Below are 144179 nucleotides of genomic sequence, written 5' to 3' on the forward strand. Positions count from 1 at the left end.
CTAGTGTAACCCAGTGAAACTAGCTTTGTAGAAATCTTTACTCTTGCAAGAAAGGAAAAAAAAAAATAGAATGGATAAAACTGTGTGAAGAACTCCAGCAGAGATAAAATAATCAATGTGACTTCTAACCTCCTTATTTTCTTTTAAGAGACTTCAGGTTAGCAAAGACTATTTTATAAAAAAACAGTATCTTTGTAGTTGATTTTATGTAAATTCTGGATTAGTATCACAGCATAGGAGACACTCGCTTTTGCCTCCTCGTATTTTCAAAGGATCTTACCTAGGAGAGGGTAACTGAATTTTAGTAAATCAATGTTTCACATATATCTAGAGGCCACGTTTTGACTGAATATGCATTCTGTTTAGCCATATTAACAAGGCTTGCTTTCACTGGTTTAGAACAGGGTCAGTTATGCTAATCAAACCAGAAATTACTCCCCTGTGAAGACCAAAAAATTGCTAGAAGCAAAGAAATTGATAAGATTTAGCCAGAAACTGAATATGACATGTTTGTTGCATCCTGAAATGATGTGTTTACCTTACCTGTTCTCCTTGAAGTCTAAATATTTAGTTTCTTAATTCACTTAAATGTGATTTTAAATTTTCTTAAATTTAACTTTTTTTTGAGCTAAAGTTAAAAGGGAGATGCTATTTCAAAATAAGATCATTTTTAATTTATTCAAGAAAGTTAATTGCAGTTTTACTATTTTTAATTGTTTCTGTGTATGAAATACATTTATGCTCAATGCATCACAAGGATTTCTAACAAGTTACCTAACGTAACATCATTGTTTAACTTCTGAATCCTTTTACCTTCAGGTAAATTGGAACAACTAGTGCAGATTTCAGTTTGCCTAAAATAATTTTCTTTGCTAGATGAGATTATTAAGGGTAATTTTAAAAAAATATATATAGAAAGTGGGGAAAAGTTGTTTACAGCAAATGTATTTGTTAACCCTGTGATAATTGCCTACAGTGTTTTGAAGATATAAACATAAATATGCCACATGAATTTATGCATTGATTTCATCTAAGAATAACTCAGACTTGTCCTAATAACTAGTAATACATTTTCTAAAGCAAATTGTTATCTGGGAGTAAATTGCATGTTGGCTTCATACTTCTTCCCACAGTCACTAGTGTATCTCTAGCTGTTCTTTCTTCTTTCTTCTTTTTCCTTTTTGAGCAAACACATTTAGCAGCTGTGGAAACAAACAGGGCATGCTTGGCAAAAGTAGGGACCAGATGCCAAACTCCGTAATGCTTGTTCTAGCAGCAGCATGTAGGTCTGTTGCTAACTCCTTGGTGTCACCTCTGCTGGCTCCTTTTTCAGTTTCACTGCTGGCAGGCAACATAGGTACATCTGGAGATGTTGTCAGGGTCATGCAGCTGTGGGGCTGCCTTGGTTACTCTGTCCATATTTCTCTTTTATATTTAAATGTTATTTTTGCATGCAATAACATTAATTACCTAAAGGTAACTAATTTTTCTTTCAATTTTCATGGAGATGGGTGAGAAAATAATTTTCCTGTATCAGTAAGTAGGTGTTTTCTGTGATTAATTACTGTCTTCAGTTTGGGGGAGATTTGATTCCTCTTTAATGGGGTGCAAAAATATCACTTGACACCTGGCTGGCACTGCTGATGCACTCTGAGAAAGTGAGGTGTTTCTGTTAGGCTGTGCCTGTCCATGATAGGGGATCACATCAGTCTGTGGGCAAAGGAGAAGATGGGTGGGGTAGGAGTGTTCTGCTGTGGCCTTGTTCACCATTGATTTTTCTTGAAGTTGCAAGCCACCCTAGAGAGGTATGGGGAGCAACTAATGCTATTAATAGCCTGTAAAATAAATCTAGCATCCCAGAGAGAGCAAGCGAAGAAAAGAGGAAGCTGAAGGGAGGAGAATACATTATCCCAGCTGAAGCGTGCTGGGAAACATATCCTTGGCAATGGCTGGACTCTAAATTCGAATCAAGATGCTGTATGCTTCTTCATTTATTTTCACATATAAATGGAAATTTAGACCTTTATGGCTTCAGTATCCTGCTATAATTTGCTACTATTTGTGGGTAATACTAGGTCTTATTTGGATGTTAATAATCCTTCTCTGGCTAGGGTTTATTTTCTGACTGGAAGTTTCTTCTTGTCCAGAAGTTTCTTTTCATTTTGCTTTGGGTTCAAACTCGTGGAGTATTACTATTTTATTTGCTGATTAGCTTTTTATAGTTAATCCATGTTGTTTTATAGGTATTTATCTTCTTGCCCACACCATCAACCATCAGTGTCAGTCTAGACTTCACCAAGAGTTTAGACTCCCATATTTTTGTATCCACTACTGACACATGAACAGAAACAAAATTATATGTCTCTTTGACTTGGGGTAGTTCCTGGTGGAGCCTGAAAACATACTTTGCTTTCTGGTTTAGGATAAATTTGGAACAAACCATGAGAAGAGACTGAACATAGAGCGTGTGTACTTCATGGGGGTGAGGAGATGATTTTATGTGCTGGGCTTTAAGAAGGGCAGTGGAAGGATCCAGCAGGAAAAAGAACATGTAATGCTAGTTTTGAGGAGTTTGAATATGCAGTGAGAAGATGGGTAGCTGCAATGAAGGCTGCCATTGCAGAGGAAGCTATGGACCACTAGCCTTCGCTTACCCTTCACACAGCAATCAATAACTAGAAATTGGTGTGGTTGCTGGTCCATACCTATCAGAAGGATTTATCAGCAGCCAAAAGATTTAGCATATTTGTTTTTACCATGTCAATTTTCAGTGTTCTAACATTGCTTTTGTTTTTAGTGAGAATGTGATTATTTTTCCAGATGAAATTATTTGAATTGTCAATTTTATTAAAAAGCAGCACCTCCTAAAATAAGAAATGAAAATACTGCTGCTTCTCAGTTAACTTTGATGTATGTTAATGTTCTAACTTTCCCTTATAAGTCAGCCAGAGTTAACATTGTTCCTTTCAGTAGATATTTGTAGTCGTTTCAATGACTTATTATGCCTAACATTTTTTCTTATAGCCAGATAGTATAATATGAATTTACTTAGGCAGCACAATTTTGTAATGCATTGTTGAAGGTTTTAGACCATTCTGCATATTTTTCCTATAAAGGGAAGGCACATGATTCTCATATAGTGTTTATGACATGCATCAGCAAGCTACTAAAAAGTGAAGAAGTGAGATGCTGTACAACTTAATACGTCCATTTGCTATCATTTTTGTAGTATTAAAGCAAGTGTTGATTTACAGTGCATTTGGAACCACGACAGATCTATAACTTGTTTCCTACTTTGTGGTAATGAATAGAGAGACGAAATCATCTGGGAGATACAAACTTATTCAGGACTGGGTGATTAAAAACCAAGCGAAATACCACTTTACTCTTTTTCTAAAGTCCAAAGTTGTGATGGATAATCAAAACAGTATTCAAAGTATATTCATTTATAACTTTTCTTTAATATTATTTCAGTTATAAAGACTAATCTTTCCTAAGGCCTTGCTTCAGAACAGAAAAGGAGATTGACTATAATTAAATGAGAAAAGCCTCCTACCTAAAACAACAGAGCATATAGCTGGTAGACATTCCAAGAGATCCTGTCATCCATTCCTTGCTCCCAGCCCATGTTCAGCTACACCCAGATACTTTAGGATAACAGAAACTGGGGCATTCAGCATCTGCCTTCCCCATGGCCCCACCTCATTCAAACAAGTAAGTCTTGATTTTACGCATGCAACAAATATAATAAAATTTTTGTGAGAGGAGGCAAAGATGTTAAAAAATCTAGCTGTTCCTGCTGCTTACTTACCAACTGAAGAGACATAATTGTTGATAGGCCAAATTTTAGCATGTTTTTTGGGGAACTTTTTTATCAAATGTGGTTATATTTAGGCATGGGGACCAACTAACAAAAGGAATGTTCTTGCACATATAAAGACATTGATAGTATCTGCCCTGGAAATTTTACAATGAAAACAGGTATAGCATATGTAATGTAGGGGAGAAGGATGTACTACACACATAGTGCAGTACACTACACATAGTGTAGCAATTCAGAGAGCAGAAATTGGAAAAGTAGAGAAATCCAAAATTAAAAGGATGAAACGAAAATAAGAAGTGAACAAAATGGAAAGTGAGAGGGTTAAATGAGTCCAAGATGGAGATGCTGTGTGGGCAGTAGAATTTAAACCAAGATTGAAACCAGTTAGCAAAGGACTAAATAAAATCAAAATGGATTTAGAATGCATTCTTTTAAAACTAATCAGTGGGCATGGGACTAAAGAGCATGCTATGTAACTTGGATGAAGGTGCAAATCCTCCATAACTTTCTCTATAAGAAATAGTAAGTTGAATTGTAGAAAAATTTTAAAATAGAGAATTGCATCCCAAAACCACTTTTCAAAGTAGTGTTGTTTCACAGTACTCTGAGTACATTCTGCTTGCCCATATTAGGAATACTTCTGTTGTGATGATACAGTTTGCATTATGATTTCAGATAAATATATTTTTAAATGGAAAGTTTAAAAAGGAAGGTAAAATTACATTTTCAGGAAAAAATATTAAATTACTAGAAAATGGGTAGCTCTCATTCAATTTGATGAACTGTCAGGATGAAGTGTCTGTATATATGTTATGGATTAATTAAAACTCTCTACACTTCAACACAGGTTTCTGTCAAGGAAGTTATACAGCTACCGTTAACCAGTACACAGCTATATAGTTTGTATACCTTGCTTTTATTTGTATGATCTGGAAAATTTTTTAAGTGTCCATATTCATTTCAGTGAATAATATACTGCTAGGTTTCATAAATAATGTATTCTTTATGAAATTTCTTTAAATAGTTTTCTTCATAAGGCACAGAATAGAGAACCATTTCTGTTTGCCAATCTGTTACAAAATGAAGTGTTATCTGACTGGGCTGAAGACTCAGCAAGTAGGATTGGGACTTTAAAGTACTGTGACACATGCACTGGAAAAAGTGGTTGCAGTTCTGAAGTTGTTGTTAGTCCTAAAGGCATAGAGATTTTAATTTAGCTTTCAAAATATCTTCTCATTCTTTGAGAGTTCAAGGCTTGTGTTCAGCTTTTTATAATTGTAGTTGTAACAGTGAATATCAGGATTTGTACATCAGAATTCTTTTTCATAATTCAAAAAGGTACACAATGAATGAATGAATGATAAACACATATTTACAGGAGGAACAGAATCTACAACCATTTTAGAAATTCTGTTTCAAATTTGAAAAGTGCTGAAAATGCAGTCCAGTGGTGTCCTCTGTGCGCAAATGGATCATTTGTATACAAATTTATTAATGCTTGTAATAGCTTGAATTGTGTATGTCAGCAAACATTTTGAAGATAGGGATGAAAATAAAGAGATATTGTTAAGTTCTCAGCATTTGTCATTATCATGACAATAAACCTGTACACCATGGCAAATAGTCATATAGCAGTTTGCAAATAGGAATGATTAAAATTACTGAATGGTTAAGAATTGTACACTAAGGATTGCAAACAGAAAGAGCAGATGGGTTGGATGTGAAGCCAGTCATATTTAAGAACTGAAAGCAATTAAAAAAAAATCTCAGAAACTGTCTAATAACAATACAGAAATGAAGAGCAAAACTCATAACAAAATGATAGGACTGACAACTTCTGTGTCTATGACTGGAAAGAAGCAAAAATGTGCAATGTAATCTTATTAACCATTTTTTTAGTAGGTCAGTGCAATAAAGTTTCTGGTTTTGGAATCAATCGTACCTGTGTGGAATGGAGAGCAGTTAGACAAAGCCTTTAATTTTTCGTGATTGCCATGTGCTTGGTATCTTCTCTACAAAAATTGTCAGCAGCTTAAGATGTAAGATTATACTTAAATCACTGTGAATATTTGCCGTAAGTGGAACTGCATCTGGAGAAGGAATGTGGAATGGCTATTGTGCTGGTTTTGCCTGAGGTAGAGTTAATTTTATTCATAGTGGCTAGCATGGGGCTGTGTTTTGGATTTGTGCCGGAAACAGTGTTGATAATTCAGAGATGTTTAGTTGCTGCTGAGCAGTGCTTTATGGTGGTTTGACCTTGGCTAAATGCCAGGTACCCACCAAGTTGCTCTATCACTTCCCCCCCTTCCCCCTTTTTTTCTCAACAGGGCAAAGAGGGGAAAGAAAATAAGATAGACTAACCTTTGCGGGTAAAACAAAAGCAGTTTTAATATAAACAAAGAGAAGCAAAGGTCTGCATGCGGAAGCAAAAAGAACACAGATTTATTCTCTCCTTCCCATGAAGAGGTGCTGTCAGACCTCCTCAGGCAGCAGGGCTGCGATAGGCGCAGTGGCTGCCTCGGAGGGCCAAGGGTGACCCCACCCCCTTCCTCCTTTCTCCCAGCTTTATACTGAGCAGATGTCATATGGTATGGAATATCCCTTTGGTCAGTTCGGGTCAGCTGTCCTGGTTGTGTCCCCTCCCAAGATCTTGCCCGCCCCGTCCTACTGTGGGGGGAAATGTGGGAAAGAGCCTTGGTGCTGTGTAAGCACTGCTCAGCAGCAGCCACAACTCCAGGGTGCCATCAACACCTGCCAGCTCCCAGCATCAAACAGCACCGTGAGGGCTGCTGTAGGGGAAAAACAATTTCGGCTCAGCCAGACCCAGCAGAGTCTTACACAGCACCAAGGCCTTTTCTGCTTCTCACCTCACCACACCAGTGAGGAGGCTGGGTGTGTACAAGAAGTTGGGAGTGCACACAGCCAGGACAGCTGACCCCAACTGACCAAAGGGGCATCCCATGCCATATGACATCATGCTCAGCATATAAAGCTGGGGGAAGAAGAGGGAAGGGAGGAAGTTCAGAGTGATGGAGTTTGCCTTCCCAAGTCACTGTTACGTGTGACAGAGCCCTGCTTTCCTGGAGACGGTTGAATGGGTACTGATGGGAAGTAGTGAATGAATTCCTTGTTTTGCTTTGCTTCTACGTGTGGCTTTTGTTTTACCTATTAAACTGTCTTTATTTCAGCATCTGAGGGGTTTTTTTACTTTTGCTCTTCTCAATCTCTTCCTCATCCCACCACGGGGGAGTGAGCGAGCAGCTGGGTCGTGTTTAGTTGCTTGCTTGAGTTAACCACAACAGCTATATAGTCAGTCTCATGTACTCTTTAAATAGATTCCTGTAGCATCCTATATCCCAGTCACAGACCTCCTATGGTCTGTCATAGGAACTTTGCCTTATATTACTCCAAGTTAACAATTTGGGACCCGCTCATCACACTTCAGTGACCGTTCTTCCAGCTGGTTGTGTCCTCTTGTCATGTAATTGATGTAATTAACCATGACAATTAATTATCATGTATTTTGTCATTTGAGTAAGAATGTGGCAGGTTATACTTCCTCTCTAACCTGTCTGCTAGTCTTTCTTCCATACAATTACCATAGGAGCAAAATATAATGCAATTAAATATGTATATGCATACAAATACTGTTCTCAAATTTCAGAGCAGAATATTTTTGATGCTTATGTGAAGGCAATCTGTATAGAAAGAGGATGGTTAAAATATACTTTCATTTACATCACTATCTTTTTGGCAATGATCTATTTTTTTCAATGGACATCCTACTTGTGACCTCACAGTCTCATCTGCAGTCAATATATAAAACAAATAATGCTAATGATGTCTGCTTTCCTATGTATTTTGACTCAGGGTTGGATTCTCTTCTGCCTAGAAAAGTAAGATTTCCAAGTAGGATTTTTTTGTGTGTGGGCAAAATCATTCTTAGTGTTCCACTTGGCTCTTGGTTCTTTATACCAAGTCAATAAAACTTGTTTTCTTTAGAAGTCAAGCTAAAAAAATTGTTCATTCAATGGTGTAAGTTACTGTTCATCTCTGTAGAGGTTTTTAAAATGTCATTTTGCTCAATGTGAAGTAAAACATGCCTGGCAGTCCTTCAGTTTTACAAAGAAATTTACAAATGGCAATTAGCCATTAAGGAAATCGATGTGAGTTCTGGTTACCATCACTGGTGAGCTGCTGGCAGTAGATATCTGGGACTGGGGGAGGGATGACTAAACAATACAGTTAATACAAAAATACACTTTGAAAATCAGGCAACCTCTGTTATCCAAGAAACAGCTTCATGATCACAGTAGTCTGTACTGGCTGTTATAGTGAACAGCTGTCTGTAACCCATGTTGCTTATCATTTGGGGTCATTCTTTTTCTTTTAAGGCTATGATCTGACACAGGTAATGTGCTAAATGTCATTTGTCTTTCAGAGACCTTCAGTAAAAGTATATTCTGCCTAATGTGAGAGTGATGTGGTAGAAAATGACCAGGGAAATTTTAGTCATTGTAATAGTGTTCGGTATTAGAATATTAAATTGATGCATCCTGAATATATTCAATGAGAGTTTTTTATTTCCTGTTTCCCATATTCATTTTGTATTCAACATAGTGAGTCAAGTGGGTGGAAAGATACATGGACCACTCTGCACAGCCTCGGAGTAATGTGCTTCATAATCCCATGTCTGCCTTCTGCCTTACATTTATTAAAATTGTTCATATTCATTACCAGTTGGAATTTCAGGTGGATGCAACAGCTACAGCTCCTAGAATACTATACAAGGAAAACAGCTCTGATGTAACCAGCTGGCATTTTGATAACTTTGGGGCAGTGTGAAACAGCATCTGAAAGTGCTTGATAGAAATGCAGAGATTTCTGACAGACTCCATAAAGTAAGAGAGTTAGGGAAGTTTAGGACAATAAATATCACCTTGTGCTTAAATAGGGAGGTGGGTGGGGGTGTGTGTGCAGGGAGGAAGAACGGTCAGTGAAGATTACCATGAGAAGCCAGGACTATATGATTTATATGACTTTAATGTAAGTTTTAAAGGTGATCAAAATTTCAAATTAATGTCTAAAAGTAGGTCTATGAAGTAAGCAGTAGTGAACTAGTTAGTAAGGTACTGAGATAACTAGACAGTAATTGAAACATTTAGGAACAGTTGGTTAATTTCCAACAAATAGAAAAAAGTAGCTGTCAAGTCTTGCTTAAAATACTGATCACAAGAGTAGACATGTTACTTTTGGATACATTTAAAATATTGGCCAAAATTCTGTCATGGTGTTGATGAAGAAAGTAGAAAATTTAGTAATTTGCAAATTAATGTCATATAAAAGATTTATGTACACAGTATTGTCTGGCCCATCGGTTTCTATTATTTGTCAGCGAGTGCAAGCTTATGTTACAGTCATGCTTCTCCAAAGATATAGTAAAGCTGAAAAAAACAAAGGTAAATATGTAACTCACAAAAAATTAACTGTTCTGGAGCAAGCAAAATCAGACATTGATAAAAACATTTATAGAAAAGGATCTTTGTTCAGTCTCATATTTCTAAGCCACCTACTGAATACTGCTAGTGCACTAGAAACTTTTTCAATTAGGAATTTGGACTGAGATTCTTGCTGTTAATATGTTCACACATAGAAAACACTGCTAGAACTAGTGTGATGTTTTAGGTTTGGTGGTGGGTTTTTTTCTGTTTTTTTTTGTTGTTGTTTTTTTTTTTTTGTAATTAAGTGTTTGATGGTTTGCAAAACGAATATTAAACTAGAACTTTTTTTTTTTTTTTTAACACATTACTTCTACAGCATGTTGAAGTTAGTGACTGTATACAGCTTTTTTCCTATGCAGTATGAAAGGCAAATGAGATTAAGAGAAATATGATATGAGCTGAATTTAAGGTAGGAAGTTTGTTTAAAAACAAAACAAAACAAAAACCCACAAAAAGCTACCTTCATATCTTTTTGAATTTTCTGAGAGCCTTTGTCCTTTTTTTTTTGTTTGTTTCAACAGACATGGAAGCACCAAAAGCTTGGAAGTATAGTTTATATTGTTGAAAAAGATGCAGTGGTTTCAGCTTTTGCATCTTCTAATGTCTCTTCTCTTTCAAAGTGTTTCAGAGTATCTGTTTGATCTTCAGACTTTCAAATTGTAAAACCCAGAAAACTGGAGGTGGCGTTGCTGGACCTAGTGACAATGTGGATAACAGTCCCTGACTCTTTTGTGCTCCCTTTTGGAGGAATAATTCAATAACCAGAGCTTTCAGGTGGATCTGCCTACCTTTCTCCTTACGTTGAGAATCCCCAGAAAACCATGAGGGGTTTGAATCTGTGATGCTTTTAGTAGAAAATAAACTGTGATGTGGAAATGTTTTACACAGAGAAAATTTGGAGTGAGACAGACCTGTTTGGAAGCCGTTTTATTTTTATCTGTGCCTACCCACTGTGTCCCTGTAGGACTGCGGCATTTTACTCTCAGACCAGCAGTAATTTTTAGTAGCTCAGAGCTATGGCATCCCTCTCCAGGCCCTTAAGAGAAGGAATTTTTCCTTCCCTCAGCTCTGAGGTCTTGCTCATGGGTCTATTCCCAGCTCCTCTCTGTAGATCCCCTACTCTCCATCTCAGCTCCTAACTGCGTGCTTTGCAAGCTTTCTTGGGTCCTCCAGAAGATTTTCCCAGCCCTGCATGATCAGTTGCTCCTAGGTAAGGGGAGAAAATCTTCCTCCAAGGGCTTTCACTTTCTTTCAAAAATTTACCCTCTTGCTTTCAGCCTCTCATTTTTATCCAAACAACAATGCAGCATAGTAAGCTGGGACCAAAAAAACCTAGGGCTTATTTGTTGTGGGAACAAAGAATGAGCAGCCCCTCAGCTTGGGAGAGAATAACAGCAGTTCCTGGCCTCACTGCTGGCAAACAAAGGTAAAGGGATGTTTCTTCCTGTGTGAAACCATGTAACATTCAGGCAGATCTGAGCTAAAAGGCTTTCCTTTAAATGCTGAGCTTTAAAATAAAGAAAATATCCTTGTAGTGCTAGAAATAATAAAAATACTGACAGGTGATTACTGTAAGAAATCACTTTTGCTTTATGTCTTAAACAATAGCATTCAAGTTTAGTTTATATGTATATAAGGAAAAAAAAAGTTGAGTTCTTGACAACTGATTGGTATAAACTCAATTGTTCTTTCCTTTCTCAAACTTTATTAAATATATCTTTACGTGCAAAAGAATAGGACACAATCAAGGTACTGGCAAGTGATTGTTTCAAACCATTGCTGTCTCAAAACCAGCCTAAAAAGTCACATGAATTTGTATTGTGTTTGCAGGTTTTTTAGACCATGCAAATGAATTAGAACAACTTTATTTTAAAGATACGGCATTGCAGTGTCTTAGGAACTGTGGACTTGAGCTAAAAATTAACTGCACAGATCAAGAAGCTAAGATCCAACCTTCACTCCTTGCCTAGCAAGTTAGGGGCAGCCTAAATCAGTTCAGCAGTATGATTGGTACTATACTAGTATGAAATACCTTGCATATGTTTTTTGGTTTGTTGGGGTTTTCTTTAAGATATGTGTACTAAGTATCACTTGAAGGTGACACCAGAGAAAGAGGGTGAGACTGAAAATATTTGTATCAGAAATGTCAAGTTTGTCTATGTTCCATTTTCAAAAACAACTTACAGGTAGTATTCATGCAACTTTATATATCTTAATTATAGATATCAAGAAAAGCAGTTAATTTTTTTTTTTTTTCATCTTGGTGATCATCCCTATTCAGCTCTGTTCTCCCAGTTTCTTCTTACAATTTCTTGTTACAGTTGACAATTTCTGAATAGATTGACGAAAGTGAAGTCCTTTTGTTTTTATGTATTACTTAGTATCTCAGTTCTGTCTGCTTCACATAATTATATAAAAATGGTTTACAACTTCAGAAATGTCACTAAATCACATTAAATAAACAATATTGTATAAGAAATCAGACTAATGTTAGGAATTTTAAATACCTGTTTTCACAGGGACAAAATGGGAAAAAAAAAGTTGAGACATGATTTGCTACTACAATGGTGAAGAATTGACGTTGAGCATACAAATATTGTAGTATGAACACTTTATTTTTAAGATTCTGGTCTGGAACACCTGGTCTTAAATGTTTAGTAAAACTAGAGTTACATGCCAAGGACTCAGGAAACGTGACTACATCTAGATCAAAATATGGACTATATGTTCAGAATCCTTGGAAATTAAATGTTGCCATCTATTAAGAGTTCTTTGCAACCCTTTAAAAGTCTGTAGTCCTTCAAAGTACTTGTATCCTTGAATACTTTCCACTTCCTTTTCATATGCTATATGCTGTTCTTCTGAACATCTCAACGTACCTTATAAATAATAAATTAATTTTTAAAAAAATTCTTCCTTGTATAGACATTATTGCAACCAATTTACCAGGGAGTGAAGTGAAACATAAAGACAGTGAACAGTGTAGCTACTTTTTGAAGAGGCAGAAAATGAAGAAGAAAACATTAGGAATAGAACCATGACCACGTGACAACAACTAACATTCTTTAGCTGTCTTTCAGCAATTAAATAAGTAACATTAACTACCCCTCCCCCAAAAAAACCCTTAACAATAACATTTGCTATGTGCACATTCACATCCCAAACCATATTTTGATCTGTAAATTTACCTGGAAAAGTAAATTAATACTTGAACATTCATTTAAATTCTTAAATGATGTTCTTGTCTTTCATTTATGAAAGGCAAATAAATAAATAAATAAGTCCCCAATTAATGTAGAAGCACTGTAGGGTCTGATTCAGCACAGTGAGTGGAGTTTGTGCCATTAAGTTTAAAAAGTGCAGGTCTCAGACCTAATAATTTTTTAAGATATTCTAGGTTTTATTTTTTTAATCCCTCTGTTGTTTGGAGACATGTTCTCAATCATGATATGCAAGCCACAGAGAAATAAAGTTTATTACTGATACCCTCCAAAAATCTTTAAATCTGTAAAATGCTGGTTTCATACTGTGTTATGGTACCATTAAAAGCTACTATTTTGAACAGATAAAATTTGGCCTATTTCTATTAGAAAGCTCTTGATCTTCCTTTTCTATACTTTATTTCTATCCTGACAGGTTAAAAGATATCAGTCTTAGAGTTGTCACAGGTGCTGGTTTGCATATTGCCATTTCTGGGCTTCAGGCCAGTGTAAATTTCAAAGTAGAGGGAAAAGTGAATGTTTTCCAGGCAGCCTGGATGTTATGGTTCTTCTTCTGTTTTTTTCTCTAATTTTATTAATTCTTGGCTGTTTGAGTTATTCACATGCCTGTTACTGGTGAAGGAAGTTCTGGAAGACTTAGGGTGAAGCAGGAAAGTGTATGTAATAAAATTCAGTTTATCCCTTGGCAGTTATTTATAAATCATTGATACCAGAAACACATAGTTCATTAATATCTGTACGCACTGAACTGATTAAAAAAAATCAGTTTTGTTGTTCAGTTTCATTTATTTCCTGTATTGTCTGACCTATGCCAATAGCCCTTAAAAATCTTGGGTTTATTTTTTCCTCTCTCTATTACTTAAAGAAGAGAAAGGATGCTAATATTTTCTGTTCTTCTTCTGTCACTTGTATTACTCAAATGCACTCTGTCCCCCATTTTTATTTAGCTTTTTTACTAAGTAATGACATTTTTTGCCAAATTTGACTTCATCAAATAACTTGAATGATTAAATAAAAATTTTCAAAGATATAATTTTTCTGTTTGTGCGTGGGTGTGTGTATGTATGCTTTTGATGTTTTATTAGGTAGATGGGGGATATCCAGGACAGCTTATCACTCTCTTCTTCCAGCTGCACATAATTTTTGAAACCTAACAAGATGAAATTTTATTTCATTTCTTTCTAGATTATTTTTATGAAAATATCTGACTTTCAACCCTAATGTCTTATAATTGAAAAAAAGAAATAATCAGTTTGCACACGTATTTACAGATATTTTGGGGGAGGGGGGCAGGGGAGTTGTGCCAACTAGTAGAACAGTAGATATTTGAGAGCTGGAATTCCATTTCAGTGTATCCCCCATTGCTCTTGCTTTGGAAGAAACTAGTATTGACTAGACAATTAGTATTGTTTAAAAATCTTATCTATATAATGAATTGAATCTGTTTTTCTGTAAAATATTTACTGTTCATTCTGAATATTCTATCTCTAGATTCTATTTGTGTTTAGATAACTGCAATGTATAACAGATTTTCTATCTTTTTCTTGTGTAAGAGATCAATGAGTTACTGGACCAAGTGCAATGTAATTATCTTTGTACTTTGGGTCATGCCCATAGCAAAGTATCTGCAACTAAATTGTTCACAAATGTGTCTAGACAACTTTTGTCATATTCTGGTAAATCACTGTTTTCAGCACCTTACATTGTATTTTTTTTCCCCCTCCAAGATATAAAATAATAATCCCGTGAGGCAGATTCCCTTTGTTATACTTGTGCGTATATTTAAATTATTTTTATGGCTGTGCTCCTAAAACATGTTTTAGAATTTTTTTGCTGTAATTTTTTCCCTTGAAAGAAGCATATATTTTATGCTCACATATATTTTTATCATCAGTTTTTGATCGGTTCAGGCACAAGATACTTATTCCCATTCCATTTCAGGTCAAGGGATATTAGGCACAAAAGGCTATCTAAACTCAAGCAAATTCAAACTGGTTTTGACCTAGCAGAACATACATGCTAAGCAAGTTTTTATTTTCAATATTGTAATGATCTGAAATCCAAAATTATTTTTTCTTCTTCTCATAAGTCAAAACATTCATAACTTTCTCTTAACTTCAGTTGTCAATTGAATCTTCCTGACAAAGCTATAATGTGAAATGATTAAAAAGAATTGTTTGCCACCATCTGTTCATTATATATTTCCTTCTCAAACCCTCTGGATTGTTTGTCTCAGACACATTTCTGCTATGCTTTTGGTAGGTATTTCAACAAGAGAACAATATATCTTATTCACTTATTTAACACACATACTGAATACTCATAGGTTGCATCATGGCAGGGAAGAGTGGTGTGAGGATCCTCCCCTGTAGCTGCCTTTAAATGTGTTATTCTCGTTTCATACATGAGTATAAGGAGACTAATGGCACTTTTTATTTGCTGAGACTGTCATCTCTGATGTTGGATTATGGATGGCATGGGCTGGTGCAGAATGTTCATAGACAAGTATCACACTTCCCTTCTGTTCCCTTGCAAAATGGAAGTAATTCACATTGAAATAACACAGCAGTAGAAGGACAATTTGCATGAGGCCCATAAGTATTTTTTTTTAATATTACTTAAAACAAACAGTTGTATTTGTGTTGTCTCCCTGTATTTTTATTATTCAGCCATGTAGCCTGAATTTAGCTCACTTAATATATTATCACAGTTTACATTTAATTTGGCACACATGTTGCCAAAGTACAAAGGGGATGCCTCTGATTCCCCTGTGAGCTCAAAATTTAGTCAAGCCTTTGATGTGGACATCTTCTGGTTACATTAGAGAATTCCACTTTCTCCCTTGGGGTCATCTAAGGGAAAAATTCAGTCAGTGCAGAAGATGATTAACATTCAACTTGCATTTCTAACTTCTATTTCCCAAAAAAGCCTTTAGCCACTCCTTAATGTTCTGGCTCCTCCTCTTAGAATATTTTATTTTAGAGACTGACCTGCTATTCTTCTGAGCACCTTAGATACTGGGGCATGCTCAGGGTTCGTGCTTGCTTCAAGGGCAGATGAAATACTTATCCTAGCTCTCCAGCTGAGATATCCGCTGGTGTGAGGGAAACCCTTGAGTGACATGAAAATCAGTGAATCTTTTCTAAGCTTATTTAAAATAGTTGAAAAAATTCATGTCAGGAGCACCATGGCTTGCTGGTGGCTTGTAATTAACACGCTTGCACTGAGACTGCACTGCACAGGTTTGGTGAGCGGCCAAAAGCTCGCTGTAGCTTATTTTTTCCTCCTTAGACTCCCAGAACTATGTATTCACTTCTGAGTCCCCCTTTTTTAGCTTGGGTTTATTAATGAGACCTTTTTCAAGTTTTAAAGTCCTACAACCCTGAACCATACTTTCTCTTGATATCATTGGCAGTTAGAGCCTGCCATTGGGCATTTTATCTTGACTACACATCAGGATTTGCTGTCTGGGAAAAAGCACTTCTCAAACTGTAGGATCAATGTTTAATTTGTCTCTTATCCATCTGAAAGCCTTAAAGACATAAGAAATCAGACAGAAATAGTGTGATTTATGTGTAATTTTGAGTTTATATAATTCCATATTCAATTTTTTATGGGTGTACTTGCACACTCATGCGCATAGGTGTCTCCTCATGCAAGAAAACCTACCAGCTTGGGCTCACAAACCCACTAAGCCATTATCCTCAGTTTTAATGGGAGAATCTGATGATCCATTGCACCTTGAGCATGTGCCTGTGCGTATGTCTCTCTTTCTGTAGTGCTAACTAGAGTTAGGCAAGGAGAAGGTGTGCTGCCCACAGCAGTGTTCTGTGCACATTGAGGGGCAACCTCCTGGTTCGTCAGGTAATCCCACCTCCTAGCAGCTATCATTCAGTGGTGTATTTCACTTCCTTGTTGTGAAGAATGCATTGTTTTCTTACCGTTTGTATTTCTTTGGCCAAGATGGTAATCTTGCACAGAATCCATCTCTCAGAGACTGGTCATTTGGTGCTGAGTCATTCTTTACCTCATTTAATAAACTGTTCTTTGCCATTAATATTTTTTCCTTTTTTTTTTTTTTTTTTTTTTCCAATCAGTAAACCATTCTTGAGAGAACACCTAATCTAGAGTCTCCAGCAGCAAATGCTTGTCAAGTGCAGGCCTCCTGGTTGAGTGAAGGATTTATCTCCAAGTCCTTATCTCAGACGGTACATCAAGTTATCTTATTCCTTAAATTACCATAGTTGTGTATCTTGCAGTTACAGTATTTTCATGATAATGCTGTAATTTTCTCCTTTCTGGTTTATTTGTTGAATTGGTTTCGAGGCCTTTGAAGTGTTTCCTGTTAAATAATCTGAGAGGGCTTTTTTTGTTGTCTTGTTTTGATGTTTTTGTTTTCTTCCAGGTGCTAATATCAGGTGACAGCTGAACCACTTCTGCTGATAAATATTTGTTCCAGTGTTACACCCAATGGTTTTTAAATGACCATTAAGTGATAAGAATCTAAAGGAAAGACTTTCCAGTTTATAAAATTTGAGATAAGCCTGTTTCTCCTTAACACCCATGATTAACACAATTGTACTTCCCAGTTTTATTATCTTTTTTGACATCTGAGTAAATTTATTTAGCAGATTTTATTGAAAATGTGTAAGATTTGGCCTCTTGCATGAATACTTGCCTAGTAAAAATTAGGTAAAGTAATGATGTTGAATTAATCTGTATAAAAAAGTAGTAGAAAAATGCTGTGATGTTTTCAAACTTGGCCCAGGTTCAACAGAAATATTTTTGTTTAGTATCCAACTGCTTAGAAAGATTATTTAATTCAAATTCAACAGTGCTAAAATCTCTCATCATAATTCATTACATAATAGGATTACCTTAAAAGAGAGCTAGATGGCACAGTTGGTCAATACAGTAGGATATGTTTTTGGAGGTCTAGGCTTAAATCTGACCCTGGGACACAAATGCATCATGTTTGCTGCTCTAAAAATAAGTCCAAGTAGATATTTGTTTATATTCCATACAATCTGGCATTACTTCCTGCAGCTGGCAGCCTGTCCAGTAAAGACCCAAGACTCAACTAGCAGTATTGGACAGAGAAACACTGGCACAGCTGTTGAGAGAACCTGATTTAGCATGTCTCAACTGTTCTTGGCTTTAGGCAATGGGGGTAGTTTTTCACTTCCCTGACTGCTAAAATTTATCAAATTCACTCAATAAATTAGTAGAAAACAAAGAAGAACAGTGCCACCGGAATTCACCTGAGCTACTATGTCTAGTTGTTATTCTTAGTCATAATTGGGATAGAAAAACTGGCTTAAATAAAATTTAATAATAAAACCCTGTGTTGCAATATTCAAATAGCTTAGTTATCTCTCAAAATAAGGAAATAAGAAGAAAAAAAGTTCCAATAACAAAAATAATTTCTGAGGCTTTAGGACATAATTTATAATTATGGTAATCAGTTGGGAAAATCTGTGTAACTGTGTGCTAGGTATAGTCTAATGCTAGTTTACTTGTCCATTACTGCATTTAGTTATTTCTGAATTAAGTTAGGTGTATATTAAAATAAGTTACGTTATCTAGAATAAAACAATCATTTAAGTAAAAAGAATTGTTGTAAGTAATAATTTTTTTTTTTTTCCTGCTGAAATACTAAATATTTTCCCTTTTCCTTGTTGCCACACAAATGAAAATTTCTGTGTAGTAACAGAATTCATACAACCAAATTTCAATGCTTTATTCTGACGCTGTTCTGCATCTTCTATAGGCTGGTGTGGGAGCACTGTTTTTAGCAGATGCAGTTTTAATGTTAAACTGACGAAAACATGTTGTTTCTTTGTGTTATATAAGTTAAAATTTCTTATCTTTCATTTCTAAAATGAAGGTTGCATTATCATTTCCTACAAGAAGAAATTCTAGTTTGTATGTCCTTCCCAAAAGCAAAGCCAGCATATGGAAACAAAGCAAAGCTACAGAGAGAGCTCAATTTCTTAATACTTTAAGAAATAAATTATTAGAACAGTTTACCTAGTAACACATCAGATCTGTCATCACTTTGCAGTTTTAAAACAAAATGGGTAAAGGGAATGGAGAAGAGAAAAGGACTAAAATAACATATCTGGTTTCTGAGTATCTAAATGCAAAAAATAGAAAATTAGAGCCTCTCTTAGCATGGAATACTAAATATTTATTGTGCTAGAGGAAAAGCAGAAGAGTGAATGTTACCTTATGGTAAGAGCACTTATCTAGAAGCCTGAAAAACACTCCTACATACTCAAAATGGAATGCAGAGCCCTCATTTGGCTTGGCCAGCCTTCAGCCCTGCTCAGACTTTCAAAGGACTCACTCTCTCCATAACCTAGAGAAGGAGCCATGAATCCTAGCTGGTACTTCCCAGACACCTAGAAAGAAAAAGCACCCAAATTCTTTTGACCTGCTTGCAGTACTTTCTACTTTTTAGTTGAGGAGGTTTTCTTTTCATCTGCTGGCTTATGTGGCTCCTCTTCTGAAATGCTTTCTTCATGCATTTTTAAATGTCTGTAGATGCATAACTTATATACTGTAAATAAGTCATTAATCCACAGAGATGTAAACATTAAGTACTTTTAACATTTTCACCATGGACATCTTTCTAAAATATTTGCATGAGTTCAGGCAGAAGGTCTGTGTTTTCATAGAGTTTTCTGAGTAAGATTCTCTGCTCTGTAATATGTGGGTGAGATGACAGATCTTAAAACAAAAAAAATCTATAAATGTTGAAATATATGGTGCATAATGATGGACATGCCACAAATATGGCCTATGTATTGGACAAATCTGAGATTGCTGCTTTGTAAAATTTTAAAATGCAAGTAATAAGCTCTAGAGTATCATTAACTTTCACACATTCCACAACTTCAGCTACTGTAAAATAGAAAACTTAGTGAATTACACTAATAAAATACTATTAGATATAAAAGATGGGGCCAAGTCTCTGTTGTTGAAGAAGCCTCAGGTATTAATATTTCAAATTGTTTTAAGTACAAAATTTAAGCTCCATTTGACAGCTCTTGTAGTCTTATTTCCAACAGTCACTATAAGGCAAGTGAAAAAATATGAGTGTGTATATATATATATGTGTGTATAAATAAAAATTCAGAATGTCATACTTTGTATCTGATCTTACTTTTACTCTATAGCCTAATGTAGTGTATCCTATAATGACCTTAGCTGCTATGAATACACAACTCATTACCTGTGCCTAGGTGTTATTCAAAATTACTGATGCCCCTGGAAATATTGAAATTCACCAATACCAGTGAGAGTAAACTTATAAAGCCGAACGTTGTCTAAAACGGACAAAAGCCAAGTCATTTTAAATTTGTCAACATTAAGAAAGAAAACAATACAAAATTGAGCAGATTGAATCATTTCTTATTACAGGACAGTTCAAAATGAATTGAATTTTCTAATGATTTCTGAACTTGATTTGAATGGAATCAGACATGTTCTTGCCGTTAGGTTTTTAGAAGTAGACCAAAGAAAAGTTTTTTGAACTAGATCAAATATTTCAGGAAAAATATTTTACATAACGGTGCTGCTCCCTTTACAACCTTATAAACGAAAAAGATCCTGTAAATAAATGGGACATTCACTATTTTAACTACAAAAGAGTGCACTTCACAAAATCCCTGTGTAAAAATTAAATTTCCATTACCAGTTGAAAATTTACTGATTAATTTAACAGAAGATATTCTTTGAAAATGCACTAAATCTAGATGACATGAAATACAAATTAAAAAATAAAATGTTCCTGAAACAGTATAAATAAAAGGTATGATGAGACTGAGTTTAGTTCAGGTAATAGAAAAACACTATATCTAGATAATATTTCCTGTGATGTATTACACATCTTTCTTATTAGTGCTTGGTTGTACCATTTAAGAGAAATATGAGAGGACATAATGTCTCATTGAGAGCTATTCTTAGTCAAAACCAGACTGCAAACATGCACCTGTATTGTTTTCTGTTAAAATTATCTGTATATTCAGTGCACACATGCACATTTCTGATTTCATTTTTTACTGACTCTTTGAGAGCCCTTGAGGGGTGGTTAAAAAATCTTTTCTTATCTCTTTACAGAACTACATATGTGTGAATTCCCGGCCTGATGGATGCTCTTGACCACTGCTGAATTTAAAATATAAAATAAAAACCTCTTGACCACTGCTGAATTTAAAATATAAAATAAAAATCTTGGAAAATGCTACATACAAGGTACAAAACTTCAAATCATAAAAGCACTATTGATGTTCTAAATATATATCAATAAAAGTCTCAAAATATGAAATGGTTTGCCAAGCAACTTGCTTGTTACTCTAGATTGTACCACAAAGTAATGAAGCATAACCAGACTGGTATTCTCTTTTCTTTACCTGAATGCCTTATGTTATAGCAAATGGCACAGCTTTTAGTAGCTACAGAAATCCTGTTATTTTCTTTAGCATGGAAGTTCTCCCAGGGTGTCTGGAAAAGTACAAACACATGCAAAAAAGGTCATCCTCAAAACTTCATGCATTTGATTTCAGATGAAAGCTACAGAAATAGAAAAAAAAAAAAAAAAAGCAACTCCCCTCTACCCTGCCTTTGTATTACGGTATGAAAAAATAAGAACATTTGGGCTTTGACTTATACCAATCACACTTTTATGTACTGCTGTTTTTGAGCTTTTGCTGGAATATATATTTATTTATTATTCCCCAAGTGTTTGTGTTTCATGTGTACCAATGAAGCACCTATCACTGTATATGCAACATGGGAACATAGGAAACGTGGCTCTGAATTATATGTTAGAAAGTCAGATTTAATAAACAATTGGTGGTGGTTTGGTTTAGGCTTTTTTTTTTTTTTTTCTATTTTTATTAACTAAAACATATAATGAAACACTATTTAATGTCTTACCTGGTATATGATATCATCTGGGAGATCCAACCGTGAATCAGGTTTTCACTATATTCAGTTGACCCTATACAATTGGTAGTGTAAAATAGCAATGATTAAAAACAGTTCAAATAACAGGCAGCTTACAGTAAGAGCAGTTATGCAGATTTTTGGAAAACGTAGTCCTTAATTATTACTAATTGAGTTTTACTGATTCTGAATTTTGAACCCTTGTTGGTTTTTGTTTTTGTTTTTGTTTTTTTCAAAATAACCCATAAATATTAACTGATCACTGATTTACGTAGAAAGCAGTTCTTTTGGGAACACAGGAAAATGAGGATATGGTGTTGATCAGGTCCTGCATGTCTGTGAGGCCTCTTCGTGTGGCAGAGAGCATGTACTGCATTAGAAAATGCTAATAGAGAGACTATGACATTCCCCTATCCCATTAAGCCTGAAGGAGTGTCAGGATTTGCCATCTGGCTCTCCATGTGCACCACCTTTGTCAAATTCACTCTTTTCCTTCAGTTTTTCATCCTCCTTTTTTTCTTGGTTTTGTTGGTACCACCACCAGCCCTTTCATCCTGCCTCCCTTTGGAACAGAAATCTTCATTTTAGCTAGAGATGCTTTTCTCCCTTCTGCTTCTGCCTGCCCACAGATGCTAATAACAGCTCCTTCTTAGGTTGATGACTAGTCTCTATAGCAATCAGGCAGCAGAAGCACTCAACGCTTAAAAAACAAGCAGATCTTGGTAGCTGCCTCCAATTTTTTCTTTTTCTCTTTCTCTGCAGCAGTTACCACCTGGCTTCACCTCTGCAGAAATGTGTAAATATGCTGATATTCACCTGATAGAACAGACCAAGTAGAGGGAAACATCAGTGTATGAATTAGTTACCTAAAGTACTGAACTGAATTAAGTTAGTTGACTTCACTATATTTTATGAAACTAACGAAGCGTCTGAAATGTAGATAAATATTCTGCTGCTGTTCAGTGTAGCTAAAATGCCTGATGAAAGTGATATACATAAGAAGATTGACTGCTGTCATGTTAAACATAGAATACCAAAATAGTGAATAAAATGCCACCCTATGTATTTTGGGTGAAAACGCAATAAATATTCTAATTCATAGGGGAACACATTCTCAGACTCAGTGAAGATGGAAATATTTAATTTTCTATGCATGAATGTCTATGTAATATTACAGATAAAAGGTGAATAAGTAGTGTTTGTTTTTATTGCAAAGGCAAGATTTGGATACTGTATGCTGTGGAGGAAAATCAAATAAGATGTTCTGTCAGAAAGATAAAAAATAAATAGCATTAGTTCTCTAGGCTGATTCTAAGATATCAAAAATATGTCCAGTCTAACATAGATGGCATTTAGTTATAGCACAGATGAATATTTAGTAATATTCTGCAGAGACTGAAAGGATGGCTTTTGTTTCACTAGACACTTCAAGATATGATATTCAAAATGTTTCCTTTGTTTGGCATCAAAAACTATTATGATCATTTTGCCAAATAGCATGCAAACAAAACTATCAGGGGATATACCATACTGACAGGCTTTAAATTAGGAGATTAGTTTTGAATGAACAAAACTTCAAGTAATTTGCTAGGTCTTTCAGTCAAATGTAGGACAGATGTTTTATAAATAGTGTAATACATAACATAATAAGTGTCTTTAAAGATTTTCAATAAGGTTGGAGCAAAACCTATTTTGGGGGCAATTGGCAGGTGGCAACAAGTAAAGTATAGATTAAATCCCAGAGCTATTTTTCAAGACAAAAACAAGTGTGATTTAGATTTGGTAATGGATGGACAGTCTCAATGAGGCAGTTGAATTTAAAAGCAGCAGCAAATGTGCATTTTCATAAGCAAGAGAGAGTGCAGCTTTGATTGTTCCTTCACAGTGTCTTTGCTGGACCTGTCAAAGGATGCCAGAAAAGGAAATATTGTCCTTTATGAATCAATGCTCATTATACTGGCAAGACCCACTTATGGGAACATGGGGGAATGTCTGTATAAAAGTACCAGAGTAATTTATTCCTCATATTTTATAGGAATAACTTTATCCATATTCTGTTTGTATCTACACTGGGAGAGTAATTTTCTGTGCAGAAGCTATGTTCGGTTCAGTGGTCTTCAGGTACAACAGAGACACTAAGTGAAGCAGACTTCTATCAGACTCTTAGGTATGAGAGATTAACAAATAATGCAGGTTATGCTATATTGCCTTGAACAACTTAAGTAAAGTGAGGTGACTTTCCAGCACAGACCTCAGAGTATGCTGACTGTGCAGTTGATAGTGTAGTAATGTCTCCCTTCTAACTACTTTATCCCACTGTGCATTCTGAGTACTGACTCCAGGTCAGCAAAGAGTCTGAGCATGTGATAAACAGACTATCCATGTTCTTCTGTTTAAAAGCATATGTTTGTAGTCTCTGTTAAATAAGGGCTTACATGATAGAACTGAGACCAGTATGGAAAATTACGTGGCTTTGCAAACACATGCAGAAGAGTAGTGTTATATAAGCAATATTAAAAGCAACATTAACAAAACCATGGAAGAAAGGGTTCTTGGAAAATGCCAGAAGGGCATGAACAGGAGGGAATATGCAGTAGGAAGCAAAAAATTGTTTCTTTAAGTCAGACAAATTGTGCACCAGAATCTCAGCATTCAGTTAATGGGAAAGTAACTTTGGTAGATAAGAACACAAGGAATATCTTGAAAGCACGAAGCGAATGGTGAGTGATGTACTTTGTTAGGCTTCAGCAGTAAAGCCTGAAAAACATAACCTTTGTATATTTTAATAACCCATTCATTTCCATGCTGCATTTATCTAGCTGCCAAGTGATGACACCTAAAAATGTACATTGCTGGTTCTATCTCAGCAACAGCTGGAAGCAAAAAGACGACTGATTACAACACAAAGGGAGTATATCTGCAGGGAGTAACTTCTTTGTTGTCACACAGGAGATGACAGAAGATTTGGCAATTAGAAAAGAAAGACCACTGATTTTCTTCTCTATTTAGGGAGAAACAAGGCCCAAGATTCCCAGTAGGATGTTTGGCATTCTGGTCTCATAAACCCGGGGAAATGCACAAAAAAGGTAACATTGCAGTATATTAAGTCTGTCAGAACATACCAAGGATACTACTTTTAACATACATATATGTAAATTCTACTGATCAAAGCTACAGTTTGGCATTCGAAATCAGCAGAGCTGGAAGAGCATCCTTTTTATTTTTTTTCTTCTGTGCCTCATGATTAATATTCAGTAATATTTCTTATGGAAACTTCTTTCATCTTGTCACCTTTTTTAATACTTGTTGTTTAAAAGCTATTAAAAGAGCTATTAAGAGTTACTCCTGTGTGTCCAGGATCCAAAGCTACGTTTATCTGTGTGTATAGATTGTCTAGCTGTGCACTTGCAGACTCAGTACAAAATATGGAGTGAGATAGGCAGGTGGTTGATTCAGCAATCCATTCTATCTGGGAAAAAAAAAAAAAAAAAAAAAAAAAAAAGAAAAGAAAAAAAAGAAGGAAGCTCAGATTACAAGTTTTAAACCACTGTTCATTTTATCAGTAAGCATTCCTGAATTGTAAATGAGGGAGAACAGAAACTTCTGGTCTTCTTACTTTGTTTTAGTCAGTATTAATGTTTGTTTTTATTATGCATTGATGTCTGTCTTTTCTTGAAAGAGATGCAGCATCTCAGTATATTTTGGGGAGAAGTTGTGCTTTTTCATATTCATCTCACCCCTCTCTGACCAACTTGTGCTTCAAGTTTTCCTCACACCTCCTTGTTAGTACTCTAAAGCTTTTGACTGAGTTGGGCAACTTGATCTATTTTAGGGACCAGCACATGGGTTTGCATTAGGAGTATAATAACTGATCTTTCCTCAGTTCATAAGCCCACCTGAAGACAAATTGATCTGCGCCAGTCAGAAGCCAGTAGTTTTCAGGATTTTTGAAGAGATCTACCAATTTCTTCTGGGCATTTTAATACAAGTGTAAAATGAGATTAATGAGGAGAGGTAAATGACTTTTCAAAGTCCACCAAGTGCTAGGGCTGATTGTTGTTATCCACCATCTAATTACATGGTTGCATACCTGTTCCTTTCAGTTTTTGCTCCAGTACATTTTTAAGCATTTTTTACAAAATGGAATTTCTTCAAGGGAAAGCCTGATATCTTGAATGTTTAGTACAGATTTGGACAAGAAAAAGATTATCTTCTATACCATAATTATAAAGAAGTCCAGAGAAGAACAAGACTAGAATTTATGTATCACAGCCACAGAACTCGCATAAAGTGACGGACAAAAAAGGGAATGGGTTAAAGAAGTTAGAGAAGGCTGTCACCTGAATATTGCCTCAGTACTTGCTATAAAACCTGAATTTTTTGTTGAAGCAAAACTAAATCAACTATTCTAATGCTTCTCAGTGTTTGTTTTCAGATGACAATATTTGGATTTGGCATAATTGCCAATTAATTTTTCAACAAGTTTTTTAACCAAAGTATGTTTTATCAGTCTATTCTTAATGTAAGTTCCTAATTTTTATATATGTGTGAATTCCTATATAAATATACTTTAAAAACAAGCTGGGAATTTGTCAGATATTCAACACAAGTTCCACATTTTATCATTATTTCATGAAAAAATAAATCAAATGTCCAATAGATATATAGAGGAGATAACTGCATATCCTCTTGCTATGTCACACTCGTGTGGCAAATATTGTATGCTATAAAAATTGTTAAGATATGTCTGCAATATTTTCTTTATAACAAGATAACAAATGAATGGTTTCATGTACAGTCAAAAGAACAAGCATGGTGTTGTGTTGCTTTATGATCTGTGCTCTATGTAATACACTCTTGACCTTTCAAGGAACAGCTTTCTTCTTTCAAACGTAGTTTCTTTTTTTATGAGTCTAGATATCTATGGGTCAAGGAGGAGAGCAGTGGAGTATTGTATTAAATTGACCAGCATACAACAATGCCACTGTCCCTGCAATTGAACCAGAGTTGTACAACGCATACCTTATACTAAAATAGCTGGACTGTGTTTTGCTTCAAGTGGTAGGAAAATGGATTTCCACAGGCAGAAGCTAAGTTCTAACTGTTCTTTTTCCAAGTATATGCATGATAACAGTGACTATTAAAGGACGCAAATGACCAATTTTATTATAGAAATTTTTCTGTTGTTTGTAAAGCAGACTCCCATCAAAAACATTTCCTCTATGGATGCTAAAAGATCAAAATACAAGATCATTCTAATAAAGTTTGTTTTCTTCACTTGTGTTTCTAGAAAAGCGAAACAGTTTTGTATATAGTAATGTAAGATGATGGGGATGATGATAAAGACTGTCAATGAAAGAGCTGGCAGTCTTCAGAGAGAAAGAGGAGGGTGTCACTAGTATCTGCTACTGCTGCTTTGGCATCTGTTGGCTCATTGGCATGTGGGTATTAATGTTCAGCTACTGCTTCATTGTTTTACTTGTCTCTGGAGTTTGCTAAGTGGTCATCTGGAAAAAAAAACCTCAAACTAGTTTTTCCTAGGATGGATAAGTTAAGAATTTGATGGATCTTTTGAATAAAAATTGGAGGAAATAGTCATCTGGTTAGGAAAATACCGCTCTTGAAGTTGCAAACTTCCTTTTTTTCCCTTATTTGGCAGGACTGGAAGATAGGTTTTGTTTCTGATGTGGACTTACTCTAATTGATGGAGGCTGGTTTCCTTTAGGTAAACATTAGAAAAGTTCATCAGATAAGCATTTATTATTTGCTTTCAGTACTAAGCATGATTTGTATACAGAAGTTACTCTTTTTAAAAGATGTGATACCTTGTTCCCCTTAAGTGCCCATAAAGTTGCAAATGAGAATATTGATTGTGCTATTGATCAGTTCAGTGATGGTGCTGAGACATCACTATATTAATTAGAAGGTCTTAAACCTAGTTAATAACCCTTCATTCCTCTCTCTCCTTTTACTACTTTCTCATAGCTATGTGATATACATGACTAAGTGTATTGTGTTTAGTGGTGTTCTTGCCCAGGTGTAAGCATAGAACTAAGGACAAGTGAGAGAATGTGAATCCTCAATCAGCAGCCATTTCAGTCATGAGTTGTCTTGGTTTCCTCTCCACCCCCCACGCCCCCCACCGCCCCATCAATTTCAAATGCAATTTGCTTCACAGCCAATGAAAGGCAAGGAAACAGAAAGCAAGAAGAAGTGAAAGTCATGCTACCCTGATTCTCTTTATTTTTTTTCAAATAAATGCTTTTTATTTTTGTATGTATTGCATTAAAATAATTAGGTTTTATGTGTTTGTAATACCTAGGCTGTATCGGGAAAAGAGGCCAGTATTTGTCTGCTAAAGCTAACACTAAGAGGGGAAAAAAAAAAAAAAAAAAAAAAGTTATATCAATATTACTTACGCCAATCCAGAAAACAACTTTTTCTTGTTAATATAGTTTTTACTGGTATGGCATGAGGTGCATTGGAGCCATTGTCAGTATAGAAACATCACCCTAACGGACAGCCATAGTATCCAAAATGTTTTTTGTGGCCCTAGTCTAAGGCTCTCTCTACTCACAAACATTACTACTTTACCCAAAACTGGTATAATTTAAGGGGTCTGCATGTCTGCATGTCTGTATCTTGCCTAGTTGGGATACACATACACAGTCATTTAACAAATTTACACTGCTATATTCCATACAGGAAGATGTATAAGCTATACTGTTACAGGCTACCTTTGCAAAGCTTAACTAAATTCATGTTAGTAGTTATGCTAGCATAGTTATTTTAGAGAATTGTTGTATTCTATGTAGAATTTTCAGTGGCAAAAAATCATACAGGGTTGTGTGGGTCAGTGCAGTCATCGAAATATATAATAATATTCTCCTACTGAGATTATACTAAGCTGAATTCCAGGTCTTCTTTTCTGTCTTCCTGAGAAGTTTTGCCTTATTGGACATGCTTATGCCAACCCATGTTCCCCCTCATGCCATGGGGTTGTTTAATAGCCTGGCATATGGAAGAAAGGGGAACAAATTTTCTGTCTCATGCAAATGGAGTGACAATTAAAAATAGGAACTGTCAGAAGGGAAGGAAGATATCTTCTGAAACATTTTTTAAATCACATGTAGATATACACTATGCTCTGGTCTGGAATGTCACTTTTATTTTAGCTGTTTCGATGGCTCCTATACTTGAAAAAAATCAGAATTCTTATCATGTCGGAGAACTGCATTTTGCTGTTTTCTTTTAGGTTCACTTGTCCCAGTGTGTCCAGCTGAATCATTCAAATTTGTGTTGAAGACTACCAGACAGGCTGCAGGAAGTTTATGAGCCTAGGGGAGACTTGTACTAGCAATTCATTGGCAGCATGAACAACTCACTATACCTTCAGGTCACATTATTTATTGATTTTATTTAAATGTTGTTCCATAGAAATAACCTTACAAGGTGCACAACAGATTTTCTTAGGGCTTGAGTAGACATCAGTATGATACAAGTAAAAATGATACAACAGTAGTATGTCATCACACTGCAAAGTTGTCAGTGTCAACAAACCTTTTTAAAGAAACTTAAGCACTGAAGTCTTTGAAAACCAAACAGTGGATGAATTACTGCTTTGATTCCTGCTTGGGAGAAGGACAGAATACCACTGAACAGACTGAAAAGCAGCTGAGGAGATGGGAAACTAAAATGAGTTTAGTTTGTCACTGTTAGAGCAAGTACTGCACCTTTTATAAACTTTTTCCACTTTAGTTGCTCTGTAAAAATACAGAGATACTGAGCACAGATCGTCGCTTCCAGAGGAACTGAAATTTCTGATGGATAGGTGCTGGTGAATCTTGCTGCAATCTCTTAGAAGATACCATTTCCAAACTTTCATCCTCATCCTTTGTGGCAGTTACCTTCTATGTAGCAGACCTGCAGTAAAGCTGACATGTTTGCCTCTACTTTTGCTGCTTTTTCATGTACCTCAGTAAAAACACTAGACTTTGAACTGGAATGGCTGAGGCACACTTTTATGGTTTAACCCCAGCCAGCAACTAAGCCTCACACAGATGCTCACTCATTTCCCCCTGGGTGTGATGGGGGATAGAACTGAAAGAGTAAAAGTGAGAAAACTCATGGGCTGAGATAAAGACAGTTTAATAGGTAAAGCAGAAGTCGTGTGCACAAGCAAAGAAAAACAAGGGATTAATTCACTGCTTCCCATCTGCAGGCAGGTGTTCAGCCATACCCAGGAAAGCAGGGATCCATCACGTGTAGCAGTGACTTGGGAAGACAAATGCCATCACTCTGAACTTCCCCCCATTTCCTCCTTCTTTCCCTATCTTTATATGCTGAACATGACGTCATACGGTATGGGATATCCCTTTGGTCAGTTGGGGTCAGTTGTCCCAGTTCTGTCCCCACCCAACTTCTTGTTCATCCTCAGCCTCCTCACTGGTGGGGTGGTGTGAGAAGCAGAAAAGGCCTTGGTGCTCAGCAATAGCTAAGATATCCCTGAATTATCAACATTGTTTTCAGCACAAATCCAAAATGTAGCCCATAGTAGCTACTGTGAAGAAAACTATTTCTATCGCAGCCAAAACAAGCACATTCTCCACCCCTTATTCCATACCATTTATGTCATGCTCAGGTCTCACTATCCAATACATTCTCATTTCTCACCACCACCCTTCCCATCTTTTGGTATAACGCACATATATCATTCCCTTAGTTTATGGATCACCCTTGTAAAATGTCCATAAAAAGTCCATAAATGTCCACAAATGTCTGTAAAAGGTCCATTGTGTTAATTTAGTCCACGACTTTGGGCTCCATCTGTTATAGTGGTCACTCAGGACAGGAGAGGTGGTGTGTTGCATGGAGTTACTGGGCACCAAAGAGATCTCAGGTTGTGTCACTGCTACACTTGCCCTGTTTTATGGAAAGTGTGTCCTTTATTGGTTCAGCTAGTTCCTACCGTAGTAATTCCTGTAATGTGTAATTCAAATCATGGGTTACAATAATTTAAAGGTATTTAAATACAATCTCCACCCATGGTCCCTTTGGACCAGACCATAGGGTGTAACATTGCAATTAACTCCTCTCTTAGCCCCTGCTCTGTCTTGGATGTGTCCACAGACTCCACTCTCTTAAGGTTCCAAGTGGAGCTTTATCTATGAGCACCAGTCTCTCCAGGCATGTATCTGCTGTGGCATAGACGTATCCACAGCACAGTCACTTTCAGGTGCACTTGTTCCAGAGTGACCTTATCCTTGGGCCACAATGCCTTCAGAAATATACCTGCTGCAGCACAGATATAGCCATGGCCACAGAAGCTTTGAGATGTACCTGCTCTGGCATGGTTTTATCCATGGCCACAGATGCTTCTGGGTGTCCTGCTCCCATGTGGTCTCATCCACACATGCTTTTGACTCAAGTTCACACTGGAGTTCCAGCCTGTCCAGTACAGGAGCCATGGCCATCTGCCAGACCAGGCGCATCGCCATTGCTGTAATCAAAATGTTTCCAGGCACAGCAGAGCAAGATGATAAGCAGTGCAGCAGTACAGCAAGCAGCAAAAACAAAAAACAGCCACTAATGAGCTCTAGACTCTAATAGACAGTAAGGGAGGCAAGCCCCATATCACAAAGAGAAGCCTGCTGATTAATAGCTAATAACAGCTATACATTCAATCTAGCGTATTCCAATCAAATCTGCCATTGTCTTGAACCTTTCAAGCCCCACATTGGGAACCAAAGAGCACTGTTGTGGTTTAACCACAGCTGGCAGCTAAGCATGACCCAGCTGCTCCTTCACTGCCCCCCAGTGAGATGGAGGAGAGAATTTGAAGAGTAGAAGTAAAAATAAAACTCATGGGTTGATATAATGACAGTTTAATAGGTGAAACAAAAGCCACGCGTGCAAGCAAAGCAAACCAATGGATTAATTCACCCTTCCCATTGTCAGGCAGGTGTTCAGCTATGTCCAGGAAAGCAGGGCTCTATCACCCATAATGGGTACCTGCGAAGACAAATGCCATCACTCCAAACTTCCTCCCCTTCCTTCTTCTTCTCCCAGCTTTGTATGCTGAACATGACATCGTATGGTATGGAATATGCGTTTGGTTGGTTGAGGTCAGCTGTCCCAGCTGTGTCCCCTCCCAACTTCTTGTGCATCCCCCGCCTCCTCGCTGGTGTGGTGGAGTGAGAAGCAGAAAAGGCCTTGGTGCTCAGCAATAGTTAAAACATCCCTGAATTATCAACACTGTTTTCAGCACAAATCCAAAATGTAGCCCATAGTAGCTACTATGAAGAATATTAACTCTATCCCAGACAAATTCAGCACACACAGAAATGGTCCTTTTTACCAACTCTGCCATGGGTAGTAGCTTCAAGCAAAGGGGTAAGAATTAAAAAGCTGGAAAAATACTAATTTTTGAATCCTTATGGTTGTGGGCTCCAGGGATAAGAGTCAATGTCTCTGAGTGTCATTAACTATAAAATGAATAAATTATCTGATTTAGAGTTGACAGCTTCACTGGGTCCTCTTCTGACATGATGTGAGGTAGGCTAGAGGGTGTGGGCATCTCACCCAATCATGGCTTTAGGTTGATGTGAAAAAAATTAGTCCCTGGCAGAAAGCCGGTAACTAAAAATTAGCTTCTTGAGCTGTATTCTTGATGTTCAGCTCAAGGAATGCATATTGCAGAGTTGTACCATATTAGATTTAGAGTGGTGAGGGATTAATATAGAAATTAAATTCCTCCTCACATCAGTCCAGAGAGAAGTAATCTGAATCAGGACTTTTATCTTTCACACACAGATTTTCTGCACCAACCCAGCACTTGTTTGCATATGAATACCATAACAGTAGGCCTAAGTGTTGATATAATACTGGTATAAGTCCTACCATAAATTATTTGTTCTTGTGTGGCTATCTAGTTTTCTCTCATTATGAATTTTGAAATACCTTGGTTTGGGCCTGGTGGGGAATGGGATTTACTTGTTCACTTTTTTTTTTTTTTTTTTTTTTTTTTAGTTTTCTTGTATTGGGAAAGGAAAAAAAGAATACAAAAAAAATATTCCCTGCTTACCAGCTCAAAAAAACATAGAGCGTAGATACAGTATATTGCTGTCCAAGCTGTGATCAGGCATTGATAATTGTAGTGGTAGTCTTAGAACTGGGGAAAATTCTCAGTCAAGTCTATTCTTAGTAAGCTGCATACATTATACATTTAAATATATGTATATACATGAACATACAATTGAGATGGATGTACAGGTGATATACTTCAAGAGTGAGTAGAAAAAGAGATTAAGGTTAAATGTGTATTTAAAAGTGGGGTTTTAGAAATGCTTGCTTTTCTTACATTCATATTCAGATGTTTTGAGAAGTTAAATAGGATTCAGTTGCTTGAGGATTACTTTCTGTGCGACTTGGATTTAAATCACAAGGCATTTCAGCTCAGCTAGTGTGTTCAAAGTGGCTACTGTTAAAGGATTGATACACGATATTGCTTCCAGGGTATTAGTATAGAAGGTATTCTTCTAGCTGACTTTGAAGTGGAATGTAGATTTTATTTTCTATTATTTTATTGTCTATTTCCTTGTCTAATGCATATTTTTTGAGAAATCTTGACCTGCTGTTTAAATGTATTAACTGGTTCTAAATTATTGGCATTGTTTAGAGAAAAATAATAGAGGAACATAGGGTTAAACTATGTGAAACCATGCTTTCCATTTAATTGTAAAAGAGGAAACATATAGTGTCTAGAGTGAAAGAAGTACTTAGAATCATCCAGCCAGTGCTTCAGATCCTAAAGAAACCCCTAGATGATACTTCACTGAGGTTAGTGTCTTGGATTATCATTATGTAGCATTTTTCCAACAGAATGAAAAGAACATTTTGGTAAGCTTTTTAAGGAAAGTCAAAAGAAAACGAAATATGCCTAGATTATTTCACCCACAAACAAATGGCAAAACATAACAAATCAACAGTATGTAAATGACAGTTTTAAGAAGATCTGTTGCAATGCTTGAAAACTGATTGGTTTCTTGGCTGCTGCCTTCATACAAACTAAACCTTCACAGGGAAGAGTAGGATATATGTTGGGGTTTTTTTCACAGACACAGATGTAGTGGCTCAAAGTTGCCATCTTCTTTTACAAGTCCATTTTTCCTTAAATGTCCAGTGCAGAATCAACAGATGCCCTGTGGAACTTGTAAAAGTGGTACCTAAGAATTGTGCAGTGCTAGCAGGTTTGAAAGTCAGCAGAAGGAAATGCTGTTCTGTTTTCATGAGGTCTGTGAGTCCTCAGCACCTAAGTCTGTGACAGAGATGTTCTGCTGGGAACTCTTGAAAATCTGAGCATCACTGTTACAGGAGACAGATTGTGAAATAGTGAACTGCTTGTTCTGCGACACACAATCATTAGAGCATCGGTACAGATGTGTGTCTTGCTATTTAAACCCACAAGAAAAGCATCAGTCCAGATCGTATCTTAGTGTGACACTCCTGGAAGTACAATTTATTCAGTACTTTCAAGACCTACAGTAATTTTTCTGGTGTGTTGCAAATAATGTCTCCAGTATTTTAAGACATATTTTGCCCCTAAAGTACGCTAGGCGTGTTTGCTCATTCAAATTACAATAATGGGGGATTTGGTCATAATTTTTCAAAAGGATTGTGCAAGTGAATTGTCTTGTGACCTCAGGCTATTGATTTTAAATCTCTCTCTGACAGTGGCTTCCCTTCTGTGGAATGTGAATGATGATGTTTTACTTCCTTATTTTAGTGAAGCATTTTGAATTCCTTGGATTAGGAACTTTTGTCTGGCCTTGGTTCTGTACAGCCCTGTACAAAGTAGAAGTCAAACATTAAAAAATATGAAATGGGCATAGCTCTTGATTATTATTCCTGATTTTTATCCAGGATCAGATAAAGAATTCTCAGGTTTGAGATTTCCATAAGGAACTACTTGTTATATGCCCTTTCCCAAAGTGGTGTAAAATAGCCCAATATTTGTGCATCTCGCAAGTTTTTTAGTATATTTTCCTGATATTATACATCTTCAAATCATGAGAAATAATGTGCGGTAATATGCTTTTGGGAGTTTTTTGTTGACTATTGCTATGTCTTTTAAAAAGGCATTTTTCTAGCTTTGCTTGCAGTTGTGTGGTTATGTCATTTATGTCAATAATTTCAGAAATATTGGAACAAACCCAAACCCAGATCCTCCTGAACTTGAACATTCAGAAGACAGATCTCAGATCTGAAAGTGATCTGTTAAGACATTTAAACATTCTTTGTCTTACTCTGTAGTTATATGATGGGGGTTAGGAAAGATGGAAAAGATTTAAAAATCAAAACAAACCAAGAAAAAAAAAAAATGCATTTCCACACCTGTTTTTATTGTACAGATGTTGTCTAAGGAAAGTCAAGGTTTTTTAGGTACTCTAAATTTATTAAGCAGTAACATTATTTAAAGAAGTCACCAGGAAAGAGAACAGGTACTTCTAGACAGATCACAGAAAGAAGGATTATCTCTAAGCATGCCAAAGTGGCTGTTTTCCAAGAAGAATTCTGGTGCCTGAAATTGCAACAAAAGGTTCTTCATGTTCCCCTCCTCCTCCTCTCTGTTAGGAATCAGGTTGTCTTTTAGACGATGTAATGTCTTCTGAAATTACAATTATGTCAGTGTTCCCTCTCTTAATCCTAAAACCATTTTATCTAGTATGGAAGTACCGTGGATGTATTCAGGTCAGTAGCCCTTAAAAGGCATAACTGAGTTTCTGATGTAAACAATGAAGGAGAATATTGTTTCGAAATAGATACTGAAGTACTCTGTCAAATTTGTCAGCATTAGTATTTCAGAGTAAAGCATGAAGCCATAATAAATACATTTATACTCATCTCAGTTTTGATGTCACATAGCTTCGTCGCTAAATTTGATTCAATTTCTTTCATTAGTTCCTTCAGCTCGGTTCTGTCTTGGGTGAGACTTTCCCTTGTCTCCATTCTCTTTTCATACTTTGCCAGCCTTCCTTGTAGAGAGTTGAAAATGTGTTACAGATCATTAATATGACTAATCTCAAATACTCGTATAATAAACACTGCTAGCTCTATCAAGATAGACCATTTCCCCCTGTATGTTCTGAAATGGTAGTAGTAAACTTTGAATTCTGTTGCTATCAAATGCTCTCCTATTGCCTCTCCATTTGACTTTCCTATGTGAAACTTTCATTAACTCCAGCATGACCACAGTCTGGTAGCAGAAATTGTTTTGCCCAGCAGAGTGTAATCATCTGGGTTCATGAAAAGGGTGCTGGATGTTCTCTGAAAAAGTGCAAAGCTGGTGGTAGGAAAATTGGATTAATAACATAAACATCAGTACAACAGTTTTGTAATGAAAAATAACTGATAATATTTACATTTAAAGTGCAAAGTGTAGCAAAAACAATGCCAGTCTAGATACGTTAATTCTGTATGAAGAGAAACAGAGAAATATTATTATAATAATAATTTATTACTTGGACAATTTAATAAAGAACATTTTCTGGTGACAAGTTGGTTAATAAGAGCAGGCAGTCAGAACTGAATATGCTTAGAGAGCAAATGATAGTTTTTATTCCTGTGGATTGAGTTTCAAATTCTCCTGTTTTCCTGGGAAACTGAGAAAACATCCAGTCTCTATTGTGGAACATTTCCCCCTCCTGCCTTTTTAAACCACTTGATCAGTTTCCTATTGCAGGATAAATTTACAACCTGCTCAGGTTTGAATTAGATGAGCAACTATTTAGCTTTTCTTAACAGATTTGGGCTTCTGGATTGTCTTCCTGAGGTGCCAACTTTTTGTATTAATCTTTTTTTTTCCCTTCTTTTTCCTCCTTTTTTTTTAGTTTTGTGAAGGTCAGAATCTATCCTATTGCATTGTCTGTACTGATAATAAAGTTCCTATTGTTGTACTCCTGTCCTACCTCTTCCTTTTTTGGTGGCCCAATGCATGATTCCTCATGAGTATCTTCTATTGTATGAAATACCTACACTAACAGACAGCTGACCTCAGAAATCACGGCTTAACATCAAACACTACATGTTAATGAAAAGGGTTTTATGCTTTTCTGTTACCAATGAACACTGTTATGAAGTGAAAAAATGTCAGGAAAATCTCAGTGCTGAACTTGCTAGAAATTGTGTTAATAGTCTATAAGATGTTTAATTTTTCCAGTGAGTTACTATTTGGACTCTGCTTAGAAGCTGATTTCATGTTTTCCTGGAAGGACTCAATCTTCAGCCATTAGCAGTTTTTATCTAGCTGAATTACAGTAACACTCACAGTGTGAGTGGCACATTCCAAGCATAAAATGATACGTCTTTTGCTCAGAGGGTTTATGATCTATTTTACTGAATCAATGGAGTTATGCCAGGTTATGCCATCTGAAAATTTGGCCCTCAGTAGTACACAATATTCTGTTTTCAAGGACCATTACTCAAATAGAATAACCTAATCACACTAAAGGTCTGCTACACCAAACTTTGGTACTGGAATTTCTTTTCTCTAATTGTTGTGACAGAAAACAAAAGTTCAGGTGGATGAGTAGTATAAAATTTATATGGTATTTCTTTTTCTCACTTCTAGAAGGTATTCTTTAAGGTCTTGTGGAAGTAAGACGTGACTTTCAAAACAGAGAATGATTTTGTTTGTTTGGAATGCCCATGTTAAATTTCCCATTTTAATGATGGCTGTTTGGATGCTGTTTTTAAATACACTGATTTTGATTGGTCAGAACTTAAATTCTGACATGTAAGCAGTCAGGAATCTCTGGCTCCCTACGGCTCCCTACTGCCTGAACCATGATAGCTGCATAGGCCAGATTGTGTAGCAGACTTACTGCTAAGATTGCATCATTTCTGTTACTAATACTACCAGAAAACAATGCATGAGTGGGAGAATGGGGAAGTCCTTCCAGCAAAGTTAAAACAGAGACTTTATGAACTACATTTATCTTTGCTAAGTCAAAACAAAGCAGAAAGATTTCTTCAGTTTCCATTCTTACTCCATTAGCACACACAAGAGCAATAAAAGTGATAACAAAGTACATTTTTGATGAATTAGCACTCACACAGATGCCATTGAGCAAAGATTTTCTGAATAAAAACGATTTTTTGGGGCTTTGCAAAGAATGCTACACTTCATAGTGATGTAGGTTAGCTGAAAATATAATGTGAGTAAATTCTACTCCATTGTATCTATGGGTAAAATAGATTGGATTATAAAGGTTTATAGACATTATTATTACCAAGATACATTTGGAAGGTTAGAGATGACATAAATTCCAGTTTTGAGGATGACCCAAAGACCCTGCTGTTTCTGAAACAGGGTTAGTAATGGCAATTATTTTAAGTCACGGGGAGAATTCAGGTGGCCAGTTGGGCTCAAAGCCTTCCTTTTCCATCTACTCTGAAAATACTAATGCCTTGCTCAAGAAATGCCTTCTTGCAGGTGTTCAGCCTGTGCGCCCAAGTCATTTCATTGCTTCATGCCAGGCCACATTGCTGCAACTTTGAAAGTTAATTAAAGCTAATCCATGGAGTTAAAATCCGCCTTGCTTTGAGTGTTACCAAAACACTAGTGCCAAGATGTACAGAAAGGCAGCCAAATATATTAAGCCCAGGAGAATGGACCTTTCAGACTGTGCATATGAGAGAGAGTACATTTTTTTCCATGAAGTATTGTATTGGGAAAGATGTTCTCTGAAATCATTAGAGTAATAGTAAATTGATCAGATGTTGGCAAATACTATTGCTTTGTGTATTTAAGGCAAATTAATAGATGGTTTCTAAGATTAATTTTATTTTAATGTAGCCTTCATTTTACTCAATAAAGTGTGTACTGGATGTTTGCTGGCTGTGTTACCTGAGTGGTTAAGCATGTACTGAATATTGTAATCTCATTTTAAATTCATCTGACAGTCTGATAACTTAGAAAGCTTAGGATGCCTTAGGATGGTAAGACATGAGAAAATAAAATGGACAATTTTAGGGGAATTTACTAAAGTTGCAATATACTGGGATGGAGTAAGTTGTCCATCTGTATCTCCTATAGTGCTTACTCTGTTGGCGAGCTGTCAGCTGGTTAAAGCACAAAATGAAAATATAGTTCCCTGATACCTCAATGACAGTTTAAGTAGTTTCTGTCCCTGACCGTATCTTCTATTGCCAAGTCCCTGAAAATTGCTTGTGAGAGTGTGAAGTGCCTCAAATCAGATCAGGGAACTGATTCAGATTAAAAATAAAGCCTCCTCACCTTTATTTTTTTATCCTGTTTCATTTCCTGGCCCGGGCCGCCAGCTGTGCCGCCAGCTGTGTTAGCACAGCGTGGTGCAGAGCACGAGCAGGAAGGAGCCAGCAGTGACGAGGGGCAGGAGGTGGGCACTGCTAGCCAGAACTGGTACTGCACACTTTTTCATGTTGAACCGTGGTCTCTGTACTGGCACACTGAATATCTAAGGTCAAAATTGCCATCAGAAGAGGAAGATAAGTTTCTGGAGACTTTAACAGGTCTGCAGGTGCCATTGGAAAGACCAGTAAAGAATTGGGACCAGTCATATGAAGTACCTTGGCAAAGTATCTGAAACCTATTGTCTGAAGTTTGTTTTAAACTAATCCTCATAGGAAGTTTAAAACTTGTTTGAAGTAGATGCAGGAAGTATCACTGAATTAGGACTGAATTTTCCAATCTTGTGTTTCCCAACTAATTAAGAGTTATGAAGTACTTTCTCTTGATGCAAGAGCCCCTCAAGCATACACAAAGTAGATCTCCAGGGAGCTAAAGCTTCCGCTGTTTTTCAAGTGACTCTTTTCCTGCAGCAGGGTGCAACTTTCTTTGATTTGATAGAGCTGACCCAATTGTTTACAATTTTGTGTCACTACTAATACACTTTTACAGGACTTGTATTGTTGTATAATTTATTGCTTATGAATTTATGTGGACTTCTCAATTTGTGAATCATTCATAAAAGCTGTTATTGACTACTTCAGAAGAATTAAAAGCTATCTGATAGTTCAGGTAAGATATTTCAAGATCAATGCAGATAGTGTGTTATTCATGGGTTTTTTTGGCTTGTTACTTCTTGTAAGTTCTCATAAATGGCTGTTGGAAGTCTGAATGAATATGGATTTTTCTTTCCTTAGTATTTCCCCACTGTTGCAATCTGTGGTCCAAAGTACTTGCACGAAATGATTGATCTGTAAGTTGGGACACTTGTGTGTGTATATGTGTTTACATATATATACACACATAGGCATGCTGTATACACACATATATATCTCTGACATTAATATACTATTATCTGTGAGTGCAAAGAGGTTTTTGGAATATATATATCAGATTAATGCTTAAACTACATGTCTGAAGAAGTCTGAGCCAAATAGCTGTAGCGTATTTGTTAGCTTGTATCCATTGTACTTTGTTGCTAGTCAGTTAAGTGCTTAACTTTCCTACTCATTGATCCCATTTATTTATACAGAGCAGTGCTCACTTTTAAATTTGATTTCTTCAGGGAGAACACAAATATTTTTAATTTTGTTTTGAGAGCCATATGTTCAAGAGCCACTACTACTTTGCTGTTTCAACTTTCTTTGCCTTTTTCTGCCTTTACAGTATTCCAGAAATTTGCTAGTACAGTCTAAATAGAGCACTGTAAATACATCACAAAAAAAGTTTCTCGTGCAATATAATTTTATCATGAACTCACATTTATTTAATTTTAACCTAATATCCCCTGCTGCTCAGTTCTTTAAAAATACATCCCTCTTTACATGCGTTTTGTGAATCAGGTTTTACAAATGTACTACGGTTCATTCCTTTTATCTTAGCTTCAGTATTGTGGGTTTGCTATAGGACTACTTTATAGTCTTTTTTAGTTTTTTGTTGTTTTTTTTTTTTTTTTTGTGGTTTTGTTTGTTTGTTTGTTTTTTCCAAGTGTTTCTAGCAACCAGAACATAGTAAAAGTGTCTTCATTGAATGCTGGCTATTTTTTTCTTTATATAATATTCAGTTTGGCTCTGTCTCATGGTCACGTACCCACTTCCATAACTGATCCCTGTTCTTCTGTTTGGTCATGACAAGGAAGTAGACCCTCCAGGGATGAGAGTAAGAGCAAGTGAGACCTCAGGAGCAAATGTACAGGAGGCCAGTAGCAGCTAAAATGATGCAGTCAAACTAGATGACAGTTTAACAGTGGGGAAAGGCTGCAATGTTTGCTTCAGGGAAAACACAGTGAAGAGGTGAAAGTGGCCTCATTTCATAAAAGAGAGAAAAAGTTGAACTAAACCTATGGGAGAAGAAAGGAGAAGAGACAGAATCTGTCTTTGTCTTGGCTTCACCTTGAGTATATTTGTTCTGAGAACTGTGTGTGTTAAATCTCGGTAAATTTAACCTGGGAAATAACCAAAGTTACATAATTGCAACTTCATGTTTTGTCATCTGCATATTTTAACTGATGCTTAAGTATCAGAGTGAAATGTCCAGTGAACATTTTGTATGGTAAGAAATACAGATTCAGTTTCCTCAGGAACTCACAAGATGCCTGTCCCAGCTGGCATTAATGCTGTAGCTCAGCAAAACACTTAAGCACTTCTTGGAATTGAAGCAGAGTTGCAACTCCAGTGATGTGGATCCTTTGCAGGATCAAGTTAAAATACATTTGGATATCTGTCTGTAAAACCAGCATTTCATTATTCTTTCTCCTTTGCTATCTAAACTATGTTTCTGAAATCATTGGATTTCCTGAATGAGATATTGATGCTTCTAGTGTGAAACACTTGTGGAGATTATATTTCCTTTCGGTTGAAGTGTTTTCCCAGCCTATAAACTTGAGATACAGGATGAATAGTCTTATTTTCTTATTCCACTGGAACACTGTGCCCTTAAATCTGAAGATCTGGTTACCATCTTGTGGAGAATTTATCAGGTGCTAGCTGTGGCAAGATATTTTTAGTTCCAAACAATACTCTACTCTGCCTTGTCATTATTTCTGGCAACTTGTTCGCTGTAACCTCTCTCTGTCTCCCCCCCACCCCCTATTACTTGATATTTTAAATGTTGTAAATTTATTACATATGTTATTACTCTCAAGGTCCATCTCAAATTTCCATGATATATTCATATCAGTAAATGGCGATACTGGCAAGCATTTGTTGCAGTATGAGGTAGGGGAAAGCAATATCAAAATTCTTAGTCTTGGCTTTACAGAGTCCCTCTGGAACATTTGCATCAAATTCTTCACATTATTTATGACTGAAGCAAAAGTAACTTTCTCCTTGTTCTCATTTTTGTGGTTTGTTCCCTACTCAATGTCATGCCAGCTTCCCTCTAGACAAACCATTTTTGAATCATTAATCAGATGGAAGATCACATACCATTTTGCAATTAATTGAGATGGTTAGACACCTTTTTATGAAACTATATTTCATTGAATGTGTCGTCTGCTTGTTTTATTTTGATTCGAAGTAAATTTTATATTCAAAATTCTGAAGTTATTTTTTAAAAAGCAGTGTCCTGTACTTGGAAAAGTGGTTGCATAATTCACAACTAGTTTGGTTTTTTTTTTCTGATTTTCCTTTGTCAATACCTCTTTGTTCTTTAGATAGGATAATCATTTTTCATCTTCACAACTAGGTGAAAGTCCATAATTTTGAGTCCTGAATTCAGCAGTACTGGGACATCCAGATTTTTTTTTCCTCCAAAAAATGCATACATTTTGAAAAGAGGGTGAAAATGGTAAAAATGCAAGTGTGTTTTTGATATATTATGTTATTAGATTTTTTTAATTATTATTATTTTCTGAATAGCAGCTTAAAACTGCCTTGACTGCTTCTTGAGAAATTCAGTTGTATACTTTGAGCTAATTAAATAAAGTGCCTTAAAATTCACCACCCACTGTTGCACCAAAAAAATCACCACCTACATTTTAGCTGCTGCTATTGTGAAATGCTGGAATCATTTTGTGTTAAATTTAACTCTGAATTTGCTAACTTCTTTATGCTCTTTCTACTGCAGAGTCTTTTCTTATTTGGTTGTGATTGTTTCTGTTCCCAAAAGGAGGTTGTAGCGAGGTGAGTGTTGGTCTCTTTTCCCAAGTAACAAGCGATAGAACAAGAGAAAATGGCCTCAAGTTTCAGCAGAGGAGGTTTAGATTGGGTATTAGGAAATATTTCTTCACTGAAAGGGTTATAAGGCATCGGAAAAGGCTGCCCAGGGAAGTGGTTGAGACACCATCCCTGGAGCTATTTAAAAGACCTGTAGATGTGGCAGTTAGGCACATGATGATATAGTGGTGCACTTGGCAGTGCTGGGTTTGCAGTTGGACTTGATGATCTTAAAGGTCTTTTCCAACCTAAATGATCATACAATTCTACAAACAATTTTCATTGCAGTCTAGAAGAATGGCAGACTTTGTAGCTGCTGGTCAACGAGTGGTAAATTCTATGCCTGGATAATACTGAAGCAGCCAGGGAATATGCCCCTTTTCCTAGAACAAAGATTTAGTTCCAGACCTTTGACTGAAGAAAGAAAATATGGTCCATGAAGACTTATATATCTATTCCTGTAAATGCTAAAGGAAAAAAAAAAGCAGAGCAGTGTGCAACTCCTATAACCAACAGTCTTTTCTATTCTACATAAAATGGGAAAAAAGAATGCTTAACACTCCCTTCCCTAAAGAAAAAAAAAAAAAGCAAAGAAAAAATGCCTTTCTCCCACTTTTTGTTTTTCCCTATTACTTCTACATTGTGTGGGATCTTTGATTCTTCTCTCTTGAAGGCCATGCACAGATACAAGACATTGAGAATGCTCACATCTTCTATCACCCCTTGAGAATGCAGGCATACAACTAAGTAAATGGTCAAGTATTCATGACAAAGAATTAATGCTGTTAGTTATTTTTCCCTTGAGTCGATCCTGTTTCCTGGGATGCATGGTTTACTTCTTTACTTTTTTTTTGCGACAGGTCAGTGTTTTGATTTTTTTCTTGCTACAGTCATAGTTATTTTAAGCATCCGTCTACTTCTGTGACTGGGAAGACAATGAACCTTCGTTAAATTCTGCCTTTTAAGTGGAACCATTATTACTTTCCTAAGTTGTACTTTATTATCAAGTTTTCTAAGCACTTACCAGCTCTGTACTAAGCGCTTTGGAGGTTTAGTAAACACAGAAATAATATTTATATTAAATCTGGCATTACAGCTGGAGCCATGAACAAGAAATCCATGCCCAATTGCATTCTCATCCTCGTTTAAGGGAAATGAGTTTTGGGGAATTGGTTATTAACATAATATTTTGTCATGAAATAGGTTATTTGGTGAAATATTTTCAGGTAATGGTTATGCCCACTTAAAACACTGAAAACACAAGATCAGTGGTACCTTAAACAAATAGGGCTTTGGGATGAGAGCCATCTGAAACTGTCAAAGAATTCTGGAAGCTGAGTAGCAAAATTCTTCTAATATAAGACTAAAAAAAGTGAGAGTGAGAGTAACGGTGACAGAGAAAACTTTTAAATCAAATATTCTCATAATTATATCATTGAGTTGAATAAGGGGAGATTTATTAAAATACTTAGAGGTATAAAGGTGACATTAAAAGATATTAAATACAGTCCAAATATGGATAATACAACCCAGAGATAGATCAGTGTTGTCACCACTCTAACGAAATAGCACTATGTGATGGTCTTCTGCAGTGCAACACTCTTGTTCTTGCTGCTTTTCTTATGTGGGCTGATACTCTCATGCTTGTTTTGACTACTTCCATGCATGGGTGGTTTTTTTTTGTTGTTGGTTTTGTTTTTTTTTTTTTTCACTTTTTTGATGGTCTCACAGTCACCTGATTTTTTCACATTTATATAAATAAACTGCATGGCTGCAGGACTGGTTATGCATGGGATAAAGTTTTAGAATCTTACTTTAATTTTCCAAAGATGCAGAGGATGTCACAGAATCACTTGAAGGCAACAGGCTGTGTAGACTCTCAGCCCCTCAGCAAATCAAAATCTTAATGATACTCAACTCCTTTGTGAACTTAACTGTGTTTAAAAATGGAGTTAGAGTGCTAATGCCAACAGAAAAAATGCAGTCTGTATAAACAGAAAGTGTCAATTTTAAGAATGTACAGTTCTTATTTTTAATATACTTTTCTATAATTTTGTGTTTTTTCTTTTAAAATCAGAATATGTGGCTCATTAATTTATTTTTTTAAACTTTAATAGTTTTTTATCATTCAAGTAATAGCTATTAATAACTACATGACTTTGGTAATAGCTTACAGAATAAATTCAAAACATTAAAAAGAGAAATTTCCTCCATAGACAATGGGAAAGACAGCACAAAAATTTTCCATAATTTTATTCCTGAAAGTAGATATTCAAGAAGCTATAGTATATATTGGTCCTGTTCCAAGAGTATTATTGTTTTAAAATACTATATTTACTTTAATTTATGAATAAATTATTATATACTGCTTTAGACACCTTTTATTCTACTGTGTTCCTGAAGTATCAGGGGTGTGTTTAATTTGCTTGAATATGTAGGATGTATGATGTAATGACTTGAAATGTCTTGTGTGCAAAGGTAATGCCAGATAATTGCATTTATGCTCATAAACCTAATTTTCTTGAAAGAAAATTCTTTATATTAATTCAATAAAGACTAATGGGCCAGTTAAAATTAGTTGCTTTCCAAACAGTGTATTTATTGCCATAAACACCCCTGCTTTTTCCAGAAGCTGAGTAAAGCTCAGGGTCTTAGTTTACTCCACAGAAAATGTCTTGGCTGCAAAATTGTTCACATTACACACACAACTCCCTAGACACATTTTGTAGAACTATATAAAATCATTCACATTATTTCAATTTATGGTGTAACTGGGTGCCAAAGCCTTTGAGCTTTGGCTCAATGTGAGCACAATACAGGTTATGAAAGGGCAGTATAAATGAAAAATACCTGACCGTTACACAAAGGATCCAGTGTTGTTCTGTATCCAGTTGTTTACTGTGCAGTAGTATGGAAAGTCTATTATACTTGTTTTATAGTTTCAGATGCTGTTTCAGGACATTCATCACATGGTCTTGAACAAATATGGGGAAATAACCAGTTGCTTATTATACACTAGGTTCTCAAAACTACAGTATTTTTCCTATCTAAGGGAATGCATTTCAAAGCAATACTGATTTTTCTATCATACTCTCCCTCTCCCTCTCCTCCCTCCCCTCCCCTTCTCTCCCCTCCCTCCCCTTTTAGAATTATCTTTGGTCCTTAAAGTTGTTTATCTTCTAGGGCATGAATGTGTTTAGTCTCTCTTCTTTTCTTTTTTTTTTTTTTTTTAATTTTCATTAATTGAAGTTATTTGTAACTGGTATGCTGGCCTAAGAACACAGGAAAACAGTAATTTTGCAGGTCAGTCCCTGCAGGACAAGTGCCATTTTTGGCTTCTGCTCCGAGAGAGCCAGAGGAATCTGTAAAAAGAGGTGATTTGTTTCACATGTTACTCAAAAGCTGTTAATCAAGCAAAAGCCTTCTGAATCAAAAGTTGTCTCCAACAGGTCCTTGGTTTGATTTGTTGTCACTGATGTGCCTCAGATAGATCTCAGTAAAAAATAAACTAAAATGGCTGCCAAAATGAAATTGTAGGGCTAATTAGTAATGTTATTTACAACTTTAAGACAAGGAATAAGAAACTTGGGTGTTTAAAGATGCTTGTCTGTGCTTTGATGAAAACTCACATGGATGGATTCCCCATCAATACAATATAACCCCCCTCATCAGTACAATATAACCACAAACCTAAAAATTCAAGAACTTGCAACCTGCCCTCAGCTGCCTTTTGTGCAAAGAGACCTTTGACCAAAGTATTGAAGCTCAGTCCCCTTGAAAATGTTTTGATATAAATATGGCTTTTGCCAGGTAAACTAAATGTTTTTTTGAACAGTATTGCTTTGTGATGAGAGCAAACAAAGATTTTTTGAGCAACCTGTTTGGAAGGTAGTGATTCATTTGAGGCTTGCTATTGATGTATGTGCAAGTTCTTTCTTATCCCACTCTCTTGCAAATCCTTCTCACTTTAAATTCAGAAGACGTCATGCCTAAATATTCCCAATGTGAAAAATCTTTTTTTTCCTCAAAGTATATTCACATAAATTTCACTTTTCCATGAGACAATCTGTGTAGACAAAGGCAAGTGTACGTCAAAATAGGATGGAGAAAACATTACACCTAGATCTTAGTTTGTTTGTTTCAGGTTTTGTTGTTCTTTTTTTGTGATTGTCATTATTCCTATCTTTATGAGTTAAATTTAACCTTCCAAATGTGAAATATAGGGTTATTTAGCACATTCCAGCAGTAGGTTTAATTTTCACCCGAAATATTCTGTATGACTTTTCCTTTAGTTGTAGACATGGCTTTTCTTATTTTTAGATGTTAGTTTCACTACATCGTATTTTGAAAAAAACATTCTGACCCCTACATGAAAAGCATAAGCAAAAAGAACTATTCTAAGAACAGTTCTATGGATATTCATAGGACAACCTATAATTTATGACTTATGTTTGATCACAGCCTTTTTAATTAGAAACATATTGCATCTGTTTAACATTGCTACTGTTTTGTTGCAAAAGATTTTCTGTATCAATTAATCTAGTAATATCCCTAAGCAAGCTGAAATTGTTGAAGAAGATGGAAATTGGCTGATGAATGTATTGGTCACTTCAGAGGCATGTTCAAATCTATCTTCTTGCTGTCCTAATGAATATGGAAGCCTGCCCAGTGTGTGATTGGATTTTAATGACTACAAGGTCAGGGACTTTGCAAGGTGTGAATCTGCTTGCAAGGTCACTAGTGGCAAACAGTGCATGGATCTGAAAATAAACAAGGAGCTGTCAGGGATATTAGCTTTTTGTAGAAAAACCCTTGGGATGAAAAGGTTAATAGGTGATTGCATTGTAACTGGCTTTGAAACTCAAAATGAGCTCTAAAGCTACGTGCATTATCCTTCATTATATATTGCATAAGAAATAGTACTAATTTAAAATGCAGGCAATGTTTGATTATAATAGTACCCTAGCTTGTCAAAAGCTTGCATTTACCACTATATAAACTAGTTCGCAAAATCAACATATGCTCCAAATGCTGGCATTTTAGAGAAATAAGTAAAATAACCTGGTCTAAACTGCCCAAGGATGTGTAAGTATACTTGCCTTCTATAGATAGCCCAGTCTATTAATGACCCATAGAAATTCAGGTCACATGTACAGCAGTTACACCCTATATTAATTTGCTATTCTGCAGAGATTGTTCAAGCTGTAGATAAAATAATAGGGAATGAGTCTGAAAGTATTAAGAAAGTTTATAAATGACTTGTCATAAGGTACTTGACTTGTGATAGAACAGCACAGAAATGACTCCCGCATGAGGAAAATGCAAAGAAAATCTGCAGCGGGGGAGAAGTTCAAAGAGGTGATGACACTTTTTTGCTAGGATAAAAAGTTCATTTACTAAGAACAAAAATCAGAGCTGTTGAACAATTTTCCCTGATGGTTTGGGGCATTGAGTAGTTTCAGGCACAGCTACCATGGCTGCAGTTTCTCTCAAGCTGTTTATACCAATGGGAGACTTCATCTGATGGGCATGTTCAAATGACAATTCAATACAATAGTGTAGAATGGAGTTAAATATCATCTGTTCCCTGTTATTGGGAAGTCTACAGACTTAGTGATTGAAGAGCCAGGAAAAAATACCACAGGTATCCCACAGCTTTGGGGAAAAAATCAGCTTTACTGCAGTCCAAAGGGTTTCTGTGATTTCCGTTTTTGTGTGTGTGTGTTTTTTTGGTTTTTTGTTTGTTTGTTTGTTTGTTTTTGTTTTTGTTTTTCACGGAAAGTCTATGTATGTATACATGCATATATATATATATATATATAAATATATATATATATTTGGACACAGTTCTTCATATGTCTTCTATTCCCCATCTGTGGATGTGATGCCTATGTGGTAACTGCTAACAGTGCTTTAGTTTGTATGAATCAGTCATGACTTCATGATTAAACTGTATATCAGTTCTACCAGTTCTTAATATTATTCAGAACAAAATCCTTGAAAACAGGTATTATACCTGAGCCAATGTTCTATCAGTAGTAAATAACCTGAATTTAGCTTCATATTCAATTGCCACCTAAGTTCTGCATTTAACACAGGGACTTAGATTCTTTGCTGCAAATGAAAAATATGTTATATCCTCCCAAGAACAATATATAGTCCTTACATGCTTCATGACATAACATAGCCAATCCTAGAGTGTCATAGCAAAAATACAGCAAAAGAATTTTTCCAGGATGGAAGATTTACTTGCTTCTGAATTTACCCTAGATGCATTGACTGTAGTCTTTTATGGTATGTCACTGTTTCATTGACTTCACTCTCTTGAATGCATCATCTCCTGTTTGTATTTCTGTCTGTTTCTGGAGTATAAGGGACAGAAAGGAAGGTGTTTTGTTTTCACTTGCTTTTAAGCATGGAGTACCAAGAATCCCTTTTTCTTCCTGTATCCTACCTGGCTACAAGAAATAGGGGGCACCAATTCTTTTTCTAATCTTGTGTTGGGCTCATCATGGCTTGAAAAAAAAAAAAAAAAAAAAAAATCAGTTTCAATTTTCTTTCTTTAAGATAAATTGAATAATTATATAATTATAATTTCTAGTTTACAGGATTTTGAAAGTAAGGGTCTGCTGCAGTTTTATAGTAAAAAGAGTAAAACTCATTGTTAGGATGAGTTTTACCATTGGAAGTTGCTTTGTTTAATGCCTAAGTCTAATTATTAGAGTAGGTGAATGTTTATTCCTAGACTTAGTATTGACAACCATTTTTCACTTCTATGATCTGTAATGCTTTTGTAGGAATGTGAACTGAACCTATTTTTTTGCATCCACTTGATGCAGAGCTGCTGCAGACATATCTGTATGTTGATTTTCAAACTGTATGTCACATGTTAATGCCACTGTATATATGAATTTATTAGCATCCTGTTCTTTCCATTTTGATGCTCTTTTCAGTTTTTGAGGTTCCAAACTGTAGGCAAGTTTGACAGCCTCTTCCATGCTTTTGGCCTCTGTATTGCCTCTTACACATACACATTGACAATAAATTTGGTGTCCAAGTCCTCTTCTGTTCTAACCTTACTTCACTCTTACTAAATTTTCTCATATTTTAGAAATATTTCACTGTAGCTTTAAATTTCACTTATTTCAATAACGAATCGGTCAAAACTTACACACTTCGTTCCGTTCCACTGGTTGTCTATGCACTTCGACTGTGATAAAATAAAATATCTGAAATTCCAGATGTTTAGTCAGGTTTGGTATAGCAAAATCTTGAGATTTGAAAAAACCTAACTGTTATCCTTTTGGATAATTGTCTGTTTATACAGAATTATACGGTTCTTATTTAAATTCTGTGTTTTAGGGACACATGTCAATGCTCAGTGAATGGTGTAATTGTATAGAACTCCAAAACTGCAGTATGTAAAATGGCAGTCCTAGATACAAGTGACTTTTCTCATTATAAATATCTGCTAATTTTCTGCAAATTGCACCTAATTAACTCATTCAACAGTAGTAATGTATACAGCTTTAGATATGAGGAAGATCTCATCTTCGGTGAAGTTCTGCTCTCCATACAAACTCTGGTCACACACTGCAAACTGCAGAACTAGAAACAGTGCCAATGAATCAAGGAAACCACTGGCCTCTTTTATTCTATTTTTAGTATCCTCTCCCTTGCTAGTAGTGCCTTTACTGTGAGAAAAAATATGATGAGTAATTATTTTTTTAAGTATAGCAAATAAGGAGAAAAATCTCAGGTCATCAGATCCACATTCTGTTACAGGGGATAATTAGAAATCCATCATGAAACAGTTCTGCTTGCATGAGTATTAAACATTTATTCCAATGACAAGAGATTGAGCTCTCTCCACTCCATTGTGAGAACAAGAGGCCACCAGCTTCCTCCATCAAGAGAAACCCCATAATGTTACTCTACCCCTGAGGAAACAGAGTGGGAAGGAAAGATGAAGAGCAGTTCAGTTGTATCAAGAATTCCTGCTCCTTTTCAACTTTCCCTTGAAAAACAGCTGAGCTATTGTGATGTGAGAATGTGAGATGTGAGAAAAGTGGGGGGGACGGGGGAAGAAAGGAGATTGTTCACAGAAATTAAATTAGGATGCAGATGCACGGGAAGAGTGACACATTAAGTACTGTGGAAAGCAGAATGCACTCGCTAAACTGTATGACAGTAAAGGCTATAAAATGTAAAATCGGCTGTGAGAAGAATAGAGTTTGGACTGAGTACATGGCTGAAACATTCAGAGCCCCCATGAAAATCCTTTAGACTCTCTGCAGCTGTAGAGCCGTTCTCACCTCACACTTCTGTCGTGGCTTTGCCTGGTGCCATACTGTTGAGGGCTTGTGTTGATTCCTACTACCTTGCAGAAAAAGGAGCTTTTCTAAATTATTATTATGGTTGTACTGAGAGAATGGTACTTAGCACAAACTTTGACTATATAATTGACTAAAAATCAAAGAACCAAAGAGCTGCTTTGTATAAACAAGTGGCAAAACAGCAATTATAACAAAGTACAGAAGATACCTACATGAAAAAGTCTGTTCATGTTGGATTTTTCCACTGTTGTATGTTTAACTTGCTTGTTTATGCTTGTAAGCTCTGGAGGAAAAATACTGTGTTATCTATGTGTATGTTATCCCTGTGTTAGGCTTCAAATATTTTTGGGGGTGTTTGAGCATGTCTGGAACACAAACTCAAAACAAAAATCATAGGACAGTCAATCCTGCAAGCAGAATACCTTGGGTAAAAAGACAGGCTTTCTCTGGTAGTGCTTTGACGGTAGAGGACCTCTTTGTGTACCACTGGTTGTTTGGTGGCTGAATTAGCACTGCCATATGGGAGGTCTGGGCTTCATCTGCCGCCAATGCAACAATCATCTACTTGGCTTGTAAAATTCACAGTGGCAGGTGGATGTTGCTGGAGATTTTTATGGAACATTGCTTTTCTACTTTATAACCAGAAAAGGCTTTTATTTCCCTTTACTTTCCCCCTGCCCCCCCTCCCCCATTCCCACAAGCTTTTCACTGGTAATAAACCGCAGTCCAGAGGGGTGTTCTGTTTGTCTTCTAACAGATTTGGGAGCCAATGTTTGCAGAATTTTGTCTTCAGTAAGGAAAAAAAAAGGAGAACAAGATGTTTCAGAGCTTTTAGGAGATGTAAGAGAAAGCTTTCTCTCATTGAACTGGCTGTCCCATTAGTTGCACCATGAAGACATGGGACAAATTTATGCTGTTGGAGAAGTGTTGAACTTTTCTTCCATTTCCCACTGAACAAGAGAAGTACAAATTGCTGAATGACAAGGGACATCAGTATGATTTTTAAATTTACCAGTCCTTTCTAATGGCTGGTGCCACTGAGGTTGTCTAAGCTAAGACAGAGAATAAAGATTTATGAGAAAAACTCCCACTGCCAGACATGCTTCAGTATTTAATAAAAATTCTCAAATGCTTAATGTCAAGGGTCAAAAACTTGAAGAATTCTGGGCTGGGTTCATCTCACCTAATTCTGGATGTTTACATGTGAGTATGATATTTTGACTCCCTTTCTTGTTGATGGATAGAACTAGGTACTTTTCAGGGGTGAGTTATGCCTATCTTCATTCTTTACCTTTGGATGAGATATTTGCCATCTAAGTGTCTATTTCCCCTTCATGTATTCCTCTCTAGCTCAGATGTATTTAAATGAAACCCATCCTGAATCCCAGTTCTTAGAAATGCTGACAACTTAGAATTTCATTCAAACATGTGAGCTTCTCTGATACGAAAAGTATATATCTTAGCATCAAGCTAACACACAAAATTAGATTTCCTAAATGTTATATTTATGTATGACTCAGTTTCCCATCTGTGAAATGTTCACAGAGAGCTTCCTCACTTCAAAGACATGCTGTAATTCTTTAGAAAATAGTAAGAGAAGCCCTTTAAGGTGATAAAATATTCTATATAGAGATATAAAATACTGTTGAAACCATGCTTCAACAAAATGGGGTATATAAGGAATTAGGCCACACCATGCCCAAGATACTTTTTTTTTTTTTTTTAAGAAACAAAAAAGTAATTAAAGAAATAGAAAAAAAAAACCTGAGCAAAAATACCATTTTCTGAATATCACTCATTCTCTGTATTAAATGTGACAAAAGTTCTGTAGATGTTAGAATATGCTATCAAACTGCCAAATTCTACTATGGACAAACGGTTAGAAATGAGATTGCATAAGCAACATGTGTGGTGATTTTGTCATAGTTTAGTCCTTGAATTTGCTGTCTTAACGCTCTTTTTAATGAAGCACTGTATTTAGTTTGCAGCTTGTTTGAATAATTGGCAAATACTTGTGAATACAATTTCAAAATTTAATTACTCATTAGAATTATGCATAATTATGTCTTTTTTTTTTTTTTTATGAACATATGAACAATCTTTTTCTGAATTTGAAGGAATACTGGTGCCCATACAAATATTCATTTTCTTGGACAAACAACAGTATTCATCTGCCAGAAAAAGAATGCTTATTGTTTGCTATTCAATTAATTAATATTTGCTATACATTTGACTCATTTTTCTTATTAACAATAGTATGTCCCCCTAGCATACTAAAATAGCTGCTGTGGTAACAGTCTTACATTTATAAACTTTAAATGATACATTACTTTTGCACTCACTCTGTCTAGTTATTACAGTTCCTAATCCTCTTGAAACTATGATTTAGGGAAATGTTGTCATCTCTGTTTTACAGACAGTTGATTGAGGTTTACACAGATACAGCTGAGCATGGTCACAAGGAAGGAGGGCAGAAGACAGCAGACTCAGCCACTGAAACTTGATTTGCTGAGCCTCTGACCTGGACTTTATTGGCAAGCACATCTTCCATCAGTTTTGATGCATCATGAAAATAATGTCATTTGTAGCATATTGGTATCCCCAGATATACCATTGCAGCACATTGCTCAGCACTCCTCAAAACTAGGACTTGCTTTTGGATGTCTATCCCTATGTTTATGCATTTAAGAACCTAAGCAGGTATTTTCTGTGCACTTTCTCTTTAGATGTAAATTGTGTACGAGGGAAGGTCTTAACCCCCTCCCTAGAATTTCATAGTTGTCACCCCTATTAGGGGGCTATTAACCTCCTGTCAGAGTTGGAAGTACGTGCCACTCCTGTCAGAGTTGGAAGTATGAGTGATCTATCAACTCAGTGCAAAGGCAGCTTTAAACAACCTTGAGCCAGGTAAACTGAGGCAGTTGAGTTTAAGAAGAAGCAGTGGATGCTACTGCTGAAATGGATGAGGTGTGTTCCCATAGTCTGTTCTGCCAGCAGCACTATGGATCTGGCAGAGAACAGTCTGATAATTTATTCCATCTGGTTTTGCACTGCATCAGTCTTTTCATCCTTTTGCCGGCTGGCACATGCATGCACACACATGCACACGCATAGACACAACCATTCTGAACTCAGTTTGCAATGATCTAGAACTCTGGTTTGTGTAAAAAAATGTTTTTATTAGCTCTGAAATAAAAATAATCAACAGAAATTTCTACTGACTTGCAGATATGGTTTTCCTATGGGGTAAACAGCTGGAGTATCATGAACCAAGCACTGCTCAGACTTAAAGGGGTTATTTGTAATTTTCTGCCCAAGGTAGAACTGATTTCAGTTGGTGAGTAGGAGTGATTAATTTTTTTTTTTTTTTTTTTTTTTTTCTCATAGGACTACAGGATATAAGGTAGCCAAGGACATCTTGGGCTGTCAGTCCCAGATCTGTCATGTCATATTTTAATCATAAGTTTGACAAATATTGAAAATATTTTTTTCCTTTGTTTCTACCATTTCCAATAGAAAGTAGTCTTTGCGTCTCGCTTCCCTAGTGGTTTGAAGCCTTCTTTCAATATCCCCTCTAAATTTGTTGTTGGCCAGTTCATTTGTTCCAATGCCAGTGTTGCTAATACTGTTGCTGGGGTGAAATAGCTCATTTTCCTCCTTCGTATTTAGGGACAACAACTGTATGCCTTCTGGCTCTTCATTCTGTTTAGGTAAATACTTCAAGCTCTTTTACTCTCTTTTTGTAAAACAAGTTTTACACTTTTCAGCCTGTGCAAGGCTAGAGCAAAAAGGACTTGGTTCATAACTTGAGGCAAAGCTCTTATGTCAATAATGTATGTTTCTACTTGCAGAAACTTCTGTAGCTATTACATTAGGTTGGAGAGTATGCCATGAGGTGAATGTATTGGGGGTCGAAGGGAACATGGCTACATAAGTCTCTGAAAAACTGCATCTTCATTGCTGAGTCTGGGAAAGATTGCTGCGAGCAGCCTCTATAGACTAGAGTTGATAGTCATCTCACTCAGTCAGTGCATGTTCACCAGTTTAGAGAAGCTGAAGATCAATCTGATACTTTTATTTACCTAAGATTATTTGTGTTTACCCTTGCACCTCTTGGATACCGTATAAACATCCTGATTACTGCTCATTGTGAAAATAGAAGAAAAGCTGTGGGTAAAAATACGTTTTGAACTATTTAAAAAGAGATTTATTGTTGAATATAGTCACAGCATATTTTAAAGTCAAAATCTGACATCATCATTGGAAGAAAAAAGAAAAATGTTCTGTCATTTCCTATATTTTATTATCAGCAGTTAAATATGAAAGTCTTTTAATATGCAGGAGTTCTCCTATACTTTCTCTTATATTGTGCTACTGAATTTTGGAATCTGAGTTCCACAAAAGTATTTCAGTTTTCAGGATAAGGTGGGTTTGGTTGGGTTTTTTTTGGTTTTGTTCTTTTTTTTTTTTTTTTTTGGTAATTTTTTCTCTTCTTTTATTTTTTTTTTTCTGTTTTCTTTTTAAAGTCATCTAATTCTTCTTAATTTAAATCTTATTTGAACTTTTTTTGTAATGCACAACAGCTCCAGGCCTCCCAGAGGTTACTTTTTATATTTAGAGTATAAAATATTCACTTAAACCAAGTTTTCAAAGTGGCTTTTGTCTAAACTTTGATTATTCTATGTCTGCTATTACAGTTTTAAAAATCCAAGGGTGTATTTTTGAGCCCTTAGTTGACTGCAGTCCCCCTACTGGGAGTTTTACTTGTCCAAGAGACTTCTGCACAGGCAAGGGTCATATAAGAGGGCAATACAAACTGTGCATTCTTTGTTTTACACCCACAAGCTTATAAACTCAGATTTGGAGACTATATTTTAAATCACAGCCTTTTAAGTTTCTTTACCTTTCTTGAGAAGATCAGTGTTTGAGACTGTAATGCATAATATTTGAATTATTCATTTCAATTAAAACTGATTATGAGGACTAATTAAAAGACATGCAACTGGTTACTGTCAATGTAGTCAGACTACTTCACAAAAATACCATTTGGTGTTCAACCTTAGAGTTGTGTTGGTTTTAGAAATTATATTTTATAAACAATAAAGGAGATATAATTAATTCTGTATAGGAATTTTGAAATCTACTATTTCTTATTAAAAAATTGAAGTGTTTTCTGTTTTTGAGAAAGTGTTGATTCACTTTTTATGTAAAGCTCACTGCAGTAGTTGAAGATGTAATCTAAAAAGTTTATAATGAACTCTTATTCGTTTCTTTTCCAAATGTTGCAAAGTGGGATTCATCTAATTTCCTTCCCATCTCATCATCTTTCCCAGGATATTTTGGCAAGTTAGATAGAATCATAATAAATAGGTCAGCTTTTAGAAGATATGCATTGAGAACGATCCTCTGGATCACTGAATCCAGGAAGTGAATTCTTGCTATTATAGCCAATCTGATTAAAAAAGTCATCAAGTTTCACCTCAGCAATAGGTAGATTGTTGCCTTCATTATTATTACTCAGGAGATTGCTTCAGATTCTTGCTATTCTTATAATTGGAAACCCTCAAATTTCCAGTCTAAATGTATTAATTGCCAGTTCATGCTTATTTTATTTGAAAAGCTCTTTATTTGATCTCAAATTGTGACTTGATGACTAATTTTGAGAGCTGTGATGGGAATCCATTATCAACTGCTCAGAGAGATGCTCTCAATACATTGACTAATTTCCACTACGGGAAATATAGTGTCACTATTTCTATTCTCTGTCTGGTTGTGGTTTTTGAAAGGAAAAGAATCAAAAGTAATATTTGAAGAATTAATTTTTAGTTCTTTTAGCTTAAGACTTGAGTGGTGATTTCAACAAGATGGATAGATACTACGGGCGGTAAGAACTGAATTTAATAGCTGAAGGTGACCTAAAATGCACTTACTTTTATTTATGGAAAAGATATCACACTGAAAGGAAACAGATTATGCAGAGAAGAATAAATAAGACATTCTCTAGAAAACTGTCCATCTTATGTCTTAATTTGGTCGATTTTTTTCCATTTGGTCTATTTTTCAAAGGAAATTTTAATTTTTGACTATGCAGTTTGTTGTGGAATTTTTTTTCTCAAGTGTCATGTTCTTCCTGGAACTGTCATATAGTTGTCTTTCCTTTGAAATTAAATTCATCTGCTGATGTCAGATGGAAGTTGAATTATATTCAACTTGAGAATTGAGAATCAATTTCTCAAAATAAAGGCCTTTCCAAACACAGAAAGGTTTTAAGGCAGTGCTAAACATATCTGTGTTACACACTCAGGCTGAAAATGCTCGAAGAATGCTGACTAGGAATGGTCCTGTCTATTGTTACTAGGGGAGTATTAGTTGGGATCTTGGGATCTTTACACAAATATGAATTTAAGAGCCTTTCACATGAATCATGATATTCACCTCCAGTATTTTTTCAAAGACCAGATCTGCATCCAGTAGAATAGCTTACACAGTCTGTGGAATTTTCTTGTCACCCATAGCACTCATGCATTTTTTTCCTCTATATTGAATGAACTCGTTTGGAAGCAAAGAACTCTGACCCACATTTTCATGGCATCAGAAAATGCATTCTCAGACAGCATGGCAATGTGCTGCCCTCCAAAAGATGAGCTGTGTATAAAGACTTGTCCTGGAGAAATTTCTGCTAGGGTCCAGGGAGAGCCGGGCTGGCAGTGTCAAAATGCCAAGGATATTTGGAGAGGGAAGAAGCCATAGGTTAGCATCAGCTGCATACTCCCCTGCCAGGAAAAGGAAGGGCAGAAGGGAAGAAAGAGGTTTTTAGTTTCAGGCAATTTTGAGTAGAAGAGTTAAGAGCTGAAGAGGTGTGGCTCATCTTTTTATTAACAGAGGAAAGTCTACATAAACAACTGTAGTCTTGCCAAAGAACATTGTGTTGAACTGTGTAGATCAAAGAAACCCAAACAGACAGACCCCAAAACACTTGTCTTCTTTTTGTATTGCAAATAGCAAAATCAATACACTTCTCTCACTCTGGAGAGTCTGGGGGTAGGGGAGGTTTTGTTTCTATGAATCTGCTGTGTGGTAACAAGAATAGTGGATGGTTTTATGTTTCCTTCCACAGTAGCAAATGGATTTGAAGTAGCAATATTCTCTGTCTAAAAGGACTGTAACAAATTAAGAAGCCCAGAAGTCTTTATATTAAAAAAAGAAGGGTACATTTTCATGTACCCAAAAGTCTTTAAACTGTCTTTGTGACTTGTGTCTTACATCCAGAGATTCTTTCTATTAATAACTGTTGCATTGCCACTGATTAAAAGTGTAAGTGTAAGCAATTGAAATCTCCAATAAGGTACACTTTTATAACTAATGTTTTCATTGACTTGGAGACAGTTATAGCATGGGATTTTCATTTCTAACATACCTACAGTAATTATCCATGTTCTGCTGATGGTTATTTATTGTTTAATTAAAATGTATGCAGGGGATAAAAAGCCCATTAGGATAAAGCATTCTGTCAAAACCAAAAAGTTGCAATAAAGTTTGAGCATGGAAATGCCTACTGCTAGCTTCTCTATATTTACTGCCAAGCTCTGGTAGGAAGCTTCAGAGAAACAGAATATAATGTTACTCTAAAGTAATCACCTGCTTCTATAAAATTAGAAAAGAACTTGAGTTATTTATCCAGCAAGCCTATCCAGAACAAAGTGCATTCATGGACTAGTATGCTGTGACATTAAGTATCACACCCTCATTAAGGAGCAGTTTTCTTTCCAACCTTGATTCGGTATGAGTGGGGAAGAACTGATTAAAAAGGAAAGGTTCTGACAGTTAGAAATGGCAATAAATCTTTCAGGAAAGTTTTCAGTTCATACATGTGTCTAATACATTAACCCATCTTTGTAGAGAAGACTGTAAATGCATTTTATTCAAAGGTTCACTGCTGGTTTTGAAGCTTAAGTTCATTAATATCTGTGAATTTTTACACTTGTCTGATACGGTTTGAAATGCTTGCCCTGATGCATCAACTGAGGATAATCACGTATTTGAATTTATGGGGAACACTATCATTGTGAGATGTGGGAATCTGCATGTGTAACTTCAGAGTATTAGGAAAAGTTAAACATGTAAAATCCTGTGTACTGGGACATGTGAGTGAAAACATTTTTAAAATAAATAAGTAGTTTTAATTAAAGGTGGATCAATTAAATTTCAGTATGTGACTCATCTCATGGTTTCTGCATATGCTTTTTTTTTTAACCTTTCCAGCATAACCATTCTCATTGTTTGTCCTCAGAAGGTCCAGAAATTTCTCAAAAGCAAAATCCTTTTACTTAGTGATTCCAGGACCTGGCTAAAAATCACTGTGTGATCCTTTTTCCAAGAAGAGGTACATAAAGGAGAGGTGACTTTAGGACAGTTTTTATGTCTGTGGTAATCCCTGAATGAAGGTTCCTGTTAGAACAGCTCAATCATTTCTAAATTCTGCTTAACTGTGGTGGAACCAGGGGGACACTACACAGTCAGGAATTGTTGGAGAGCAACATCCTCTGATTAGGCCCTGTTTGTCCCTTGGCAAAGCTTGTATGTTGATAAGTGTTATGTATGTGTATGGCCTTTCTGTTAGCTGGTGCTGGGTTTTCCATGCCAGAAATATTTCTGTTGGGTATCCAGGTCTTCCTGCTGTCAGAGTGGCACAATGGGAGTAGAGTGTGACAGGGTAATTTTCTGGTATTTTTAGATAATGATTAGAACATTTTATGAGACTGTATGCTGGATGCTGCTCTATTCCAAAAAACACTTTACTGCAGTAATTTTTTTAAAGACCGATCTGTCTGCAAATGCTATGACACATCTAGAACATAGATCAAATTCATGTTGCCTGAGCAGAGATGGCTAATTCAGGAATGTGGGTTTTCCTCTTGGGTCAGGTTGGTGGGGACTGAGGCAAACCAAGGCTGTCCTCTTGAGTAGCATGGGTGCTTAGGGTATTCTGGAAGTTTTATGTAAAAAATCCCCAATTAAATCCCCAATTAGTGAAAGAAGCATGTTCTCTGGCAGCGCGGTTGACTTTTGCTGCCCTTCTGTGTTGAATTATAGTTGTGGACTTCTGACCTGTATTAAAATTTAAAAGCGTGTCTCAAGGTATTATAAGTTATTCATACTGAATTGGGTATGGTCGTGCAGATGCTTTGTAGAGTCTTTAAAACGGATATTCCATTGCACAGCTGTCCTCAGTCATGAGAGACTGAATTCCATCAGCTTTTCTGATCCTTTGTACTTATCTAGTGTTACTTCTAGACTGAGTGGAGAGAGAAACAGGTGCATTCAACCACTCAAGTACTAAATTACCTTCAGGAGTTTTCTCCACTGACTGTACAAGGAGTGAGGAACTCAAACGTGTGTGTTACAGCCTAAAACCAGGTAGGCCTGGGTGGACAGATCTCATTTTCTTTCCTAAGCATTGGCCATTTGGCTAAAATGAAGCTACTGAAAACTTGGCTTTTTGGTTTCAAACTTCTGAAGTCCGAAGAGCAATCGGAGGCCTTGCACATCTAAAATTAGTCTCTGAAGTCCATTTGTTGCTGTTCCCTCGAACTGTGATGGTGTTCTGCCTTAAGTAACTGGTTATGCATCTAAGTGAAGTTGTTACTGAGAAAAATCATATACCACTCTCTCTCTCAAGTATCATAATAACATCTTTTGATAACTCCACTTTGTTCCTTTGGATAAAATGCATTTACTGTGGGATTTTGTCAGATTTCACTGAAAATCCTAAGGGATTCAAAAGTAACTACTGCATGCTACTACTGTATTGTTCATAATGCAGCATCTCAAAGTGGGTATCACAAGTAAAAAGTATACACTGACCATTCTCTCAAGTAAACCTGTTTTGTTTGTTTTTTTGTTTTTTTTTTTCTGTTTCAGAAAGCTGGATTGTCGTGTTCTTCTTACAGAATTAGAGAAATAGCTGTTTGAAGAAGAACCTACATTAGAATGAAGGCATCTGTTCAATTTCCATTTTACTTCCCCACACTAGATAATGTTGAAAACAAAGATGTTATTTTTCCCCCTTGTTTGTCATCCGACAGGAAAAAAAGCACATTACTTTTTGATTTCATCATTTTTTCTCTGTAATCAAAAGAGAAACAATGTTTAAATTAAGAGCTTCAACATTCCCATCCTGATTCACAAAGCTCTACAAAGCTGGTATATTGCTGAGTAGTTATTTTAAAACAAGGAGTTATTAGACTTCCCCCGTCACACACACTGCTTAAGAAACAAGGTCTAGCACATAACTGCTAGTGAAATAACGATTGCCTTGCAGATTTTTTTTATTTCAGTGACATTATTGTATAGGTGCCAAGACAACTGTGAATTACTGAATATTTGTATGTGCTATTAGTTTAGAATCACAGAACCATGGAATGGTTTGGGTTGGAAGGGACCCAAGGAAGGGACCTTTAAAGATCATCCAGTTCAACCTCCTACCATCAGCAGGAACACCTTCCACTAGATCTGGTTGCTCAAAGTCCCATTCAACCTGTCTTTGAACACATCCAATGGTGGGGCATTCCCGGCTTCTCTGGGCAACCCGTTCCAGTGTCTTACCACTCTTTTCATAAAAAAATGTCATCCTTATGTCTAATCTACACCTACCCTCTTTCAGTTTGAAATTGTTGCCCTTTGTTGTGTCACTACAGGCCTTGGTAAAAAAATCTCCCTCTCTCTTTATAAGAAATGCCCTTTGTGTATTGAAAGGCTGCAATAATGTCTCCCTGGAGTCTTCTCAAACCTGAACAACCCCAGCTCTCTCGGCTTTTCTTCATAGGAGAGGTGTTCCAGTTTAATACCTTTACTTTTGTGATTTTAAGCAAGACAAATATTCTGGACCATCACACACCTCATAATGCTATGCCAAATACTACCTACCCAATTGCCTTTCCATCATGACTCCATTGCTTGTATATCCAACCATTAAAACTTCTTTTCATTGAATCTCCCAGCAATATAGAAGGTCAAATTTCCACAAGAACTGTGAAACACAAAATGATAGAATTCTTTTTTGTCTGTGTATCACCTTTTATGTTAGAATGGACCAAAAGCACATTTCTTCAAGAGTTCTGTACTTCGTCATTCGAAGTCCTGGACTTCAGACTGATTGACAAGTGTTACAGTTTTTTTCAAGACTGGATAGGGAAGGTTGGAGTTCAACAGGAAATTTCAGCTTACTTTTTGTTTCACAAAGTTATCACATGAAGAGAACAAACATATAAGAAAAAAAAAAATCCAGAACCATATCAGCATTGCCACATTTAGTCTACAAGAATGACGTGCACAGCCTGCTGGGAAATTTCTAACTAAGATACTCTGAATAAAAACAAAACGGCATTTTTTTTTTTCCTTCTTACCCCTCCCCCCCCCCTTTTCTTTTTTTTTTACAGAAAATCATGCCATTTATACCTAAAGCCACCTAACATTATATATTCTTCCTGACAGTCACCATCCTGGTTGCTTAGGAATACAATTGTATGGTATTATATACATGAATATAACCATAGAAGAATAGAGTGATCATTGGTATGTGCATGGTCTCTGGGTATTTTAACTCTGCTCCTTTAAGAGCTAAAGTTCACCTATATATTTACATTCATTATTAAGAAAACATTAAGCATCTCTGATAATATTTTCAAATTTATACCTATTTATTTATTTATTTTACCATATCCTCTTGGAAATGGGCTGAATAGACTAGTATATGGTGCTCAAAATGGTGAGTGCACAGTGTGTTTATAAAACATTATAGTTACATCTACTGTTTTTGTGTGTTCCTAGTACTTCCTAACATCCTGCCTGATCACAGCTGAACATTGAGGTGATGTCATCGGAGAAGTATCCACAGTCACTCCTAGCTACCTCTCCAAAATGTTAATAAGAAGTAAGACTCTTTACTGATATCTGTCTCTCTCTTTGTTTGCTAGAACTGTTCTTAACTGTAGTTTTTGTTAATTTGGTTGGTACAGCGATTTGAACAACTGGTCTTTAAGTTGACTCATGGATCATTGGAGGATGAAGAAGTATTCTGAGGAAATACTGTGACATGTTTGTCCATGTGTCCACACGTTACTGTGTTTTTCCCTTACATTGTCTCATATTTTTCCCAGGGCATCCATTGTTAGACACCTAGGGGCTGGGGTCCCAGGTGTAATGGGTTTGGTTCAAGATCCATCACTTCAGACTCGTGTACTTGAAATGCCACTAAGTGGGTATTGTTTTGAGAAGTCTACTTACTACTTCAGAAATTCCTTTTAGAAATTATTACAAGATTTCCAATATTCACTTTCTGATGCATTGGTGCTGTTGTGTATGAAAAGAAGTCTTCACACCATTTTGCATCCAGTTTCATGATTCTCTACTCATGTAGAAGGACCTTCATTCACCTCACCAACTCAATTACACAGTGGTATTTTCTTTTCTACTTAACTAAATCATTATTCAAGGTGGATGGCTTCTAAATATATTCTAATTTATGTGTTGGGAAAGAAATTATTTATACCCAGATTAACAAGAAACTTGCTCGTTGTTAGACTAAACACGGTAATGAAAGAACCCAGACCTATAAATTTACAAAGCCAGACTAGGCAGCTCATAGGCATATACAGTGAATAAGAAAAGTTAGATGTCCTTAGCCACAATAGCCATCACACTGATGCTCACACCTGTCAAGAACCAATGCTGAAGTAAGGAGAGTGTGTGAAATCTTACCTGTCTCCTGGCCAGAATATTCTATACACTGAACTCAGAATGTTTGTATTGTGTATATAGGCAGACCAGGTGATATCTGTGACTAGGCTACCTCATAGTGTTGTATTATATGAAATTCATTTTGGAAAAGAACATCAGAGTTTCATTACATCACCAGAAAGATAACTTTACATGTCAAGGAAGAAACATTAAAAATATACCTGTGACCTGGTAATAGTTTGGGTAGACCGTTCTGAAGTAGTTTTCAGCAGAGAGCTGTCAAGTTGGGATACCACAAGAATATTTCTAGACTCTGTGCTCCTGTATGGCATGTAGGGCTGGATACCTGTGCTTTTGAGGATTTCTTTTACAAGTGCATAATATAAGCTTCCTTTGTGAGCAGTAATGGCAAATACTGGTCATAGGTCAAAGCCTTAGTAATCAAGGTGATAACCTTCAAAAGGAGCTGCTTCTGCAACAAGTGAACTTGGCCTTTATGCTCTATCTAATTAATCAGAAGCTTGCAGTGTTCCTTCAGACCTGATGTTGGAGAAAGATGGCCATTAGGCATACAAATCAGCAATGCGGTGATCAGGGTTACAAGGCAGGTCACCCACTTGCACTGCAATGGAAAATTCATTTTCTTCCAGTCCTCTTGCCAAGCACTGGAAATTCCCAAGTGAATCCAATCTGGGGCCAACTCATCTCATTAATGGGAGATCCCATGACTTTTTGTACCTCATTACAGGTGTCACAATGTCCTCAGCAGAGGTAGAATATTTTAGTAGTAGTATTATTATACTTTTTTTTTTTTTTTTAGTATCTTACCCTTCCTCATCCCTATGGAAAAATTCCCATTGACTATTATCATTAAGATGGGAGCAGACTCAGGTCTGTAAGATTTATAGAAAGAGAAAGCTGTAACCATTCAAAGTTCCATAGGCATTTTGAGATACAACAGTTGTATCCACTGTTTTATATATAATCTCACTTAATACTTGCTATAGCTTCTGAACCTTTCTGTAATATTTCTGATGCATATTAAGCACAGGAGAAGGAGGAGAATGTGCATCTCACTGCTGTATGCATTCTAAGATTCTTGTAAAAGTGCAAAGCTGTGAAATACAACTCTAAAATGCTGTATTTTCTCAAGTAGGAAGGTCAGATTAATTTTAATCTTCATTTAGCGTCTCTTAATAATGTTAATGTTATCTAAATATTCCTCTCGCTGAACCAGTTTAGTCTTAAAAATATAGTAATTTCATGGACACAGTTGCTTTGGATTAAACTTGGTCTAACTCTTACCGATACATATCCAAATGTGTGTATGTTAAGAAAATTTGGCTGGTTATTAATTATTTAAGTCTTTGTTAACATCATCTTCACTGACTATGTAAATTCAGGAAGTGGTGTAATTATAGTTTACTTTTGCATTATATTTTTCCTCGTTACGTTTAATAAGAAATAGGCCCCCTTCCCCACTAAAAGCATTATTTGGCAACTGTTTGAAAAGATAATGAGACAAATTCCGCTTCCTGTCATGTCTCTTTCAAACACCACAGAGTTTAAATGCTTCTGTTCCCTTGTTTATCTTCTCTCTTGCACAGTTACTATTCCCCTCTCATTCTTGCTTTCATTCGCTTTCTTTGGCTCCTCTGTATTCCTTTTCTGTGGGATTGCAAAAGTGATGATGCTTTCTTTGGGGATTTTTTTTTTCTTTATAGAGTATTCTAAAACATACTAATTCAGCATGCTGGTCTAAGCCCATTATTTCTTTTTCTCAGTCAGCTGGATCCAAAGTCCATTGTAATCAATGGAAATAACACAGTATGATCCAGTAGGATTAACTCCAATATTAGTAGAAGCAGGGAATGTAATTAGAAAGCATGGCTATTCTATAAAGAGTGGTGATGACATTCAAAGTCAGATCCCCTCTTTACTGGGTAGTGGTGGTGGTAAGTTGCAGAAGTAGTCCTGCTTGGTTTCTCTTCTCTGAAGGGGGACACTTTAGATGATTACTTAAATTGTAAAGACAAGACCAAGGGAGGTCCTTTATGTATAAAATCAAGGTTTGAGGAGCAAAAGTCTATGGAGCTTCAAGTAATTCAAAGAACAGAAGTTATTTTTATCTTTTGCTCTCTGTTTTTAGTTTAAAAGGTAGCGTGAATACCCTTGCCTACCAGAAAATTTCTAGCAAATGAAAGGAAAAGCAAATATAACCAGAAACATTTTGGTGGAGTCCCACTGGGAGAATTTAGCTCAAGATTCTGTAATGACTTAAGAACAGAGGGTAATGAAGGAAATATTAGGCATCATAAGGTGTTAAAAAATTATTAACTATGAAAATAACTGACATATAGAGGTACCTATATATTATTCCTTGAAATCCTGGGTAAGCAGGCAAAATTATTTGAAATAAATATATAAACAATTTGATTTTATGATCCAGAAGTACTACTGCTAAGGCTGAAAAGTAAACTAAATGGTTAGGGAAACTTAAGATATTACTTTGTCTTTTCACCTGTTTATTTCCCTCTTCATCATCCTCCCTCTTCACCCTGAATAAAGTAACAAACATGTGCAATGATATATGGATGCATGTAAGCAATGACTTATGCTGCCAGTGTTGAATCTGTCAGTGGTAATTTGCTTGCTTACTTCTGGAGAATAAGGCCTTTCTCCTTCTCTCATGGTTTTTTGTGTGTGTTCTACATCATATAATTTACCTAGTCTGGGAAAAAATGCAGAGAAAGAAGGGAAGGTAGATGGCTGGTCCAAGCATTTTAGAGAAATCATCCTTCAAACAAGTGGATCAAGAAAAGCTAACAGCCTGTAATTATCCCATTCATACATTCCACTGATTTGGGGGTTTGAGAGCCATTTAGTTGCTGAGTTGGATTTAGATTTGCTGTAACAGCAACAGCATTGCCTTTTATTTTGACACTAGTGGATTTTAGTCAAATGGGATAATATATGCGTGCTTTCCCCAAAATCCTGCTCCTTTAGCTTGGACCATTAGCCATTTAAGGTCATTGCTATTATTGTATCATCTTGCTGTTAGAGTTGGAGATTTTCTTTTTCTTATAATTTATGATCCCCAGGTATTCACCATGCTTTTATTAGATAGCACATGCACAGCAAATGGTGGGAAAGACTGAGTATGCATTTGTTCCAGTAGTGTACAGGAAGAGACAAAACCCAAGTGCCACTGTCACCGGGTATTAAAAATCTGGGGATGGAGATCAAGGCATAGAGTGGTATGTATTTAGCTGTATCCCATATATTGGCTCTTTCTACTATGGATGTCTTGGCAGTATGTCCCCTGAGAGGAATTGTCTGCAGGATCTTCTCTTTAAGTGTAGTTTCCCTTTAACTGGGCTCTTACTTCCATGTCGTCTTGTTGATGCTGTCCTGAGATTCTTGTTTCTTTAGCTCTATAGATAAATATTTACTATTTGGATTAATTTGGAACAATAACTTCTGCCAAAAGAATAAGATGTCAATATCTGTCAGGTTTCAGGTTTTTAACAGCATCATCTCAACAACAGGCTGTGGTCTTTTCCCAATGTGTTCTTTAATGGCGAACAGTGTATGAAGGAAAACAATTTCTGGATGCTCTTTAATTAGAGTGACTGATGTTTTCACTGAGGCTTGCAGACAGTGCTGACACTTCAGTGTTCTTTTCTGAGGCAATAGCTCAGTGACAATTGACAGAGAAACAACATCTGCAATACTGAGGGGTAATATATTTCTCTACTTCTGATATTTCAGGGAGCCTTACAGCTCGATCTCAAGGTCATAAAGTCCAAGTTCTGTTGCAGAAAATAGAGAACTGACTTCCAGAGATTAGAACCCTCCATAAAACTCAAACTACTGTCCTGTTTCAACAAGGCTTTCCAAACTTACTTGGCATGGCTGCTGCTGTTGATAGCAGCCTCCAAGTCTGCACCAGACCTATCACACAGAGGATCTGATATGCTTCAATCCTTCCTCTCCCTTCCCTAAACACAATCCCTCGCTCCTGAGAGCTAGGACTGCTGCACACCTCATCCCTGCAGGGTACAGCTGCTTACCTCAGTTGGGATCTGCTACCTTCCCAATGTTGCTACACAAATAAAGTCTTCTGTGACTTACCTTCTAGCTTTTCCTCTCTTCTACCACACAGTCACAAACTGGGATCATCACTACTTGCCTTCCACATATACCTACTCCTGGAAATCAGGGCTGTAGCACTGTGTCTTCCAACACAGGCTTCACCTCCATGTGACCACACTTTCTGTTTCACAACACATGGGTCTTGTTCCTGCACCATGCAGAAGCTCAGGGACTGAACTAACATGTTCAGGGACCAGTTGGGTTATGGGAGAAATTGTGAAGCCTGCAGGTCTAGGCTTCTGTAGTGGCAGAACAGGAGCCTGCATCTGAACAGTTTTACCATGGCTTTGTGCCTGGCCTGTGGTTGGGAAAAAATGTGTTTGAACAAACTCCTGTAGCTGCAGCTTGTCTTCTTGATACTCCTCACTAACCTATCTGGAGTGTCTAGCAGTGTCTGTAATGCTTATTGCTAAAATTAAGCAGGATTTGGGAATAAAAAATTGCTAAAGAAAAGTTAAGGAAAATAATTTGTCCTGAATCTGTTCAGTAGTTCAAGCTGAAAAAAGTGATTTACATTTTTCTCTAGGAAGTGGAACATTTTGTTTCATTATTCTCAAATGAAATGTTTCAATGTTTAGTTTTGAAACAACAGAGACATGTATCTTCTGATTCATGTTTATAATTGGCATTAATGATTTCTTTCTGAAAGAATACTGTGTTCTTGACTATTTTATCTGCTGTGAGGATAAGTCTTCATTCTTTGCTAAGTCTGTTAGGAATCTCCTTAAGTTGCATAGATCTACTGTGACAGAGTGCTGAAGCCTCTTATTCTGATCTACCATATACTTATTTATTCTGCAAGAAATCTGTTATTAACTTAATACTTAGAACCATCCTTTTCCTCTATGCTATTTCACTTCTTGGCTATTTAACTGAGACAATGAAGGTCAGTGGTAATGGATTTTATGTAGACTGGAAACTAGACTGAGACCCATAATTCATTTTGCATGAACCGCTATAAGGGAGGTGGAGGTCTAATGGTGATACATATTTGGAGGCGTGAATAGTTTTCTCAGAAGTATTTTAGTACAAGAAAAATGAAACTTTGGCCCCTGAACAGGAGCTGCACATAAAAGCATGAAGAAATCAATTAGAAATACTTTTTATATCCTGCTATAAGTAGTTACTATTTCCATTATTTTGTAAGACACACACATCATCCTTTATCTCATGATGATCTCACATTGCTCTCAAGAAGGCTTTCTACTAGGTATTTTTCCTATCAATTCTGTTAGAGACAATCTTTTTTTATAATGAACAGAGTATTTAGCTCTTTTAGGGCAAGAAAGCTACAGTTAGGGCCAGGGCTAGTAATGTATGTGGAAGTAACCTTTAGATGCTGGGCAGCACTGCTTTTTATCTTGCTAGTATACCAAAGCACTTCTTGTTCTGAAGAGGTAATTTTATATCCTCCATATATTCCACAGATATAGAAGACAAGCCAAGAGCCTTTTTATCTTGCCTGAAGTTTGATTTCAGTAGAATTGTTTATTTTAATAGAAAATTATCCTAAATGGGAGATCATTTCTTAGGAAGCAAGAAATGGGGTGTTTCTTTACCTGTTCAGAAAACTGGTGCGTACCACCTAAGCAACACTTATTCCCAGCCCACTCCCAATAAATCTAATGATGTACAGTATCTAGTAGTCTGTTTTCACCATAAGTATTGCATGTGATCACATCGTGAAAGGTCTTGTTTAAAAGTATACGCACAGGGGAATAGAATTAAATTTTCTGTGGGAACTGTAAATTTAAACACCTTGACTTTGTAATATTTAAGAAGCCAAGGTGCCATTCCTTCACAGAGATATGTCGTAAAAAGTGGTAAGTAGCAGCCATATTGAGGATAGATTTAAATTTATTTCAATATAGCAAAGTCATATTTTTCAAGACTGTACAATAGCTGAAGTTATTCAGTACAGAGCAAAAGATTGTTCCACTTAATTTAATTTTAAATTTCACATATAAAATCTACTTTTGAAATAATGCAGACTGAGTTTAGGATGTGATGTCAAGGAATAAGAATCACACCCAAAACATGTGAATAAAGATAACTTCAAGGTGCTTTTGTATGCCTCTACTTGGACAGCTGTCTGGGCACTGACTCTGCTCCTGTCATTACCAAGAGAAGTCTCAGTGCCAATGAAGGACAATAAAGGATGTAGCTGACGATGAAGTACAATGGTTCAAGAAAGATTTAGTCCTAAATTAGTATAGCTAGTAGGAAGTAGGAAAGGCAAAAATATCCAGTTGATCTATTTAAACCTCTTCCAGCTCCAGAGTGTTTTAAACACTCTTAAGAACATGCTCCAGAAGCATCAATGAGGAACCGGCTCCCGGTGCTACTTCAATAGAAGGGGGCAGGAGCTGTATCAATCTCCTCAGTTCTTAAAATTTCTAATGCGATTGTGTTTAAATTCAGAAATTTTGGATGCCTATGGGAGAAACTGTCAAGCAATTAACAAAATGGAAATTACATTAAGCATAGCAGGGAGCAGTTGATCTTTTTATACAGACTTGATTATATTCTTGTTAGGCAGTTCTTCATGCTGAAGCTTTTTAATGCAGAAATGCCCACTATCATAACAGAATGTTTAAATTGATATGCCTCTGAATCTTGCAATAGGAAAAGCAACTCAGTAGTGTGAGTAAGCTTTGAAGTTTTGTAAGTGTTCTTGTGTATTTATAACCACCTATTTAGATATATTTATACAGAAGTAGTAATAAATTATGTTCTTATGCTGCATCCACTTATTAATTTAAAACCCAGGACATTTCCAAGTCATCTAATCACTAGTGCAATCCTGTATTCAGTGAGAAACAAGATGGACAAAAATGATATACCAAAATGGCAGAGGACACATAACATGCATAAAAATATTTTGTGATGGAATTTGTGTCTTTCTCTGGGTGCAGAGACTTTATATGACTGAAACGGGTCAGTGGCTTTTTTTGTTTTTAGGAACAAGAAGAAAATGTGAGGCTATGTTGTGAAAATGTGAGATGTTGTATGAGCTGTGGGTTAATTGCCTCTTGAGTGATTGGCACAGATTGTCTTCAGTCTGTAAGACAGAGGTGATCTGTTAGTGTAGTCCTTTTCAATGGAATTTCAACAGTTCATAGAAAATTTGAACTAGTAGGGAAGATAAGCTGTTGTCCATTCAATTACATTCCCCAGATATATTGCTGGTCCTAGTTTATGATACGCCATGGTTTGGTAAGGCAGCTCTGACCTCCTTGGTGTAGTTGTAGTTGTGACGTGGAGACGGAGCATTAGAGTCATCTACTATATTAATCAGGAAAGATGACAACTCTGAATATGAGATGACCTCTCCCTCCCACCCAAAATAGAAGGTTATAAACAAAAAATTGTATTACATATCTCATCCCTCTTCATTTCCATGACTCTCCCTCTTCTGCTCATACATACTTTGTTGATCATTTTCAGTGTCTTCCCTGCTCTCAACTTCTTTGAACTCAGACAAATTGTCTTTGGTTCCCCCCATGGATTATAAATATGGGGTTTCTTAAAACTTTGATCTGCAATTGCTAGATTTATCTGGTAACATGCTGTCTAAATCCATTGTTGTGCCTGGCTCCATTATTTTTTCTGTAGTAATTACAGCATGATCACCTCTCTAAAGCCATTTTGAATATACAGACTTCAAATGGTCTTCAAAGGGCTTGTTCACTAATATATTGAGCCATCTGCAGCTGTGAATGCCCTCCTTCCGTTATGACTAGAGAACAGTATTAACTTCTCTGATAATATTTTTTGCTAGTGGTAGGTGCCCTTTGAATGCATCTAGGACAAGCATTCCTCCTTTTAGTTAATAGCACACCTGATCACCTATTCCAAACAATGTTCAGCCAGTCCTTCGTTAAGTCTTTAGACATCCATCCTGGTTTTGACACTTAACACTTATTCCAGTAGGCAGCTGTTCCTTCAGCATTGTTTTACGCTTCAGAATCACATATGGTGGCAATTTCATGCCATCTGCTAACACTGCCAACATGAATGTAATGTGCATTTTTTCATTCCCCAAAGTTTTTTATGATGACAAATTTTGTGCCTATTTCTTCAATGGTGTAATTGGGTGGTGTGTCAAAATAAGCTGGAGTCTCATTGGCATCACGCGTTTGGCTCAGCAAGTAATTGCAATCTCTACATAATCCAGTTGCATACTGCTGGAATGCAGTGATTTTTCTAGTGAACTTAGAAAGTAGGTGAGAGTATAACAAAGTTCCTCACTGTAGGCAAAATTCATTGTGTCACATCATTTGTACACATCGACTATTACTTGCCTTGTATTCTCTCTATGGTGTGTTTTGTACTTGTGCTATTTCTTGATCTTTCAGTTTAATGATTTCCTATATAACAAGAGTTTCTGTCTTTTCTTGGAATATGTAGAAATTCTACAACTTGTTCTTCTACTTTGTGAGAATTCTATTTCGGGTGCACTTACACATGTTATAAGTGTAAGTACCACAATTTTTTTTTTTTTTTTTTTTTTTTTTTTCCACAAGAGGTACCACCAAGCTTAAAATAAGCATTGTATACCTTTTGGTACCTTCCCTGTTGCACTCATTTTTCTCATCTCCAGATGATCTGCTATATCACAAATCACTTGTAAGATTCAGGGAGACTCATAAAACTGTGAAAGATCACTGTGGAGTTTTCTGAATTACAGTACACCACACAACTTCACAAGTCACTGAGAAAAACAAATAACTTGTTAACACCATGTTTTATCTAAACTTATTGCTGCTTTGGGCATATTTGTGCTCTTTCTTCACTAGGAGGCCTCCCACAGTGCACACTCGTGTTACCTTCATTAATCCTAAAGGAAGATGAACCAATTTTTTTAAGTTAAACTATTTGGGGAAAATAGAAGTCATATTTTTTGATAAATATGATAGCTTGAATTTAGCTTTTCTAATTTCTGAATTTATTCTAGGCTCACTTTATAATGAAATGTGCTTTCTATTCTCTCCTGTGGTAGGTGACTAAAAAAGTGAAAAAAGTTTTCCTCTGTAGCTGCCTGACTGTCCCTGCTGTAGGAGCGTAAATGACTACCTACATTAAATGCCAGACTCTTAGACTTCTGAAGTTAGATAGACTGGGGACAAACAGCTGAGAGAAAGGGTGTTGAAGGTGTGAACATATTTTGAAAGATATATGACAAAGTTTGCCCAGGCAGCTGAAAGTTATGTTTTATTGAGGGAGACAACTGAAAACTGCAGCGCCTCCTACCTCATGGCTGGTCCTGGCTACATGCAGATTGACTTCCAGATATAAGAAAATCCCACATTTGTCAGGACTGGGGACTTCTTGGGCTGTTATGTCTCCAAGGAGGCTACCAGAAGTGTTATTTTTGTGTGTAGACTGCTATGCATCAAAGGACAGAGAGCAGTGGGAAACTGGTGTAGTAGGTTCCATCTCAATAATTGAATTGGGATATAGCACAGTGAGCACAAAAGTATTGCTGGATCACTTTAAATGTTGACATTTGCTTCCAAACCTGTGGATATCAAGAGCCATTGCTTGACATAAGAGCAAAATATGGTCATTAGTATGGTTTAATCATGCCTCTTCAGAAAAGCAATGTCTCCGAGCTCACATTGGGTTAAAAATCAACTAATAGATAACAGCTTGCCTCGTTGAGAGGCTAAAAGTTTTGTATCTCTGCCAGTACGCCGAAACTCTGATTTAGGAAAAAATCAGTCTGGCACGTCACCTTTGACTGGCTGCCAGTTCTTTGTTTAGGGCAATCTGTAACCTCCTTCAGACAACAGGGAGGAAGCAGGACCTGCCATTCTGATTTGTGTTGCCGTAGGTGGAAGGTGCACCTGGACACCACAAGGAAGGTGGCATGCCAGAAACACAGCTGTCCAGATAGATGGTAAGTGTGGACCCCAAATCTACAACCATTTCTGTGTAGAGACCTCTTCAGCTCCCCATAAGTGAACAGGTATTGACCTTCCAAGATTGGTTATTCTGTACATATTTCTGAAATGGGTTTGGGGGTGATTGATACTTTGAGTCGGATAGCTGCCCAGCTTAGGTTTTGTATGGGGTTTGTTGATTGTTTATTTTTTTCCCAATTGACAAAATGTCCTTCAGCTACTTCTGTTTCATACTTACAGCCAACTGTCCTGAGACTGAGATTTTCAGGGGAAAAAAAAAAAAAAAGTGGGGAGAGGGTGGTTGTTATGTGTATTTAGCAATATAAGAAAAGAATTCTTCCCCCACTTGGTTGCTTGATGTTTGCACATATTTTGCTTTTTCATGTGTTCAGACTCATTTAGTCCGAACAGGTATTGTCAGAAGCATAGACTTGTAAGTTTTGGGATATCTTTCAAAGGGGAGTTAGTGCAGATCCCTACAGCAGGGACAAATTTAGTAGGGGAGGAGAAAGGAACAGATATAAGAGCTATATCACCATAGTATGTCTGCCATCTCTCCCATCTCTTTTGCAGAAGCATACATACTCAGTTTTACATGGCAGATACTTGGAAGACATCTTGGTGGGAAAAGTATCACAATCAAACTCACCTGCTCCAGCTTCTCACACAATAAGGTCAACACCTTAAAAAATAAAATTGGAAAATATTATAAAAAGTATTTAATTTAACTTTCATTACAATTTTGGATGCTGTCATGGTTTGAGCCCAGAGAGTAATTGAGCGCCACGCAGCTGCTCACTCACCCCTTCCCTCTCAGTAATGGGAAAGAGAGAATATAACAAAAGGCTGGGGAATCGAGACAAAGACAGGGAGGGATGACTCACCTATTATGGTCATGGGCAAAAGTCAGACTCATTAGGGGAAGGAAAAGAACATCAATTTAATTCAAACGCCACCAACACTTAACAGAGTAGGACAGTGAGAAATATAACTACTTCTTAAAAACACATTCACCCCATCCATTCCTTCTTCCATACACATTTTCTGGGCTCACATTTACTCATGATTTTTCTGCCTCCTGCCTGGCAGGAGCGGAGGGGGGCAGGGAGCGGGGAGTGTGGTCAGTTGTGCTGCTCCTTCCTCTTCAGGAGGAGGACTCCTCACATTCTTCCCCTGTTCCAGCACAGGGTCTCTCTCACAGGAGACAGTCCTCCATGAACTTTCTCCAACATTAGTCCTTTCTACAGGCTGCAACTCTTCCCAAACTCCTCCAGCATGGGTCCTACCCATGCGTTGCAGTCCTCCCAGTGCCGAACTACAACAGTGTGGGCTTTCCTCAGAGTCCTGGCCTTCTTTGGGTGCAGCCACCTGCTCCAGCGAGGTCCTCTGCGGGCTGCAGGTGGTCATCTGCTCTGCTGTGGACATCCATTGGATTCAAGGGAACAGCCTGCCCTCTCACCATGGGCTGCAGGGTTGACCCTGCACCGGAAAGCCTCCTCCTCCCCTCCTCCTTTTCTTCCACTGACCTCAGTGTTTGCAAAGGTGCCTCCCTCACAAGTCCTCCTCACAACTCCAAGTCCTCCCCTCAGGTTCCCCTTCTTAAATATGTTATCTCAGAGGCGTGGTCACCATCACTATTTGGCTCAGCCTTGGAGGAGAGGCAGGTCTGACTTGGAGCCGGGGCAGCTTCGAGAATCTTCTCATGGGGGGCTACCACTGTAGCTCCCTTCCCCACTACCAAAACCCCACCACACACACAAACCCAATACAGTTGCATCTGTTTCATAATCAATGAAGAGGAAGATTAATTTGCTTCAGACAAGGTAAAGAAGAAAAGACTTTAACTCTTTTTAGAGAAACAAATTTAAAGATAAAGTTCTTTAAAAGTAGATTCCTTCCATTCTTCAAATCCATACAGGAATATGTACATCCTCATTTCTACGTATCCTTAGTTATCTTGCTTCTTTCAGTCATGAAGAAGTTTTTATGCATGGCATATGCAGATCTAGAAGTGAGTTGTCCAGTGAGTCATGTCCTGAATTTCCTGGGTATGAATCCAAGGCATGTATTTCAAGACAGAGGTACATCTCTTGGTTCCCAGAAGCCTGAGAATCTGGATATTGGGTACATCACTTGCTTAGAGTGGCAGAGGGGCACATTACCAAGAGGAGGAATAAACTCTTGCCTGTATCAATAGGGTTGGCATATCTGAGCACAGAAGTTCAGAAGCTGAGTAGAGAATAACAGATGAAATATTACTTTTCTCTAGTCCATTTTCTGTTTTCTTTCTCCATTTCTAAAAGGAATGGAGGTTTGGGAAGGAGATGTGGAAATATCAGGAAGAATTGGGAAGATAACAGAATCATGATTTGAGGAAAGATTTAGGGAGCAATTAAATGTTGAAATGTTAGGGTGTCACTACCTTTTTCCTCTACTCAGACCTTTGGTTCTTTTCTTTTTTTCTAAGTAAATGTATGCAAATGCCTGCCAGGGTCTGTAAATATATGCCAGAGTGTTTATTGTTTTCATGCCAGTAGGTTTTGCCCACTGAGGCCTCCTAGCCCCTGTATTTATATACTGCGTACACTGTAAAGGGATCATAGCTCCTTGGGAGACACAGTGCTGACATTTCTGTGGTGCAGAAAATAGAGAAGTAGTGGTAGGCCAGAGCTGGTGTATTGTTAAAAATCCTAACTTCATTACGTGTGAGTCTACTAAATCTTTATTTTGAAATCTGAATTCAGAAAGAGGAAAAATGATGCTGAATTATTTTCTTTCTCACTGGGAACAGTCTCACGCTTGCTGCCTGTGCTTTGTAAAGGCTGCATACATAGTTAAGCACCTTTTGCGTTTACAGATGCCTTTACATTTACAAATGCCTTTATCTTCAGAAGCATATTTGACACACTAGGCTAGCTTACAGTTTGAAAAGCCAGTGAATCATTCTATGAATAGCTGAATACAGAACATTTGAAACAATCAGTGACAACTTGCCAGGGCTTGGGCAGAATGCTCCTTATTATAAAAAGAGCTGTAGAGCAGGCTGTGAAACTCGAGTGGTCATCTGATAGGAAATGAATGCAACCAATCTCCAAGGAGCTAAGCAGATATTAGCAACACCAGTTGCTTGTAGTCATAGTATTATTTATCTCCCTGCATTTGACTGAGCTTCTCATGTTCTGTTTGAGAATAAAAGGGTTGCTACTATTGTTAATCTTTACCTCTCAAATATTTCCATATCTAGTATAATGGTTTATTTGAAATATTAGGTCTATTTATATAAATGTGCCTTTTCCTGAATTTGTGAAATCATAATAAAAAACTACAAATACAGGTAGTTCCTGAATCGTGTGACATTAGGCAGGATTGAAGGTACCATCCTATTGTATGAATATTCATAGATTTATCTTTTTGTTATTAATAGCCTACGGCTACTAGAAGAAAACAAACTTAGAAGTTAGTGACTCAGCATCTCCTTTCTTCTTTATTCTCTATGTCCACGTAAAAAGGGGTGTAATATCTCTGAGTGTGAGATGTAGCAAGAGAGTGCAGATGGGGGGTGGGGGTGGGGTGATGTGGGTGTAAATATTTTAGCACTGCTAGAAAACCTTGTTTATCCAATTTATAGTGAATTGAACTGTTACATTTCTTCATATTTGGTTGCTCACATCTCAAAATCTCAACTTTCTGGCATTCTAGATATATCTATAAAATTTTCTGGGAAAAAAAAAAAGCATTTTCACAAACCTATCCAGTGTAGATTTTTACTTGCATCCCTGCTGAAATCCAGCGTAAATTATTGCTTTGACAGCAACGTATTTTAGATGAGTACCGTAAAGAATTAACCCTAAACAAGCCTCCATATAATCTGTAATATCATTACTCACCACTGAAATGCAACGGCTTCGCCAGTAAAACAAAGGAAACCATCAATAATCCAAGATTCCTCCAGAAATATTATAGATACTGAAAAAGAGTACATAGGGCGAACTCTATTACATCTTTGAAATGACAGGAAGAGTAATAGAATTCTGCACATGGGAGGAATGATCTTTGTTATTGCCACATCTCTTTATTTTCATTGGGTATATATTGGTATATTCACTGTATTGGTGTATTTAATAACTGTTACTGTACTACAGTGTAGTACAGCATGGGGTTCAGGGAGTCAAAACACAATGACTATGAAATAAATTAGATGTCGTGACTAAAGGACTCTTCTGTATTTTACTTCTTTGCAGTTTGTATGAGTATAATCTCTGGATACATAGGAAATGATGACAAACTGACAAAAGATAATCAATGTGCAAATGCTGATTATATTTCTCTGTAATCAGGGTATCTAAAGAATGTGTTTATGTTTGCTAGTTTTTCCCCTACCACATAGTTTGATTTATAGACATTTGAGATTATTTTTTTGCTCTGGGAATTGGTCTAAGTCATGGTAGCAGAGGAGGAAGAATTAAATAGTTACATTTTTTTTCTTTTTTAGTGAATTTTCAACAGAGGTGTTAGAAAGTCTTTCATGGAACCCATCTAAGTGCAGTAAATGTGTGCTTTTCTACCAGGTGGATGCTGAATTGATTTAAAGGTACTCAGCTGCTGCATCATCTTTATTTTCACACATCAAAGGTAGGCATATTGCAAGCAATTAATCATGTACTTGTTTATTGTTTCAGAGTAAATGCATTTTACACACCTTTTGTTGCTGAATTTAATTTAATTACAAATCATCCCTATGTGTATCTGTCATTACCTTAGTGAACACAGAAAGGAAAAGATGAGAGAAAAAAGAAGTGTTTGCTTCTGTGATTCTGGTTACTTTTGAAACAAGGGGCATAAGTTATTTACCACTGGTATTTTTAAAATGAATTAACTACTACTAAAAGTATTTACAAACATATTTGACTGCTAATATCAAAACACTTGTGTTTTGCATAAAAACATTTAGTCAATTGTTGAATCAAATCAGTTCCTTGTGAGGCCCCAGTTTTACAGGGTGAAGTTTACCCAGAACAGGCCAGCACGGTGCTTAGTTGTCACTGGGAACACCAGGTAAAATATAAGGGGAAATATAAGGGGAAATTTACAATTATTCTTAAAAAAATTAATTTTATACCTTATGTCTTTTCCACTTTCTGCTGTAGACATTAGTCCTTGCAAGTATTACTTTTTTTTTTTTTTTTTTTTTCCAATCGTCCCCCCTTGTAAGAAACATCAACTGTTTATTAATAGCTATGGCCATAGATGTCATAGTGTTTGAGTTCCCCTGAAGTTGCTCTTTGGGTATGAATATGGTTTTCAGTTCAATGTATTTAACATGAATGTTAAAAAATATGCAGGTACTACTCTGTGGGAACTTTTCAGTTGCCCACTGCCATTTTACTGAGAACAAGAGTTGATGCACTTATATTTTACACTTTTTAAAATGTGGCAGATAGGAATTCTTTACAAAAACCCACGGGCAGCAGTACAATTTTCATCAGTGAAGACTAAAGCAAGACTTCTGTCTGAGGTCTAAACTTTTATCTTTATGTAATGACCAAAGTTGAAGTTCTTGGGTCATTTCGTCTTCATAAAAACTGAAAATTTATAGACAATGGAAATTTGGAAACCTTGAAATTAATGGCTGCAAAAAGTGTCAGCGTAGCTGTGTCTATAATTGTAATTAAAAAGTAGTACAAGAATTAATGCAGTGGGCAAAAATGTATGAAAAATATTGTGACAAACAAAGATCATAATGCCCCTATTTCTCCTTCACTTCCTGTCCCTTCCCAAAACAGCCCAGTTGGTCATGCAGTTTAGAAAGTATTTATTATTTATATTTCCTGATAGATTTAAGTCCGTGGTTTCATTTCATTATTATTATTATTATAATAATGCAGTTCTTTAAAAAGGAATGGATAGGGGTTTCTGAGTATATCCTGAGTCTGCAAAAATGTAGAGTGAATTGACATAACCAAATGTGGAAACTGACCCTTAGAGTGTATTACTACAATATTTTTCTCCTTATAAGCCAAGATAAAGGTGATACATTTTTAGAAACCTTTTTTAATCAGTAGATACCTCTTGGGGGGAAGGGGAAAGAAAAAAAAAAAACCACAACCAAAAAAAAAACCAAAAAGAGAAGGCTCTTTTTCATGTGTTTTTTCAGGGTAGATCAATTTCCATGGAGCTTTTGTAGTTTCAGACACTTAAGACTCAAAGCCTAAGTTCCTTACAAAAAAATAAAGGTAAGATCTTGGTTAATACTTTTACTCTCTGATTAAGATCACAAAGAATTCAAGCTTTTAAAAGTTCTTAGATGAAAGGAAAAATTCTTCTCTTGGTCTCAATCTGTAAAATGAATGAATCCTCGCATTTAATTTCTCTTATGAGAGTGAAAATTGTAGATTCTTTGCCCCAAAATACTCATGTTTACACTGTTGATCATAATAGAGAAATCTTGCATTAAATTTGTGCAGCATGTGAGGAGGAGGATATAAATCCAAAGTACCAACAATGTGAGAAGGGTCCAAGCTGTAATGTCTTATGTACCATAAATGTAATCTTGAAATTCAAATGCCGGATAACCAGAGACTAGTTCAGTGAGTTAAGTATTTGTACAACACTATATTGATTAGCCTAACTATAGTACTCAGGGAGTCCTTCAGATTCATAACACTAGAATATATTATTGTAACACAATCTAAAAAAATAGGGAAGTGTTGAATTTGTTGGTGGCAAAATTCTGCACTTTGGCTAAGAATTTTAATGACTATTTATGTGTGGTGCATCATAGGTTTAAATAAATGTGAATTGCTGGCCAGACAAATACATTAAAACTTTCATATCATAATTTCAGTTTTGCTAAAATAATGAAATATTTAACAACAATTTAACAGCACATATTTAAGAATAATGCAACTGTTTTATGAACAAGGGAAGTTCTTTTGCCACCCTGTATACCCCCTGGGCAAGATGAAGCTCTGTCAGATGTGAGCCATTCTTCTGGAGAAAGGACTTGATTGCATCAGACCGTGAGCCTCTAAATTTAGGTATCGGGCATCAAAATCTTTACCCCCAGTTACTCAGTGTTTTTGTTAGCACATGAAGACACCAGAAGGAGATGAAACTGGTGCATCACATGGAGGAAGAGAACAGCATGTCAGAGAAGGGAAAGGAGCACCAACTGCTAGTTTGGTGGTGGATCCAAACAATTTTAAATGTATACTAAGGCACCAGTTTTTATAGCAAGGCACCATATCTTTCCCAGAAGTACTAGCAAGTACATTATCGTTATTATCAGCTGTAGCTCACACTAACTGAATCTTATTTATGTCATGTCCTTGCAAATCTAGGTGTCAGCCAGAAACTATGAAACCGTATCACTGGGCATCATCACATTATCATCTCATAAAAGTCAGATGGAAAAATATGTAAAATGTGGAAACTGATTTGTGTTTTCTGTGGTTTAGAAGCTACTAAAAGCTTTCTAAATTCCCCCAAATACACAAATTCCAAAATTGTGTATAGCATGATCTGACTAGACAGGATTATTTTTTCTCAGCTGTGGCTTTATGACAATGTTATGACAATATTTCAGAATTAGGTGGATTTCAGAATTAATGCAGAGTCTGAGTTAGTTTAGGATGGAAACTGCATGCTTCAGCCACTGGATTTTATTCTAAGAAATGAACACCAAAATTATAAGTTGTTAAGTATTATTGAAAAGTGACTGCTTAGACGAAGCATTCTTGTTCTACAGCACAGCAGAGTCCAGCTGATAAACAGGGATAATATAAACACTGGACAAGAAAATTGCTAGAAGATGGGAAAAAAATTGTTGATCTAGGTCCTTTACCTAGAATAGGAAGTAAATTTACCTTACATTTTCAAGATTGAGGCAGTACACATCTGCATAGAAATTTTACATGACAGCTGGCAGCTCCAAGAGATGTCACAAAACCTTTAAGGATGTTATCTGATTCCTGAACCCCACAGTGATGTGAATGTTAATTCTATCCCCTCCATAACACCTCCAAAAATGTGTAACACACAAGGGCTAAAAGAGTTCCAGCCTCATCTTCTTTATCCTTCTTTTACCTACAGATACTTTCCCCACCACCAAGGAAGACCTCTGAAATAGCAGGTTTAGTGCTGTATTGGTGCATGGTGCAGGAGAGGATTTTGGGAACATGATGCTTTCCTGACACAGTAATGCGCACATGACAATATCTGATTAGCTTTATTAGAACCTAAATATAAATCAAAGCTTACTTTGCCGAGTCTCAATAAAATCAATGAGGTTGCAGAGTGCCCGTTTTAGTGTAAATATGCAACTGTTGGACTGAAACAAAGTTCATTCCACAACACTAATCTTTGTTTCTAACTGGAAACAAGTATCTGCTGAGCTGCAGTGGAAGTGTGCTCATCATTTATTGATCTATAAATACCTTAATCAAATACTTTACAGAATTTTTCTCTTTCTCCAAATACCGGATCAGGATCATGAGAATGTCGTTAATATATGTTCAGTCATTTTAACTGCAGTGATTCCAAACATTTGGATTGCTAATTCATTATTCTTCAGTGGATTTTGCTCCCAGTCAATTATTTGTGTGTTGAGGATTATGCATATAAATGTGCAATACTGTAGATGTTTGTATTTACACTGTTATGTAGCATCATTGAATGTTGCAAGTAAATTAAAATGCAATTGTTTGTAAAGACTGTGTTTTATTAAAAAAATCTTTAAAAAAATAAAAAAAAAAAAAGTAGAGTTTTATGGATTTTGCTGTTCTTTTTCCTGCAAGAGGAACTTGAAGCTGCTTTGGCCTCCTGCAATTTAAAGTAATGTTTGTCAAAATTTGCTTTAACTAGTCAGATAGGTGAACTTTACAGAGGCCTTTTACAGAAGAGCTGGATCAGCACATCTGGGTATTTTGGCAGTGCCACCCCAGCTCCTAGAGTAACACCTTTCTTAGCCTCTAAGATTTGTCTTAAGTTATGCCTAACTGGTAATATGTTATTTTAATAGGTGACAAAAGAGTCACAAGATGGCATGGGTGTAATGAGGACAGTGGGACTGGACCTGCCTTCTTCACAGGTTCTCAGAGTGAGCATGAGGGGACCAGAGATTTTAGGTTGCACCTATACGAAATATCTAGACTGGAATCTTGTTTCATGTAGTACATTAAATGTTCAGGGCAAAGGGAAACTTTAAGAGGTAGAAATGCACAATACAAATGTGCTGGATATAGAGTGAGCTAATCTGAACTCTCTCTGATGTATCTGTAACTGATCTAAGTTGTCGTCATTGGAGAATAAAAAATGGCTCATAAAGAACATAGCAGATATTTTTCTTTGTTTTCTCTTTTATACATACCTCAAAGGCAGAATCTTCTAATGGAAAAAGTTGTTTTGTGAACACTGGAATTCATGATGCTGGGTTTCTAAGGGTTTGTTCCTAGGAGTTTATTTCTAATAGGCTTTTTTTTTTTTTTTTTTCCTTTGCTTTTCTTTTTCTCCCAATAGCAATTACTTACAGTTCCACACTCTGCTCCCTATGCTCTTCCACAGTACCTTGAGCTTCTCAGGCCTCCAAATTCCTGGATGAACAAAAAAGTGTACTCTGTAACTGCTTTCAAGCTACTACTCTGCTAATTTGTTGAGAAGAATATGTATGCTGTTTGGTTAACTGGCTGATGAATGAGAACTCAAATTGTTCCTTGTTCTTGGGGATACAAATTTGATCTTTTTTCTACTCAGCAGCTGGTTTTCTCAGGCTTAATGTTTCTGAAGCAACTAGACTTATATCAAACATGGTTGGAATTTGGTGATTTAATGAAACGTTTTTAAGAAGGAAGGTAGGCAGCATGCCTGAATGAGTTTTATTTCTTGGGATATTCAGGTGCCATTTAAAAGAAGGATAATTACTCTGGGTCAAATTTTAGACTTGTTACCGTTCCCCAGCAAATCAAGAAAGATAGGACAACACAGTAAGACTTATTGAGCAATGTATCTGTCTATGTAACACTAAGTCTGATTCCTGGATACATTTGCACGCTAGGTAGTAATCTGAAAATTATTCTCCCAGAACCAATTTATCCTCAGTCCTTTTTTTCCTGTAACCTTTATAACATCTGGTTTCCTAAAGTCTGTCAATCCATCCAGAATTTAATTTTCTCCTTTACCCTTCCAACTTCCCATATTTATTCTCAGTGATGGGGATAGCATAATTCTTACTTGTCAGTCAAAAATAGCAAAGTACACAATTTCCTTGGTCGTCTCCATCCATTCCTTTTATTATTTTTATTTTCTTCAGCACCCATACTGATTCAGTATTAATCTAATTTACTTTTACTGCCTCTTCAGTAATATCATTTGCATTCCTTGAGTCCATCCTCTGGCTCCCAATTTCACAGCAATTCAAATTCAGATTGCTGTTCCTTATTTTTAAGGTCCTCCACAATTATGATACTCCCTGCCAATCTGGCTTGTCCTCTATTTCCTCCTCCACAGCTTCCTTTCTGCCAGTGAAACACCGTTTGCTATCTGTGTGTCCATCTCTATCACAGCTTTCTTCATGCTGTTTCCAAAACAGACATTAAACTTCAAAATTTCTATTTCTGAGTGTGCTTTCCAGGCAAATTTCTACCATGAGTCCTGCAGGAAATTCAGAGTTAACAGTAGCTAGAGACAATGGGGAGCATACTATTATAGTGTAGAAGGAAAAAGGAAATAATTTACACATTAACACATACACACGCATGTATATGTTTACGTACTCCAATATATATTTGTTGGAGAGTGCCATTGTGGGCAGGAACAGCCTTCTGGGTGCAACAACAATCTAGTAAGTTATTAAATTGATGCTCTTGTAATAATATTCCATTGTATACTTGCCAGACAATCTCAATTTTATAGCCCCAAATAAAGCTCATCTTCATTCATCTTGTTTTAATGTGTTCTCCATCTGTATATTTAATCATAATCACACACAAAGAATAGTAGAAAAAAAAATCCTTAAAATCTATGTGTCCCATTTATTTTCTTACTTTGCTAGACTTGTATATTTTTCTTTCATCAAGGTCTGAAATGATCAGAAGATCTGAACTTTCGTCAGATCCTTAGAGCACTGTCATTCTACAGTTCCTCCATGCTGCTTGTGAGAAAAGGTATTTTTCCTGGTCCCAACTTTGTTTTTCTATGCCTGAACATACCAGGAAAAATATAGCAGGTTCCTTTCACCTACTTTGAATTTGTGACAAAAATATTGGTAGTGTCGTGGTTTTTTGCTTCATGGGAGTAGAAGCTCTCAACATTAACTTAATTCTATCTCATTAAGAATTGTGGGAGTTTTGTTTACCATTACCTTTAGCAGGAGCAGTGATGGCAGTTCTTATTCATTTTACTAATCCAAGCTCTGAAAATTTGAATGCTTAGGAATTTCTTTTAAGTTATTGTCTGGCACTTTTGAGACTGATTTATTATCCTGAGTAGAGATGGCCAACATAAAATGCCAATGTTAATGAGACAGAAATCACTTAATTTGCTGCTTATCTTTTAGAAAAAAATATCAAAATAATCAGAAAAGATAAAATTATCGATTTAAAAGTTTTAAATAAATGCTTTGAATTTTTAAATTGAAACCCAACCACTTTTTTATTAGATGTTTGGGGTAAAGGGGGTGTTTCGAGTCACTTGAAGTATTTATTCAGTTTTCTTATTTTCACAGTACAAGCCATATATTAATAATTTTAAAGTGCTGTACTTATATATTCAGACATGTAGTCTTCTTTGAGTTCATCATGGAACAATACTCTCAGATGCTTTGAAATGCGTTTATAGCTTTGGGGTTGTTGTTGTAGTTTTGGTTTTTTTTTAGATTTGGGGGTGCCTGCAGTCAGCAAGTAATCAAAAAAAAAAAAAAGGGTAATAGTTAAACTAGTGTGTAATGCAAACTAAAGACCAAGACATTCTAAAATAAACTTTTATTCTTTGTGCCATTCAAGAGACTGAAAATTTCAGATTTCTTTTTTTTTTAAAAAAAGAATATTTTTGAGGTGGAAAGACTATGTACAACTTCTACGAATATAAAAGAAGATAGGGCCTAATTCTTTGTTTTGAACATGTATCCTTAACACCATGTTTAAGATCTGTATTATGATCCAGAGGAATGAGATTTCTTAGCATTAAAAGCCTAATTTCCCATTTTCTTTTTAGCCTAGTCAGTATTTCATTCACACACACTTTTAATATTATTGTTGCCTAAATCATATATTAATGGTTTTGGTCTCCGTAGCTGAAAGGCATAATTCCAGTAATGAGGGGAAATAAGCAGAATGCTTGATGAAGTAGCTAAGCTACCAAACAACAAACAGAATGTTTCATCAACTATGTTTTAACAACTGGTATATGAAGCTGCCACAGTTTTGTCATTTCCTCACCAAGAAACGCGTATCTTTTTATTACAGTGTGGTATGGTATCAAAAGGGTCAAATCAACCAAATGTGAAAACATAATATATATCAGAAACAGAAAGCAAGCTAAGAGGAAATCATAGAAAAAGTGGTGGGTTTAGAATTATTTCCTACAGCGGTCCTGTTTTTTTTCCCTTCTGTGAGACCTCCAGCACACCTACTAAATCACATGGAAAGAACCAGAATCATCAGTTACCCCAAGGTAAGTGATACAATCACCTAGCTAAATTAGTTATTTTGTTCCTTACTCTTCCAGTATTTCATACTGAAAAGGAAGTTTAAAGCTGAAGTTTCTAAGAAAGTACTAGAGTTTTAAATATCTCTTTTTTTGTCCATTTCTTTCTTCTGGGAGATTTATGGGGTAGAAGCTATTTGATTGAGAGGAAGAAGGGAAATCAGAGGTGGTGGAGTTAGCTACTAAATTACTGACAGCTGAGTTCCCAGGGCTGTATGATTTGTTCATTATTTGTAATATATCTTTTCTAGCTGTAGAAATATATTTGTATAACAAAATAATTACTTTTTAATTAATTATTTCAGTTGTTTTTAGCAATATTCCATGTAAATTACTGAATATATTTGAAAGAAATAAAATTGAAATAAAAGTTTGTTAAGAAGGAGGATTTTTTTGACCTCATACGTTGAAGAGTATCTTGAGTACCTTTAACTTTTATTTTCCAGTTTCCCTTATAGCTAGTGTATTATGATGTGCTTTCAAAGGCAATATAGTAATAACCCTTTCTAAGCAATAATAGCACTCGTATGTAGCCTATACATGCAGAGGCATTCACATATATGGAAGCATCTGCACTAGTTTTTGCTCATAGCATTGTGTGGTTACCAAGTACATCACCTGAATATTCCTATTTACTGTGAATTTGATTGCCTCACATAGTTTTTGCCCACATGAACTAAGTCTGTTTTGGAGGAAACAAAGTTAGGATCTGTGCTCTGGCAGGGGTATAGAAATTCTGAACCAAGCTGGTTCATCAGGCATCTTCAAACCTGACATATGGTGGACTATTTATTCCAGCAAACCAAGCTAGCCATGTTTCATCTGGAAGGACTGTGGAGGGACTTCCTAGGCTCAAAAAACCCTGGACCACCAAAGAGCCAGGTACAGGACATGCAGATTTCCCTGTTTCACCCTGTGTCTGTAGCTATTAGGTAACATGATGCTCATCTGTTCAAAGCTGAAACCGTTACATAATGTGAGGTGCACTAAAGCCAGCTCTGGAGAGACTGGAGAGTAGATGAAAATATTCGCAAGTTTTCTAAAGTGCACCACTGACATGTGGAAAGCTTTGTATGGGGAGAGAGGGGGTGTACTTGGAAAGTATCTTGATTCTGTTAATTGATTGCTCATTATTCCACAAGCAAGCTTACACATTATTTCCTGGTTTCAGACACAGCACAGCTGGAAATCTTTCTGATTCTATCAGCTCTTTTGAAGTGATTGGGCGATATCTGCATGGTTAGAAAGAAAAATCTACAGAAGGAGATTTTTATTAAATACATTGCCCTCTTTCTGCACTGACATGAAATGTTGTTCCAGCCATTTCTTATGTATTTACTCAAATAACAAGTAGCATATATAGTGCTGTCAATTTTCTGAATACATTAAATATAGAAATTTTTTAAAAATAATGGAGACTATGGTCACGAGATTGCGTTCAGTCTTTCAAGAGTGTACCGTCTCAGTGTTACATGAGGAATGTGAGGGAGACCAAATCAGTTCAGACCATTTCTGACAAAGTCTTACGTCTGACAAAGGCCAGCAGTGGATGTCCAGAATATGGCAAAAACGTAATGACATTTCCCCCACTACTGTCCCAACATCCCATGGCCTTTGGCCAGGGGCTTTCCTAGACAGAAGTAATGCTTTGCTTTTATCACCTTCAAAGAACCAGGACTTTTCCTTTGAATGTATACCAATTTTTATGCACTGTATCTCTTTATGGGGAGAGAGCAAGGTCATTACTCACTCTGTATGTTATGCTCATGACTGTATATATTTGTGCCATGTCCCCCTCACCCTGCCATGTCTTTTCCAGGCTGAAAGGCCTCGTCTATTCTGTCACTTCTCATGCAGAAAATATTTCTTACTTTGATAAGCACTGTTATTCTCCTCTAAAATTCCACAATTTTCACTACACCCTTTTTGATGTGGGAACACCATAAGGTATAGTATTTAACAAGAAGGTGCAGCATAGTTTTCTACGTAGTCATAATGATGATTTCTGATTTATTTTCTGTTTCTTTCTTAAGTATTCCAAAATGTGTATTTGTTTTGATTTCTGTTAATCATTATACTAATGTTCCTCATTGACCAGAGCCTCTCACTGTATACATAGAGTTGTAATTGTTTTTCTCATATATGATTTACTCTACATTTATCTATGATAAAATTTATCTGCCCATCACTGCATCTCCTAAAGTTCCTCTATTCTTTGAAAGCAGACATCCTTTTTGCTACCATGGGTAACTTACTATCATCAAACGGTATGGCACTTCATTGTTCATATACTTTTCCATATCATTTATCAATATGTTGAGACACCATCACAGTCTTCATGACTCCCCGTTTGACATCTCTGGCTTTGTGAAAACTGGTCGCTTTGCTTCATGTTTCTGTTTTCCAACCATGTGAGGATCTTTGCCATCATCTTATGCCTAGGTTTGTTAAGAGTGTTGATTTTGTGATCTTATGAGACACATTTTGGCATTCCAAGTGTATGATATGCAAATCTGATTTATCACTATACTTGTTCATTCCTTCATAAGACCCCTATAATTTGGAAGGTAATATTTCTATTTACAAGAGCTATATTGAACCTACCCAATATATTTTATTCCAATGTTCACTAATTCTATTTATTATTTATTATTTTATATATATAATTTATTATTAACAACATATCAGCTGTTTCATCCTTGATTTTCCTTTGAACTCTATGTCGAATATCATCTGTTACTGAAAAATCATTATTTTGTCAACTTATCCTATAATTGCAGCTTGGGGTGGATCACTGATATTTTCCTTGCAAAGAAAGACTTTTTCAGAATAGGTACTTAAATGGAACTCTGTGATAAATACGTAGATTAAAAAAAAACCAAACGTCTTTGGCCACATCTACTCTGCATACTTCTGCTACACTTTTATGTTCTAATTTTTCTGTGGTCTTTTTGACAGGCTTCTTATTTTTTATAAGTTTGAAAATTTGAAAATATTTTAATATTTATTGTCTGGCTTTAAGTATTTTGAAAGTTGTTCTTCAAGCTCGTGTTTGACCTGCTAAAAACTGATAAAGATTATGATCCCTTCTACCTTCCTCTTTTGCACACACCTTCACTGTTTGAAAGCTGACTTCTTTATTGTAAATACCCTCTCCTACCTTGATATTTAGCCAGCTTTTTCTCAATTTTATAAAACTTTTTAAAAGTGGTATGCATATGATCTGGGCCTCTAATAATGTGTTTTTAAATAGTTTTGAGCCTCCTGCAAGAATTTTCTCTTTTGACTGCCCTTCACAGTTTTTAACAATTTTCTTAGTCTTTGTAATTCTTCATTTCACAATTTGTAGTAAAAAACAGTAGTAGATTTTGTGTATCTCTTTGTTCCTATATGGATGTCCAACCTAAGTACCTTTTTGTCTCCTTGATTTACTTTTATGCAGATCAGCTCTTCAACCACAATCTGTGAGCCACACCTTACTATGCGTCAGAACATGATTAGAAGTTTCTTCCTGTATTTCCGGACCAGGGCCTGCATAAAGCAGTCATTTAACATTCCTAAAGAGCTGAACTTGATCTTATATTCTAATGTGATATTTGCTAAATCCAAGGTACAGCTGGTCTTCCATATCTGTTGCAGTTATTGCTCTTGCAGCTTCCCTGAGCATGTCAAACGATCTTCCTAAATAGTTATAACATTCACTTTCACCATGATGACTGGGCAACAGTATACTTTAAATTCAGTGTTATCTTCTAGAAAATGTAGACCTGAGGAACTGACAGGCCCAGCTCAATGGAAAGAATGTCCTCATCTTCCAGTATCTTCAGTGTCTTGGGAGTTTACAGACCCTCTTTACATTTGTATGACATAAGCATAAGGCAGTTATCTACTGTTGACTGTCTAACTGAGGACATCTTGATTACTGGGTTTAATACTTTATCTGAAATTTGAAGAGACTCCTTGCATACAGATAAATAACTTTATTGGAAAAGAAAAGAGGTTATCTCTGCAAATGTTAAGTGTTGGATGTGTGAATCTGGTTTTCATGTTCAGGCTTGACTTTTGATGAGTTTCAAAATTAAACTTCACAATGATTCCATTTTAAATGATCCCTTAATAAAAGTTGTTATCTTGACAATGATTTAGCTAAGAAACAAAATCTTCAAAACATCACTTGTTTTAGAATGGGATTGGTCTAAGCAGTCATTAAAGTTTGACATACTGCACACACTCAGGTCTAAAACTATACTGCATCAGGTTAGGACAAAGTTTTCCATAAGAAGCAAGTTGCATAGTGATGCAGTTATTTTTAAACTGTTTGTTATTTTTGCTTATTATATTTTACTGGAATTCATTTTTTGCTCTTGGCCATGAGTTTTCTTAGAAAGCCATTATCTAGATAATCTGCAGACACTAGAATTTCTGTAGGCATGGAGGATGTTGATTACAGGTTCACAATGTATATTTTGAATCTGTCCTCTCTAAATGAGACTTCTGTAAAAGTCTTGTTTATACTGTTAACTGGCTAATAGTCTCTAGTATTACCCTTCTCACACACTGCTTGTAGGTCATTGACACATGACACCCTCTATAACACTTTAATATGGCAGAAAACTCAATAAGCTCTTACTGGAAACATGGTACAATATATTCAGTTTCAACATGGCATTTGTTTCATTTTTAGCTCAGCTGTCCCTGCTGGCTCAAGCTTAGTTCTTTGGGTGGGACTGGGATAATTATCTTCTGTGCCAAAGACAAGATAGTTCATTCAAAATGATGCCTGGAGCTCCAATCAGTGTTTGCAGGAAAACAGCAAACTAGGCTTTTTAACATGACACTAATCCTTCCCTGAACAATTATTGAGAGCTGACCTTCAACTTTTGCCTGTAACAAGTTTAGGTTTACAGTACACGGCTGGGTTTCCTAAAATGAAACTTGAATATCCTTCTCTTTTGAAAAAATAAATGTGTTCCAGAAAACGTTGCAGAATGGCAGATTCACTTTGGTTTACTGGAAGTAATAAATGCCTTATTTTTCAATACAAATAAGCATTGTTAAAAGCAATTCTATCTGATGTGCTGTTTGTGAAAGAAGCTGAAATGCTAGTTTTAAAACTGAAGACCTCTGTTTATCTACAATAAAGACAGCTGTAGTGCAAAAGTTTGTGTTTCATCACACCAGTACTACTCAAGTCCATTTTGTGAATGGGCAGTAAAAGGAAACAAGAGGTAAAGAACAGATTTTTTTAAATTAACATTAGTATAATTTGCCAAGGAATTATCCAGCATTGCAACTATTAAGTACTTGTTCCTTTCTTATTTTAATCTCTAGAGAATATTGATAATGTTTCTATTCTTCAGAAACTGTAGCTCCAGAGGCAAATTTTGATCATTTGGGTTTTAACTACTAGGAAAAAAGACTTATAGATTGTTACAGGGTATTTAACACTAGTCCAGTGTGTTGCCCTGCTGTGGCAATGTTTCTCAGTCATTACTACCCCACTGGCCTCAGTACTTACTAATTCACTGTGGGCAACCTGCTCTTCTTGTCAGGTCAAGTCTGACATTTTAATGTGGGGTGACACTGGAGCAGTAGGTTTTCTGTGAGCCTTGGAGTGAAAAATGCTAAGTTGTTGTTAACTGTAGAAACACCTTCCACATTGGGCATCGTGCATATACTTTCCCACCTCCTGCTAGCACCCTCTAAGCTGTTGTAGAGCAAGCAGAAAATAGCAATCTTCCTCAGCAATCTGACAAACAAGTCTCTTTCAGCCTTCTGAAAGATGACCTATCCACTGCCCACAACAGACTAAAATAACTAGTGCAGGATGGAAGCTGGTCATGAATATGTGTACATGGGACAAGTATGCGTGAAGTGGATGTAGGCAGACAGCTTTGAGCAGAGGGAAGAAGTTTTACTGACTGATCACTCCCAAAAGCTTTTCCATCATTGTCCTCCATGGGGATGTTTGGCCTAGTCAGGTAAAGGGGGTACAGGACTGTGCACCAATACATGACTGCCTACAGGGGTTAGCTCTTAGCAGAGCCCCAAGCACTGCTGTGGCCAGTGCCAGCACCCAGCATGCAGTGGTGAAAGCTCCCAAATGCTGCTGGGATGAGGCAGCCTGTTTTGGGGAGGAAGGCTACTGAGTGTGTAAATGCAAGATGTGAGCTCTGTCTCGCTTGTCCTCAGGACCATAGGATGGCCCTGGACCATTTTATTAAGGAAGAGGTCTGCAAAATAATAACACTGATTATTGTTCCTGTGATTTATACCTGTGTTGGGACAAGTAACTCTACTAGAGGCCATTACAATAGTCCTCACATGGCTGTTAGCTTCAATTAATACTATATTTTGCTAGATTTAAACTAGTTACTTAGGTATACATAGTTCCATAGCCCATTGCCTTTTCTGAGCTGTCCAATTTCTGTTCAGGTTCATTTTTTTATACAGTTGACATCATTCTGTGATAATAATTACTAGATGCATCTCCAAAATTAGCTTAGTACAGTCACCAAGATATTGCAAGAGGCTATATTTCCTATGTTACAATAGCAGAAATTGGTATATAATTAGCCCTTTGTATAGCACAGTAGCAAGGAAGGAAATGATAGTAAGAAGTAAAAATGTACAAGGGGGCTTGGTGATGAATGTCTTGGGATAAACAGCTGAAGAAAAAAAACCAAAAAACAAAAAGAACCCACAAAAAAAAAATCAAAAAACAAAAAACAAAAAAACATTGAGACAATAAGGACAGGAGGCGTCCATGCACAGCAAAGTAAGGTCCTTTACCTAGTGTCTGACTGAAGGATGTGAGGAAGTTTTGATTCAGCATCTCTGTAGGCACAGTTCATACTGACTGAAATGCTGATCTGACTAGCCCAAGTTCAGTATCAGCCTAATATGGCTACATATATATCCTGTGAAGCAGAACAGGTTTGAGCAGAGGAGCTTTTGTCAGCATCCACTTGTCCTCTCTGATCTCTCTAAAAGCAAGAGGTTCAGAAACATGCTACAGTTAAAGTTGCTTAGGTGGTATATGAATGTCTCAGCTTGAAACATTTTGCTAAACTATAAAATAATAAACTTAAAAGAATAAAAGTTGTCCCAGTAAATTAACAGGCTTAGTGGTTTGGCTGTGTACCTGCAGATAGTTCCTGAAGATATAATTCAGTTTTCATTTATTGCACATTCAACGTATTTCTCATTTTGTTCATGTAAAGACTGAAAACACAATTATTTTCCCTTTTCCGCAGTATTAAAATGTTTTGCAAAATAGAAAGATCCAGTTCCAGTGTTGTGCTAGGTGTCGAACAAAGAAACTGCACACACAAAACCTGAGAGAATGCTATCCATTTCTTTATAGCAGAAGAATCAATTGATTTAGCTGAAAAAGAGATGTTTACATCCTCCTCAAAAATAACAAAAAAACAAACAAGAAGCTATGAAAAGCTTTGCTTTGTATTTTTCTTATTGAGAAAGTGCCTATGGCTTGCAAAAAAAAGAAAAAAGGGCAGCAAGTCTCTTCATGCATTAGATAGGTAATATTACTACAGATGAAATAAATAGATGGAAACAGTGATTTTCCTGATGGTGGGTCCAGCTCAAAGACTGGGTCTTCAAAGCAATGTAGAACATTAAGGGAAGAAACAACAGTTACTTTGCAAGTTTAAGAACAAATTTTAACTTAACCAATGAATATGTATCCCAAGGAATTTATTTTCAAGTGGCTGAGAAGGAGGGCTGCCTAGCTTGTGCTACATCCAGTTGTTCACCTTCTTCATAGTGTAAAAAGGGAGAGGACATAGCACTAAGAACAGCTGATTCATTTGTTGTAATTCCCCAAGTGGAAGGCTGCCGTGTCCTCTGGGAAGGGGAGAGGAGTAGGAACACTGTGGGTTTGGGCAGCTGAAGGCCAGCCTTTGGAGCTGGGAGAGCTGATGCCAGGCTCCTGGACTTTAAGCCATATCTGAGTGACTGACTCACAGGATGCAACATGTGGACTTCAGTCTGTGGTCAGAATGAGCAGAGACTTTGGGATGAATAAGACTGAACTTCACATACATGTCAAGCAAAGGAGCATGAGTATTTTCACTGTGGAACATAGGAATCATGTTGGGTGCTTGTTATGGTTATGAATGAGTTTCATCATATTCCTGGTAAATGAGATAGTGGTACAAATCCCCTGTGGTGACTCCATGCCATCATTGTTCATTTATTTGAGATGAACTCTGCATCTGCTTTGAAAAGAAAAGGGGAAAAAAAAAAAAAAAAAAAGACATCAGAGTGACAATGCAGTTATTTGTATTTTGAAGCACTTACTGGAAAATGGAAAACAAATTTAGTCTCTGTATGGCAAATGGCGGTTAGGGAAATGAAACAGCAATGGCACTATGAGATTGTAAAAGTGAACAACATTTATTCAATGAGCTCCAGGCCTTCAGTTCACGAAAGGTTTATTCTTCACTTCTACCTAGATGCACCTGAAACATCTGTGAATAACAACTGTTTGTGTATTTCAGACCACTGAAAACAGAATACAGACTTGGCTTTCTTAAATAGGGCTGAGACAGTACAATGTGCTCTAACTTAAACATTGCAGGAAAATTGAAAAAAAAAAAAAATTCTTACCATTTCATACCAGTTAGAAAATTAAATAAAATTAAATTTGTGACACATATGTATCTGTAATTATTTAAGTTTTAAATACTGAAATGTGCATTTATCTATAACATGAATTGTATTTTTATATCTATAGGTTTGAACAATTGTGCTAACTATACATGATTTCTTAGTTACATAAAATAATTTCAATCTTTCTAAATGTAACTTTAATGTGTAATTTATTTTATATTTTGTTTATCATATTCAGGGAGTGTTTCTCTGACATATTTGGATACACATGAGATTTTGCATATTTTAGTGATTAATCAGATATGAAACTGGTAAAAATATAAATGCCTATAAATTAAAGATGAACAATCAAAATACATATTTTATCTTTGGCCATCTGCTTTCAGGTGAAAATATTTATCATGTTCTGTAAGACTTGTTCAGTGTGTTTGGTGATCTTGGAAAGCTGGACTTTTCTAAACAAACTTGAAAAATCTGTTTCTTTTCATAATGTAAGACACTTTGTGGTGATTTGTGAAATGCAGTGGATTGCTTATTTGTGTTTAGGTAAAGAAAGTTAGCACTGGGTTTCAATCTACTTTGACTCTCAGTTCTCAATTAAGCATAAACATAAGTATACCTGAATAGGAAAAGTGTAGTTCCAGACTAGTGACATTTATTGGTATAATAGCTGTAAAATGTGACAAATCCTGGCATATTAAGGGATTAATATCAAATTAAAACCATGTGAGTATGTGTGGTAAAAGTACAATTGAAATACACTTTTCACGGTAAGTTTGTTTTCAGATGACACCAAGTTAAGCAGGAATGTTGATCTGCATGAGGATAGAGAGGCACTACAGAGAGACTTGGATAGATTAGATCAGTGGCCAACGTTAACGGGATGAGATTCAACAAGGCCAAGTGCCACATCCTGCACTTGGGCCACAACCCCCAGCAGCGCTACAGGCTTGGGGAAGAGTGGCTGGAGAGCTGCCAGTCAGAGAGGGACCTGGGGGTGTTGACTGACAGCCAGCTGAACAGGAGCCAGCAGTGTGCCCAGGTGGCCAAGAAGGCCAATGGCATCCTGGCTTGTGTCAGCAATAGTGTGACCAGCAGGGACAGGGAAGGGATCTGACCCCTGGACTCGGCACTGGTGAGGCCACACCTTGAGTACTGTGTCCAGTTTTGGGCACCTCAATACGAGAGAGATATCGAGGTGCTGGAGTGAGGGCGGAGGAGGGCAAAGAAGCTGGTGAAGGGCCTGGAGAACAAATCCTATGAGGAGTGATTGAAGGAGCTGTGACTGTTCAGTTTGAGGAGGAGAAGGCTGAGGGGAAACCTCATCACTCTCTACAACTACCTGAAAGGACATTGTAGAGAGGTTGGTGCTGGTCTCTTCTCACAGGTGATTAGTGACAGAACAAGGGGGAACGGCTTTAAACTGCAATAGGGGAGGTTTAGGCTGGACATTAGGAAAAAAATAATCACAGAAAGAGTGGTCAGACAGTAGAATAGGCTGCCCAGGGAGGTGGTGGAGTCACCATCCCTGGATGTGTTTAAGGGTCGTTTAGATGAGATGCTGGGAGATACAGTGTAGGGGAGAACTTTGTATAGTAGGGCTGGTGGTTGGACTTGATGATCCCAAGGGTCTTTTCCAACCTGTATGATTCTGTGATTCTGTGATTCTGTGATAGGGTAGCCCTGAGCATGCCCAGAAAGCAGGATACACTGTAGCATAGCCAAAAGATGTTCGTTCTACCTCTCACTTCCTGATTTCTTTGAGCTTTATCACTACTCTGTGCTCATTTATAATGCATTTTCTAAATTGCTTAGATTTAGCATCTTGATGCCAAGCATTTAACTTACCCTTATCTTGCTATGTATTACAAATATTGGAATTTCTTATTAATATTAAGTAGTGGCTTATTTAGACTGTTAAAACTACAGATTAGGTGACAGTGGGATGCCCAGGAAGAAAATTTCATTAAAAACCTCTGTTTAAGGGAAAACTGAACATAGGATAATAGATTTTCATCTGTGTGTAACCATCATTACCTCTTCAGTGTAAAGTCTGGGCTTCTCATTTGTCACGCTTTTTAACAAGGGTGCAAATTTCTATCAGCACTTCCCATTACAACTATCACAGTTAATGCTGCATTTAGCTCCCACTGTGCTCTATAATTCTGCCAGAGAAGTCACGGATCCTGTTGAAACATGCAATTCCTATGTTGCACAAATATTTCACAATTTTACTTTGTTCTGCACTGTAAAGGGTCATTTTCCAGAATGTGTTTTATTATGGCTTCAAAAACCTAAAAATATTTTTAAAATATCTTTTTGGAGAACTTGTGGAGTTGAAACAGAGTAGTTTATCACTTCTGCTTGTTTTTTATTTAAATCATCAGATTTCCAAACTTTTACCACCACAATAAAAAGATTCTTTGAACTAAACCAAATACATCAGTAGAATGAAATCCATACCTAAGGATTTTGAAAAATAAAGTGCAACCATTAATTGACTATCAGTTGTTGTGATATATCAGTAATAATAGAACATTATCTAGCCTTTAACAATGGTTTAATACAGGACATTCTTACATGCTAATATTATTAGTGTACTCATGAATGTACATTAATATTCTCAACACAATATAAACTAAAAACCCAAAAGTTTATCTGAGATGAATACTTCAAAATATTAACTGAATCCATTAAAAAGAAATACAAATGCAAAGAACATACTTTTAAAATTAGAGAATAATGTTCAATAAAACTTTTTGAAAACATACTTTATTAAAAACAATATTTTCAAGTTAAATGTTGTTTCAGAAGAGTCTGTGTAATTAGATCCATGCAGAAAGCTGTCAGGAGGGGATAGAATTATTCTGTTGGACCCGATGATCTCATACTGCCATTGCTGCCAGCGAACACAATAGAGAAAGAGATGCTGAATCACTCCGTGAGACTCCCTTGCAGTTCATAAAATCCAGATCTTTAACAAGTGCAGATTCCTGAACTCCATGATTTTTTCCTTCACTTGTTTTCTGAGAGGATCATAACAGAGAAGAAGGTGCTAAGAAAACTAGAGTTTTAAAATTAGCTGCACATGGGAGGTGAACATATGGAAGAGTTTAATACAAAATTCACAGCATGCTTTAAGAAACTCCTCTGAAAAACATCACAGCTAGTGTGAGATATTTGTGCTATTTAAAAAGACATGTTTAGATAAGTGCTCCTTTTGTAGCTTGGAGAACATACTGTAGGTGCACTCAAAAAAACCTTCCATCCGTAAAATTGTTTGTGCACAAAGACGACTGTATAAAAGAAGATAGCACTGACCTTTTATTTTGCTTATGGCCTACAGACCCTAGTCATCATCATATAAATTAAGTATGTGAAAAGTGGTGTCCCACTCATACATGACTGGATTTTATGAGTTGTGTCTGTTAAGTTACAGTTTAGCACCATTGATAGCCCATTAATTTTGAGTCAATGTTAATAGAAATCGGAGTTTGAAGCATTTCACATAGGCTGTACAGCCAAGGTAAATATCAGTGGTGTATGAAAAGATGTGGCAGAAGATTATCTGTGAGGCATCTTTTGCTATGCCGTTTGTTTTGCCTGGCTCATATTCACTGATCACTGGTCAGATGGTGAGTAACTTAAGATGCCTACAATGTTTTTCCAGGGAGGGTGGAAATCAAGGCTTTTGGGCTGTAGGTGATAATTATCAGCTACTCTTTTGCTAAAGAGCATTCCACTAATGTTCTTCCATGCTCTCATTATTAACATTACTGAATATTTTATTTGTTTTCAAAGAGTCATTTCAGATGCAACATCTGTGATAGCCAAAACTTAAGGATGACATTTTTGAATAGTCATTTTAAATTAATACACAATGCTTTGTTTTATTCAGTTGCATATCTTATAATCCTTCAAGATTGCAAGCAAAATGCTGGGTTCAAATGAGATGTGTGTTTATTTGTATCAGAAATCTCACAGGAAAAAAAAAAATCCTCCTTGAATTTCTTACCTATTATATATGAAAAAAAATTCTGTAGTACCTACTCAGGACTCACTATTCAGTTAAAGCCATGTTATCTCATCTGTCCAGTGACAACCTGATCTTAAAATATATTCTACATTGCAAAACTCAGTTAAGATACTTCTTCTGTTTTCGTCATGTTTTCTTATTTTAAATGTATGACATTTTAAGGATATTAAGGAGAAGAGTAATGTTAAATCCTACAAATCATAAGAATAATCTTGCCTCCATTCTCTCACTCTTTCCGTCTCTCTCTCACATACACGCAAAGGCCAGATCAGTGAAGTAGTTAAAAAATACAAATGCTAGTAACTTTAAATTTAAACACTGGAGATAATGCTAAAGAGTAATCAAAATATTTTAAGGACTTAATATGATTGTGAACATCTTTATTACTTCTCTGACTTCAAAATCAGTGTTTTATGCAAAGCTTATACCTGGATATTCTTAGTGTATCATAGCATAAAGTGCTTCAGATATGTCATAATCTTCAGTAAGAGATAGCCATAACACTGGAAAAATCTGAAAAACACTATGTCATACTGTTCTCGGTGTTTGACAGTTCTAATGTGGATAACTGTCTCTGAAAACAAATAAGCAAGCAGAGAAACCAGGTTAATGATCAAAGCCTAATTAGCTTTGTAGATACTTGCAAATAATTAAGTTGGAGGATGTTGCATTTAGCCCTGTATAAAAATACTAATAAGTAACCAGCAAACTATCATAAAGGAAATTATATGCTTCTTTAGTATATTGTCTATGATGTAATTATTCTAACGACTGATTTACATATACCTCTTTTTTCTTGGTAATGTTAAGGACTGGCTTGAGATTTTTTTTTTTTTTTCATTTTGAAGAGATTTATTTTACAGTATATGAAAATTTGTTGGAGAAAACTCTTGTGAAAAATATTTTGGGAGTATTTCTCAGATCCATCATGAATTTGACTAGAGGTTGAGGAATTTATCTAAGATCTGTCAGACCCTAAATTCATAGTGTTGTTTTGAGGAATATTTACTTATCTCTATGCAAAAAAAACCCTAACCAAGTAGGGAGGGATTGCATAACAGTACAGCCAGCAGCTGAGTCTGTCTGTCATAGCAGTGGAAGAACCACATTTTTAGTAGATGGTGTGACTCACAACACTGACCTCAACCTGAGTATCTTATGAAGTTCTCATAACCATGAGGTCAGTGATTACTTTTTGTTTTGTGAATGCTCTCTTGTTAAAAATACAGAAACAAACCTTGAAAGGTCTCAATTTTGACCTAATGAATAATAATAAAAAATAATAAAAATCTTTAAAAAACCAAAATCAAAACAGAAAACAAAAAACACCCATCCTGGCATTTTTCAGGGGGGAAAAAAAAATCAATCTAGTTCTTTTGATAATCTCAACTTACTTTCAACACATAATCATAAAATTTATCTCTAGACACTCTTTCACAATAATTGCCATTTTGGAATAATGAAAGACTATCTAATTTTTTAGGTAAGAATTTCTGACTGAGCATAATTACAATGGTTTTGTGTTGTTTTGGTTTTTTTTTTCTGCTTTTTTTTTTTATTTTGGATTGGGTTGTTATGGGGTTTTTTTGTTTGTTTGTTGTCTGTTGTTGTTTTTTGGTTGGTTTTTTTTTTTTTTTACTTGTTTTATTGAAACCATGGAACATAACAATTAGAAATGGGTCTAGAAGCTGGTTTTTGTGTATGAAAAATTCTGCCAAGTATGGAGGTAATTTCTCAGTCATGAAGCTCTTTCAACTTTAAGAAACCAAATTAGTCTAGCATTTTTTGTGGTTTTGTTATAGATGTACTAGAGTCTTCTGCCTTTGTAATGTCTATTTTAGTCTGTACTTTACTGGTGGTGTCAGGATAAACTCCAGTTTCTGTTGAATGTCATAACTGCTGCCCTTCTTGTCTCTGCAGCACAACTAGTGATAATACCCCTTTCCAGTTGTCAACAATAATCCTTACAAGGTTTATTTGGAAACCATGCTTACAGTTTGTTATTACCCAGTATAATCTAAGCTGGTGTTCCTAGATGAGCAGGCTTAAGTGTTTTCGTGAGGAATATAATTGAAAACAATCCTTGGGATAAAGTAGCTCTGGAAAAACTGTCAACTCGACTATATATAATGAGCACCGTATGAGGTTGAGGATTTGGGAATAACTTTGAAATGTGTTTTAATCTGTTAGTTGTTTATCTAGATAGGTTCTTAACTGTTAAACTTGAAGTATTTCTAATGTATTAAGTAGGGCAGGATGTTAACATGTGCTGTGATTATTTCATACATCAGAACTTCATTATTACCTATCTTCATATGATGTATTTGGAATTTCTTTTATTTCCTTTTTTTATGGTAACACTTCTGAGTCATAGTATCTTCTTTTTGATGATCCCTGGACAGAGAGTAAACTAAACCAGGAATTCCCTCGGGATTTAGGTAACTATATAATCTTCATGTTACAAATGGGTCTGTGAGGCACAGAAGAAGGTATAAGTGGGATGTATAGTGATACTGGGCATCTCTAACCATAAGAAATAAAATCTAGATCTTCTGAATGACTGCTGTGATTTGGAACAGCCACACACCATAACTGCTTTTTTTTTTTAATTTTATTTTGTTCATTAATGAGTGTCCCAGAACTTTACAGAACCAAACCTCAGCAACTGTCCTATAGATTTAAAAACATGGAACTTACATAAATGTAGGTGACTTCTATATAAATATCTGCTGAACTCTTTTGGCTTTGATTTTACAGTCCTAGTAGGAGATGATAAGCTTTACAGTTTTTCTACAAGTCAGAAGTCTAATACTCTGGCAATGGCAGTCAAAGTGACAGAAATCTTGTTCCCTCTCAATGACTCTGACATATTTATTGTGTTAGAACAGCATATCAGCCTCAAAGTCTCTAATGGCCATGGCTATGTGGAGTCAACATAAGTTATACCAGTTCTTCAGCCACTCGCCTTGACCTTCTCATTATCATTATTTCTATCTGGTCTGCAGGACTGCAGCTAATTAATCATATCGGTGTTACATGTCACACAGATACTTACATTTTTGGTAGCAGATTGGAGAGAGGTTCAAGACCTCAGACACATAAGGCTGTTTTAGACAAGATGAATACTATAGCTAACCTTATGTCCTAAATATACATCACACATTAATATATTTATTAAAATATCTTGTGACTATTTTTTCCCCAGCCTCATGATAAATGAGGAGGGTTTTCTTCTGATAGATCCTTAAATTAAATGAGAATATAGGAATATCATCTTTCACTAAACTGAATACTTTTCAAAGCTCAAAATTATATAGAAATACATTAAAAAGTGTAACAGTAGCATACCATGAGCATAAATCTGAAAATACAAACACCTCTGAAAGCTGTAAAGCTTTTAAAACTTTTTCTTGATTTTTGGAAAATTTTTTAAGATGACGTTACAACTTTTTAACTTTGTCAACTTGTTGAAATTAAATCTATTATTTATTAGGTTTCTTTATATCTCAACTTGCCTGAACTCTTCCTGTGAGCTGGAAAAAATGGAAGACACTTTCCTCAGATATTCCACCAGTTTCCCAGCTTCAAAAATTGGATACAGAAAGACCAGAGTTTGTGTGAGCTTGTTATCAACTTGCATCTTCCTTGTTCACCTTGCAATAATGACATCTCAGTCCAAAAATCTCAAATCTTAAAATACTCTGTTCTTTATTACCTGGGATACTTGTTTTTGTTTAGGGAAGAGAGATGACTTAGAGATATCTAACTACTCAAATGAGATTAAACATTGAGGGGTTTTTGCTTCTGGTGGTCATTTGGCTGTGTACTTTTTAAAATCTAAGATCAACCTGATAGAAATGTTATGGCTGACTGTAGTTCCCTTTGCTCCAAATTGCTTAATCTGTGGGATAAATTATAGATGCTGTGTATTCCTTAATTTATGATAGCTATTTCTGCTTCCTGTGTGGCAAAGCGTGGGCTCATCAAACATTTCCCACAATATCTCTTACACTAGCGTGGCAAGGGCAGGCTGACTTGCTTAGAGCTGACTGTCAGCTCTGAGCTACTCTGACAGCTCTGGCAAAAGTCCTTCTCTTTTATGGTAGCTGTGAATGTCATCTGTCATCTTCAAATATGTTGTCACCATGGCTACTTAATATTTAGGTGGAATATTGGTCTATACCTATGAAGGCTGTACTAAGCTATATATAAATTTATACATATAAATAGACTTAGCTTCTTCATACTTAGGATGGCTTGGTTTGTTTTCCTGGTAGTTCTCAAGCAAGTAAATCAATAGCGTATGACATTTGGACACAAATACAAAAGCACAAGTTCATCTTCTCACTTCCTCTTTCCTTATAGTGTACGATATTGGGAGAGAAGCTGATAGCAGATGTCTCTCATCTAATCCTAATTCATTCTTCCACTGATTTCCAAAAGTCTAAGGTAGAAAAGTAGTACCTCAAGTTATTGAATACTTAAAATGTTTGGATTTTTCTTTAGTTATAATAAAAAAATCAATAGTTTACAGGTCTTGTTACTTTTTACACTTTGAAAGAGTTGTTGAAGGAAAAGGTAAGGGAGTTTTCCCATCCCTTCAAACTTTTTGAACTTCTATCTGCTTTTGTAAGAAATAATAATAATTTTCTGTGTGAGAGATGGTTTTCATATTTTGTAATACAAATGGGAGCATGGTAATCTCACAATAAAGCATATTCTCAGGAGAAAGTCTGGACTAAAAAGACATTTCAAAAAGCTAAAACAAGCCAGAAATGTTCTATTTAAGGATAAAATCTGTGCTCCCCAGGCATAGTAGAGTTCACACATAGAATATATCACCACAGGGACTAGAAATTGATTTCCTGATTTTTCCTAGTTGCCTTTCTAAGTTTGTGATATATGGCCTAACAAGTAGTTTTCCTGTAACAGGGAAGCATAGTAAATTTGTCATTGAATTATCTAATCCTCAGCTAGCAATAAAGCAAGGAATATTTGGCTATTTTCTATACCATCTTGCAGTTTATTTTTCCTCTTATTGTAGATTTCTTGCAAATTAGAAAAGATAGTCCTCTGCTTAGCCCAAAGACAGAGAGTCAGTGACAGAGGATTTAATTCTTTGTATCCACTGGGAAGTCATCTATATTTACTATGCATCATAGTCATTAAACAGCAATGCTGAACTCAGCTTGGATCATGTTGCTTCATGTCTGTATATAGCTCTTTTTTTTGGCAGACAGCTGATTTACACGATCAAGAATATTTGTAGCCTGCCATGTAAATTTGTAGCTGGGGACTGTGACTTCTAATAGGTCTCTTTTAATCACGAGGACATGTCAGTATTTCTTCAGGTTCCCATGTACCATGTGAAGCTGGTCAGTGGATGACTTGGTGCACACTAAGAGAAACCGTACAGAGGCACTGCATTGAAAATGTCTGAAAGGAGCAGGCAAGAAACCTGGTTGAGTTGATTTTTCTGAAGTATTAGATCTGACAAGTTTGGTGATAATAATAATTAGCTGTCCTACTGGGTTGCTGTGAGGTTTAATTCATTAGTAGGTCTTATTCTTTCACATGAGTCTAACTCTTGATTTTGGCTGATAAATTTATGTTGGCTCAAGACAGAGGAGGATTAGATTGTGTAGCTACAAATCAAATAACTGGGACGAAAGTACCTATTTCAGACACAAACCCTTATAAGAATTTCTCTTGTAACATCCGTAACAGTAAGAAAATACAGTAGTTACTCTGCCTCAAAGATGCAGGATGTCACAAACAGTTTGAACTCCAGATTTATGGCATTGCTTTTAAATAAAACATAATCAAATAATCAGAACACTTTTTCTCTCAGATGGTTAGCCTTGTAGGAGAACACTGCCTGCCTACTTTTTTGTAGGTATGTGTGGTTAGAAATGATTGTGAAATATGATCTGTGGAAAGGTTTATTAGAATGTGTTAAAAAGCTGTGTGGCAAAAACTTCCTCCTTGCTGAGCTTTGGGACATCTGCTCTTTTAACTCATATACATATTTTCCTAGAAGCCAAAAATCAATATGAAACCCAAACTCAGAGTTTTCTTTGTAACAGGAACTGTTTATTTTGCACTTTATTTCCAGCTTTGCAAGAAGATTTCCAAAGATGTCTATTTCTTGTATTTTGCAACAGTACTGCAGATGTTGTTCTATTGAATTTTATTGCCAGTCTATCAACACAGGAAGGATCAGTTTCTGAATAAACAGTGTATTTGTAATTTTTCCTGGGAAACACCTCAACTTCAGCTCTGGAACTGTATTTTTAAAGGGAGTCCTGAGCTCAACCTATAGCAGAGATTCATTCTTCTGAAAATAATTTGATTAAATTATATTTGGCTCCATGGGCTGAATGCCATTCCAAGGCCTTTCTTTTAATCCATCATGTCTGACTCTATCGCAGCAGCTCATCACTGCTCCCTGCAGCACCCCATGGTGTGGCACCTGCTAAGTTGACTGGTATTTCTGCTTTTCTCAGTAATTACATGTGAATGTAACAGTTTCATAAGTATCCTAATTTCTCCATGAGTGATCACTACTGTACCTTGTTGTCATGTTATTTTTGTTCATCTTTTTAAACCCACAGCCAGATGAACTTGCTTTGATGAAAGAACATAGCACAGCTGAAACGTAGTCAATGTCACTTATTGATTTATTTCCTATAGCTTTCCAGTTTCTTTTGGAGAATGATGACCAGGATTATCTTTAAAATAATGCCATAAAACATCATCCATGTCTCAGAAATTTAAACAGGGTATTATATGGCTTACCTATTTTAAGGTGTTTTTAGTAGTGCAAATGGTCATAGTCTCATGGATAGTGAGAGTGCTGTAAGGTTTTACTCTGAGAACCTCACGCATATGTATTAACCTCACGTATATGTATTATATGAAAAAAAGTATCCTTCAGTTGCCATAATGATAAACAGACCCTAAATTTAGATAAGTAAATATTCTTGGTTTATGTGTCCAAATTATCTGGTAAAAACATGTACAGAATTTTGTGAAATCATATGCAAAATATGACCTTTTAAAATAACGTTAAGTGATTGCCTTGGCGTTTTTTTAACTTCTAATGAGACCTTTCTATAACTTGATATCCAACAAAATGATACAACAAAGTTATGTTTTCCATCGGCATTTTATTTTCAGCATTTTAAACAGCGTATGGTTGGACAATATTAATAAAAAATTAAATTATCAAGCTGAGGTCATGATTCAGAGTACAGTGAAATCAGAGGATAATTCTCTGAGGTTTCTATTTTTGTGCAGAAACATTAAAAGTCATTCTTAAGCTCCTTTGGATACATACATGTTTTAAATATTTTCCTGAGTGGTGTTGATCTGAGTGTTTGGACTTCAGTCTACTGCAAAAAACAAATAATTGTGTTCATATATGTTGAAAAATATATAGATATTTTTGTGGGTTACTAATTTAAGTTGTTAGTGACTCAGGTAAAGACTTTTAAAATGTGATTTATTTTAATAACAACACTTAACATGATTTGATCTCTGTAGGAGGAAGGCAGTTCATTACTGAGCTCTCTATTTCTCAGCTGGCTCCACCACTTTATGGCACAGTACTGTTTATTTTTTACTAGGTCATTGGTTTCCACAGTAGGTCATACTTTCTGCTAAACAGCTTGGCCTCCTATGGAGACAGAATCTGTGACCTTCTAAGGCTTCCTAACTTGGGAGATGTCAGGTCTGTGTTAAAGAATAACTGTTTAATCAGAAGAAAATTTTCACTGATGAAATGTTAGGTTGTACGATTATTTCAAGGAAATTTCTAACATCAGCACTTCACAGGAAAGTACTTAGCAATTTATTGTTGAAAAAAAAAATATTTTTACATAGAATACTGACAAATAAAACAGATCCTTTCTGTAACCCAGTACTGTTTGTAGGTGCCTGATGTTAATTGTATTATTACATTTGTGACGAGTCCCATTCTGTGGAACAGAATTTTATTTTTCTTTCTTTCTGCAAGCTTCAATATCCATATGAACTTTCAAATTTTCCTCAATTTTTTTAATGAACAAAAAGACTGTTAGAAATATTTTTCCTCCCCACTTCCACAGTGTTGGTTGGTTTTTGTTGGTTTGTGTGTGGTTTTTGGTGGTTTTTGTTGTTGTTGTTGTTGTTGTTGTTGTTGTTGTTTTTGTTTTTGGTTTTGTTTTTTAATAAAATAACTTTTAATTAAAGAAAACAATGGGAAAAATAGATTAAAATGAGACCCCAGACTACCTTCCTAAATTTTGTCTTCAGTGCTATTTGTCTTTTCTTTCCTACTTTTGTAAGAGTCTTTCTAAAATAGAATAAATTTAATTAGAAAGGGTGAAATTTAATTGATTTGCTAACAATGCATACAGATGTAATCTGTATGCTATTGTAGAATTATGAAGTGGACATCTTTGTATTTACAAGATGTTATATATAGCAATGTAATCCATCCTCGATTTTCATGTGTTTTCTTTATCAGCTGATACCAATAATTTAGATGAAGTTTTTTAACTTCTCTGCTGGAAACTGACTCTATGAAGTTGTGAAGTTAATCTGCTCTTCTAATCTCCTTTACATCTGCAGTTGCTTTTTCATTTGCTGCATTATATTACAAGCACACCTTTCTCAGATATGAAGTGATTTCACAGCTAAGTGCTTGAAGAAGCAAATACTTCTTACAAACCTTTTTAGAGAATCTTCTGCCCCTGAACACAGAAGTTGACAAAGACAAATAAAAATACCTTACAAAACCAAACCAAACCCCCAAAATTAAAACAGCTCCCCACAAATGAGTTTCTTATTTTTGCTGTTTTATACTGTGATAGGACATTTATTCACATTAATTGAAGAAATGGAAAAGCAGTAAAAATAGGTCCTTCTTCTGCAATGCATGCTTGTTTCTCAAGGTGGTATAAAACTGCGAATCAGACTATTTTTAGGCACCTGCAGTGGTATTTTTTCTTCAAAGAACAAAGAGTGTCTCAATAAGGATCCTAGGAAATTTACTTTAGTACTTATTACTACTGTTTGTTCCCAGAAATACTTCAGATTGAGGTCAGAAAAGTTACCATTTCAGAGTCCGAGAACACACCACCTCTTTCATTGTTAGATCCAACTAGGTCATTAGAGCATGTGTTCAACTGCATATCTTCTCTGACAATTTAATCTGGCAGCAATATTCAGAGTAAGTCAACCATGCATCTACAAGGCTAAGTTTAGAAGAGTCCCTTCTACTCAGCAAGATACACTGAAAGACTCTGTCCTTTTATATGTTATTTTTCGTAATTGGAACTCTAGTCAAAGATTCGGTCCACACTGAGTTCCTATCTTTTTTTTAGAGGGTTCAAACCCACCCTCTAGCAAAACATTAAGGGGGTAAAGAGTGAAATAAAGTCTCTCTTTATATTCAGCTTTTTGAATATTCTTATTGCTTCATGTCCTGTCACGGGGCACCACTGGACAAAGCCTGGATCCTGCTTCTTTGCACCCAACCTTCAGGCATTTATATACACTGATGAGATTTCCCTTGCACCTTCACTTCCCCATGCCTAACAGCCTCAGCTCTCTCAAGCCTTTTCTCATAGGAGAGATGCTCCAGTCATCTTAGTGGCACTTCACTGGACTGTCCAGTATGTCCATGACAGCCTTGTACTGGGGAGCCCAGCACTGACCCAGCACTCCAGGTGCAGCCTCACCAGTGTTGAGCAGAGGGGAAGGATCACCTCCCTCCACCTGCTGCAACACTCCTCCCAGTGCAGCCCAGGATGCTGTTGGCCTTCACTGCTGCACATTGCTGGTCAGCTTGGTGTCCACCAGGACATTTTCTGCCAAGCTGCTTTTCACTTGGTCAGCCCCCAGAAAATACTGGTGCATGAGATGGTTCCTCTCAGGTGCAGGACTTTGCACTACTACTTGTCGCAGTTCATGAGGATCCTGTCAGCCCATTTCTCCAACCTGCAGTTCTCAGAATAGGTATGTGGATTTCATCTGCCATCTGATTTCCTTTCTTTTCCCACCTTTATCTGAATGGGGTGGCCTAATTATGTCTAATCACAAAATTATTTGGAGAAAAATGTTCTCAATACATCTGTAATTTTGCAGAAGATAATTCAAGAAATCCAGACCAGAAAGGAGGAAAAGCTGTTATTAACTCCGTAGCCTAGTTGTTAGGGTGTTCATCTGGATCACTTGCTCCAAAAACAGCTCAGTAGAGCACAGGCTCTTCCAGCAGCAACAGCCTTCCCTTTGGTACCTGTGAACCTCCTTCTGACACCTGGTTGGGAAGCATGTTTTCACACCAAGATTCAGACACCAAAAATTTGACATTTCAATGCTGAATGTTGCAATATGAAAATTCATCTGCAGAAATTTTCAAGCACCATCTATTAGAAGTATGGATGGATCTTTTTATAAAGCGAGCCTAAGCATAGCAAAGAAATAACTCTGTCCAAAACAGTATATCTGATCTCAATTTCTTTTCTCGATCCTGGAAACTTCTAAGGATAAGGTATCTTCTTTTACCTTTGGTCCCAAACAGGGAAGGGGGGGTGTACTGAACAGGTTATTTTGCAGCCATATCAACTGTGTAATTAAAAATTGATCCATAAGGGACACTTGAAAACTACCACATGTTTTGATTCTTTTTGTGGATTCTCTCTCCTTTTTGCGGCTCTTCCTAAGAAGTAGTGTGATGGTGCATTTTAGTAGCATATAAGCAATAAATGAGTCTGTTGCATGATCATATTGAAATTTTTGCACATTTCTGCTCAAGTCCAAATGTGGCTTCTCTGAGATGCATAAAAAGAAGGTTGTTTCCAAGATTTTATACTAGGTGTTATTGCATTTTACAACAATAATGTATGCCAAGGTAATCCTAAAAAATAAAGTGGAAAACTGAGAATACAATAATAAGCTTAATAAAGATATGAAAACAATATTTCAAAGATATTTGTAGAGAATTAACTGACATTTAGGAAATTAGAAAAAGAGAGTCCTATTTAATATTTAAAAGTTATTTGAAGAAACTTCCAGTGTAAAGCAATTATAAACAAATGTGATTTAATCTCTTGAAATTGCTGCTCAGCCACTTAGAGAACACATTGAACATGCTGCTAGACTGCCTGTTTAACAAGTGCAGTAACTTCAGTAGCTATTTAAGTTATTTATGTTTGGTGTACTGTACTGTACAGGAATCTAGCACTATACATACATATACATTCTAGCACTATACATACATATACACACACTTTTATGAAAGTGATAGCCGTGTGATAAGCACCATAATAATTTACAACCATAAATAGTCATTAGGGCTACCATATTCTTGGGTTTGCCCATGCGTGTTCTTCTTTTTTCTTCCCAGAAAGTTTTTGTCTAGAGAGAAAAAGCCTACCTTGGCCACCTGCTGCTACTCTCTGATGCTTGGCAGTGTCATTGGAAAAGTGGTTCTGAATGAACTGTTATCAGAAACAAAAGCAATGAAACTGAAACCAGGATTCACATATGTCTGCATCCACAAATGCCCTGTGCACAAATTCCCTGTGCAGCATGTATGTGGTATTTCTGACATGTCTCAGAAGCATCTTTCTTGCTGTGTGCAACCAGGGACTTGATCTGCTCGTGCATAGTTCTAGCAGATGATTTTAGCTTTACTATCCAGAAAATTCTTGGTAGAAATATGAACACCCCATTAGGTCTTAACATCTGCTCTACCTTATCAAGTCATAACTTAGAAGAGTTCTTTGATAATCCAAATCTCAGGACATATATCTTTAAATAAATGAGATTTATTGATTTTGTTCAAGTAAACCAGTCAGAGTAATTTCTTGCTCTCTATCCAAAAATGGGGCCTTGTCCTTAAATTATACCTGGAAAAGTTGCAATGTCTGGCTGGTTGAAGATATTCTTTATATAGAAAGGCCATGGATATAAAGTATCGTGTGTTTCTGCTATGTTGAAAAGACTTTTTGTGGAAAGGCGTCTTCAAATACTGTAGCCTGTGAAAGCTGTTCACTTTGACTACAAACTTGCACAAATGGAGACTCTTGTAACATGCTATAGTATGGTATGAAAAAGCTACATTGGCTATTTTCTAGGTTTTGGGGGCTTTTTTGTTATGTTTGGGGTTTTTTTCTATTTTTTTGATGTCTTCAGGGGTTGATTATATGAGAATGGAAATTGTATCAATGACTGTTTGATAAGACACTTTTTATTTACAAAAGCTTGAGTATGTCTTCCATTATTTCCTTTATTACAGATTTGACAGGCTGAGACAGGAATAATAAATTCCAACCTGTCATGATGTTTTCAAGGCTTAGAAGACCATCTTGTAAACCTAACTCACATATGTAATTTTACTACAGTTATGAGAATGACATTCAGCTCATACCACCCTTTAAGATGTTTCACACTGCTCAAAATCAAATGGCTTTAAAAAAATAGTTATGCTGGGTACTATATGGTACAAGGTACTGGCTCCCTGCCTCAAGTCATAATAACCGGAGAGGGGTTGCATGTACATTATGGGTAAGGAATATTTACTTGTGAGAATAAATGATTTTGAAAATACGTTTTAAAATATGTTAAAATGAACATATTTGACAATGATCTTGTGTCATGTAATGATGATGTATAAAAGTGAAGGATATTGAATGCTCTCATTAGGAATCACAGCAGACATAATGAAAAAAAACACTCATAATTAGCTTCATTACCTGGTCTTGAAAGGTGCCTTTGCATCATTTTAAAAAGATGTCTGATTTTATTCAAAAATTTGGGGTTTTGCCTCAAAATCATTTTCCCCACAATGTAAGGAATAGACAGGAAAATAAATAATTTTTCAGGTGTTTCATCTCTAGTGTTTGTGAAAACATGAATGAAGAAAGGTTTATCTGTTTTAGGGTTTTTTCTATCTTGTGTTTATATTTCATGTTAATAGTTGGCACAACCTAAATGGTGTAGACTAGTTGTTGGAGCACAAATGAGAGCCACTGTTTATTGAATTTTAACCCTGTTTTGCCCAGTCCTAACTGCATGTCCTTAGGCAAGGCATTTCTTATCTCAGTTTTACAGAAAAGAAAGGTTTTTTGCCTATCTACCCAACAGGGATGTTAAGAGGATTAATTTGTTAAAAGCATGAAGATTTAAGCAAAAGCAAAACATTGCTATTAATGTGTTTGACTCCAGTCAAAGTACAGGATTCTAAAAAGAACAAAGTTTTGAAAACTCGAGACATTTGCAGTGTAGCATTGCAGACGTAATCACAAAAACTCGTCACATTTGAGAGGTTTAAGACTTTACTGCTTCTTGCATTTGGTTTCCACCCTTGGACGTTGTTGCTTTAACTGACGACTCCTTGTCCACTTCAGTCAACGAGAGAACTGGTGATTTTAAGCTTTTCTGTAAAGTGGTTTAAGCTTAAGGTTTATTCCCCACCCTAAATGATGAGTGGTCATGTAGTCACTTATTCATTCATTGATTTTTTCCCTCTATTTCTGCCAGGGAGGTGGTACCCTGGAGGAGTCAGAGGGCAATTTCTTGAGGTGTTTGAATTACACTGCAACAGTAGGTCTGATTGCTTTCTGTACTGTTTACTTCATTTTGTTTAAAGGATATAGCCCATCCAGTGTTTGACAGGGGAAGGTTGAAGGTACAACACTGTAAACAGTGGTGCCCAGTCTTGCCACAGTTCTTTGAGGTTGTGTGGCTGTGACCATCTGAAGGGAATTACCCCTGTCTCAAAGTACATATTTTTCTTTCTTGTCCCACTTTACTGTGTGTGACTAACAGAAACTGAGTTTTTAATTAAAAAACTTTCTTATTTTATTTTGTGGGAAGCCTTAATCAGGGCAAGACTTAATCTTTTTGTTTATAAGAACTCTGGTCTGTGGTTTGGGTTTTTCTTTACCACCCTTCCCAAGTGTGCCATATGAATAGTTTTCTCAGGTTTTTCATCTGTCCTGGAAATTATCTGTGATTCCACTCTGCCCTCCAATACACTCTTTTTATTCCCTTTTCAGTGCTGGTCGACCAGATTTTTTGCTTTAGCTGGAGTCAGGCACGCACACTTTTAGTTTAAGCCAGTCTCAGAGTGGGCTGGCACAGTTCCATCTACCAGAGCTGTCAAGTGGGGTGACCCAAAATAACCCACAGGGTTGTAAAGGGATGAGGCTGCAAACAGCAGCAGAAATTATGTAAACAATCACTCTGTGTGTGAGCTTACTCTGTGGGAAGGTATAATTTGCTGTGGTGCTGATGGAAACCCAAGACAAATGTATTTATGCATTTTGCTAGAGAGCAAAGAAACAAGAGGGGTTTTTTTGCATTAAGAGTAGTAATGGTATTGATAGACTTGAAAAACAGATCAAGCTGATTAATTTTTGTCAAGGAAAAAAGAAAGCCACAAAGACCCCCAAATAATGAATACTTCATTATTTTGTCGTTGCCCCTAACACCTGTGAAATAGTTATTCTATTGAGTTACAGTGATTAATTAGCTCTAACCTGTCAAAACCAAAAGAAAAGAACAAATCTTCATTCTTGGTTGGGTTTGATGAGACTCAGTGACTTTGCATTGAGCTGTGATTTTGTTGCTGCAGGAAATTCAGGGCTTAAAAATGGATATTTTTAGGAGACTTTACATTCCTATGGGAGAATGAAAGAAAAAAGAAATAATTTTAATACTTTTATTAGTGCAAAATATTGCTCATGCATAAGCAAGATCTCTGTCATTTAGAAAGTCACAAAAGATTTTTAGTAGTAAAACTGTACAAGATATAAAATTACTTGATCAACAGTGTAAAACTTAGGGTTGTAACTCAGAAATGCTTTTATATTACTGTCCCCTTTAACAACTGGGAAACCTGTCTTAGTTTAAATTCTCTGTTATTTCTTCTATGCATTTCTGGCGTGCTTTCTTCTTCCACTGAATCTGGGCAACTTCAGCAGGAGTAATATCACCCCTCTGGGCCAAATACCATTACTCATTTTCTAGACTTCCCAATCTATACCCAAGAGACTGATGGAGTCCTGCTGGTCATAGGTGCTGCTAGCTATGGTAGAAATGATATCTGAGTCCCTTTCAGCAAAGAGATGATTAGTCCCTGTAAGCGTAGTTCATTATTTCTCTCTTTCTAGGGATTTTTGAACAGGGCTTGCTGTTCACAACTCTGTTTCTTGTTTCATCCTTGCATTATGTTTATGTCAGGAAAGACTAAGGACCTGCACTTTGTGCCTGTTGGGGATGCAGTAACTTTTATGTTCCACTAAATGAATGGCTGTGGGTAACCATAAGCTACATTAAAACCTTTAACTCAGTGTTAATATATGCTGAGATCAGGATGTGATTAACTTATTAAATACAAGAACTAAGACCTTAGACTTCCATCTATTCTTTCATAACAGACAATGAGAAAAGTATGATATGGTCACAGTAGTCCAAATTATGGAGAAACACCTCAGAATTTTTGCTAAGTGAAATTTGATTACAGCATGATGCAAAATCATCTACCTTTTGTCCCCCATTTCAACACCTTCATTTCTCCACCAACATCGTCTCCAGCTTGCAGCAGCTCACCTTCAAGTAGTTATTCCTGTCCATTAAATGATCTTACCTAAGCAGTTTCTCTAGAAACCACCTGCACTTTGCTGATGCTATAAGACATCTTAGTTTATGTGCAAAACAAACACTGAACAGGACCTATGAGCTTATTTCCTATTGTAGACCACACAGATGAGGATTTCTTGTGCTAGAAGAACAGTTTTCCATAATTGTTAGCTTTCAGGAAGAATCTGAGAAGAACCTAAGGTTAGTATGATTCCCCACACATCTGCCACTTCTTTCAATAAGGACAGCTGTTTCTCTCTCCTGTCCAAGTGTTGTGCTGAGCGTTTCACAGAAATGTGGAGTAGTGAGATTAACTCTTCCTCTCCCTCCAGTGGTGGTGGTGAATCAAACTGTCTCTGGTTTGCTTTTCAACAGTCCTGGCTTGGCAACTAGATGATACTAGACTAGACTTTCCCAGGTATGGGATATAGGTTTGAATTAGATTTGATGCCTTTGAATCACTTCTCCAAATTTGCTCAGTGACAGAAGATTTAATTCTCTTTATAACAAACTGGAATAAAAGTGCCCAAATGTGACTTAGCATATGAGATGATATGTAGTCAAGGGAGGAATTGTATTGTCTGAAGTGCATGTGTTCATGTGTCAACCAGATTCCTGCATCACAGCTCAGGTTAAATGTTGTTCATCTGATGCCTTTTTTTTTTTTTTTTCCCCCTCTATTTTAATCTATTGCTACTCCAAATTAATTATAATTAATGCTCCCATGATATTCTTTTCTAAACTTACTAATCTGTTAATAATGTATTGGTTAAATGTGAATCACAATAAAATGAGCAAGTTTTACTGTACCTTCATTATTTATTTGCATATAAACTGGTAATTTTTTTAATAGGCTTGTGATTTAAAAATACTCTGGAAAATGAATGTAGTTTTAAAATACTTGTCAGAATGTACTGAGAATTTACTATTGTTTAAATGATTTTGACTTTTAAAAGGAAGAAAATACAATTTCATAACAAGTGAATAACTACCTTTTAATAAAGTATTACTACATTTAAAGATATTTAAAATGCATGTAGTACAATACGTTGATTTTTTATTTAGTATTGTTACCTATGTTACTATGCTAATGGCTACAACTATGTTAGCATAGGAAAAGTTAATCACTATTCTGGTTCTCTCAAAATATTTATATGTAGATTGCTTACTTTGGTGGTTTTGTTTTGTTTTGTTTTGTTTTTTTAAATTCTTACATCTGTTTCCTACCATTACCTGCTTTCGTATTACTAAGAATCTGCTAGGCACCAAGCAGATGTTTCTTTCTAACATGTTTGCGCAGTTACTTTTAAAGATGCTTCTTAGCACAGATATTTCCTTGTATATATACACCTCACATTTCCTAATACCTTTTTTCCTGTGTAAACAGCAGATTGCATTGCCAATGCCTTTTTGATCAAAAGACAGTCAACTCCTCAGAATCGAAGCAGGTTTTCAAGTGAGGCTTTTCTTTGTGTTCGTACTGATACTTTTTTTTCCTGCTCAAGTGATGATTGCTATCAGTGTAAGTTATGGACTAGATCTGGCTCTCTGGTGCCTTGCTTTTTCTGTAGCACAAAGCAGCATGAATTATTCCAGGGTCTCAAGAACCTAAACACCTGAGTATGCATTTAAGATAACATAGTTATTTGAGAATCACAGAAAGCAATAAATGCAAACTATAGTCATATTGGATGCACAGTTAAAAGCTGTGGAAAAATGCTGTCCTCCTCTTCCCTTCACCTTCAGATTGGTCTCCCCATGGTGTTTGTGCATTACCTCTCTGTCCAGTCCATCAGTTTATAAGATTTTTCTTTCGTGTCATATCTTCCAGGCAATGGACTCAGGCTAAGTATTTGTATTTCTGATCTGTGGGAATCAGTGTGAGGGTCAACTGGGTGTCTAAAATATTGTGCCTCTTCTCCTAATATATTAAAGAAATGGTGGGATGGAAGTCACAGTTATCACTTGCTTCATACAAGTAAATGCATATTATTGTGTATGACAAGGTAAGGAATATATTGTCTATTACACCAAGAGTCACTGGAGAAGAATCTTTGAGTCGTGCAGTATAAATCTATAGTGTGTAGCTCAAATCTAACTTGCTTGAAGTGCAGCAAAATAAATACACAGCTGTCTGAACCAGTCCATGCAGACAAAAGTGGTTGTTCTTAGGGCTCTATAATGGAACTTGCTTACCAGATTTTTTTTAAGTAAGTGTGCCGTTATCATAAATTTAATCTTATTGAACTTAAATTATAGGTTAATTCACTTCTTACGTTGTATGAATATTTCTCTTTTTGTACATACAGAAGGGAAGTTCAAGGTCTTAGGTGCTATGTCTTCATCATAAATGAATACAAATATGAGCCTGAAATATTTAATATAGCTTTCTTCTATATTTTAAAGGAAATTAAAATTAGATGGAATGGTTTCTTGCCTTCTTTAGTGTTTGTAAACTAAATGGGAATGTATTAGAATGATTTGCAGAACACATTATAACAGTGATATCTTTCCTTTGCATCCATATCTAAAAAGGAAATAAATCAATGAAGTATTTTTGAAGTATTTTTTTTACTTCTTGTGCTTCTTCTTGTGGGAGACTTTAACTTCCCAGACATCTGGAAATGCAACACAGCAGAGTGGGAGCAGTCCCAGAGATTCCTAGAATGTGTGAGAGACAGCTTCCTGATGCAGCTGGTGAGTAAACCAACCAGAGAAGGTCCCTTGCTGGATCTCCTCTTTGTGAACAGAGAAGGGCTGTGGGATGATGTGGCGGTTAGAGGTCGACTAGGGCACAGCGATCGTGAAATAATAGAGTTCTCTATTCTTAGAGAGGCCAGAAGAGGGCTAAGCAGGACTGACATCCTGGACTTCAAAAGGGCACCTGCTTGAAAGGATCCCCTGGGAGACTGTCCTGAAGGGTATAGGGGTCCAGGAAGGCTGGACGTTCTTCAAGAAGGAAGTGTTAATGGCTCAGGAGCAGGCGGTCCCCAGGTGCTCTAAGAGAAGCCGACGCCAGAGAAGACCACCCTGGCTGAACAGGGAGCTTTGGCTGCAACTCAGGGAGAAAAGGAGAGTTTACAGCCTTTGGAAGAAGGGGCTAGCCACTCACAGTGATTACAGAGACTCTGTGAGGCTATGCATAGCAAAAATCAGGATGTATAAAACCCATCTGGAAATTAGTCTGGCTTCAGCAATCAAGGAGAAAAATAAATGTTTCTATAAGTATGTCAACAACAAAAGAAAGACCAAGGAGAGTCTCCACCCCCTGCTAGATGCAGAAGGAAATATGGCAACAAGTGATGAGGAGAAGGCTTAATGCCTTCTTTGCCTCAGATTTAATAACAAGACTAGCTGTACTGAGGGAATCCAGCCTCCTCAGCCAGAAGACAGAGACTGGGAGAACAACCCCCCTGCAATCCAGGAGACAGTCAGTGACCTGCTGCATCACACAGACACACACAAGTCTATGGGACCAGACAGGATACACCCGAGGGTGCTGAAGGAGCGTCTGGGTGCTCGCCAAGCTGCTTTTCATCATTTACCAGCAGTCCTGGCTGACTGGGGAGGTCTCGACAGGTTGGAAATTGGCCAAGGTGACGCCCATCTATAAGAAGGGTGGGAAGGATGATCCGGGAAATTACAGGGCTGTCAGCTTGACTTTGGTGCCCGGGAAGCTGATGGAGCAGCTCATCCTGAGTACCATCACACAACACATGAGGGACAACCAGATGCTCAGGCCCAGTCAGCATGGGTTTATGAAAGGCAGGTCCTGCTTGACAAACCTGATCTCCTTCTATGACAGGGCAACCTGCTTATTGGATGAGGGAAAGGCTGTGGATGTTGTTTACCTTGACTTTAGTAAGGCCTTTGACACTGTTTCCCACAGCATACTCTGGGGAAACTGGCTGCTCAAGACTTGGATGGGCACACGCTTTGCTGGGTAAAAAACTGGCTGGATGGCCGGCCCCAAATAGTTGTGGTGAACGGAGTTAAATCCAGCTGGCGGCCGGTAACGAGTGGTGTCCCCCAGGGCTCGGTGTTGGGGCCACTCCTGTTTAACATCTTTATGGATGATCTAGACGAGGGGATCGAGTGCACCCTCAGTCAGTTTGCAGATGACACCCAGTTGGGTGGGAGTGTTGATCTGCTCGAGGGTAGGGAGGCTCTGCAGAGAGACCTGGACAGGCTGGAGCCATGGGCTGAGGCCAACTGGGTCAGTTTCCATAAGGCCAAATACCGGGGGCTGCCCTTGGGCCACAACAACCCCCAGCAGCGCTACAGGCTTGGGGAGGAGTGGCTGGAGAGCTGCCAGTCAGAGAGGGACCTGGGGGTGTTGATTGACAGCCGGCTGAACAGGAGCCAGCAGTGTGCCCTGGTGGCCAAGAAGGCCAATGGCATCCTGGCTTGTGTCAGCAATAGCGTGGCCAGCAGGGACAGGGAAGGGATCTGACCCCTGGACTCGGCACTGGTGAGGCCGCACCTCGATTCCTGTGTTCAGTTTTGGGCCCCTCACTACAAAAAGGACATTGAATGACTCGAGCGTGTCCAGAGAAGGGCTACAAAGTTGGTGGAGGCTCTGGAGCACATGTCGTAGGGGGAGCGGCTGAGGGAACTGGGGGTGTTTAGTCTGGAGAAGAGGAGGCTGAGGGGAGACCTCATCGCCCTCTACAGCTACCTGAAAGGAGGGTGCAGAGACCTGGGGATGAGTCTCTTTAGTCAAGTAATAAGCGATAGGGCAAGAGGGAATGTCCTCAAGTTGTGCCAGGGAAGGATTAGACTGAATATTACGAAGTATTTCTTTACAGAATGGGTTGTTAGGTGTTGGAATAGACTGCCCAGGGAGGTGGTGCAGTCCCCATCCCTGGAGGTGTTAAAGAGTCGAGTTGGCTTAGCGCTGAGGGATATGGTGTAGTTGGGAACTGTCAGTGTTAGGTTAATGGTTGGACTGGATGATCTTCAAGGTCTTTTCCCCAACCTAGGTGATTCTGTGATTCTGTGATTGTGAGATTTCTCCTAAGTGCCTGTAGAATATTTCATCCACCTCTCTGTCCTGGGTGGGTGGCCTATAATAGACTCCCACTACAACATTTGCCCCGTTGACCTGCTCCCTGACTCTAACACAAAGAACTCCACCCTGTCTTCACTACACTTGTTCTCAAAGCAATCATAACAGTCCCTAACATACAGAGCCACCCCACCACCTCTCCTTCCCTGTCTGTCCCTCCTAAAGAGCTTGTAGCCATCAAATGGCACACTCCAGACATGGGAGACATCCCACCATGTTTCTGTGATAGCCACTACATCATAATTTTCCTGTTTCATCACAGCTTCAAGCTCCTCCTGTTTGTTACCCATGCTGTGTGCTTTGGTAAAGATGCACTTCAGATGGGCTGATGTCCAGCACCTTTTTGCATTTAGAGGTCCTAATTCCAGCCTGACCTTTCACAGGTGTTACCACCATTTATAGATGCCTTCTGAAGTTAGGAAATAGATGAATAATTTCCTACTGGACAAATATTTTATATTTGAAAGGATTTAATCACTTTAAATATAGTAAAGTATATGGCACATTTTTGCACAAAAATATACTGTCATGGCAGAATTTCATAGTGTATACCTTATCCACAGTGATGTATTACTGGGCTATCTTATTAGATGCATTAAAACCTGTAAAGCTGAAGTATGACATAATAGTCCCTAGATTCTAATATGGTAGGGTTACTAGGCAACTGCTAAGAGATCTGTTACTTTACAAGTATTAAAGTAACCATTTCTGAAGCCTCAGATTAATTTAAATTTTTCCAGATTAGATTTAAATTTCCAGATCTATTTTTCTTATAATTTATTGTGTATTTGTTGCACATAATTTTGCAAAATCTGTGCATTTCTACCCATGAGTTAAAACATTAAGTTTAAGAACCATTTCAAAAGTATTGGAAGAGAAGGGAAAGATACTGGTAAACTTGATCCATGTCTTTTTATATATCCTCAGGTATTCCCTCTGCAAATCATCTCAGATATGTGATTTCTCCTGTATTCTTAAAACTTTGATTTAGTTCCTAAGGTCTGATCCTTTACTACTAAAAATCTTTCCTATGAAACTTTAATCCAAGTTCAAGGTCTTTTTGGAAGAAAAAGTAGATAGAAAAGACCAAGGCAGGCTGCTGGTCACTAGGTCAGTGTGCTTTGAGTTTAGGACACCAAGTTATGTAGTAAATTGACAGAAGAAATTAGAGCACACCATGTTGAGGAATGTAAGATATACACCTAAAAAAACCCAACTTTTGTGCTGAGCGTGGAAGTAACAGAACAGATAAACAGGAACATTCAATAATGAATGCAGTGTTGAGATTTTATTTCTAATGTTATGAAGGCCAAGGAGACAGGTTTTCTGATTTCTTTCAGACTTTTTGATGTTCAAGAAAACTGTTCAAATATGTAATGTTAGGCACTGTAGGGCATAGCTGAACTGCACAGAGACAGGACACTATTTGTCCTTAACACTCTTCACCTTCTCATAATATATAAGATGGCAAAGTATTTAATGAAGCCCTTTTGTGCTTCTCACACAGTAGAGTCTTCATATCATTTTAATCATTGTGATAACAGGGTGTTCCTTTCTTGAAGGCAGCTAAACAACTTTTATTAATTTTGTCTCTTGAACAGTTATAAAGTATTTGATACCTCAGTTTAAGATAAAAAAATTTGCTCTCCTGAGCCTCAAGATGGTATAGTTAATGAAACAGTTACCTGTAGTTGTCTAATTTCTGGTATTTGAAAATGTTGACCGTGGTAGCTGTTTTTTGTGTTCGGAAACAATTATTTGAAGAATTTATCCATATCTGTCATTGGTCAAGCTGAGTTCAAGCTCTATGCTCTTTTTGTATGGTCCATGACAAGTCTGTGACTATTAAAGGTTAATATTATTGGTGTTTGAAGTCTGGCCTCTTTCATTCAGAAGTTACGATGTACACATCTATCTCATCTCAGTCTAAGCTGCTAAGCATTCCTAGACAAATCTGTAATCCCAGATACATTCTTTTTGCCCAGCTAGACTCGTACATGCACATTCTGCTCTGGAGAGAGGCAAGAGAGGAGCACTGAGGGAGTCATTCCATTTTCTAGCAGACAGCAGAATCAGGCAAATTGAGTTCTTCCTCATCAGGTACATATGTTTCTCCTTTTACTGCTTCCAAGGCTGTTCCCACTGTCAGCTATGTTCTTAATTCTCCAATAGCTGAAGGATGAGGATAGCTAGAGATGTAGGACTTAACAGTAAACCAAGAAAAGTTGAGAAACTTTTTCTGCTTTTTAGAAAATAAAGACTAAGTAGACTTCAATTTATGTGAATGTCCATTGAATATTATGGTTGATATTAAATTAAAAGCTACCATGAGGTACACTCATTTAATTTATCTGATTTTCTGGATGAGGGGATGTCATGAATTTTCTACAGTGTGTGGTTCAACAGATTGGCTTATATCAGTGCAAAAGCTGTGTTCAGATCAGTAATTATTCATGATCAATGTGCTGAAATGATAACAAAGATAAGAGCTTAGTGAGTTTATTGGCTAGGAAATATATATTACTTGAACATTGTCAAGGCATGGGCTTCTTTGAATGTACTTTTATCTCACAGGAACTATAGTCCAACTTTCTGTGAAGTGACTACATTGATTATTTTGTTGTCTTAGTTATAGGACAAAACTAATTACAATGATGAGGATTCTGAAAAATCATTAGTAGTAAAATCTGTTTTCCCAGCATTATGTCAAGCTACAGAGATTTCAGATTATTGGTTCAATGCCAGAACATGCTTCTCAGCTTTGTTGTTGACATTATGACTTACTATAGAGGCAAGTACTTATTATTCCAAACATCCATTCCTTTTCTTGCATGCAAATAGTGCTATGAGTAGCCACACGAAGAGAAACCTGTCATTTACTTTAGCTGACTGGAATTTCAGTTTCCCTTTTCTGTTCTTCCTCTTTAACATTTTTTCCCTCTTAATGTGGGATACAGCTTAATTCAATACAAAACCCTAGAACATTCTGAAAATGAAGAAATATAAGCCACAGGCAGCAGAGCTGTTCAACAAAGTCCTAACTGCCTCCCCACCACTGGCATCATGTCTGCATGTTCTGTACTTATCTTCTCTGTAAACATCTTGGTTCAGAGAGAAAACATAAGAAATTGTTAATTTTCTCTTATCCTCTCTGTCCTGAATCCTGTCAGTAAGAGCCGGGGTGCCCAATAGTTTCTAGTATCAAGGTGCAGCAACTATGTTGACTCTGTCAGGGAAGAGAAAAGCTGTAGGTAGCCAGGCAAGCTCAAAGGCTCAGCACTCGTTGTGAACTACTCAAGAACAGTTAACAGGGTAAACAAAAGCAGAACTCAGGTAAACATGAGGGAACTGAATTGTTCTGAAACATTATATCAACTTTATACCTCCATAAAATTTTTCCCTAGTTATTTTCAAACAGAAATTCTGTTTGCTATTGTTTCATTGCTTCTAAAATGCTTTTAGACACACATGACATAATTCAACTTGTGAGGTAGCTATAACTTTATTTCTCTTGCACTGATACAAAGAGATCCCTACAACACGTTATAAATATATATAGAGAATAGGTTATTAGAGATACCTGCTGCTTCTATGTGAAAATAGTATTTCCCTTTAGGGGTGCTATCTTGTTAATACCCTTCAATTCAGGGTGTGCTAAATTTGCTTGATAGAACTGTACATTTATAAAAAGATGCCAAAAAACTCATAATCCTTTGAATGTAAAATCTCTTTTTCATCTGAAATGGCATTCAAAGACTTCTAGAGGTCTGAAGTCTCTCTGTACCATGGTGTAGCAGAACTCCTTAGCAGCATCTCATGCGGCTGGGAAACATGTTTTCTCAACTTTCAGTCAGAGGACCAAGCTGCAGCATATCATTACTTGATCACCAGAGTAACAAGGTGGAAAATGCTAACTGTCTTCATTGCTACATAGATTTGGTTCATGTCTTTGCACTGTTAGACTGGTGTAGCCACTGCATCTGTTTATTTTACCTTCTCTGTTTACCTTCTTCCCTGCAGCACCTGTATCTCTGCTGGAGATAAATTCTGTTGAGTTTTTTTATTTTAACTTAAATTTTCGTGGGAGTAGGAGAAAAAGGAGGAAGTTGCTAAAACAGGTCATGCTGGTTTATGTTCATATAGATCCCTTACAGTCTGTTCTCCAGACTTGGATGTTCAAAGGGATAATGGAAACATCTGGAGGAACACCAAGAAGACAGAACAAGGGAGGCCCTCACCACAATAAATCAGTGAAAATGAGAATGTTTCTATAGTTTCCATACAGAATAGTTTTTGTATAGTGCTGGGAGGCTATTTATCTGATCAAAATAGAGGAAGACCCTTTCTCCATTCATGTGGATGCAACAGAATAGGTAAACTGTATTCTTTGATCCACTTCATTTGCAGAAAATATATTTGAAAGTAAAATAATAATCTGAAAATTCAGTTTTAACTAGAAAATCTTCAGAGGTCTCCTGGGAGTGAGAGAGGAAAGGATGTAAACTTCAAGCTAAGGGGAATCCAGGGGCTCATGGAAGAACTGTTTTTAATTTCCCATGAACTGTGTAGTCTTTGTTAAGATAGACAGTTCCTTTCATCTAGTTCTGTCCATCCTCAAACTTCAGCAAAATTCATTTACAATGCATACTGCTTGTGTTTTTCCCACAGAAACACCATACTATGAGAGTACAGGCATCTCAGAAGGAGGACTTACTATAACTTTATTTTTTAGTATCTAAGAGTTAGGCTTGGGTATATGATCTTGATCTCTTTGTTATGCTGTAAAGCCATTATATTTGTGCAAATGTGGCTACATGGACAGTGAAAAGAAGTTTAAGATCCTCACTCCCCTCAATCATGGATTTAGAACTCTGAGACATTTTACTGCATATTTAATGTTATTTCTAATAAACAGAAACAAAAGTCCCAATTTTAATAATGTTTGCATATGCAGTGAGAGCCTCTACATAATGAAGCCAAAGCGTAGATCTCCATGGATTTGATGTTCTTTAACTAGGCATTTCCTGAGTATTTTATAATTTTTCAGTATTGTAAACCCAAGGAGGATAGACTCTGAACAGAGACAGCAACCTTGACAATGATTTTACTGGTGGAGCATATCCTTACAAAAGTTAGATCATCTGAAAGTTCTGAGGAAACTTGAAAAAATAGCTTAATTCTCTGTTTTAAAAGGAGAGTTTTGTTCTTCACGCATAAATAGTACCACACTGAATGAGAATCAGTCGTGCTATTCTTGGCACAATTTTGACAAATTATTTTTACGTATTTTGACATGTTCTTTTAAACGGTGAGCATCTCTCTTGAGATATAGCATACACTCAACTGACATTAGAGCAAAGGATGTCCAAGGATCTTCACCAATTTGGAAGATCAATCCCTGAAGTACTGATTTATTGGTTAACCTTTTCCTTCCTGATTACACCTTGTACCTTAAACAATGTTTTCGATTTCTTAGTTTTCTTTATTTAATCTCTTTAAATACAACCAGTTTTGATGTACAGACAGCAGACAGGAGATTACTGCATTCCTGTATAGTATCACTTGAAATTAATTAGATGTTGTCTCAATTAACTCTACTTAAATTGGGCAATTCATTTTCTCTGTAAAGGAACCCATAGGTTTTATGTATGTTGCATGTAGATCATTGTTTGTTTCTTCTTTGGCTGCAGAATCAGCTCATTCAGATTGCCTTTGATCTCAAACTTCATTCAGTCTTAGCATAATTTAGTAATTTGTTGTCTGAGACTGTGCACTGTAAGTAAACTTTTCTCTCCCTACAAATAGTTTTAAAGTACTTTACTGATCATTTTCTACACTTAATCCTAATCTCTGAGTTCTGCTGAGTTACTGTTGCATGTACAGAAAAAAAGATAAGAAAAATTGTGCTCCCACTGCATTATATACAAAGAGAAATAGAAAAAGGATACAACTGGTAGAAAAACAGCTGGTTTTCAAGTGTTTCCACTAGTACAGGGTGACTAATACAGGGTTTAATGAAAAATAAAATACGTAATCTCTTTCCTTTAGAACTCTTTAATTTCAATTACCTTCCTGAATTTAACCTTTGTGAACCTTAACTCCTGAAACACAAACTAACACAATGGCATATACTCCATTTAGGGTACAGAAAAAGTAGAGGAAGAGCTATGAACTGCAAAACTAAATTATAGCAGTTAACTGCATAAATTAACCTGTATCATATAATGCGTAATTAATATGTATCCCTAAAGCAGAGAATGTTTGCAGAAACCAGCAGTGGTTGTGTTTTGTAATTACTGTTTCAAGAAACAGATGAGTCTGTATTAAAGGTCTGGTGACTGATTAATGGAGATTTCTCACATACTGAATAATCACCTGTCTACCAAGAGAGTGAGAAACATCTCTCTATCACTCTTTGTTTAAAAATAGAAAGTTGTTCCAATTCTGTTTAAACATATATTTGTTCCAATATGAAATTAAAATAGACTTTAAAGCCTTGAAAGACTTTTTGTCTTTTGATCAACTCTAATCAAAACATTCAAAATATGTTACAACTATTTCATGGTTTTGAAGGTGTCAGCATCTCCCCTCACATTTTTACCCATGGTATTCTCAGAATAGCTGCTAGGAAAACTTAAGGCTTATCCTGTTTTACAATATACATCTCATGCGGTGTTATAATGCCAACATTTTTCCTGATATCTTCTTCATGAAGATTTTTTCAGGTATTTCCTAAACCAAATGATAATTCTTAATGGTTTATATTTAAACACATTCTTTAATATATTTATATTTTGTTATTCCTAGAGCAGGCACTTATTTTCTTCAACTTCTGTAGGGGGGAACTCTGGCTCAGTCTATTTTACCTAAAAAACTCTCTCCACTACCAAACATAAAGTAACATAAATTATACTTTAGTTTTCTTTGGCTTCTGCCCATAAATTATCTAGCTCTGTCTCCACGTATTTAATTTTAACAATACAAGATCTCCTTACAAACTACTGGGAAGGGATGTTTCATTATTCTAGTTTCTTCAGTGTAAGGTAGAGCCTTTTTATTTGATGAAGCAAAATAATTGTCCATCTGACTCTGAACAGGTCAGTGATTCATATTCTACAGAAGTCAAGGTGGAACCTATTAATGAACACAATGTCTCACAACTGAGCCTGCTTGATGATGTTCTTCAGAAAGAGTCACCTCATGAAAAGAGAGATACTGTTCTTAAAAGGATCTGGAAAGCTTGCTGTGACATTATTAAAATACTCTATTTTTATATGAGGGTCAAGTTGGAACAGCTCCAATGGTAAGTCTGTGGCAGTCATTTTACAATGAGCACAGTAGGATAGGAAATGTCTCTTTGATTTCAATCCCATTAGTAACCTTCCACATGAGGGAGGTCCACCAAAGGGTCTGTCATAGATTGCTCATACCATTGTTTTCTGTTACACTTATCATTAGCTTGTGAGACTTCAGATCACAAGGTCTTTTCAACACATCTTGGATAGGTAACTGGCATGTAATCTTTTTTGCTTTGGATCTTGTTTGCTCTAATAATGGCAGAGTCTTTAAAAACAAAATCATTTGTTCTTGCTCAAAATAAGTATTAGGCTGCATAAAGTACTTCATTCAAGTTGTCATCTCTGATAGTTTCATGATTTTTTGGCATCAAATGCTAAAGCTTTAAAAATGTGAATTATTGCTGTTAAATGTTGATAACATTTAGCCTGATGGTTCAGCAAAAGTGCAAATGTGGATGTCACAGAAGTTGTTAATAATTAATGCCTTTTAATACAAAAATATTAAAAATTGGCTTGAATTTATTAAAATCTACCCCAACTTTAAAGCTGTCTTTTTGGCAGCAATCTGATCCAATATGACCAAGAACGCTGAAGGTCTTAATAGACCTAATTGTGTGATGAAAAGCCTCTGTTAATAATAGTGTTCACCCTTTAAATTGCTAAATAAGAAATACTGCTAGGATATTAACATTTTTAACACTGCCTGATGTCACATGCTTTTAGGACTTTAATTTTACTTCTTCAGTTAGATTCTGCTGTCTAAGGAGATTGTAAAATGCTGGTATTAAAATATTCTTTCATGGATTATCTCTGTCCATCACTCTTCCCTTGTATTACATTGCCTTGAGTTAAGCATTGTACCTATTATCAAGTGTTTGTTGATATTTGCATTTACCCTTTTATATCAAGACTACATATATAATTTCTTTTCTTGAGAAAAATTTGTTCATGTTTCTGTGTTCCTCTAACCACACCAATTTGAAGTGCCTCAGCAAAACACAAATCTAATGCCCCAGTTCTTCCAGCTTTGAATCACCTTACATCTCCTTCATACCCACTCCTAATACCGAAGGGCCCTCAGTTTTTCTGAGTCTACTCCATAGTCTTTCTTCTCCCACCTTTAAGGTTGTCTTCTTCTCCCCAGAGGTAACCACAACCTTATCTGCTGTCTCTTTCCAGCCTGTTCAGATCCCTCCCATCCACCCTGCTGTCACCGTCATCCCATTGACTCAAATACCCTTACTCTACAGTCCCTACTTCCTTCCATGCTCCATTCATAATTTCTTCCAGCCTGATCACCTCACACACTTTGGACCCAACGCTCCAATCCAAAACTTCTCTGGTCTGTATAACTCCTAGGTCCTTTTTCTTGCTTGTGGATGATTTCTCCCTCTTTCATATCTGCTCCTTACAATGGCCTGCTTCCTTTGCTGGCCACATCTGCTTCCACACCTACAAGGTTTCTGTCCGAAAAAAGGCTTCTGTTCTAAAAAAGGATTAAAAATAAGAAAACTGAGTCCCCTGCCTGAATCCTCCCATATGAGTAGGACATATTTCCTAGGTGTATTGCAAATTACTTTCCCTATTTTCTTTGGCCCTTTGTAGAGAAGGTAGTAGGTAAAGAAAGAAGAGAGATTCCCTGCCACTATAATGACTGTTTAAATGACTTTTGAACTGCAGTTAATGTAAACATAGATGTTGAGTTACTACACCAGAGAATAACAATTAATGGAGAAGGGCAGGATGAAAAATAAATAAGATCTTTGCCTTATATACAGTCCATTATCCAACATTACAAGTTTGATAGGAATACCTAATGAATCCAGTCAGAGTTCATGGTATAAATGCCGTTTTAAGAATACAGAGGAAAAAATATTGTAATAACATTAGAATAATAACTACCTGTGAAGGTTGTTCCATCGGGGAAACCTGCTGCACCTACCTTCAACAGTGCTGCCTTGCGGGACAGCTGAGCACGCACATGACCAACATGATCAAGCAATGCCCGTTTATTACAACTAAGAAAGCCCTTTTATAATGTTCTCCCGCACACGTGAGTAACATGCAGTACAAGTCCTCAAGATTGGACAGTTAACTTAGCCCGCGCTTTAAACCTTCTTATGACTGGATAAAAAGTGCCACATCAGCCTTGCCAGGCTTCCTGCCTTGTGTAACCTCCTCTTCCGTCCCAACCCCTTCCGGGGGGTGTTTGTCTCGTCGAGTTTCTCCCCCCTCATTCAGGGTCACATCCTTATCACATTCTTGCTCGGCTGAGGCTCGTATCAGTCTTGTTCTCATGCAGGATTGCTCACATGTCCATTCTCTCGCAGAAAGTCCGCTAGGATCCCAACACTGCCTCACTATCTTCTCCCCGATCTCTACTACATTTTAGGAGTGCAAGCAGACTCCTGCCAACTAGAAGTGCTATAGGAGCAATCTAGTGATTGTTGTGGTTATTGTGCAATGGATTCTTGATTGGAAATCATTCATTGTTACATTGATCATGCTGTGAGGTTGTATCTTTTTCATACCCTTTCCCATTATGTGTGGGAAGAAGCATCTTGCCTGTATATTATGATCTATATAAAATTGTTGACTGAATGCAGCTTTTTTTTTATTTTTAACAAGTCGAATGTTTAAACATGTATCTTTTTGCCCAGTATTGCTTCTCGTGTAAAGCTTATTAACTCATTTGTTTGCTAGCTAAATCCTTAAATCCTTCTATCATTTTATGCCTTTTTTTTTTTTTTTTTTCTTTACTAGAACCTAGGACAAAGGTGTCAAAAAGTCTCTACTGCTAGTTATCACCTCTGATGTGGGTACATTTTCATGGCTGTACCCATTCTTTATTCTTAACTCATCTGATATGTCAGTTTTTGTCACATGACCACAAGGTTCACAACATCCTATATTGACAAGAATATTAAAATTGCTGAATCTTGCTAGTGCGAAGAAGGGAGGGAAGAATATTATCTTGAGCATGCTATTTCTTATTTGGCTTTTGCAGTGAATCTCTAAATTTGGAAAGACCTCTTGGTGTAGTCTCTTGTAACTGCTCTCTGGGACAGCCTTTGAATTGCATTAAATTATCTATTAGATATATGGTAAAGAACTATCTGCAAGTCTTCAACAGAACATGAGAATCTAGAGTCAAGTGACAGCCGTAGCTGAATGACAGGCAGGGCGTTGTCCACAGAAAGAAGATAATGGAAGGACTTTGAGGAAGAAGAGAAGGAGAATAGTTCTGGGTTATGAAAGGATTGTGGTCTGAGACCTGAAAGGAAGACCTGACATGTTATGCAGAGTAATAATGTGCAGCACCAAATGTTGGTGTATCTGGGTTCTAATTGTTTGGTTTTGAGCTCTGCAGCAGGCCTCCTCTGGGCTCTTCGATAAGGCATTCAACCTTTCTGTGTCTTTGTTTCCCCATCTGGCAATGAATGATAAAAATCTAGTTCGCAGGTGCATTGTGTGGCTCAGTTAATTAATATTTTGCGGGGTTTTTTGCAGTCATCAGATGGCACGGTTATAGGAATGCTAAAGCTATTAACAATCACCACTAAAACCAAGAAACACAGAAATGGCACTGCTCTCTAAAGCTCTGTATGCTTAATGTAAATTTGTGATGTATATCAAAGTACACTTTTGTATCATAATAACCTGGGACCAGAATAAAAAAAGATTGAACTGCCCAAAAAGGCAGAAAATCACATAGCAGGATTAACAAAACCACACGAGCAGGCAAAACATTTAACTGATTTTTAAAGACAGTGGCAGCTAGCCAATGCCTGGTTAGGCATTTGTGTAAATCCCATGGCATGCCTCGCTGCATCTTCAAATGTCTTAGTGCATTTGCAAACCTGGCCTACATATATTGAGCCACCAACTTAGAGGCTGTTAGCATGTCCTCCATAGCTGTTTGAGAGTTCATCTGACTCTGTCCACAGCCCCGTGGTGTTCATGAGGTTTCTGAACAGGTGATGATGGTGAGGAGACCTGTGAAATGGATTTTGAACTTGAAATGAATCACTGTTTTAAGAAGAGGGGAAATTGTTATAGAAGTGAGAGGGGAAGCTGAGAGAGAAGAGGGCTCTCTGTGTCCTATTCAGTCAGACTGCTGACATCCCCTCTTCCCAATAGCAACCTGAATGGTCCTGCCTCTTAAATAAGTGTTCACACAGTTTTTTTCATTCCAGTACAGTTGTGGGGCAGAACAGCTGGAAGCTTCAGCAACCTGTAACCACAGGTGGGGTTGCTCTGAATGCTCTGGATACAGATACCGACACAGCCCACAGCTGTGAGCAGCTGGCTCTGCTGCCAAGAACTAAAAGCAACCCCTGGCAGAAAACACGTGGCTCTGCACTCCATATGTGATAGGCAAGACAGGCTCTGGTTGAACACGTATTTGGAGAGCTGAGCCAGCTTTGCACCTGAAATGCTGCATCCTGTCTCCTGGCCTGCATTTTGCTGCTTCCATGTTTCAACATGCTGAGGGGCTGGGGCCAGGGTGGAGGCGTAATCCTCTTGTTTTAACTATTGTAACTATTGAGAGTCTTGGGTATTAAAAAAAACCCGGTTAACTATTGGGAGCGCTGGGTATACAAAAATTAAAAAGATAAAGTCCATCTATTTTTAGTTCATTGTAAGTATGATGATGACAGCAAATTTTTGAGTAAAGATGCTTAAAAAAAATCTAGAAAAATTAGGACGTACAAAAGGCTGTATCATTTATTAACAGCAAAAATTCCTGACAAAAATTGCCCTGACAGACTAATTCACCTAGGCAGAACCTAATGTCGTGTTTCAGCTGAAGGAAACTGCTGGCTGCAGCAAGAATTAGGCACAATTAATAATATAGAATATAAAATAAATTATCATAGTATGCAAAAATGTATAAATAGGACTTAAAGGAGTTAAATTTCTAGAGAAATTAAGGAGAATAGGAAAAAAAACCACCAGATATTCAATGTCCTGCTCACATACTGGATGGATTGATTGATTTATTATAAATTTTAAGTATTTTAGGTGTTAATAAAATGTCCATCCCCATCAATCAGTCATTTTAAAGGATCTCTTGGGTAGTTCACAGATACAAGTATTTTAACCCCTAGTTGCCATGACTTTTATGTGTGCTTTTCTTTCTTACCATCTTTGGTCTATTTCCTCTAGCATCTTTTCTCTCCATTCTAAATTCTTATTTCCGTAATTTATAGTGCAATATAATTATGAAAATAATTTTTAAGACTGATGTGTATTAGTGGTTGTGGCTGTTTAACAAATCAACATGTTCTATTTGGATTTACTGTTGTGTACACAGTTTTGTGAGGAGTAAATTTTCTGCTTCTTGTTAGCTGCTAGTAAAGTGTAATTCATGTATACTCCCATATGACTTAGTCCAGCATCAGATTTTAAAAGAACAGAACAAGGTTTTGTTAACTCATTACGCAGGTAATTAATATTTCACTCCTTTCACAAGAAAATGTTTGGAGGAGACAGAACTGGAATAGGGTGAAACTAATGGTTTTGGTGGCAGACCAAGAGTAGTAGATGGCCTAACCAGGGTTTTTTAAGCAGGACAGGAAGCCTTGGGCCAGGGAAGGTGGAGCAGAGCAAGGCTGCTCGTCTGCAACTCATGGCAAGGCTTTACACAGAGGTGTGCTTGCTATTTGCCAGCTTCATTGAGAAGTAAAGGGAGCGGGCAGCTTCAGCAGCCCAGAGGAGTTGCCTGGGAGGATAAATTCCCTGGCAGCAGCCTGAGCTATGATTTGCATCCAGAGAGTGTGTTACAAGGAGACGCCTGCAATTTGACATATTGATATGACACCCGTTCATGAAACACTATCTTTAACTGGAAAGCAGATTCTTTTCTTTCTATCATCATCTGTATAATTTAATTCTTCCCTAAATTCAAGAACAGTTGATGCAATTTTTTTTTTTTTTATTATTCATCTCTTGTTTAATCTGACGTTTAATGTTTTCTCTAACTTTTCTTTATAGGCCCTGTCAGTGTCCACAAGACTGGGAGTATTGTTCCTGGAAATGAATGTAGGATTATAAAATAATGTTCTCTGTTTAATAGATTTCCCATATTTGCCAGCACATTAAACATAACTTTGTGTTGTGGGAGACACACTGGAATCTCTGTGGTATCAGCTTCCAACACTCAGATGAGCCACTGGAAATAAAAGCATGACTGTACATCATCATGCTGGCACCTTGTTTTAGCTGAAGAAACAACAATAAAATTCACAGCTTCAAGGCAAACTATGTCTGCCAAAACTACCTGAAGTTCATAAGAGTAATTAAGTTTTAAACCCAAAAGAATAATTAAAATATGCAAAACATCTATTGATCTTGAGCATCTGGTGACTTGTCAGTAACCACAGACACAAAACCAGCCTGCTTTAACATACTGTTAATTTGCAGTCTTTGATTAGATAGATTTTTTTTGGTATGTTTCCATAAAACTAAAGGGATCAGCCCTGCCATTCATTATATTCCTTTTAATAAATGACCTCAGTTTTGTATCCCAGCAGGGAGGTTTGCAACAGTGAATGTTCCTGTCAATTGAAAATTGATCTTTTCCACAGGATGTTCCAAAAGATTAAGCAGGTATCTTTAGGCATGAGATTCAGGTCACCTCCATCCTGTAAGTAGCATGTGTGATTTTATTTTGGTTTTTTTTTTTTTTTTTAGATCTGCAAGTTCAGCCAAGAGCAGTGTCTCTGAGACCACTGGATTTTACCTCTTCTACTAACTTTGAAACAAAAATGTAACTCAGAAGGTGGATAGTTACATGAAAAAATAAGTAGTCTCAGTGGAATATAGATGGATAATGACTATACTTGCATCAAATTGAAAAAAAAAAAATCTTTCTCTATAGAGATGTTTCATAGTTTATTGATCATTGCAAGATTATTTTTTCTCAGCCTCAAAATCTACCACGAAACAACTGACCTTTTCTTTTTAAATCGCGTATATAATTTCTGTTTTGATGGACTAGAACCATAGGGCCAGGTCATGCCCTGTTAAATTCCATCGATGGCAGCAGAGTACAACTTGGAATAATGTCAGCCAAAATATCTTTCTATCAAATTACTGTTTTCAAGTCTGAATAAACTATACAGTAAAAAAACCACCAAACCCTACAAGGCATCCTGGAAAAAAAAAAAAAAAAAAAAAAAAGGAAAAAAAAATCAAAAAATCAAAACCCCCTTATGCACAATGTGGTTATCTGGAAATTGACTTAGTTGCAGACTGCATTACAATTTGAACTTGGATAAAAATTCATCTAAAGGTAGCTCAAGCTCAGATCTCAGAAAAGTTTTATGTCAGTTTAAGATATTTTGCTCATGAAACACTGCAATACTTGAAAATGTCTGACTTCAGTGTGACATCCAGAGGAGATCTCTTTTCAGCTGAGTTGCTTTTTGAGTGGAACACATTCACTTGGTGCAGACTGAAATTCTGGGTCCTAAGAATGGTTACATTAAGCTCTACAGAGCAAAGCCACTGGGCATTGCAAAGTCAAAATTCAGCACATGAAGTTTTGTATCAGAAGCGTCTGGAGTGGAAGTCCTGTCCAGGCACTTGCAGGAGGCACTGTTAGTCACCATATTTGCACTTCTTTTGCAAATGTCCATGCAAACTTGGCTACTGCATCCCACTCTGTCTTTGTAATGTAGGTGTAATCTATTATTTAACACTTTAAACTCTGGCAGTGATTGTGCAATAGTACTGGATTGGCCTTTGAGATGTGCAGTTTGAAAGGTAGTATTTAATCCTGGAACTGCTGCAAGGCAGACGTTAACAGCAGTGACAGAGACACTGTTTCCGTCTTCTCTGGATTCACTTCAATTAATACTGATATATATTAGGTGAGTTGCTTATTAGATCAGGTGAAATGCTAGAGTTTGTTTCCTCTTATGGAGGGACTAATTTTCTTAAACCCTTCCATTTCCAAATGGTATACTCCTTGACCATTTTTAATTCAAAGCAGCTGTATTCTTTCTATGGCAGTCCTCTGTGCTGCAATTACAGCATTGGCATTGAGCTTTTCAGACTTGATAACAGATTCTAATTTTATCCCATCTGATTCATTGTGAGGATTTTTTTTCATGCCTGGAGGTGGCTTTTCCTTAATCATTTCTTCTGTACAAGATTGCTAGTAGGAGCTTAAAAGGCTTTCTTTGCTGCAAAGACCAACTGCCGGTTTCTTCTCCACCAGGACAATGTATCAGCAGTTCTCTGGTTAAATTGTCTAGAAGGTAATCATTTGGAAGCTCTTGCCAAGCTAGAGAGGTTATTAGCTTTTGATCTCTTTTCTTAAATAATATCACTGCAAAGTTGCCCTAGCATAGTGACATTAGATCTCTATTGGGTTATCTACTTGAGACGAAAGATTACAGAAAGCTCCTTTGTTCATTTACTGAAATTAAATTAAAAAAAAATTCTTCAAAATTAAGGCCTCAGATATTCATGTGAACATCCCACTGCAGGCACTAGGGGAGGTGTGTAGATGTGAAGAAATAAATGGGTCCAGTTGCCAAGTGGGGATGAACAGGAAAGGAAAGAATAGTTAAAAAAAGAAAAAATCACAGTTTCCCTTTTTTAGCATTTTTTAAAAATCCTATATAACATATATATATATATATATATATATATATTATTTAATCAGTTTGGATATCAGTAGAGTTGGGTCACTCTACCAGTTAAAGTGATTGCTATAGCTTTAACTAATTATAGTGAAGGGTATGATTTCTTTTTTTTTTTTTTTTTTTTTTGTATATATATTTCAGATACTTCTTGCCTCACTGAAAGGCAGTCAGTAAAATTAAGAATATATCCAGAACCCAAGAACCCATCTTCAACATACGGAGGAGTAGGTCACTGCTTGTTCCAGACTTTATGACTCAGTCAAAGCAAATTTCTGTTTATCTAGACAGTCTTTGATATTTTGAAGAGGCTTCTTCATTTCAGATAGCCAGTATTGTAAAAATATTTTAGATTGCTATTCAACAGTTATATGCTCTTTGGGAGTCTGAAATAAACTGAAGAAGTTATTGCAGTTTGTTCTTTATATTTTCTGTGGATTCCTAAATGCTCTGAGTTTCTGCCTGGTTCTCCCTAGTTGAACTGTAGCTATCAAAGCAATATTGCAGTATTCCTTACCTGTTGGATTGAGTCCCAGCATAACTATAACTCCACTGGCTTCTGCAGTTTCACTGTACAAATCTGTTCACCCTGAACATGGAGTTCTTAGTGAGAAACTTTGATTGCTTGTTTTGTTGACAAGGAAGAGCATCTCATAGTAAATGATGTAATTTCTGCTTTTCCATATGTATTACCCTGGCTATATTTTTTTAATAGTTTTAACCAGTCTTAATAATTCTTTTCTCTGAACTTTATGATGTCTAAGCTCCTGCAGGTGGCTACTGACTCCTTCCCTCCCCCACCGCCCTGCCTCCCCTCCTCGTCCCACCCCCCACCTCCCCCCCCCCCCCCCCCTCCCCGTTATTATTTGGACTTTGGCACATTAAACCTTGTTCAGAAATTAGTAATTCAGTGGGGGGTTTTTAGTTTGGAACTGAGGTGCTCAAAAACAAGTGTGGGTCAAAATAGCATATGCAGGTTTTTTCCACATCTGACTGACAGTATGACTATTTTATAGGTATACCATACCCGTTCTACCAGCTCTAGTTTATGTGAAATTATTTTCTTGATGCTCTCACCTAAAAAATCAGCATTTAAGATTATAGTTAATTTAATCTTCTCATGCATGTTTTTGAAATGATATTTTAGCTTTCTTTCAGCCATATGTTTAGTCACCTTTATGTCATGCTTTCCCACTAATGTTGATGTTGCAAACTTTCTGAACTGAAGCTTAAATTACTTAGTATATCTAATGTCTATCAATGGATGAAAGCAACCACCAAAGCCTGTAGTACTCAAAAAATACTTGTCCTCCAGCTCAAGCAATAGGTTGTTATTTATCATTACACATTCTAGGACAATTTAGCCAGATTTCCACTAATGTGACAGTGCTTTTTTTCTGACCTAATTTTTAATTAATTTTTTTCAAATAAATTTTTGTGTGGCACCATATCACATGTTTAGCAAAATCCAGAAATATTACGTTTACTGTCTTCACCTGGTCGCTCATTTTTTCACTGTCTCTTTTTACAGTCTCTTCCTCTTCAAAGTTTGCATCTAATATGACATATCTTCTGCACGATAGATAATGAGTGTATTTCTTTAATGAAACATTTCAATTTTGAGAACAGGTGGGCAAGCATCTATTTCACTGATGCAAGGAAAAGGCTGTCTTGACTAGAAAATAAGGCTGTTGTGTGTAAAATACAATATCTGCTATCTCAAATGGAATGGAAAATGTTTTGAGTATGTCACTTTAACAGTGGCTCTATACCCAATTTATATCATGTGCATAGCTGTTTTGTTTAGGGTTTTTCCTTTATATTGGCAGCTGCTAAATAAAAGCCATTTCAATTTCCTCTTTTTGCTGATTGAGTGGTTAGCTCTAAGTCCAGTTTCTAAACAGCATCTGGCACTTTTTTATGCAGCTATAAAATATTTAAAAATAAGGTGAACCACTTTTGGCAAGCCTGTTACTTGAAACCCAAAGGGAATTCCAGAGTCTATAGCAAGCTTTATTATCTCTCTGCCAATGCAGCACATCTAGCAATATGAGACTGTCTTCTGTGTTAATATAAAGCAGTCAGAGAGAAACAGATGACCCTTATCACCTGGTACAGCATTCTGCCCTGACTTTGGCCTGACAGGTATCGAGGTTTTCCTGATTAAGCAAAATTCTAAGCAATTACAACTGAGATGCAGAGGGACATCTCGTCATGCTGTCATACTTTTTGTGATGGATCAAAGCATGACAGATTGTATATGGTCTAGAAAATAGACTTCAGAAAGAGGTTGGCAACCCTGAAAGCTGAAATATATAAGCTCAGTCATTTGCTGGCACACTGCTATTCAGAAGGTGGAAATGGGAATTAATTTAATTTTAAATAGCATTAATTTTAATGTTATTAAAAAAAGCCCAAGCCCTTTGATTGTTTACTGTTGTAAAGAGAGTTGAGGCATACACTAGTGATGGGGGTAACAAAAATGTTACATCAAGATGTAGAGAAATAGAAAGCATTCAGTGGCAGACTTAGCAGCAGTAGGTGCTAACCGGGGAGAGAAGATTCCCATCTCAGGCAAAAAGTACCTAGGTCTCTAAAACTCTATATTCAGCATTAGTAGGGTGTTGCCTGCTGAGAAAAGTTCTTAGATGTAACAGCATAGCAAAGAGAAGGTTTGATTTAATAAAATGTTTGCAAAGAGCACAGGCCTGATGCTCAGCTGGAGTAGGCTGGCATGGCTCCATTGAACTAGAGTTGCCAGCTTTAGAGATTTATCGATGCTCTCAATACTTTTGTGCTTTTATAAGACATCTCTGTAGATTTTCTGTGCTATTCCAGCTTTTACCTTCTGGTCCTTGCAGTTTTGCTTGTCTCAGATGGCAATTCTTAAGGCTTAAATATAGTTATCTGTCTCCTCTGTGATTCTTTCAGAGTCCCTGAACTGAGATAACTGCAGCACTGGCACAGAAAGGAGGCTGCAGCAATCCATATATGTTAGTACATATAACAGTCTCAAGGGAATGACAGGATTTCAGATTCATCAGATACATAGCTGGCCCGAAGCTGAAAGGAAAGGGTCCAGGGACAACTAGCCTGATGTATATCACCTCCTCTATTGTATCCTCCATGTTATACCTTTAGAAAGCTTTGGGCATAGGTATTCCTCTTGGAAACTGTTATCTACCACTGTGCTACAGTCTTTATCTGTTGGCTGATAGGAATATGGTAAATGAGTTTTTAAGCCTTGCATGTAAAATATAAAGTTCTCAAGATTCAGTCTTAAAGTCAACAGAGAAAAGGGAAAAATCATTTTAAGTCAGTAAATTGAAGACTCTTCTTTATTTTCCTAATAGGCTCTCAGGTACACTATAAAGGCATTGAAAGTGCTGGTTAGGGGTTTAGGGCATGCATTCATTTCTCTCCTGTGTGTTTCCTAATGTCCCCCTTTACAGGAAAAAAACTCAGCAGCGAAGTCATTATGCCACTTCACTGTAGACAAGACAAGTAATTCTGAGGTTTATTAACCCCTCGAGTAACCTAATGGCATATAGTATGTCCTCTAAAAATGGACATTTTAAAAAAGAAAAAGTTTTGGCTTTCCCATGAGAAACACTCTGTTTTACTATCATGCTGGCAATAGAGAGGTTCCAAATCATGATAACTGTAAAAAATGTGTCCACATGGGGATAGCATTCGGCAATTTATTTAGCACAACTTTTTATTTATAGTGATATACAGTGGAAAAACAAATATTCAGCAGCTATGCCATTCCTTCATGTATGGGTGCACACGTATTGGAGGGGGACAAAAAGCAGAGACAGTACAGGCTGCTATCTAGATAACTATCATATCACCTATTGAGGTGAGAAAATACAAGGCAGTGTGAGTAATGAATGAATACCCAAGTGCATTTTTGTGTGCTATTTATATGAGTGCTTTGTTTTGATGTGTTTATGTTTTGAGGAAAAGAAGGAAAGGGGAGAAAAGGAGAAAGACACATGGAAAAGTAGATTTACGCTGCTATACCCATAGTTTTAGAAATGCTTTGATGAAGATGCTTGATTTTACATTCTTAAGACCATATACGAGCAAAGAGAAAAGACCAGTTTTGTAGACTACCAGCATAACAAGAAGAGGAAAAGTGCTGGAAACAAAATCTACCACAGCTCAAAAATAGGTAGTTCTGCCAGCCTCCCTGATGGTACTCTCCATGCCTTTTGCCATGACTGGTACATGGACACGTAACGCCTTCCTGCCCTCTCCTGCCTCCAGGTGACCCAGATCCTTTGGAGAATATTTAAAAAAATCAACCTCCATTTTTGATAAGCGTTTCAAGTTCTTAAATGTCAGCTGTGGCCTCATCCTAGTACAATTTATAGCAGCCTGCCTTCTGCTTGAACTGATCATCTGCTCAGAAACGGTTTTAGAATTGACTTCCAGCCCAGATTGAAGATGGAAATCCTGCTCCAAGTGGCCTCTGAGAAAACTGTTTTCTGTGCTGAAATAACTCTTTAATACACAGTAATGTAGGAAAAATAAAAAGCTTTTACCTCTCTCCACCAGACAACATGCAAAGAATATGTGGAAGATGCTTAGTGTGTTTCTGTATGTCTGCGTGTGAAACATACTTCCAACTGTTTTATGAAACACTTTTAAATGTTTATAAAACGTCTAAATATGTCTGTAAAATATCATATATATACCCGTCTTTTTTAATCTTACTTTTGAGTTACAGATGCTTGAGTTAAAAAATTCATAGCTAACATGATTTTAAACACTTCCAAGATTAAGTTTTTCATTTGCCTGTACATGTTCAATATATGAAAAAAAAATGTTGATCTCTGGGAAGATAGAGTACTACTGTCATACATCAGTGAAACTGGTCCTTTTTGTAAGTGATTTTGGAATGGGGGAAGGTGTACTACATCTGTATTACAGTATTGAATCTTGTCCTGTTCAAAATCCTTAAAAACCCATTAAGAAATTTTTCTTATTGAACAGCATATGAAGGAATGTACATGTTGGGAAGGATTTTCAGTTTACTGAAGAAATTTCACGGACTATAGACTTTTGATGTTATGCTATTGTAGGATTCTCTTAGAGGGCTATCTGATAAAACTGTGTTCAGTAAATATTGTAGTTCACACGTTTTTATGTTAGAGATTTTAAAAAATGTCTTATACGCTTTCTACAAGTGTTTGAGACAATTCTTTATTTTTTTCCAAGAGTCTTCTGGGGATGCATGTAGCTTATTCAAGTCTTTGAAATTATTCACAGAAGTAATTTATTACTTCTTTTGCAGAGGGATACAAGAAATCTCCCCCCCCTTTCTCATTTTGATTGCTTCTTTTTCTTTATTATTATTCCCTTGTTGCACAGTTTTTTGAACTGCTACAAAATATAAAGCTATTTTTATCACAAAAAATATGCATAATGATATAAAACATATTTCAATTTATTTAGCCTTTTCTGAGATAAAGTCCAATTACAATCTCTAAAGTATACCCTAGCTGATACTATTCTTCCACAGAACTTTCAAGATACGTTTTCTGATAAAGACTCATTTAAATATTGTATCTTGGCTTTTTGCTGATTTAAATGTTCTGCAAAATAGATCCACTATTGTCAGTCACTGCTGTGTAGTTACCATATATATTTATGCTCAATCTGTCTTTTCCATTTTTAATCATCTTTTCTGTGCATTGAACATTTACATTTTCATGAAACCGAACTCTCTACAGACCATCATATATATTTGTGTTTTGTTCATTTTTAATGACTTACAATACTTACAGTTATGCTAAACTTGAACCTAGTGGAGTACTTAGCCAGGAGGTTGATTTTAAGCACTCAAAGCTGAGATGTTTTGATGGGACAGTTCACAGGAGTATTTTGCCAGGTCTAGGAAAAACTAAAAATTGTGAAACCCTGAGGCAAACATAAGTGCCTTCTAATGCTTGTAACACTGAAAAGCTGCCCACCTAAGGATTGTGTTGTTTGTGTAAGGCCCTAGGTATTATTTAATCTGAATTCCTTGGTGCATTTTAAAGTGTGCATTGGTTGTGTGGTTCAGTTTTGGGGAGTAAGCAAGAGAATGAGCTAGATGTACAAGGCAATTGTGTGGCTAAATCATTTTCCTTTGAAAATGGTTGTGTCTGCTATTTTGATGTCTGCATAATAATAATAGGATACATGTACTTTGTCAGCCTTCTTCTTAAAACAGATAATCTCTTCTCATCAGCCTCTAGATGCACAGACTTGCCTCAAACACTTGCTGGTGAACAGTCTGTCTACCTTTCTGGTGTTCGTTGTGGTTGCGGTTCCTATCATGGCTGATATTTTTTTATCTAACTGGAGAAACCTCAGCTTTTTACAATATACATTAGTTTTTTCAGGTATTTTTAAATCTTGTCTCAGACATCTTCCAGTCTCCTTTCCTGTTCTTTCACAACTGAAGATCCCTATAGTCAGAACAAATAAGAAACTGATGGAAAAGCACCTAAAGAATGTCACGCTGGTCACACATTTGGCAGCATGTTGGTTAGCAGACAGTTGAATTGGATAAGAAAAGTGGAGTACAGACTGAGACAGAGATGGGTTCTTCTTGTAGACAAGTAGATTTTACCATGAGGTATGTCCTAGGAGAGATAAGGTTAGCATTACTCAGGCAGCCACCTACAACTATATTAGGAAAATAATCATTTGACAAAACTAATCTAAACTTTTGAGATGTTTTGACTGACAGTAAATACAGAATTTTCATCAGGTTTATAATGAGTAGGTTTGTTCATTTGACCTCTTCTGAAGCTAAATATTTATCTTTTGGTCATAAATTTCTTTTTCTTGTGTATTTGTGTAAAAATATCGCAGGTGCTCAACTGTTCTTTATGTTTTGTTCTTTTATCAAACTGGAGTGCTTGATTTGCTGTATACATTTCCTGCCACATATTAAAAGCTGCTCTGAGCAAGTGCTGTTCACTGTCACTGTAATAACTAAACCAAACAATATTAAACCTGGGATGTAACAGGTGTAAAATCAATCAGTCTCCTTAAAGAAATGTAGCAATATCTTCCTGTTTCATTTCTCGTAGAAAAAAGGTCTGGTAGGTAAGTCCTATCCTCTTCAGAGTCATGACTGTGGGCTGAAAAAATTACTGTGTACCTGTTACCACCTACAGACACAGAACTGAACCTTTTCCTGGGGTGTGGAGTAATCCTCAGGAGCCTCTCGTTCGTGTAGATTATTCTAAATATATTTTTCTCTTTAAGAATTGTGTTTCCTTCCTCCAAAGGATCTGGCACCATCTAATGATGGAGACAGATGGTCACTCATGCCTTGCTCTGTCTCACTTCCACCACCCTCATTTTCTGCTGAAGATCTGTACGAGGATGACAGCTCCAGCACCTTGCTTCTTAGCTTTGCTAGTCTGGAGGTCAAGAAGGGTCCTCCTCCCTGGTTCAGTAAGGGCTGTGGATCTATCCACACCAGTCTGTCACCATGGTTATTGTGTAATACAAATTGTATATACTGAAAATGAAAGTCTGTGGTAAGACAACAGGAATGAAGGCACTGCTGTGGTGTATGCAGCTGTCCCCCAGCTCCTCCTCTGCAGTGAAACTGTGGCATATTAGCAGTAAACTGAAGGACACTCCTGGGTTCAAAGTGTTTTTCAATTATTTAACAGTATGAGTTTATGAAATGATCTGTCTATTGGTTTCATATTGGTTTTTATTTTTCTGTCACCCTCATAAAATTTCTTTCTTCCTTACTTGTCATTTACATGGCATAGTGTCTAAACCACAGTAAATATGACTCATAGCTGTCACAGTGTCCTTCTGTCTCCCCTTGTTTCCTGCCCAGATAAGAGCAAGTACCTTGGACTGAATTGAAGCTTTCATGGTTTCACTTCCAAATTTTCAAGCTATTGTTCTTTATTTACTACTAGTGAAGTTCCTTCATTTATGTTTTGGTTGTTGTTTTGTTTTTTTTTTTTTTGTAAGTGTAAAACTATTTTTCACAACTTTATTAAATCTGCAGAAATTCATATACATATAAAAAAAAGACTTATTACTGGAACCAGAGTTTCAAAACAATCCTTAACTAAAAATGTAGACCTTTTTGATCACATCTCTGCTTGAAACAGCAGAGTTTGGCAATAAAGCTGTTTTCTTGATCCAGAAAGAATTCCTGCAGCAGTAGTAGTAGTAGTAGTAGTAGTAGTGTCTCTGGAATTACAGATGCAAACTGACCATGAATATGCAGTATCTGCAGTAGGTTTTTTGTTATAGCTGTAATTTTAAATTATCTTTGTAGGGTTGGTGGTAGTTTGTGAGGGTGTTATTTGCTAGTTTACTTGTTTTATTTTTCTTTTTAGGAATATGAA

This window comes from Athene noctua, chromosome 1 (assembly GCF_965140245.1).
Source record: "Athene noctua chromosome 1, bAthNoc1.hap1.1, whole genome shotgun sequence".
In the NCBI taxonomy this organism is placed as follows: Eukaryota; Metazoa; Chordata; class Aves; order Strigiformes; family Strigidae; genus Athene; species Athene noctua.